Source organism: Lepidochelys kempii, chromosome 3 (genome assembly GCF_965140285.1).
Source record: "Lepidochelys kempii isolate rLepKem1 chromosome 3, rLepKem1.hap1, whole genome shotgun sequence".
In the NCBI taxonomy this organism is placed as follows: Eukaryota; Metazoa; Chordata; order Testudines; family Cheloniidae; genus Lepidochelys; species Lepidochelys kempii.
Window position 1 is genome coordinate 39,527,932 of NC_136382.1, and position 144,179 is coordinate 39,672,110.

The 144,179-nt window shown below is 42.2% G+C and overlaps 2 protein-coding genes across 15 annotated transcripts; one reads left to right on the forward strand and one right to left on the reverse strand.

The window, feature by feature from the left end:
- Positions 1-3,442: 3,442 nt before the first annotated feature.
- Positions 3,443-4,509, reverse strand: LOC144930391 (uncharacterized). The gene is made up of 3 exons (XM_078851957.1): positions 4,249-4,509; positions 4,018-4,164; positions 3,443-3,562 (listed from the first exon to the last, which is right to left on the reverse strand). Exons 1-3 carry the CDS (start codon positions 4,507-4,509, stop codon positions 3,443-3,445), a joined length of 528 nt encoding a protein of 175 aa, XP_078708083.1.
- Positions 4,510-16,448: 11,939 nt separating this feature from the next.
- On the forward strand, positions 16,449-87,398 carry TMEM18 (transmembrane protein 18). Of its 14 annotated transcripts, none has more exons than XM_073336149.2 (8): positions 16,452-16,530; positions 16,898-17,003; positions 17,329-17,449; positions 18,204-18,258; positions 20,719-20,812; positions 20,903-20,988; positions 33,838-34,075; positions 34,455-35,376. In XM_073336149.2, the coding sequence occupies exons 3-8, from the start codon at positions 17,446-17,448 to the stop codon at positions 34,494-34,496; spliced, it is 519 nt and encodes a 172-aa protein (XP_073192250.1). In that variant the 5' UTR covers positions 16,452-16,530; positions 16,898-17,003; positions 17,329-17,445; the 3' UTR covers positions 34,497-35,376. The 14 variants fall into 14 exon arrangements, 13 of the variants coding, with proteins under 13 accessions (XP_073192246.1, XP_073192256.1, XP_073192257.1 ...); XM_073336151.2 differs by lacking the exon at positions 16,898-17,003 and adding an exon at positions 17,069-17,249; XM_073336152.2 differs by lacking the exon at positions 16,898-17,003 and adding an exon at positions 17,069-17,249 and having other exon boundaries at positions 17,332-17,449.
- Positions 87,399-144,179: the final 56,781 nt, after the last annotated feature.

A 144,179-nucleotide genomic window follows, 5' to 3' on the forward strand; every position in this document is an offset into this window, starting at 1 on the left:
CGCCGTGTCTTTATGGAAACCTCCTGTTGAAAACTGCGTTGCAAGGGTGTCATGGCTGTAGTTCAGAATCAGCTCTATCAAGGCTCCGTAAGGGTAACAATTGCTGCTCTGGCTGATAAGCCAGTCGCCTAGAGTGACATCCAGCTGTTTAAAAAGGGTGGCTATGGGATAGTTTGTTAGGGCAACCCTGGCGTCGTCATCAATGTCTGACCCATCTTCTTTTCCACCTTACAGCACACATACAGCAACGTGTTGTTAAGATCTAAGTAATGATCCCCGTGTCCCGAAATAAAAAATTCTAGAGGGGCATTCACCGTCAAAGCAGCCAAAGGCGGCACCTCTACATAAAAGCTATTCTCAATACTGGTTTGTATGGGGGCTATTTGAAATAAATCCAGTTCCGATTTGGTGCATTCGTCAGAGCCACAATGAATAAAAGCCATTTTAAAATATATCCCTTTTACTACGGGCGATACGTCACTTCCTCTTCTTAGGGCACCTTTTAGTTTTATGACTGAGGAGTCTTCTGACAGCTTTTTTTTAAGGGGCCTAGGAGGCCCTTTAAATGGCTGGCACGATGCTGCTCTCTTTCTCCTCATCATGACTAAACCGGAACCTTCCTGTGGCTTGTGCGCTACTATTTTGTTTATAATGGTGCTAGACACGTGGTTCACTACTTCTCTGGTTACATTTTTTGTGGCTGTTTTCATGTGGGGTTTACTAATTTCAAAACCCCTTCTCAAAAGCGGCATGGCTTTTCTAAAAAGACTGCAAAATATCCCTCCTAAACCAGCCCTGTACGTGACTGGTAATCCTTGAAATCCCGGTAAGGCATAACCAGCCTGGGCCTTGTAGTAGTTCCTACACTAAATGAGATCCCCGTAGTTTTTCATAGTCACCATTCTTTCATTTTCCTGGGGCACAAATGTAGTTAAACAATCACCTTCCCAAAACTAAATGAAACATGTTTATTTTGATCTGTCTTTATTTCAATAGTAATGGTACCAATATGCTGGTTACTCACGGGGACGTAATGTGGTTTGTCATACGTGATGGTAATAAATTTGTTGTTGCTACCGCGGATGGGAATGCAGTGCTACCGCGGATGGGAATGCAGCGCAACAGCGACACGTAGTAGTCCCCCACTAACTGATGTTCCGCTATGTCCATTTACACATATAAAGAGTTAAACCCTCCCATAATGTCCAAGGGGTATGGTGCTACCCTACATGGATAATCCAGAATCGTTCCCAATATTGCTGCCAATTTTCCCAGAGTGGAAAAAAAGTAATTTTCATCGTTTGGTTTTAACCGAACCCTTCTAGTCACCGAGTTGTAAATTAAGTTGACCTTCGGTTTTTCAGTATCTTTGTCAATATGCTTAATGTTCTCTATTAAATGATGAATGCTTGAATAATAGCTGGCGTCTATGTTGTAGGATTTAATTTCTTTTTTCGATACTAATATAAACGGTGTGTCGTAAAAGAGTGTGTTTCACGAGTGACAATAATGAATTTCCAATAAAGCGACATCCCAATAACCTATCAAATTTAAAGGCTTGGCTAGTTGTATTGTAAAATTGGAACTAGTATTTTGAGGAAAAGCCCCCGCAGAGGCGTTGCTTGGTAAGGTAATGTAAAAACTCCGTTCAGTCATTTCCCCCCTACTTTATTAGAGGTCTTGCACTTGAGACGCTTTAACACAACTGTTAAATATTTTAGGCCATCCTTTCCATTTCACAAAAAAATTCTCATTCCTTCCCCAACCTTTTTTCGCTAAAAACTTTCCTACCCTGTAAATGCGGTCCTGGTTAGGGTTTACTTTTTGTAATTCTTCGGGGTAAAATGAACCTGTGACTTCCTCCTCTCCGTAATCTTATAATGCGTACACAAGCCTCTGTCCTCGTAATAAAACCCCTGACACAATTTCATGAAACATATTTCATCAGTAAAGGTTTGCTGATATCCTTTTTCAAAAGTACCCTTCATTTTAGATACCCTTATGTGATCCCCTTTCTTAAAAATCACGTGGCGCCTTTATTTAAAACCCGTAGCCGGTTTTCCATACGCTCAGTGTGTTAGAGTGTGTCACGTCGATCGGGCATCCTCTAATAGTTCTGTGATAACTTCTGTTGTAACCATCTATGAAGGCCTGCAGCACATCAATGTAGCAAAAATAAAATATACCTCCACATCTTTGATTTTAAAGTTCTGTTAAACTTTTCCATGACCTTTGCCTTGACTTCGTTATTGGTTACAAAACAGTGTATCCCATGTTGCTTAAACAAAGTTTTTAAAGCTTTGTTTAAAAACTCTTTTTCTCTGTCTGTTTATAATTTTTGAGGCAAAAATGTGTAAAAATAGCTTTAAACGCCTTTGCCACTTCTTCCCCGGTCTTATTCTTTAGGGTTACCGCCCAAGCGTATTTAGACAAAACATCTATCGCTGTTAAAATATATTTACGACCATCGTTGTGACTAGAACAGGAGACCATGTCAACCAAATACGCCTGCCATTATGCATCCGCATCAGACACAACCGTTTTTTCTTTTAAATGTAAGCACTGCCAGTTTATGTAAAGCGTAAGCCTCTTTATCCGCAAGCCAAGCGGCAACCTGCTTTGTCTTTTAGCGGTGTCTTTTAGCGGCCTGAAATAAGGGTGTTACACCCCCCAAACTTCCAACTTCTCCGGGAGAGTAATACATTTTCTTTAGCAACCTCGGCATGTCTAACCCATCTTACTTTAAAACACATGTATACACAAGATCCAGTTTTTGCTTTTGTTTTTATTTAATACAGAAGAGGCTATACACATTTTACTTAAAAAAAACCAAGCTTTTAATGCAGCAGCAAAGTAATATTACTTTACATTTATGTAAATATTAATATTAGGGTACAACTATACACATTTATTTAATGCATAAGGAAAGTAATATAGAAAATGGTTATACAAACTTTTTTTTAATTTTACAATACATCTTAATCACTATTTTTTTTTACCCTTTAGGGTGAGGAGCTGGCATGTAAAAAGTTTTACAATCCATTTTACGAATCCTGCTACTCACTGATCGGCCAATTTTGGCTGCCACCTCGTTTGACAGGTCTACCAGCAAGACCACCGGGTCAGATGTCTCTGCAACCTCCCTGATCATTTTAACAACTTCAGTTACAGTTTCAGTGGTCATGTTAAGCTTTTTCAGTTTGTAGCCTTCAGCTATAACTACATTTAGAAACTGGGTCACATTCAGTTTGGAAGAAATACGTCTAATCTGGTGAAATACTTCTGAGCGACCCCAAAAGACACAAGGGTGACTAAATGGGTTGGGCTCGCCTACCACACAGGCTGCACAGTTTTCCAGAAGTTGTTTTTTCAAACAGTGGTAAATGGTTTTTACTACAACGGCCCTAATAATATCGGCCATAACATCATCTTCGCAGCTCTGCTAGTCACCCTCCTTACTTTTTACAGACTTTTTTTTACAATCTTGCTTCATGCAAAAACAACAGGTGCATATCATGGTTATTCTTCTCAAGGGCCAACTCTCTTCATCCTCTGAAGATGTCTGTCAAAAACAGAGAAAAACGTGTATTAAATTCTTTGTTGCAATCTTTTAAAAATAAAAAAAGGCCTACAGTTTATCGTGCTACCTCAATCTACCCTCGTCTGATTCTGAATCATCATCCCCGGCAGATACACCGTCGGACCCGTGGCACCTTCCTGTTATTAAACACAAACATATAGCTGTGTTTAACGCCCCCTTACATATATGCTTATATTTCTATTTTTTTCAAAATTCTCTAAGTAGCTTTTACCTCATCATGTTCTTTTGGGTCTACATTTGACAACCACTCGCTGCACCCCCAGGCTGTGTCATTTGTTTCTGAATCACCACAGGTGGGGGCTCCGTCAGTCATCGTTTCAGCAATCTATTATTAAGCACAACCATATAGTGGCGCTTAACTGGTGGCTTACATAGATGTATTTTCTTTCCTTTCAAATAATTTAAGCTGTTTTTACCTCATCATGCACTTCTGTTGCTCTGCCAGTAACAACGTCACCGTCTTTCCATGATCTGGGGTCTATTGGTTGGTTTTCGACATCACTATCCTCCAACGGTCCCTCAGTTGCCATGTCCTCGTATATAGGTTCTTCTTCCATTCCTACCTATAAAAAAATAAAAATATTTAACCATCAATATTTATAAAATATTTGTAATTTTCCATTAATTTGTTATAAAAAAGGTCTTACTTCTGCCCTCGAGTCGGCTTCCTCCAAAGCCGGCAACAAATTTTTTCGCACTTTATCCTTTTTTTCTTTTACAAATGGTTGTGGCTCCATAAAGTCTTCCTGTTTCTTAGGTTCAATTTCAGGATGAAATACGGGGTTCGGTAACAGTCCCACCTCATTAGCAAAATAAGCGTAAAAGGGTCTTCTCTTCTGAACACGAACTGGTGCACCCAGGGGCAATTCCGGCTTCTTGGCTTCTGTAGGTGTCTTGTACATGGACATGTCTTTGTGTCTAGGCTCCCAGTTTTAAAGCCCTGCTCCCAAAATATGTGGCTTTATACACATGGCCAAATGCTCATTGGTTAGAGTTTTTCAAATAACCCGCCCCGCACTAGTCCATTTTTAAAAGGCTCTGGTTTAAAATTTTGGGAGTACAGGATAGGTTCAACAACTGCATTCTGTGACCTAGCTGTAAAATAGCTACAGATTGGTCCACTGAAAGGAGGGACTAGCTCCCCAGGAGCACCACCCAGAACAGCTATCATTTCACTACCAGCAGTCGCTGGGGTAGGATGTTTCGCTCTGCATGTGTTCAGTAACACAGACTCTCTTACTGCTTTATTTTTTTCTCTCTTTACAATCCTCTCTCCTTTCTCTACCTCCCCAAATAACCTTTCTTTCCTTTTTTTCCTCTAAACCTTACCCAGACTTTCTTTTATCATCTTAAACTCTCTCACTGTAGTCTTTCAACCTTTTTCTCTAAATGTATCCAAGCACAAACACACACAACACTCCCCCATTCAAATACAAGAACATTTTTTTTTCAAAATGGCCAATGGCACCAAACTTCAGCACCAACGGAAACAGGGTTGGAGGGCGGAAAATAAGTCCCAAAGGGGGCGTGGAAACCTGTCAAAAATGCATGGTGATGAATGCTATCGAGCTGTATACTACTCCTGTGTGTGTGCTAGAGAAGGCTTGAGGACCTGGCACAGCAAGGAGAGAGTGAGAAAGCCCAGGCTGATGGAATGGGTGGGCTCAATGGGACCCCAGTATAACAATAGCATCCTGGATGGGGGGCGTCCAACATCACAGTGGCGGAGCAAGCAGGGTAATGTACACAGCTTGATGCTCCGAGAGCCTGGTGGTGATTTTAAGTGAGTTTTAAGAGTGTTGGCTAGAGAAGAAAGGGGTTACTGGTTTATTTTCTGTTTGCTTATTTTGGGCAAGGGAAATAGGGACAAAAGAAGTAAGAAAATAAGTGAAGCTACCAAAAAGTTGGAGCTCCACAGGTTGCAAGAAGAAGAAAACAAAAAGATGCATAAGAGACAGATGGAATTAAAACAGATGGAAATTGATAAGAAAAAAGCATCCCCCCAGAGAGCCATGGAGCTGGGACAGCTAGAGGCTGACAAAGAAATGGAGGCAGAACAGGCCAGGCATAAAGCTGCTCTGGAACTGACGGATAGGTTGAGGAAGCCCAGGCTGGTGGAATGGGCAGGCTCAGTGGGACTCCAGTATATCAGGTGGCACCCCAGATGGAGGGGTGCAAACTGTCACAGCAAGGAAAAGAGAAGAAACAAAAGATAAAGAATTAATTAGTCTAAGAAATCTTAAGAGCAACTATGTTGACACAAACTGTCCAGATCATTAGTTTCCAAAACGAATTAAACAAAGGAAAGAAGGAACAGGAAAAAATTATTCAAGAAATGAGGGAATGGAAACAAAAGGCAACAAATAGGCAGGTCACAGTGAGAGTTGTTCTCTTAGATGCAGGAGAAAAAGGGGAAGTGACTCATGAGGCACGTAAAAAACAAACATTAAAAGAGGAATTAAGAGTGAATAGAGGAGTAATAGCAGCAATAAAGTCTGGTAGTAACCAGTGGATCAGCGACGAAACAGAATCAGATGAAGAGGGTTTTGATTCTCCCTCTTACAACAATTCAGAAGAGTTTCCCTCAGGACCTTATGGTCCACTAAGCAAAGAACTGAAAGAATTACAAAAGCCGCCTTCTATGGCCCCAATAGTTACAACTATTGTTACTAAAACTACTGCACATGGCAATGAGGGAGGATGAGAAGAGCAAACGGAGGAAAGATCCTATACCCCGGAACAAATTAAGGCCTTAGGGAAATCCATGGGTTTTCTAAATAAGAATACCATAGTCAGGTACTTAGCCAAAGCATTAGGGATGCATGGGTTAACAGGAAGAAACTTTTGAGCTTTGATAAAAGAATGTATTAGCTCAGAAGACTTTGCTGAACTTCCTTGCAAAATCCAGGGTAGAGGACAAAGAGAAATGTGATAGAGGAAGAAATACTGAAATTCTTCTCCCTAATGAAGACCCAGTTGTGTGGTTCCATAAGGAAAGACAACAAACAGGGGAAAGGCCAGAACAAACATTCTGGGCTAACCCCATTATGATGCCATACAATTCAAAAGAGCCTTGTTGCTCGGACTCAATCAGATTTTGAGACTGGCTATCGTCTCTGACCACCCTGAACTTACCTCATTACATGAAATTGAAAAGGCAAAAAGGTTATATAAAATACAAAGGGAAACTTTCCCATCCCCAAAGAAAAAAACAGAGTATCTGTAGTAACATTATCCAATAATGGCCTACAGGGAAAAAGAGATAAAAGAATGGGACAGCATAACTTAAGCAGAGGAGAACAAAGAATAGAGTAAAAGAAAAGTAAAAAGCTTGTTGCTCATGAGAAAAAGAAAACTTTTGATTTAGGTAGAAATTGGCTTTGGAAAAAATTGTCACAATACGAGCCTAGGGATCAGATTAATGGGTTGCCCACTGAAGAACTGCTACGAAGATTGGCAAGTCATGAAGTCAAAAAATCACATCTACGGCTCCCCAACACTCCAAAGATCATGGAATCATAGAACTGGAAGGTCATCTAGTCCAGTCCCCTGCACTCATAGCAGCACTAAGTATTATCTAGACCATCCCTGACAAGTGTTTGTCTAACCTGCTCTTAAATATCTCCAATGATGGAGATTCCACAACCTCCCTAGCAATTTATTCCAGCACTCATCCTTTGTAATTTGACCTAGTTTCTACTTTTTGTAGGACTCTTTTTTGATTTTTAGATCATTGAAGATCTCCTAGTTAAGCCAGGGTGATCTTTTGCCATACTTCCTATCTTTCCTACATAGTGGGATAGTTTGCTCTTATGCCCTTAATAATGTCTCTTTGAAAAACTGTCACTGTCATCATCTGTTTTTCTCCAGACTTGCTTCCCATGGAATCTTACCTACCAACTCCCTGTCTCCGTTCTTGAAATCCATTGCCTTTATTTTGCTGTTCTCCCTCCTACCATTTCTTAGAATCATTAACTCTTCCATTTCATGATCACTTTCACCCAAGCTGCCTTCCACTTTCAAATTCTCAACCAGTTCCTCCCTATTTGTCAAAATCAAATCTAGAACAGCCTTTTCCCCTAGTAGCTTTCTCCATCTTCTGAAATAAAAATTGTCTCCAATACATCCCAAGAACTTGTTGGATAATCTGTGCCCGGCTGTGCTCTGTCTGAGTAGTTGAAGTCCCCCTCACCACCAAGTCTTGTGATGTGGATGATCGTGTTAATTGTTTAAAAAAAAGCCTCATCCACCTCTTCTTCCTGATTAGGTGGTCTGTATTAGACCCCTACCATGATATCATCCTTGGTTTTTACCCCTTTCAGCCTTACCCAGAGACTTTCATCTAGTCTGTCTCCTATTTCCATCTCACCTCAGTCCAAGTGTATACATTTTTAATATGTAGGGCAACACCTCCTCCCTTTTTTCCCTGCCTGTCCTTCCTGAGCAAGCTGTACCTTTCTACACCAATATTCCAGTCATGCGTATGAACCCACCAAGTAACCTAACAGCCAGGCATTCACTTCCAGGATTCATCTGCCTCTGCCTGGGTCCCTACCCTTGACCAGAAGTATAGAAGAGAACACCACCTATGCTGAGAGAATGGCTGAGAGAATGTCACCCCATTGAAAGAGCAACCAATCAGAGGCTGAGAAAACTCTATATCACTCAGAGATGACCAATCAGAGACAAGCTGGGTAGGCTGAAATTGTATATAAGGCAACAGGCAAGTAGGCTGAACTTGTAGTGGTTCGAGACCTTCAAGAATAGAAACTGCAAGTCTCCTATTTTGGAAGAAAAGGGTTCCTAGTCAGCTTTGGGTGCAGTCTTGTGAAGCTTTGGGAGGGGTTGCTTTGGGGTTCCAGAAAGACACTGCCTGCAAGAAGCCTCAGGAAGCAGCAGCAAGAGAACCCTGAGGTTGTCCTGGTGACAGTTGCTGTAACAACCAAGCCAACGGCCTCCACCAGCATCAGCTCTAAAACTGATGCTGGAGGACTAGTCACTCCCTGAACTGTCTGCCAGATCAAGCTTTAGTATTGTGTCTCACCTGAGAGGAACAGCACTGAGACAGAGCAGAAGGACCTTGAAGATTCAAGAGATACTGAAGAATAATAGAAGTGTAATTTTTCATCTATTGTTAAGGAATGTGGGTTTTGCTTGTAAATAAAGTTGGATGCCAGTGGTCTGAGTGAGATCTTCCCTACTGATCTGGTAGCCACTTGGCCAGCGCCTACGGAATGTTTAAATGTCAAATGGTAAATGTTTATTGTTAGTGTTAGATGTTAAATGTTACTGATAGTGTTAAGTGAATGATTACCTTGTGATAGATTATATAGTCTGTATCAGTTATTTGATGCACTGTTTTATTTTTAAACTGTAATTCTTGCTTTACTCATTTCCTATTGTTTTTATGTATCTACCTAATCCCGTTAATAAATGGTTATTTCTATTTTTAAAGAATTTCTGTTTGTTTGTGTCAATCCTTGAGCAGAAGGTGGTATCTGTGTCCTTTCAGGGGTCAGCAAGACTATGTTGCTCTGGGGAGCACTCTGCGGGTCAGAGACAAGCCCCTTGGGAAAACCCTAGCAATTCCTTTAGAGCGGACCACAACCTTGTTTACCCTTTGTCAGACAAATCTGTGGGTAATTTAATTGGCATCTAAAATCTTTAAGGTAACAGTTGGGGTATTCTGAGTCCCCATAACTTCCCCTTACCAGGACCAACAGGGTGTAGTTGAATAGCCAAATAAGGAAAAGGCATAATATGGGGAAAAGTGGTTAAATCTGGATAATGGCAGTGTACTTTGGTGATAACAGACCAATGGATGCAATTATTGAAATCCATTGCTGAAATGCATACACAGATGGGAATAGCACTTAAAGCAAATGCTCAACAAATGGATAAGAAGATGGGACCAATCTTGCACCCTCAGGAATAGCAGATACGGGACAAGATCATGTACAGGCAATTTAAAGAAAAAGATCATGTGCTTAGCCCTATATGGGAAGGACCAGTAAGAATAGTAAATAAAGCAAGTCCCACAGTGTATCAGTTAGATATTCAACAAGGGGAAAAGAAAGTTTCTAAATGGTTCCATTCATCACAATTAAAAAAAGTGGAAGGGAGACCAAAAATAGTTACAATAATATCTCTCTTGTTATAGAGACAGGCAAAAGATAAGTTAGGAAAAATGCAGAGCGAAGGAGTATGGAACAAGATGTGGGATGAGGAAGATTGGTATCCACTTCCATTCCCTCTACCTGGATAGAATGAGATTTAGAGGAGTTCCTGGAAACTTTACCTGGTCTGTGACCAGCGGTTTTGCCTCAGTTGCCTGAAATGCCTTACAATTCAAACTGGGAATTTGCAGAAAAACCTCGGAAAGGGGTTTAAAATTGGAAAAATTATAAACTGCTTAACTGAACATAAAATGGGTGGTGATAATATCAGGATCCTTTGTCATGCTTAGGATAATAATTAGTTTTAGAAATAAATCTTTAATTAAATAAAAATTAAGAATAGTTTAAATTAGAAAATACAATGATGGCAGCTATAGGGGTTATGTAATGGGAAATCCCATGGGAATGTATGGGAGCCCATAGAAATAAATAGGGATGATGCAATCAAGGCAAGGTATTGCATCCCATAGAAATACACTGTAGCCCATAGAAACAAATAGGACTTCCAGACAGGAAGTAGCTAGGGGTCATCTAAAGGTCTATAGCAGCTTCACAGCACATGCTCACGAGCATTGTTCTCAAGCAGCTCTTACAGAAGCAGCAGCAGTCCACACAAGGTTCTGAGGTTGCCCTGACAACGGCCATTTCTGCCACTCCACCAACAGGAGGCCACCACAGCAGCTACCAATCAGGCTTCCATATCTGCCATCTGAGGAGAAACTTCACCTCAGCAGGAGCAAGCGGCCACCCAACGCAGCCACTATCATCTGTGATTCAACCCCTACAAACGGCGATCTCTAGCTACTGACATAGCTGAAGGACCCTTGTAAGACAACTCAGAGGGACTTTTAAGAAGCCTTCTGTAAGTCTTTTATCTTAGCATCGCAGAGCGTATGGGTGCCAAGTGTAAATGAAGTTGGATGTATGTGGTCTGAGTGAGATCTTCTCCCTACCCATCTAATAATTGCCTGATCAGCACTTGTTGGATGCTTAGTATTAAGTATTTAGTATTAAATGTTTAACTGATATATTTTCACGTTTTATTGTTCTATTGTTATAAGGCATAGAGCAGTGGTGGGCAACATGCGGCCCGCAGGGTGCACGTTGCCCATCAGGGTAATCTGATTGCGGGCCATGAGACATTTTGCTGACATTCCTGGCCAATGGGAGCTATGGAAAGCGTCAGGCTACAGGGAAAGGAAGCGGATGTGCTCTGTCTTTACTAATATGTTCCAGTGTCCAACAGTTTGAAAACATCTAAGGTCAGAAATAAAATAGATCAGATAAATACCTTTAATCAAAAAAATGACAACCAAAAAGAGAAAGCTAGAAGACGAAGATCGAGAATTTCAAAATGATTGGACTGAGTCTTACGCTTGTATAGCGAGTTCAGCTGGACTCCCATTGTGCCTCATTTGCAACGAGAAATTATCCAACAATAAGAACTCAAACCTAGAAAGACATTTTGAAAAGAAAGATCGGACGTTTGCTGAAACCTATCCAGCTGGAGATGTGAAGAAAAAAGCAGTAGAGGAGCTCCGATGCAAAGCAGAGTAAACAAGATGTACGTTTGCTAAATGGATGAAGGCGGCAAGCAGAACCACTACTGCTAATTTCGTGGCATCTCAAGAAATCGTCAGAAGAGGGAAGCCATTCACAGATGGAGAATATGTGAAAGAATGTTTCATTAAAACATCTGAGCACCTCTTTGGTGATTTTAAAAACAAAGATGAAATAGTTAAGAAAATTAGAGAAATGCCATTATCTGCGAAGACTGTAAAGGACAGAACTATTAAGATGGCAACAGACGATCAGCACCAGGTTTTTCTATTCCCTGCGATGAGACATGCGATGTGGATGACATCACTCAGGTTGCCTTACTCGGCAGATACGTTAAAGATCAAGGTCCTCTAGAAGACTCAAAGGACAAACTTGGAGCAAAGATATTGCATCTGCTGTCACTGAACATCTGAAACAAAAATATATTGACATAAACAGAATAATTTCTATTGCTACAGATGGAGCACGGTGCATGAAGATTTCATTTCTTTACTTAAAAAAAGTATGGAGCACGATGTAATTTCATTTCACTGCATAACCCACCAAGTGCCAAGAGGCACTGTGTGCACAAACTTTTCCAGAGGAAATCTCAAAAGTAATGGAAATGGTCATGCAGATCATTTACAAAATAATCATCGGCAGTTTTGTGAGTTTCTTTGAGAAGTGAACAGCCAATATTCTGATCTTCTCATGTATATCAAGGTAAGATGGCTTTCCAGAGGCACAGTCCTGGTGAGGTTTGTGTCATGTCTTGAGGAAATTAGGGTGTTCCTCCAAGAAAAGGGCCTTAAATATACAGCACTAACAGATCCTCAGTGGCTGCAGAAATTCAGTTTCATGGTGGATTTACCTTCTCTTTTAAACGTGTTCAATCAGAAGCTACATAGGGAAAAGGAAATACTGCAATTTCGCTTCTGAAAGAAGTTCTTTCATTTGAATGAAAGCTGTCTTTGTTCGCAAGGAACATTGAGACTGGCATGCTAGTGCATTTCCCAACACTGAAGCAATACAAACAAATGACTGTGACTTTGACATTAAGTTCCTTGCAGAAACAGTCATCCAAATGCAAGCTGCCTTTTCTGACTGATTTCATGAGTTCAGAAGGGAAAAGGCCACTTTGTCATTTCTGTTGAAACCGCTTGAAGCTGACACTTCTGCATTAAATTTGTAGAAACAGATCAACTCAAGTAGTGGACATGCAAGACAAGGATTTATGGAATTCAAAATTGAAAGATCTTGTCACTGAACTCGAAAATCTGGAAAGGCAGAAATCCACCCTGGGGCTACAACACAAGTGGTCTGAAATGGATGACCTTAAATGGCAAGACCAGATAGAATCATAGAATATCAGGGTTGGAAGGGACCTCAGGAGGTCATCTAGTCCAACCCCCTGCTCAAAGCAGGTCCGATCCCCAATTAAATCATCCCAGCCAGGGCTTTGTCAAGCCTGACCTTAAAAACTTCTAAGGAAGGAGATTCCACCACCTCCCCAGGTAACGCATTTCAGTGTTTCACCACCCTCCTAGTGAAAAAGTTTTTCCTAATATCCAACCTAAATGTTCAATGACTTCCATTGCACTTCAATGTTTGGAATTGTCTACCAGATCGTACAGTCATCTGAAGAAATACATATTTGGGCTTCTCTCAATCTTCGGTTAATGTACTTCTGTGAACAAGTGTTTTCCAACATGAATTTCATCAAAAATAAACTGAGGAGCCAAGTGCAAGATATTAGTCTTGAGTTCTGCTTGAAAATGAAAATTACAGAATATTCACCGAACATTGAGCAACTCTCTAAAGATGTCCAACAGCAGAAGTCACATTAAAAGTATTGGTGAGTAGCAATAACTTTAATATGTTCAATTATTATTATTAGTTGATAAATTTTAACTCTACAAGAAGCTTTGCATCTCATGTAGCTCTCGAAATATTTTGGTCAAAGACAAAAACAAAAAATGGCTCTTCTTTTTTGAAAAGTTGCTGACTCTTGACCCAGACAAGACAGAGGGATTATACAAGAGCTGTAAGTTTGATTTTCTATCAATTTTAAAGAATAACTTTGTGTGCATATGTCAATAAAGCTGGATGCCTGCTTTTAAGTGTGACTTACTCAACCCCATTCTGTGAGAGGCCGACCACTGCTCACAGAATAGTAACTGTTAATTCAGTTTTCTTTAATGCTATATTGTAGTGCTGTTTTATGCATATGCATCAGGGACTTGTATGGTACTTTGTAATAAGTCCATTTTTTTATTAGAGGCCTTATGCATATGTATAAAAAATTCAGTGTGTGCAAATAAAACAACATTGTATTTGTCTTAGTCTGTAGTCTCTTGTACCAGTTAAAAGTATGATCTCAAAGAGTAATCCAATTGTGCTTTATTACCTCTTATACATTGTATTTTTTCCCTTTTCATTTCTGCTTTAATTGAACATACTATAACCACCTAATTTTCTCTCAATAAATAAGACTTTGTTTTTGAAGATTTACTGCTTGCTTGTCTATTCTTGATTGGAGGGCTGTATCCGTGTTCTTTCAAGGGTCAGCAAAGTTAACTTGCTTCCCTGGCAATTCCTTTAGGGCGGGTTGGTTACCGGTTTAGGTAAATTGGAAATTAAAGTTGTAAATTAGAAATATTATTTTAGGCAGTGTACCTGGCTTAATATAATTGAATTAAAATCTTCTGGTAACAACTGTTCCATGAATTTTGCCTTTGACCAATATGTAACATCTGCCTAGATGGACCCTTGGTCTGATACAGTATGGCAATGCCTGTTTTCCTACAAAGTTTACACACGAACTCTGCACTGGCTACCACTAAGCATCACATACAAAATTCTAAACAGCCTGGGCCCACCTATGGGAGGCAACGACTTCCATTGTACTTGGAGCTTGTCAGAAACATAGGGACCTTTGTCTTCGGCAACCCACTAAATCTAAACTGGGCCAAATTCACCAGAGTGTTCCACTCATAAAAAGAGAATCTACATCCTGGACTTGCTGATGTTTGTGTGGCCTTACAGTTAGTTCCAGGTATAGCACACTTCAGTCTGCAGTCTAGTCCAAATGTAAAGATGGGGCCATAGGTGTGCGCACGGGGTGTGCCGGATGTGCTCAGGCACACCCTAATCAGGGCTGCCCCAAGTGCAAAAAAAAAAAAAAGGGACAGCCGGATTGCCAGAGATGGGGGGCACGGGAGTCCGGGGTAGGGGGGGCCCTGGCCCGGCCTCTCTTCTCTGCCTCTGTTCTCCCCCGAGGGAGCAGAAGCTTGGTGGTGCTGCGCACCCCAGGCTGTGTCCTGCTGCTCCACAGCAGCCAAGCTCCTGCTTCTTCCCTCAACATGCAGCATACTCGCCCCTCCTCCTCTCACTCTCTCTCCCTGCCCCCGTTCAGCTGTGTACTGGGGAGAGAGAGGAGGAAGCGGAGAAGAGGCGGGGGCAGGGCCTTGGGAACAGGGGTGGAATCCCTTCTCCAGCCCCCTGCTGTGAACGGCTCAGAACAGGGGGCTGGGAGAACCCCCACAACTTCAGCCCACCTCCCCAGCCCTGACCCCAGCACCCCCCTCCCACACACCCAACCCTCTGCCCTGACTCCTGCACCCTCCAACCTCAGCCCTGACTCCTGCACCCCTCACACACCCTGCCCTGACTCCTGCACCCCCTCACACACTCCAGCCCTCTGCCCTGACTCCTGCACCCCCCACAACCCCAGTCCTGACTCCTGCACCTCCACACATACCCAACCCCCCACACCCCATCTCCTGACTCCTGCACCCCCACACATACCCCCCAAGCCCCATGCCCTGATTCCTGCACCCCCCCACACCCCCACCCCCACCCTGAGCACCAAATGGGGAGCTCCTGCGCCCTCCTGCCCATATATTCACCTGCACCCCTTGCACTAAATGGAAGCTGCCCCAGGTAAGTGCTTCCTATTCCTTACATGGGCGTGTACTTGGCACAGTTCACGCCCGCCCTAGACACCTGTCCCTTTTGCGCATGAGGGAGACACTGGTGCATGTATATCTGGCGTGCGTCAGGTTGCAGCCCCTATTCTGGCTCCTTCTAGATATATTATTTTCCACTGCTCAATCCATTCACACATCAGGGCAGAGTTCCTCTGGGCAGCATCTGCTGGCTCCCTTGACACCTTAGAGGAGTGGTGGGTTTTCTGCTTGGTGTCCCCATCAGGTTCCCCTCGTTTAGCCCTGTGACCTCACTCCCGTTCCTGTTATATCTTTAGTTGTCCCCCACAAACATTTAGAATCCCGGACCTATACATCCTCCCCTTAAGCTGTGGGGAGATCCTTTAGCTTCTGCCAGCCCACTTCTTGGATCCCAACAGGACCACACTTCTAGGGCTACAGAGCTGACATGGGGAGTGGGAGGCAGCTGCTATCAACTTCTGGCCAGGTTTACTTCGACTCAGGTCCGGGTGCACTACAGCGTGGATGCCTAGAGCCCTAGATTCCACCACAGAACAAAAAATTTGTAACCTAGGATTAAAATGCAATGTAGACGCTCAAGTCCAGGGTTCCCTCACATGGGTCTGCTGACTGGACTCCGAATAACCCCAGTGTTTTACACTGCAATGTAGACATATCCAGAGGCACTGAATAACTGTAGTGCTGACAGAAAGATGTTTCTTCTGCTTCACCCTCTTCCCAGGCCCCGTTTATCACAGTCACCTATTTCCCACAACAGACACCCCTTCCCACCCATAGACGTGCTACCCGGGCTGTGGAAGGGAACTGAGCACCCCAGCAGGATAGGAGCCAAACGTAAGGGCGCGCACCTCCCCACCCTGCTCCAGCGCCAGGCAGGCAGCAATGATCGCGGGAACGCCTCCCAGAGCGGCCCTGCCCAACACCCCCTGGCAGCCCTGCGAGAATGGGGCACCAGGGTAGCTTGGCTGCGCTGTGTAAGTGCAGGAGAAGGGTGACCCCCCCAACAGACACCTGCCGAGCCGGGAACGAGGCTGCGCAGAAAACACCAACACCCGCTACCCCTTATCGCGCGCGCGCTCGCTGTCTTGCCCTGTATGTGCTGTGAAAGGCCGCGAGCCCTAACGTCGTTTCCCCATCTATCTCGCGGGATTTCCCCCCTAACTTCTCGCGAGAATGAAGGGAGGCGGCCTCGGCAGAGATGGAGCCGCCGCAGCGCGTGCCTACCGGCCTCCCCGCGATACTGGCGGTAACTTCCCCCGCCCACCCTGGCGAGGGGAGAGAGAGAGTGCGCGCGCGGGGGTGGGGGATCTTCATCAAGCACGGGAGGGAGGGGCCGTGGGGCGGGGCGATGGATGGGTGAGGCCGGGGATCTGTGCGGAGCCGGTGGGTGGGGGGCGGTGAGGGGGGTATTAACGGGGCCCCGCTGGGGGGGACTGTTGGGCTCTGGTACCTCAGTGTGTGGAAGAGGGGGAATTCGGCTGCCTTTGGGGCAGTAATCAGGGACCTCTGGTACGTGACGTACCGGGCGTTATTGGGCTCTCTCCCGTATTCTGGCGGCGGAAGGGGCTCTCTGGGCATGAGGGAGTGAAGCTGTCCAACCCCTCCTCACACAGGCCCAATTATGGGTGTCCCTGGCCTCCGAATGTATGCGAGGCCCTACTTTGCAAACACTGGTGATGTGAGGCATCCCACTGCGTGGAAGTGAAGTGACTCACACGTGTAAGTGTCCGTAATGTCACAGACCAGTCTGTTTTACTTCATTTTCTTTCTTTCTTTCTTTAAAGGAAGCTTTAAGTTGGGGCTGTCTGCTTTCATGTTAAATCGTTTTCTTAATCTGCATTCCAAGGCTGAGCTTTTCTGATGTCAGTAATTTAGAAGAGTAAAGTAAAATTCCAGGTTTGCCAGGAACACACGTAAACCGTCTAAGATTGTTATATTGTTAATACGTAAGCCTAGAGTAACAAGGTTAGTGTGGGTACACGCAAGATGAAAGTTTTTTCTCTTTCGTAAAAGTTTCTTAGTTGATTTTATGTTTTGTCTGCAGCAGACAGACTGGTCTGAACCATGGCTGTTGGGACTTGCAGTTTTCCACATCCTCTGCTTTCTGATCACTTACTTTTCATTCCAGCGCTACCACCTGCAGATAGGGCATTTTCTCTGCATGGGTGAGTAGAGAATTAATAACTTACCTGAGTTTGTGTTTCAGTTTGAAATCGGCATCCATATCTTTAAAGTTATATATATTATTATACACCTTCTCTATTGCACACTAGTGATTATAATTTTGTTTGCGTTCATTTGTTATTATATACGATCACACATCACTTAGTAATGTAATATACCACTCAACAGTGTGTGTGTGTGTTTGTATGTGTGTATATATATATATATGTGTGTATGTGTGTATATATATATATATGTGTATATATATATATATATATATAACTTCCCCCTTTTTACTATAATAGGCCAGATTTATTTGTGCCCTGTTTCCCAAACAGCTTGAACTAGTAACTCAAAAAAATAGTTTAAATCTTTTGGTCTTGTTGAAGACTTGGCTTTGCTTAATTTAGGGTGGTTTTGTGGTTGAGAATTATTTAGCAGTTAAGTGGTTTGTATGTACTTTGTGTCTATATTGGCCGCATTGAAGATGACAAAGTTGAATAGCAAGGAGGTAGTCTTGGGAAGAATGGGGACTCTGTGTTTTTTTAAAGTGTTTACTGTATGGTAGCCTTGTCTGAACACAGAAGTTTAAATAAGCATGTTCGGTAATTGATCAGCAACGTAACAACGTTAACCAGTACGACTTTAAGTGAGGAGTTACTATATATAAAAATGTGTATAGACTCGGAACTGATCACCAGCTGTGCATTTGTCAAGAAATGTTCAACCTAATATTAGTTTCCTTCTGTGATCCAGTTGCCTTGGTGTATTGTGCTGAATATATCAATGAACTGGCTGCTATGAATTGGAGGTAATTACATTAACTTTTATTTTCATATTTAAATTTTGCTTTTATTGGGAATGCTGGTTTTTCTGTACAGTCCTCAAAGGCAATTTCTAAATGAAGTGTCACATCCCTCAACAGTGGAAAGTAGGATAATGAATGGTTTCATTAGTTAACCAAAAAAAACATTAAAATTATAATACAATATGTGCTAAGTATTATATTTTGTTTAGTAGTGTATACCTAACTCTTATCCTTAAGTGAGAAAATGGATTGTTTTTATGCTTTGACCATCTTTAAAAATAACTTTACAGATTCAGGTTACTTGGTTTTTGTTTTAGTTCAAACTAACCCCAGAAAACGTGTGAAAACTCTTAAGTAACAAGTGAAAACAAGGTTAGGTGTGTTTTTGAGAGGAGGTGGAAGGTATTTTTGCTTTTGGTCATGAAATTCATCCATATTTTTATTTGTGCAAGAACATTGAAATTTTTGCATGATTGGTCTCTACTCAAGAGACATAATGCTGGAACAGCAAGTTGTGATAAAACTTGTCTGTTTATATGTCTGAGTCAAGCCTGGGTGAAGTGGGAGGTATGACTTACTGAGGTCAAACTTGGGTGCCTAAAACAAAGCACGTAGGGCCAGATTTTTAAGGGTATTTAGGCACAAAGTTGCACATGGGCAGCTGGTGGAATTTTCAAAAGTGCACAACTACCTAACTGCCACTGAAATCAATGGAGTTAGACACCTAATTGCTTTTTAGAATCCCATTAGATCTGCCTCTGTCAAGGTTCCTCCCCCACTCTGAACTCTAGGGTACAGATGTGGGGACCTGCATGAAAACCTCCTAAGCTTACTTTTACCAGCTTAGGTTAAAACTTCCCCAAGGTACAAATTAATTTTATCTTTTGTCCTTGGAATAACCACTGCCACCACCAAAAACTAACTAGGTTTACTGGGAAACGTAGTTTGGACACGTCTTTCCCCCCCAAAATCCTCCCAACCCTTGCACTCCACTTCCTGGGAAAGGTTTGGTAAAAAGCCTCACCAATTTGCGTAGGTGACCTCAGACTCAAACCCTTGGATCTGAGAACAATGAAAAAGCATTCAGTTTTCTTACAAGAAGACTTTTAATAGAAATAGAAGTAAATAAGAGTAAAGGAATCACCCCTGTAAAATCAGGATGGTAGGTACCTTACAGGGTAATTAGATTCGAAACATAGAGAATCCCTCTAGGCAAAACCTTAAGTTACAAAAAAGACACACAAACAGAAATAATCATTCTATTCAGCACAATTCTTTTCTCAGCCATTTAAAGAAATCATAATCTAACGCATACCTAGCTAGATTACTTACTAAAATTCTAGGACTCCATTCCTGGCCTATCCCCAGCAAAAGCAGCATATAGACAGAGAGACACAGACCCTTTGTTTCTGTCCCTCCTCCCAGCTTTTGAAAGTATTTTGTCTCCTCATTGGTCATTTTGGTCAGGTGCCAGCGAGGTTACCTTTAGCTTCTTAACCCTTCACAGGTGAGAGGATTTTTCCTCTGGCCAGGAGAGATTTTAAAGGGGTTTACCCTTCCCTTTATATTTATGACAGCCTCTCTAGGTGCCTATATGCCTTTAAAAATCTGGCTCTTAATCTGTATTTAGACACCTAAAAAAAATTGGCCTGATTTTTTTCAGAGGTACTGAGCATCTATATCTTCCCATGACTTATGAGAGCTATAGGTGTGCATCACCCTGAAAATTAGGTGTTTTTTATTTAGACATCTAACTATTGATATGTGTGCCAAACTTAAGATATGAATGCTTGAAAATTCTGGCCCGAATGCTTAAATACTTCATGTATTCAAATATCGGGAATAATTGAAATTGGTGCCTACAAAAGAAGGGCTATTTCATAAATGTAAGTGTGTGTTTTCTTTCTGATGCGTAAGCATAGCTTCCTAATGTGAATGTGCACAGACAATTTTCAAAGAGGAAGTTGTATCTATTAGTCACTTTGGGTATGTCTACACTGCAGTTGCGTACCCACAGCTGGCCCATGCAAGCTGACTTGGGCTTGCGAGGCTTAGGCTAGGGAGTTAATGTGGTAGCCCAAGTCAGCTGTCACAGGCCAGCTGCAGGTTTTTAATTGCAGAGACATACCGTCAGTTGCGGTGTAGATGTTGGGGCTCAGTTTGCAGCCTATCCATTAGGATCCAATGTGGGGAGGCTCCTTGAGCCCAGGCTGCAGCCGAGCCCAAACATCTACACGGAAGATAAACATCCCGAGTCAGCTGGCACAGGCTAGCTGCAGGTTTTTTAATTGCAGTGTACATATACCCTCAATTCTACCACATTAACAAAAATATTGTGCAGAAGTGAAAGGGTAGAATTGGTTACAGTATGCATACAGGCAGAACATACATGTACAGGAATTATTTTTTATTGAAATGTAATGTATGAAGTATGCTGAGTAACACATGTTTTATTTATTTCAGGTTATTTTCTAAATACCAATATTTCGATTCAAGAGGGATGTTTATTTCCCTAGTATTTTCAGCTCCCTTGCTGTTGAATGCTATAATAATAGTGGTATGTGTTTAATTTAAGTTTATATTTTCAATAAAGCAGATTATAAATTTAATGTGTCCACATTATATGTAAATATATTTACTTTTTCAGGTTACCTGGGTTTATAAAACATTGAATGTAATGACTGAATTGAAGAACCTACAGCAAAAAAGAAGAGCAGAAAAAGAAAAGAAAAAGTGAATATTGATTTATTTTTAATAACACTTTATGTAACCATTCCTTCCATTTTATTAATATACATATATATATGGTACTCTTTCCCACCCACCCCCGTCTTGAACTCTGGGCTTGTCAGCTACAAATGGTCATTGTTTACATGTGATATGAATATGGCCATGCAAACAGAAAAAATCTGATCTTAAAAAACCTTCATGCTCTTTACCATACAGTAGTTTGTTTTGTGCTGAGCCAATGTTTTAGCCTCTGCTAGATTAGACTTTCATATCTTCTGCTCAATAATCACTAGTCTATAAATTATATACTTATTTAATAGGCTGCTCATTAAGGGTCTGATTTGATATCCATGTAAAGTTAATTGGAGCTTTGGTACGGATTTCAGTGGGTACAGGATTATACCCCATCTGTGCTTACAGTGCTTTATTATGAAATTAAAGTGTCAATACATTGAAAAACAACTGTAAAAAAAAGTGTTGTGGATCTCGTGCATCCCACCAGGTGTATGTTAATAAGCAACTTTTACAGAATCAGTTTACAAATAAAAAGGTTTGTTTTTTTTCCTAACTCTCACTCCTGTAAATTTAAGCTGAGACATGGTGGTCAAGATGGGTTCTGAAAAAGATTTGGCGGTCATGGTGGATAATCAGCTGAACGTGAGTGCCCACTGCAACACTGGCCAAAAGGACTATTGTGATCCTGGAGAATCTCAAGTAAGAGTAGGGAGGCTGTTTTACTTCTGTATCTGGCACTGTTGCGACCACTGCTGGCATACTGTGTCCAGTTCTGGTGTCTACAGTTCAAGAAGACAATTGATATATTGGAAAGGGCTCACAGGAGAGCCACAAGAATGATTTAAAGGATTAGAAAACATGCTTTATAATGACTGAGCTCTTTAGGTGGGATCCCAAAAGGGACTTAGACATTTGCCACACAGCATCACAGTGCCTAACTGTAGGCAACAGGAGCAGCGGGACCCACAAAGCTGAGATAGCATTTAAGCTTCCTATATGATGTATGGGAAGAGCTAGGCACCCAAGGATGTGATCTTCAAAGATAGCACACTAGCCAGGGAGTCGCCTAAGCTAGCAATGGCAAATGCTGACAAGAGTGGTGTGTCCTAAGACCCAGCTGTCTGTCAGAGATAGTGCCTGTCTTTGCTTAGCAAGCCATGTCAAGGAACCCATCTGGAATCAGGTGGCTTAGGAGCCTACAGCATTTTTTTGCAGAAATGAGTTGGAGGCCTCTAGTGTTCCGTACAAAATGGGGCACTGCCTACTTGATAACTTTTAGTACAGTGGAGAGAGCACTCACCTGGGATGGGAGAGAGCCAGGTTCAATTCCCCTCTCTGCCAGAGGAGGAAAAGATTGGATTAGGTGGTCTCCCACACCTCAAGAAGGTGCTATAATCAATGAGCTATGGGATATTGTGATGTGGGTCTCTCTCAATCTCCTAAAATGTTCCACTGTGGATACATGATGTTTGAATGGAGGAGGGTGACTGGATGCAAGATTTTCCACTTCCCAGGTTGGTGCTCTAATCACAGTGCTACAGTCATATTCTCTGTCACCCAATGACTGTTCCACTGTGGCTAAAAACCTAGTTATTGGGCCAGAGCCGAATGCAGTATAACTGAAAAGATGATCTGGTACAGACTTCCAAAGAACATATTAACATTAAAGACTGAATATTAATCTACATAAGCCAAATAATAAGATCCCAAGTTTACACACACATATAAGCTTGAGTAGTCACCTTAATGCCAGTGAGACTACTCATAGGAGTAAAGTTAAGCATGTGCACAAGCTTTTGAGGGACATGGGCCCAAGTTTGTATCACAAGTGTATTTAGGTTGTGGTAAACATGTTCAGTGATTTGGCTGCAGATAATTTCCTTGATCCTCTATACAATAAGACTGACTATTGAGAGATCAAGTATAGCTGTGTAAAAACTCTTGCCCCTCCAGTGGAAAAAGTAGGATTTTGTGAAAAGAGGTACTGGTTGTTTGCCATACTAGGACTTCATAAGTAAGAAATCCGCCATTTGCAACAAAATGTGTTCAGTGTTGTAAATGGTTATAAGTCACCTTTAATCTAATTAATAAATTTGCACAATCTGTCCTTTTAATGTGAGATTAGGAAAATGAAAAATAGTTTTTCTAAAACTGTATGAAATTTTCATGGGATCAGCCGTTACAAACAAAACTGCTATTTCTGAACTTAGACATAGAAGAGAATTCATAGAGCAGTTCTCTTAAGTTTTATAAATAAATATAACAGGGAAAAAATAAGGATCCCTTTCTGTTTCCAAGCATCCCGTACTCTCTTTGTCTTTTTAGGCGCTGATCTTGCAAGCTGATCAGTGGGGACAGTTCTCTGCACCTTTGTGGAGCCGAACCAAAATCAGGGAAGCTTGTGCAGGCCCAAGAGTCCACCCACACAGATTTCCTTATAAGGGCTGGGCCCTTCAGCATCAGGGACATGTCTCACTTTGTCTTGTACAGCAAGACAACAGTGTTGGAGCATAATAAATAGCATACTACAATCCTGAACAGAGTAACACACATGCCAATATAAAAACTTTGATAAGTAAAAATGACAGTTTTAGCATTGAGGAAGTTGAATATCACCATAATGATACAATAGTTTGCATACTTTTAAGTGGATAGAAGCTGGATATTTTCTTTGTTAAAAATCAATTAATATGAAAGCACAGTGGCTTTTTTTTCTAAAGTGTGGATATGTGCACATTGGAAGAGAATAGGTGCCAAATCAATAAAGTAGGTATTTTTAAAAATTGGAATAGCTTTTTTTCAGTTCCAGGAAACTCTCAAAATACACTTTAGAATTCTAAGTATAATTGAAGCAGCACATGGTTTTAAGTCTTCTCTATTAAAAGGTCTCTTAAAGGTAAATAGCAATATGTTTAAGAAAAATAATTTAGTCTTATAAATTAATGACTACAAACTGAGACAAATGTGATTTTTTTTCCAAATGTTATAAAATGTAAATAACAAAAATATTCCAGCATTTTCCCCCCCATGGGATTATCAAGCCTTACCTACGTTGATTACTTTTCCTTTAGATAACCTTTTCATGTAACGTTATGAAGGAAATTTTAAGTTTTAGAGTGAGGGAAATACATAAAAGAATAATAAAAAATGGTTTTCAAATTATTTTTTTTAAAAAGTGTTTTTTAACCATAAGGGCATCCCCCAGAGAATTAAACGGAAAGTGGTGATTGTGTTGGTTATAATAGGAATAGATTTATGAAGTGATGGAACAATAAATGTAACCTAAAAGCCTACTTGCTGACAAACCTAAAATAATTACATCGTTAATTCAGACAGTTTTTGCTGGTTTCAGCTTTCTATATGTGTAAGTAACTTGGGACTAAATTTTTATTTGTGGTGGAAAGCCTGAATCAACATGCTTTGCCTGGAAGATTTCAAAGGAGGTTTTGTGAGAATGCTCCAGGTTCAATGACAAGGAGTCTAAGATACAGCCAAGGGATAGCTGCTCTACTAACTACTGCAGACTTTGGGCTAAAAAGGGGAATTTGGTCATTGGATTCATGTAGCTTGCAGGGACAAGCTTCACCTCCAGCGTGCCCTGATCTCTTCTCAGTGCTACAGGGAGAGTCACTGTGGAATAATGCTAAAAGGTGCATGAGGAGTATGATGTCCACCTGCCATCCTTCCTGTAGCCCAGCTTTCGCTGTATTTGAATCATGGCAATTCTGGGGCATTATGTGCCTTTTCAAAGGGGGGCAGCTAGGACTGTGCCCTAAATATCCTAAAGAACCCTAAATGCAATAGAATTTGAAGTTATCATTCCAAATGCAAAACTGGTTAATGAACTGAGCTTGAGGTGAATTTGCCCACAGACACTTGATTCGGCTCTGTCTGGGAACTTGACAAGAGGAGGAGGAGAAGAAAACACAAGCCTCCAAAAAGAAGTAGGAGTCGGTTTTTAACAATTTTCATTCTATATAAGAGGGCACACTCTCTGGCTTGGAACATGTTTACTGAAAGTAATGTGTTTCTTCAAGTTCAATAAGACAAAGTCAGATTATTTTGCCCCCTTTTTATTTTAAAGCTAAACTAAATCCATTAGGAATGAGGACACCTACTAGTACTGGCATAGACACCAATACAGCAAAACACTTAGGGCTAGATTTTTGAAAGGTATTCAGATGCCTGAAGACACAGATTGGTGCCTAATGGGATTTTCAAAAGTTTTTAAGCAAGTTAGGCACCTAACTCCCATTGATTTCAATGGTATTGACCATTAACTCTAAAACATGAATTGTTGATGGGACTACTCACATGCATAAAGTTATGCATAGACTTAAGTGCTTTGGTGGATCAGGGCCTCAAGTAGCATACTCACTTTGATAAATTTATCATGTATGCATTTCAGAAAATGTTCAACATAGCTTCTGTCAGAGTACTATATTAACTTTAAAACTAAGCTTTTTTTTTTTCTTTTTGTAAAGGATTGTCATATATCGGAGGAAGGGTTTGGTTTGCTTTTTTTACGTAGGTTTTAGTATAAAAATGTTGGGAAAAAGTTTGAAGTAAGAAATAACTTGAATTTTGGTGATCAAAATTACACTGAAGTTTTGGGCTCAAGTCTAGTTATAGATCAAGAAAAGGTCAAACAACTGGGTTTTTTAAAAAAAAAAAGCAAAAAAAAAAGCAAAAAAAAAAAGCAAGAAAGAGGTTATGTGTTAGGGGTTCAGATGATAAAGAACCAAATTTCTAATTAGTGAATATTTTATTCCTCCGTCGTCATTGTTTTGAACAGTTTCTTACATACACATATATTAGTCTTATGCTTTTTAACATGACTGGGGAAAAATACTTGCATACACTGTAACTTTACAGCGTGAATAAAACCAGTTTGTGCAAGTTGTTAGACTTTAGTTATCTCAGCACAGAAAACTCAAATACTATGTCTGTTCATATTTGTATCCAATGTAAATATTTTTAAATGCAAAACACCCCTTAAATCTTGTATATGTTCAGGAAATATGGGTCAGTTTTGAGTATGGTAATATTGGTTTGCATCCAATACAGGTGTAATATGAGTAGGGACTACTACAGTTAATTAAACTAACCAGTGAATGGCAATGGTTCATACTCAAAAACTGATTTATTTCTCTTGCAGTATTTTCCATACTACCCATCACCATAGTAGCTAAGCAACTAATTACAACATATAGGAATGAGCAAGAATGTTTAGACTGTAAACACTTGAGAGCAGATACTTTGTGTTATATATATTTTTACTACTGTAACGTGTCCCATGCACTCATGATTTAAATAAAACCCTCTACAGGAAAATCACTTTAAAAGGATAATTTATGCATCACAGTGCACTGTAAGGTTCAAATCCAGCAGACAGGTATATACTTAATGTAGTAAAGTTAAGCATGTTGGTAAGGGCTTGCAGGATAAAGGCCTATTACTGTAAATAGATTTTAATTAAATAGTAGTGGAATTGGTTAAAACAAAGCAAATTTCTTAAAATGGACAAACTCCAAGTGCCAGTTACAACATACACACAAACTTAGCCCAGAATCAAATGAACAGCATAACCTAGTTAGAGCAGGGCTTCTCAAACTTTAGCAACGTATGGGCCCCCATTTTGATTTTTATTTTTTTGCAGATCCCCAAGCTCCCTCCTCAGGCCCTGCCCCACCTCTTTCCGCCCCTGCCCCTCCTTTTCCCTGCTTCTTTGTGCCCCCATCCCTGCTCCTCCTCCTGCACACTGCTGAACAGCTGTTCCCCACTGCATAGGAGGCCGAGGGAGGGGGAAGAGTTGATCACCTGGGCCCATGGACCCCCTGGGGAGTACCCTCATGGACTCCCAAGGGTCTGCAGACCCCAGTTTGAGAAACTCTGGGTTAGATGAATAAGAGACAGATTCCAAAGTCGAGGGCCCTTCATGGGACGCATCATACCAAACTAGTTGTTCAGATCTTAGGACTGTAAGCACCTCAGAGACCTCAGTTGTCGTAGAAGGAAATGTGCAGAAAGGCAGTCTTTCATAAATTAGGACCTAGGGCTTTCTGAATCAAGGTGCAGCCTTAGAAGGGAATGTGAATAAGAACAGCATACCATTCTGGGACACGGATACGGATCTTTGATCATACAATAGAAATAATGATGTTTTAGTAGCACCTCAACTGGTCTAAGAATCCATATAGTGGTATCTGAATATATTTGTGGATGTCCAGCCATCAGCACAAGCTCGATGTGGATAAAACAACTAATTTCCCCCCCCATGCTTCATTCCCACTACCTCTCTTTCTCAATCACTGTTGATAACAGCACTGATATTGATAACATTGATCATTGATAACGTTGTTATCAACAGTGATCTCAATCACTGTTGATAACATCCTTCCTGTCACTCAAGCCTGTACGCTGGGTGCCATCCTTGACTCAGACTTATCTCTAAGTCCTCACTGTGACCTATGGTGCCTAGGGCAGCCCTCCCTGGAAATTCCACGGTCAGGGCAGGCTACAAAAGGGAGAGCAGAAACTCCCAAGGCTGGTGGGTAACACTGACTTTAAACTCCTCAATCAGTCACAAACTCTGCTTCTGATCCCCCCCACTGGTGAGCAAGAAGCAAAATCACACAGCCCCTTTATTGTTTTCTGGCTCTCTGGCTCCTAGTCAGCCCAGAGGTTCAGTGCCATGAGAAGTTATTTAAAAAACTCTGCTCACATATACAAAATGTTCTTCTGACCCCAAAGGGTCAGCCACGTTACCAGGTCAGTGTAAGCTTGGATAAGCAGGCTAGGCAGTTCTTATGCCAATCTGTCTGGGAGTGTCACCCAGATGCACAGTATATGTTTGAAATACAGATATACCCTACATATCTATAACATAAACAAGATTACAAAATACCCAAAGATTACCCAAAATACCATGCTGCTAGCCAATCCTTTAGTGTCTAAAACTAAAGATTTATTATAAAGAAAAAAGACCAAGAAATGGTTAAATATTAGAGCAGTCACATACATACAAAGACTTCAAAGTCCATATATCAGGTTCCTAGTGGTATTGATGAATTTGCTGGCTTGAAAGTCCCTGTGGAACACAACCACAGCTTGGATGGGTCATTCAGTCCTTTGTTCAGAGCTTCTATTGTAGAAAGGTTACTCCAGAGGTAAGAATCAGAAATGAAAAGAAAATGGAGAAGATGCAACTGCCTTTTATAGTCTTTTGCAATGCAGCTTGAATGTCCTTTGTTCCAAACACAAGCTGCCCAGCACGTGATCTGGAAGCCTTAAAGTTCTGTCCATAGGCATGCCCCTACATGCCTTTCTGAGTCATAAGGTGCATCCCTGACCCTTTCAATGGGTTCATTGTACAATTTATGTCCCTTGATGGGCCATCAAGCAGGCTAGGCAATTCTTATGCCAATCTGTCTGGGAATGTCACCCAGATGCACAGCACATGTTTGAAATACAGATATACCCTACATATCTATAACATAAACAAGATTACAAATTTATAACATTTTCTCAGATACCTCACGTGGCATATCTGACACAACTCTTTGCCATTTTACAGTATTGGTAGTCATAATATCCTAAAGTGTTCCCCAGATTCCATACAACATCACACTCACACCCAAGCTATGTCTAAGACTGTCTATACTGTATGGTGGTGCATACTACAGGGGTATAAATTGCAGAGTGCATCAAAGTGTGCTGTTTGAAAGAGAACTACTTTAATGCAAACTAGCTACCTTTAAATTCTCTCCAGCAGTGTCCACATGGGGCAGTTAGAGTGCAATGCTTTGGTGCTCTTTGTAGTTCATGCTCTCATAGTCCCCACTGCGGCACAGCATAGACAAAACTTAAGCCTTACTCATTCTTTTTCAATATCATCTCCAAGGCTTGGTCTGACCCAGCAACTTATGTCGGTATAACTACAATACTCAGAAATGTAGAAAATCCACACCCCTGAGTGATGCAGTTATACCAACTCCCAGTGTAGACAGTGCTATGTTGATGGGAGGGCTTCTCATCAGCATAGCTAGTGCCTCTCAGGGAGGTGGAGTACATAAGACGACAGGAGAAGTCCTCCTGTTGGCATAGGAACAGTCTTTGCTGAAGTGCTAGAGCAGCACAGCTGCAGCCTTTTAAGTGTAGACAAGCCCTAATATATGTCCTTTCCTGTCCATCCACACAGCTAAAACTTTCATCAAGGCTGTCATCATCTTGTGTCTCGATTACTACAACATCCTTCTCTCTGGCCTTAACAAATGTAATCTTTTGCCACTCGTATCCATTCATAATGCTGCTGTAAAGATAATTTTTCTGAGGTGTTGCTTTAAACTTGTTACCCTTTCTTTCCATCCACTGGCTTCCCTTTCACTATTGTACCAAACATAAACTGCTTGTCTTCACTTTCAAGGCCCTTCACGCTCTAGCCCCACCCTATCTTTCATCTCTCATTCAGCATCACAATGTTGACTCCCTCCTCCAATCAGCCCATGATGTCAAACTCCATCACCTACTTGTTACATTTCCAAAAAAGTTCCTTTCTGCTTTTTTCTACCCTGCCCCTCACACTTGGGAGGAGCTCCCCATAAACATCCACTAAACTAACTCATTCTCCTGCTTCAAACCTGCCTCCCTCAAACATTTCCTTTGCCATGATACCTTCAAAGAACTTGACAAAAGCTAGGCTGCCTATCATGCTGATCAATGATATCTCATTGTTTCCTTGTACTCCCCCATTGATCTGTTTATCCATCTGTTGTCTCTTGTCTTGTACTTAGATTGTAAGCTCTTTGGGGCAGGGACTATCTTTTGGTTCTGTATTTGTATAGCATTTAGCGCAAAAGGCCTTGGTCCATGACTGGGGTTTTTAGACACTAATAATGCAAATAATATATATATATATTTTTGAACAAGACATGAAACTTGTCTTTACATTATTTGTTTCTCTCTACTTTCAATCTTCAATAATTATTTGTCACCAGTCAAGAGTTTTCCCTAAACCTGTGTGTGGTAGGAACTTCACACCCCAGAATGATCCATTTTAGAACCTTTGTTATAGGGTCATATATCTGAAATCTTGTTCTAAACTGTGCTTTGGGGATTACTGAGAGTAGTCAGGTTCCTAACACTGCAGCTGGCTCTGAGAGAAGGTGATTTGTGAGATTTGTACCTGAGAAAAAGACAATAAAAAACAGGCAGCTGAACAACCAAGTAAGTAAATAATAAAACTAATGCCAAAACTTTCAGTCCTGTACAGCAAGTATTTTGCTATAAAATACTGGGGATCATAACCCTTTTGATTTCTTAAACACATTCTACCCATTTCTATGTTGTAAAATAGGATCAGTGAAAGATTTAATGGCTCTGTTGGTTGGAAGGTGCTGAAGGTTAGTCGTTAGTAAGGCCATTAGTAAATAATCTTGCAGTTCTTCATTTTCTCATTTAAAATGAAAGATTCTTTTTCTTATTTTGTTTACTCTCTTGCTTGGCATCAAAAAAGAAAATAATCTAATTACTGTACAATAATTACTACAGAAATTCAGTACTGAAAACATCTCAAAGCTCCCACTATTCATAAAAGCTCATCTGAGCTAAAACATCCAGCCACCTAAAACAAAGAATGCTCAATCCAAAGCATGACTAAACAAAACAAATTCAGTCACAGAGAACATATTCCAAAAGTGGGGTCCTGTAACTGAGAATGCCCTACTGCTGACCTGGGAACTAACAGCCAAAGGCTCAGCAGACCTGGATTTGTGCTGGAAATGGCCCAACTTGATTATCATACACATTGTAAGGAGAGTGATCATTTTAGATAAGCTATTACCAGCAGGAGAGTGGGGTGGGGGGAGGTATTTTTTCATGCTTTATGTGTATAAAAGATCTTCTACGCTTTCCACAGTATGCATCCGATGAAGTGAGCTGTAGCTCACGAAAGCTTATGCTCAAATAAATTGGTTAGTCTCTAAGGTGCCACAAGTACTCCTTTTCTTTTTGTGAATACAGACTAACACGGCTGTTACTCTGAAACCTGTCATAGGGAAGAAGATTATCTTAACTGCCCACCACTAACATAATGGGTGTTTTAAAAATTCTTATAGATAGGTGAATTACACAGAGTGTCATGCACTCAAAGCTACTCACCCCACATTGCAGTGAAGAGACATATCAAGAGCTGCTCTAATAGAATGCATTAATCGGCCCACAGGTAACAGTGACATAAATAAATGCAGTGAAATGCATTTCAAAGGAAAGGATGCAATCTACTAGAAAAAGGCATTAAGAACCACCACAACTTTATGCATAATTCTGAAGTAGCTTATAATGTGACACAGACAATTGTGACATTCAGGCTATCTTGTCTACATATGTGTATGTCAGAAAAGAGGACATAGGTGTCAGGACACAAGTATTGCGTTCTGCCCCAGACTCACCAAAAAGCCATGGCGTTCACTATTTGCAAAATAGCCATGAACAGAGCTGCAGAGAAATCACGTCAGAGAAGAGGCTAAGGTTGTGATCTATGCATTTGAGCCTATAGAAAAAAACAGAAAATAAAGAGTTCAAGCCAAATCCCACTGAAATAGGAGACTTTCAGCTGAATGTTGGACTGGATCTTAACTGCTTAAATGAAATTAAAATATCTTTAAAAAATGAATAGTATAATTAATTAATTGAAAGATAATTTAGTGTCGTTACAAAGACATTTTAATTTGACTAATGGTGACTGACCAATAAGGAAAATGTGTGAAAAATTAAAATTGCAAAACATCAGAAATGTTTTTATTGAATTTTTACAATTTAATCTTCCTCTGAGAAATGCCAATGCCTCTACTCAATTCTTGACTGTATAATACACGTCTCCTAGTTCATTGATTAGTACACAGCAGGATTGGCAGAATCATCTGCTTCTCTCTAGATTATAAAAATGTGTTTAAAATATTTTAGCTGGATGGATCTTTTAAATTGGAACCCTGAAAGATAGCTTGTCATCCCAATTAAAAGACATCACCATTTAAAATATTCCAATAAGGTCTTAAAATAAAATACTGTGCTGAATGAAAATACCAGAACAAACATTATATTAGTTGCATTTCTTTTATATTCGATCCTTATTTTTTCATCTTTTAATCTTCATTTGTCAACTTCTGGGTTAAAAAACTAGCTATCAGAGTTTTACACTGAAGTAAGCAACACTGAACCCCTTAATGCTCGCTGAATGTATCCCTTTTAAGCAGATTTATGTTAATTATATCCCAATTAAGCAACAGTCATTACCATACACTATGATTAGGCTAAACTGGTCTCTTGAGAGATGTCGTTATAGAGTGGCCATCTCATTTAAGTTTAACCAATTAAATGTACTCTGGATCTGTGTTAACCCATTAAAAATAAGATAAACTAGGAGACATGCATGATTGTGACAATTAAATATGTAATTGGCAATATTATATCTTGCTATGAAACAATCAGTTTGAACTAATAACCTGTAGAGGGCTCCATTGGTATGTTGTATTGGAACTACTTAATATATTTTGGCATCTACTGTAATTTAATCTAGATTTGATATTAACTCATTTTACATGGTTTTAGCAAAGTGCAGAACATTGAAAACGTACTGAAATGGGGAAAAAAGTGTTGAAAAGACAGATTTAAGGTAGTTGAATAAAGTACAATACCCACAAAAACTATCTGCACTTATAGTTTGGATGCATTAATAGAACTAGGACAGTATTGCTAACGCAAAAGTTCAAAAATCATGAGTCATAACATTTACAAAAGGGTGACATGTTTTTTGTCCATCTTCAGAATTTTAAATTTCCCCACCCCTAATATATGTGGGAGAATTACAGTGTTTCAAATGTATCACAAATAATATAGTTTTGACCCTTCCAGCTGTAGCTCTCCCTAGGGTACTCAACTGAGATTGGTGCAGCCTCCTTGTGCTAAGCCCTGTAAAAGCATATGGTAATTGTGTGCTCTGAAAAGTTTACAATCTTATGCAAAGCATAGAGTTTCTAACACGGGAGCTGCAATTGCATCCCACCAAACTTCTCTCATGTAGGGCCACTAAACATCCATGTGATGGGAACAACTTTTAATCTACTGAGCTGAGCTGAATTCAAACTGGTGAAAAACGGTGGAACTCATTAGACTCAGGCCTGGTCTACACTATGGGGTTAGGTCGAATTTAGCCGCGTTAGGTTGATTTAAAAATGACTGCGTCTACACGACCAACCCCATTCTGTTGACCTAAAGGGCTCTTAAAATCAACTTCTGTACTCTTCCCCGATAAGGGGAGCAGCACTAAAATTGACCTTGCTGGGTAGAATTTGGGGTAGTGCAGACGCAAATCGACGGTATTGGCCTCCAGAGTGCTCCATTATGACCGCTCTGGACAGCACTTTCAACTCTGATACACTAGCCAGGTACACAGGAAAAGCCCCAGGAACTTTTGAATTTCATTTCCTGTTTGGTCAGCGCGGTGAGCTCAGCAGTTTGCAGCAACACAGGTGACCGTGCAGTCCCAGAATTGCAAACGAGCTCCAGCCTGGCCCAAAAGGGAGACACTGGATCTGATTGCTGTTAGGGGAGAAGAATCTGTGCAGGCTGAACTCCAATCCAAAAGAAGAAATGCAAATATATTTGTCAAAATCTCACAAGGCATGTTGGACAGGGCTACACCAGGGACACACACACAGCAGTGCTATGTGAAAGTTAAGGAGCTCAGGCAAACCTACCAGAAGACAAAGGAGGCAAACGGTCTCTCTGGGTCAGATCCCCATATATTCTGCTTCTATGAACAGCTGCATGCCATTCTAGGGGGGGGACCCTACCACTATCCCACCATTGTCCGTGGACACCTGCAAGGGGGGAGTCTCACGTCACACAGAGGAGGATTTTGTGGATGAGGAAGAGGAGGATGATGAAGAGGAGAAGAATGCGCAGCAGGCAAGCGGTGAATTCGTTCTCCCCAGCAGCCCGGACCTTTTCATCACCCTGGAGCCAATACCCTCCCAAGGCGGGATCCCCGACCCTGAAACCGGAGAAGTCGCCTCTGGTGAGTGCACATTTGTAACTACAGTACAGGGTTTAAAAGCAATAGTGTTCATGGTCACCTAGTTGAAATAGGGGAATTTTTGTAAGGGAACAGTAAAAGGACGCCATTCATGCTGGGCTGTCTGCGTTTGGCTAAAAAGGATCATCCCAGAGAATAGCCACGCAGTGGGGAAGGGGTGAAGGGATCATCTCGGAGAATAGCCACACGATGAGGTAGAGGTAGGTGTGTGCTGCACATCTACCCGAATACTGCAGCCCCTCCTTTTAAATGTGAAACCCGACCCATTGCTTGCTCTGGGAAAGGGAGGTGCTGCAGTTTGAAAACATTCCCACATGTTATGAAGGCATAAGAAGCCCTCTTCCTTTTTATCTCCCCCCAGGTGCAAATGTTTCTACGCTCCTCCTATCATTTCCATCCCTGAGGTTATCGCAGATTAGAAGGCGAAAAAAACATACTCGCGATGACATGTTTTCCAAGCTCATGCAGTCCTCCTGCACTGATAGGGCACAGCTTAATGCATGGAGGCATTCAGTGGCAGAGCCCAGGAAAGAAGTGAGTGTGAAGAGCGGAGGTAGGATGCGATGTTGGGGCTAATGGGGGAGCAAACGGACATGATGAAGCATCTTCTGGAGCTGCAGGAAAGCCAACAAGAGCACAGATCTCCGCTGCATCCACTGCATAACCGCTTACCCTCCTCCCCATGTTCCATAGCCTCCTCACCCAGACGCCCAAGAACACCGGGGGAGGGTTGGGGGGAAGGCTCCAGGCATCCAGCCACTCCACTCCAGAGGATGGCCCAAACAACAGAAGGCTGTCATTCGAACAGTTTGATTTTTAGTGTGGCTACAATAAACAGTGTGGCCTTGTCCTTCCCTCCTCCCCCACCCCACCCGGGCTACCTTGTTGCTATCTCATTTTTTTTTAATTAATAAAGAAAGAATGCATAGTTTCAAAACAATAGTTACTTTTATTTCGAAGGGAGGAGGATGGTTGGCTTACAGGGAATTGAAATCAACAAAGGGGGTGGGTTTGCATCAAGGAGAAACACACACAACTGTCACACCGAAGCCTGGCCAGTCATGAAACTGGTTTTCAAAGCCTCTCTGATGCGCAGCATGCCTTGCTGTGCTCTTCTAATCGCCCTGGTGTCTGGCTCAAAATCGGACGCCAGGCGATTTGCCTCAACCTCCCACCCCACCATAAACGTCTCCTCCTTATTCTGACAGATATTATGGAGCACACAGCAAGCAACAATAACAATGGGAATGTTGGTTGCGCTGAGGTCTGTCTGATCTAGTCAGCAAACAGTGCCAGTGAGCTTTTAAACATCTAAAGGCACATTCTACCACCTTCTACACTTGCTCAGCCTATAGTTGAACTGTTCCTTACTACTGTCCAGGTTGCCTGTGTAAGGCTTCATGAGCCATGGGAGCAAGGGGCAGACTGGGTCCCCAAGGATAACTATTGGCATTTCAACATCCCCAATGGTAATTTTCTGGTCTGGGAAGTAAGTCCCTTCTTGCAGCTGCTCGAACAGCCTGGAGTTCCTAAATATGCAAGCGTCATGCACCTTTCCTGGCCGTCCCACACTGATGTCGGTGAAACATCCCTTGTGATCCACCAGTGCTTGCAGCACCATTGAGAAGTACCTCTTGCGGTTTATGCACTGGTTATGATCCACCACAGTTAGGGAACCCCATTGCAGCAAAGCCATCCAGTATGAGCTGCACATTTCCCAGAGTCACTACCCTTGATAACAGAACGTCAATGATTGCATTGGCTACTTGGATCACAGCAGCCCCCACAGTAGACTTGCCCACTCCAAATTGATTCCCGACTGACTGGTAGCAGTCAGGCATTGCAAGCTTCCACAGGGCTATCTCCACTCTCTTCTCAACTGTCAGGGCAGTTCTCATCTTGGTATTCCTGTGCTTCAGGGTGGGGGAAAGCAAGTCACAGAGTTCCAGGAAAGTGGCCTTACGCATGCAAAAGTTTCACAGCCACTGGGAATCATCCCATACCTGCAACACTATGCGGTCCCACCAGTCTGTGCTTGTTTGCTGGGACCAGAACCAGCATTCCACTGTATCAACCAGCCCCACTGCCTCCATGATATTCCAATTGCCACAGCCCGTGCTTTCAGGAATGTCTGTGTCCATGTCCTCATCAAAATCCTCCTCGTGCTGGCGTCTCATAGCCCAGTTCTGAATATACTCCAGGATAATGCACGAGGTGTTTACAATGCTCACAACAGCAGCGGTGACGGTGAGCTGAGCAGGTTCCATGCTTGCTGTGGTATGGCGTCTGCAAGAGAGCAGAGTTGCAGTGGAAGCAGTGACAACAGTTAGCAGTCGTACAGCACCCAGGAGGACCAGAACTGATCCCCCAAGCTCGTCGCTAGGGAGCAGGAGAGCAGAGTTGCAGTGGAAGCAGTGTATGAAGACGGTTAGCAGTCCTACTGCACCGTCTGCTGACAGCAGCACCCAGGACTCAATAGCAGTGGTGATGGTGAGCTGAGCTGAGTGGGCTCCATGCTTGCCATGGAATGGCGTCTGCACAGAAAACAGGCACGAAACGATTGTCTGATGTTTTCACGGAGGGAGGGGTGACTAACGACATGTACCCAAAACCACCCGCAACAATGTTTTTGCCCCATCAGGCTTTGGGAGCTTAACCCAGAATTCCAATGGGCGGCGGAGCCAGCGGGAACTGTGGGATAGCTACCCACAGTGCACCGCTCCGTAAGTCGATGCTAGCCACGGTAGTGAGGACGCACTCTGCCGACTTAATGCGCTTAGTGTGGACATATGCAATCGACTGTATAAAGTCGATTTCTAAAAATCGACTTCTATAAGAACAACCTAATTTCGTAGTGTAGACATACCCTCATAGACTTTAAGGTCAGAAGGGACCATTGTGATCATGCATCTAGTCTGACCTCCTGAACATTGCAGGCCACAGAACCTCACCCACCCTCTCCTGTAATAGACCCCTGGCTTCTGTCTGAGTTACTGAAGTCCTCAAATCCTGGTTTAAAGACTTCAAATTACAGAGAATTCACTATTTACACTAGTTTAAACCTGCAAGTGATATATGCCCCATGCTGCAGATGAAAACGAAAAACCCCCAGGTTCTCTACCAAGCTGACCCCTTGGGGGGAAATTCCTTCCCAACCCCAAATATAGTGATCAGTTAGACCATGAGCATGTGGGCAAGACCCATCAGGCACTAGTAACACCCTTAAGCATCCGATGAAGTGAACTGTAGCTCACGAAAGCTTATGCTCTAATAAATTTGTTAGTATCTAAGGTGCCACAAGTACTCCTGTTCTTTTTACCCTGAAGCATGTAGTCCTCAATAAGTGCTAATTTTACACATATTGGAATGGGGCTTGGTTTCTGGAAAGATAAGTTTATTAAATCAAGTTCTTACCCTTCTGGAATGTTCATAGAAAGGGTCTTCCATCCTCTGAACTCAGAGGCAAAATCTCCTACATGTTGCTCCCAGTCTCAAACACATTTCTCACTACAATAAAGTGCCACATCCTGTTCTTAAAGGGCCAGCTCCTATTAGCCCAATTACAAACACTAAAATGCAACAATAAAACAAATATTTATACAAGATCTAAATTTGCTTCTAAATACAAAGATTTCCAATATAAAGTAATTCCAAACTTTCAAAACTCTCCTTTGCTGTGATGTCTATGAAAAACTTGATGATGGTTAGACTGCTGGTGTGCTGAGACCACTGTCTATCATGCTGACCAGTATTGTCTCATTGTTTTCTACTCCCCACCTGTCTGTATCCACCTGTCATTTCTTGTCATATACTTACACTCTAAACTCCTTGGAGCAGGGACTATCTTTGTGTTCTGTGTTGATACAGCACCTAGCACGATGGTCCTGGTCCCTAATTGGGGCTTCTAGGTAATACAAAAAAACAAATCACATATTAAAAGTGTAAGGATTGTGGAGTAATTGTTTGAAATTATTTCCTTTACTTAGAGTTGACAGCAGATTTTGGACTCACTATCTTCAGATCCACAGTACAAACCTCCTCTGCTTCAGCAGTAAGTGGTAGGGTAAAAACATACCGATATCTTCAACCTCCAGGGGGAAACTCAAAATGCACTTGCCAATGGGTTATACAACTATTGGTGAAACAGTGGTGGGACAATTGGTATCAGGGTTTCTGTTTCTGAGGGAGAGTGTGTTCTAATGGCTACAGTGAGCACCCACAGACACCTTTTTGGGAGTTGTCTATGGGGACTGAATCCAGGCTCTCTAGATGCAACAGCATGAATCTATGTCACCTGTGCTAAAGAACCAGGTCTGCTAGTATGGAGACAACAGCAGAGTCATAAACTCCTATATGTGGTTTAGTCACTAGATAGTAACATGTAGCTGCAGTGTGTGTTAGATAAGTAATTTTGGATGTGCTTTTTGAGAAGAAGTATGGGAAATGAGCTAAGACACGTGTGTAGCTGGAAGCAAGCCCAACATGAGTGAAGTTGGGGGGGATTTTGCTGGCCAGTGAAGGGTCTGTCATAGCTGGTAGCTGTGAGCCCACAGCTGGACTAGGGTCACCTTTCTTTTTCGGGGACACAGAAGTGTCTGCCTCAGAGGGGACGTCATAAATATAAAGGAAAGGGTAAACACCTTTAAAATACCTCCTGGCCAGAGGAAAAACCCTTTCACCAGTAAACCGTTAAGAAGCTAGGATAACCTCGCTGGCACCTGACCAAAATGACCAATGAGGAGACAAGATACTTTCAAAGCTGGAGGCGAGGGAGAAACAAAGGTTCTCTCTGTCTGTGTGATGCTTTTGCCGGGAACAGAAAGGAATGGAGTCTTAGAACTTAGTAAGTAATCTAGCTAGATATGCATTAGATTCTGTTTTGTTTAAATGGCTGATAAAATAAAGCTGTGCTGAATGGAATGTATATTCCTGTTTTTGTGTCTTTTTGTAACTTAAGGTTTTGCCTAGAGGGATTCTCTATGTTTTGAATCTGATTACCCTGTAAGGTATTTACCATCCTGATTTTACAGAGGTGATTCTTTTACTTTTTCTTCAATTAAAATTATTCTTTTAAGAACCTGAATGCTTTTTCATTGTTCTTAAGATCCAAGGGTTTGAGTCTGTGTTCACCTATACAAATTGGTGAGAATTTTTATCAAGCCTTCCCCAGGAAAGGGGGTGTAGGGTTTGGGGAGGATCTGGGGGGGAAAGGCGTTTCCAAGCGGGCTCTTTCCCGGTTATATATCTGTTAGACGCTTGGTGGTGGCCGCAATAAAGTCCAAGGGCAAAAGGTAAAATAGTTTGTACCTTGGGGAAATTTTAACCTAAGCTGGTAAAAATAAGCTTAGGGGTTTTCATGCAGGTTCCCACATCTGTACCCTAGAATTCAGAGTGGGGAAGGAACCTTGACAGGAGCCCAGAGAGGGAAGTCCAGACGGAAGGTGAGGGGGACAGGACGGTCTGCCCACCTTTTGCAGGGAGGCTTTTCCCCAGGAAGAGGGTGAAGAATCTGCATCTAAAGTTCCAGACCCCTCACCCATGAATCAGGTTTTGAGGGAAGATAGGGGTCGGATCTCCTGGAGGGGCGAATCCACCCAGCTCACCTGTGGAGAATAAAGAGATGGGTGACTGAGGGGATCATACCAATCCAAAGCACTCCATTAAAGAATGTTGTTCCTGCTACCCTTGTGAGAGATAACAAGATCTCTTCAAGGCTAGGGAAAGAAAAACTTTGCATTTGGGAAGCTTCACAAGGGGGTGGGGTCCAACCCAAAGAAATTCCAGAGGGAGGGGCCGAGGGCAGGCATGGTTACAGTGCACCCTTTCCTTGCCAAAGCCTCAAACACATGCCTGAATTGAGACCCTTCTCCAAAGAGGCAGAAGAATCTGTATCGTAGCATCTACCATGGTACACAAAGGAATTGGGAAATGCAATAGACACTAAACAAGCTAAATTGTGTGAGCAGAGCCTGTTCACCGTAGATTTGCTGTTAATTTTGTGTCTTTTGCTACTTCATCTAGGGGTCAAGACAAAGGAGTTAATACTAATGGTAAATCCTTTAAAGATGTGTGACATACCTGATTTGTAGAAAAAAAACTTTTGTACATGCTAGGGATGGTGACAAGACAGTCCCACAAGCATGTTGCTTTTCAGCTTATACTTGTAAAGAGGCTGGAAGCTTGGCACAGCAATAAAAGCATAACAGGCCTACACTGCTGTGTGGAACGGGAAACTGAGGCACACCACCACATGGCATTGATGGCTAAATGCCAAGACACCTATACTTTAACAGACATTGCTGTCTGCATTCTGTTGGCAATACTACACCACATGTTTTCAGGCACCCGGGGACCAGAAACCCCAAACCTTGCTAGAACACCTGTTAATGACATCAAAGGGTTTAAAGGTACTGGGTGGGTGTGTGACCAGAGGAAAACAGGGATTTTACATGTACTGCCTCCACCATGGACAGTCCCCAAGACTCTGGCAGTAAGTTCAGGAGGAGGTTGTGACGTTATTGACACGAACAGTGACCGTATAGATCATTGTTGCAACCAGGATCCTATGGTTACACCAGGTCTTGTACAGAGGAGGTCAAGTGGGGTGTCTATGAAAAGGTTGTAGTTTGCTGGTTATGATTATGCTATCTATATATGTGTATCATTTTTGTATTTGAAGTTATGAATATTGGCTATGTACTTGTTTGATTCTAAGTAGCCTCAGTGAAGCATTTGGTCAGCTTCTTGAGAAAGGACTATTCTCAGTAAGTGCCCAGTCGAGAAACACTTAACTGACAATGGACTTTGGGAGACACCAATCCACATCTGAACTTTCCTGGGAATGTTCAAACTAACCTGTAAACAATGGCACTGGCCTGCAAAAAGCTGAATCATTCATGGACATGTGACTTGCCCAGGTGGCTACAAACTCCATCTTGTTGCTGTGATTTTGCACAGAAGAACAAAGGAGTTTCTGCCCACAATAAAATGAATATAAATGGCCCTAGAAACCCCTCCATTTTGTCTTCAGCTAGTTTGAGATGGCCTCTCCACCCACAAGAGATGCCTGAAAGAAACTGAAACAAAGGACAGTAACTATGGGGGTGTGCACGATTGCTGGACCCAGACTAGGAAGAAGTCCAGTCTGTGAAAGAAGCTTATTGAAACATCTCTGGGGGGGGGGGGGCGGGGGTGTGTGAGATTTTATCTGAAATCAGTTTCTTAATGTTTTAGGCTTAGACTTGCACATTTCACTTTATTTTCCTTGGTAACTTACTTTGTTCTGTCTGTTATTACTTGGAACCACTTAATCCTACTATTTATACTTGATAAAATCATTTTTGCTTATTATTGAACCCAGAGTTAGTGACTAATACCTGGGGGAGAAAACAGCTGTACATATCTCTCTATCAGTGTTATAGAGGGTGGACAATTTATGAGTTTACTCTGTATAAGCTTTATACAGAGTAAAATGGGTTTATTTTGGGGTTTGTATCCCGTTGGGTGCCTGGGTGCTGGAGACAGGAGCACTTCTTAAGCTGTTTTCAGTTAAGTCTGCAGCTTTGGGGCACGTGGTTCAGATCCTAGGTCTGTGTTGGAGTAGACTGGCGTGTCTGGCTCAACAAGGCAGGGTTCTGGAGGCCCAAACTGACAGAGAAAATGGGCTCAGAGGTAGTCTCAGCACATCAGGTGACAGTCCTAAGGGGGTCTCTGTGACCCAACCCATCACAACGTGTACACTTTGAGTTGGTGGTGTAAATTCCAGTTGAAGGAGACATACCTGTACTCACTCTGTTGGAGCAAGCATGCTAAAAATAGAGTTTAGTTGCAGCAGCATGAGGGGAAGAAGAAGGGTTGCCAGTTTTGGTTGGATGTATTCCTGGAGTCTTCATCACAGGACATAATCTTTAATTAAAGGTTAATGCTTAATTTCTGGAGACTCCAGGACAATCCTGGAGGGTTGACAACCCTAGCCAGAAAGGGCTAGTGACTCCAAATACATGCCTTTTGTCTGTTGCTGTGTCTATACTCTCTTTTTTTAGTATACCAGCTCAATCACAGCTAGAACAGGTAAACTGTACACACACACCCCACCTTGAAGTGCAGACATAACCGACTTGGGTCTGCTATTTTATAGACTTGGCTTCTATTCCCAGCTCCACTGGAAGTAACCTTAAACACACTTTCAGTTGTCTTATCTGTAGAATGGGAGAATGATCATTACCTCCCCTACAGTAGACGCATGAGGTTATAAAGGACACACAATTATGAACAACGATCATTGGAAGAGCTGGGATGAGAATTCAGTCTCCTAAATTACAACTTGGTGAATTTTCACCTAGACCACTGGACATTATGTGAAGGAGGGAGTCCCCCCCCTTTCTCTGCCTCCCCCCAAAAAAATCACACTAAGGCAGGAATTTATCAAGTTTTCACAAGAGCTCCTACAGTAGAAGCCAAAACCATGTGAGTTGGCAACACTGCAAAGCACACCAAAATATGTTGTGAATTAATTTTTTCTTCAAGAAAAAAATTTACTAAATGTGTCAAGTCAAAGTATCAAAGTCCATTCAGCCTCACACACACACCTCTGGATCTCTCCTGAGCCTGGTCCCCTCTGACCTTAGGATGTTACTTCCTTTTCCTGTACCCTAGGGATTATGGAGCACTTTATTGGATAGACATTGAATTGGTTAACACTGTGTCCTGCACTGGCTAGATTGTTTCCCTCCAGCTCAGCCCAGCCTGGGTGGAGGGGAACCTGGCTAGTAATGAGCCAGTAGGTTCAGTACAATATTATATTTTTATTTTTATTAATTATATGCAGTAAAAGGTGCAGCAAGTGAGGCAAGTACACAGAAGGGTCTCTGAAAGGATACAGGTTGCTACTCCAGCTCCACAACTTTGAGAGTAAAGAGAAACAATCTTTCACGATTTGAGGAATTGCTCTGAGGTATAACCACCATCAGTAGCAGCTCATTCCCCTGCTTCTTTCCTTTGGGATATCTTCACTTAGAGGATTTTTTTCATTGGTAAATGTGTTTTCTAAAGGTAAGAAAGGAAGGATTTAGGAGTGTAATGAATTACTGCAGTGTGGTAGGAAAAATGTTTTAAGGTGAAAAATATGTAAAGGATATTTCACTGTTCCAGCAAATTAAAAAAAAAAAAAGAAAAGAAAAGAAAGGGAAGGGAGATTATTGCATGACTCATACTCCCTAGAGTGACAGTGTCAGCAGACTTGGAATCATCCCTCATTCTTCAAAGAAACTGTGTTGCATAGGACAAACAGATGAGCAAATTGATGAGTAACTGATGAGAACTTTGATTTCTGAACATAAAACTAGCAAAGAGCTCAGATTATTTTTTAATGGATAAAGACATGAGGTAATCATTAACATCCTCCTGAAAGCTGAGAGTTGCAATGAAATAAAGCAGGTGGTACACTAGACTAGTGGCCCCCAAACACAAATAGTTTTACTCGTGTTGCAATTCAAGGTTGAGGAGATTGCTTTCATGAGTCCGTGGAAAGGTTACTGGACTGGGAAGCAAGAGTCCTGGGACTGAGTGCCAGTTGTGCCACTGTCATTCTGTGTACACGTGGGCAAGTCAGTCCAACTCTCAGTTTCACCATCTTTTAAACTGGGATAACAGTACTGACCCTTCTTTCCTAACATTTTGAAATCTATGAATGAAAAGTACTATACGAGAGCTAAACTAAGCACAGTTATATGGGCCAAATTATGATACCCCTTTTGCTAAGTAGCACTTTCATCAGGGAACAGTCCTATTGATTTCAGTGGGACTGTTTGAGGAGTAAGGTGCTACTCAATGTGAGAAAAGGTAGCAGAATCTGGCCCTTATTATTTTGGGTTTGGTACTCAAGGGTCCCTCTTCAAACCTTAGGGCCCAGTTCTTTAAACTTTATCTTGAAGAACACTTACTCTTGCAACTGCATAAGAATGGCTCAGTCAGACCAATGGTCCACTTAGCCTAATATCCTGTCTTCCAACAGTGGCCAATGCCAGGTGCTTCAGCGGGAATGAACAGAACAGGGTGATTATTGAGTGATCCATCCCCTGTCATCCAGTCCCAGCTTCTGGCAGTTGGAGGTTTAGAGACTTTGCTAATAGCTATTAATGGACTATCCTCCATGAACTTATCTACTTTTTTGAATGCAGTTATACTTTTGGCCTTCATGACATCCCATGGCAACGAGTTCCACAGGTTGATTGTGCATTGTGTGACAAAATACTTCCTTTTGCTTGTTTTAAACCTGCTGCCTATTAATTTCATCAGGTGACCTCTAGTTCTTGTGTTATATGAAGGGGTAATTAACACTTCCCTAGTCACTTTCTCCATAACGTTCATGATTTTGTAAGTAGTGACTTCAGGGGTTGGCTGTGTGCTCTTGGTCAGCAGAACCACCTGATGGTGAAAGTCCCAAGGCCACTTCACCTAGTAGTTACATTTCAGGGTGTGTCCATGGCAGAGAGGAGGTCGGGGAACCCAGGCCCACCCTACCACCAGGTTCCAACTCAGGGCCCTTCAAAACAGTAGCCCCATGTGTGGGGCCTACTGTCTGGTACCTGAAGCACATTCTCTTGGTTCCTTCCTACCCTTGTTCTGCTCCTTCCAGTGTTGCCATGGGTTCTACTGGGGGTCTTTCCTGTATTCCTCTCTGGTCATCTCTGGAGTCTCTTCTGCTGACAACAGCAAGTTATCACCCACAACTCCTGTGGTAAAAGAGCCTCCTGTGTCTCGGCTACCAGGCTTGGTCCTGGCCACATGGAGCCCTGGCAGTTTCCTGGCAGGAGACTGCTGCACCCAATTGCTCTCCTTCTTGGTCAGCCCAGACTGAGCTGAGCTGCTTCCTTTTTAATCTTCCCATCTCTAGGAGCATGCCTACCAGAGGTGAGGGGGCCTGGCTTCCTGTGTCCAGAGTAGCTCCTTAACCCTCACCAGTATGGGGTTGATACATCTCATCACAGTCACTTACACAATGTGACTAGTTCCAGGATCAGATTGCTATGACAAGCCTATGTGCTGGGCCCTGCTGCTTCTATTTCTAGAATATGCACAACTCAATTGGGGGCTGGTACAGCTAAGGTTTTATTCTGATTGGTAAATTACTCAGAAATGTTAAGGACCACTGTCCTACAACATGACTTTCAGCACACTACTTACTGTTGTAAAATGGAGGAGCAAGACAAATCACCGGTTTCTTGTTTGCTATGACATTACTCAGCAATATAATAACTTTTCTGGCAGGGCAATTTTTCTGTGATTATTTTCTTCACTTAAATATATTGTTCTATCTATCACAAGGACCTGACTCAAAACGCTTAATTTATCAAATACATTTAACTGATCATACAAGTAAGAGACTGATGACCCATCTCAGTTATGCACAGGTTCTGTGTAAGCCTTGCCTCACAGCTTTGATGATGTACCTCAGTCCTGAGCTGCATTATCACTGCTATTTTAGCCGTGGGAATTTCATAAGCAAGACTGACAACGCCATTACTGCTTCCATTCAATTATATTTATTTGTATGTATTGTCTTTTATGCAAAATATCTTACAACACTTTACAGTATAAGATGAAATAATATGTAATAAGGCTTTATTAAATCAGGTATGGCAAATTTTATACAAACAGCTTTGCAAAACTGTGGAGAGATAGACCAAAGGAAAAGAAAAGCTGTAACTTATAAGAGGTGCTATTGTACATAAATATCATTGTCCCCCATGCTAGTATAGGATGGAAGCAGGGTGGGATTTAGTGAGAATCTGTATCATAAAGTGAAAAGGAAGATTTTTAAAATGAGATTGGAACAGAAGAGGTCTTTCAATGGCCTTGTGACTGAGAAAGAGAAAGAACTCCAGAAGTAAACAGGGAGGTACAGAAGTAAGATTGAACTTGAACTATGGAGAACATTGAAGAACCCCTGCAAAGCAATGCTCTGCCATTCAGAAAGTGAAGGGCCAAGAATGAAATTTGAACTTGGATCTACTTCACAGTAATACATAGCACTAGAAGAGTGTTTCCCAACTGGTGGGCTGCAACCCCTGAGGAAGGAGGGGGAAGTGTCACATAAGGCACGTGGGGTCACAAGTCATTGAAAATTATTACAATTCTAAAACAAAGAATAAAAAAATTCCAAAATAATACTGGGGTGGCCAAAATTTGGGTGCAGGGGGACATGAGGAATCAGAGGAAGACCCTGAGGACATGCAAGGGGAAGTGAAGGGCATGGGCATTGTTGTTGTTGATATATATTTTTACTCTTAGTTTTACAATAAATGTAAGAAGGTCATGAAAATTCTTGCCTCTGAATAAGGGGTCACCAACTTGAAAATATTGAGAAGCACTGCACTAGAACAAGATCCCAGTGCAGTCTACATCTCTAATCCTGCCATTGTTTGCAGCTCAAAAATATCTTGCCACTGGAATGATACATTACATTGATCTAGCATCTTTCATCTGAAGGATGAATGTATGTACATAATATAAATGACAAATTAGTGACTATTTTACTGTCTAAATACTTTGTACCTGTTACATCATATAATGAAGTCTAAGATCATCTCTGAGGTTGTAACTATTAAACAGAATCTACCTCAATATCTTACTAAAACCAGCATGGTATTCTTATTTGATTTAATGAAACTCCTGTCTCAACTGAATCTCCTTTACCCACAGATATTTTTATATATATATATATATATATATATTGTGAAATATCCAAATTTAATTTACCTTTACTGATATTTGCTACAAAACCTTTTATTGTAGCAAAGTAGAAAAATGAGGCCAAGCAATCTATTGGCATACATTTATTCATGTAAATTTCTAACCCAAATTTGAGGGCCAAGAAGCAAATATCAAAAGGGAAATTCTGCCCCTCCATCCATGGTGTGGAGGACAGCATCTGCTTTGGAAATAGGGTTGCTCCACTGTGTAAAAGAAAGCAGGAATTGGGAAAGGTTCTCATAATCCTTGTGAAATTACAGAAACAGAAAATCCTGTATCAACCTCCATCTTAAATCTTTAACACTTCGCCTATTGTTCTGACATTCTACAGTTGTAGAGATCCTACAACATTCTCTGCGGCATCCCTGTTGCCACTTGTAGGTGGATGACTCTGTAATCCTCTCATATTGCTGTTGCGAGGTAGCAGTTGTGCTTTTTGCACTGGTCTGCACATTGTGCCCCAATTTGTTGCAGGTTCTATAGAGCTTATCCTTGATCCAACAGTCATGTGCATTGTGAGACTGTTTCCCCACAAATAGTCTTTGAGTGTAGTCCACATCATGCTTTATGCTTGACCCCGTGTTTACTTGTTGCAGCTCCCTGGCATCTTTAATTAGCTTTCTCCATTGATACAGCAATTTCTAGAGCACATTTGAGAGTCAAATCAGCTTCAGTCAATAACCATTTTTGCATTACTTCATTTTGCATGCTATACACTAACTGGTCCCTTAATGCATCATTTAAACTCTCTTCCAACTGGCAATGCTCTGTTAATTTCCTTAATTCAGCCACATGTTCAGAAATTGTTTCATTGTCTTTTGGTATTGTTTATAAAAACAAAATGCTCTGTAATCTCCAGTGGCTTTGGGGATAGGTGACTGTGTAGAATTTCCATTGTAGTCCCCATGTCAGGTTGGGGGCTTCAGGGAGCAGCTCAGTGTCTTGGAACTAGGACATAGGCAGTGAGACCTAGTGATCAGAACAGTGGGGGTCAGAACAGGAGTCAGGAGCCAAGAACCAGAGCCAGGGATCAAAGCTGGAGATAGAGTCAGGAGTCAAGCCAAGGGTCAGGGTCAGAGTCAAAGTCAGGAGTCAAGTCAAAGGTTGGAGCCAGAGTCAGTAGCCAGGGTGGGGTGTAGAAGTAGGGATCTGGAACAAGGCAGGGTACAATCTAGCAGCCAGCCAGTGACCCACCTAGTTGCTCAGACAATTCCTGTGCCTCCTTTTGGTTTAAAAAGTGAGCCTGAGCCAATCAGAGGCCAGACATCCCCTCCCATCAGGAGCTTTAGTGGGTGGTGCATCTGGTGAGCTAGGGTCTACCAGTCCATACTCCCTGCTGGTACCGGAGAGCTACTGGGTGGTGGCTGCAGTCTGGGGCCTGCAGATCCGGTTTTGAGACCCATGATCCCCCTCACACAGCAGCTCCCACAGAGAGCAGCACAGAGACTGGACCCAAAAGTGAGTCTGCCTGCCTACCAGAGCTGGAGGGAAATACAGAGACTGTGGGGACTAGACCAAGAGCCCAAACTGACAAGCAGGGCAAATAACTGGAGAGCCTGCACATGGCTGGAATATGTGAGCTGAGTGTGAGAAAGATGCCATGAACAGAAGGTTGGCTGGCTGCCATTGTGGAGATTGGAGCAGCCAGAGAAGACACAACCCCTATCTTGTTGTCTGCCAAAGAGGACTGGAGACTCCACTTGCTTCTTCATGCCAAGGTCAACGAATCAGATACAATGGTACTTCAGCCTGTCTACAGCTTGGCCCCCTACCGTATTGTGTAAAATAGCCACACACATATTTAGTAGGGAGAGCAGGTTGAATTTTCACTGGTGCACAATAAGGAACCATTTGGCTTTATAAAATTGAGGCCAGGGTAGAAATAAATGGTGAGCTAAGCCCTGGTCTACACTAGGACTTTAGGTCGAATTTAGCAGCGTTAAATCGATTTAAACCTGCACCCGTCCACACAATGAAGCCCTTTATTTCGACTTAAAGGGCTCTTAAAATCGATTTCCTTACTCCACCCCTGACAAGTGGATTAGCGCTTAAATCGACGTTGCCGGCTCGAATTTGGGGTACTGTGCACACAATTCGATGGTATTGGCCTCCGGGAGCTATCCCAGAGTGCTCCATTCTGACCGCTCTGGACAGCACTCTCAACTCAGATGCACTGGCCAGGTAGACAGGAAAAGAACCGTGAACTTTTGAATCTCATTTCCTGTTTGGCCAGCGTGGCAAGCTGCAGGTGACCATGCAGAGCTCATCAGCACAGGTGACCATGATGGAGTCCCAGAATCTCAAAAGAGCTCCAGCATGGACCGAACGGGAGGTACGGGATCTGATCGCTGTATGGGGAGAGGAATCCGTGCTATCAGAACTCCGTTCCAGTTTTCGAAATGCCAAAACCTTTGTGAAAATCTCCCAGGACATGAAGGAAAGAGGCCATTACAGGGACCCGAAGCAGTGCCGCGTGAAACTGAAGGAGCTGAGGCAAGCCTACCAGAAAACCAGAGAGGCGAACAGCCGCTCTGGGTCAGAGCCCCAAACATGCCGCTTCTATGATGAGCTGCATGCCATTTTAGGGGGTTCAGCCACCACTACCCCAGCCGTGTTGTTTGACTCCTTCAATGGAGATGGAGGCAATACGGAAGTAGGTTTTGGGGATGAAGAAGATGAGGAGGAGGAGGAGGTTGTAGATAGCTCACAGCAAGCAAGTGGAGAAACCGGTTTTCCCGACAGCCAGGAACTGTTTCTCACCCTAGACCTGGAGCCAGTACCCCCCGAACCCACCCAAGGCTGCCTCCTGGACCCAGCAGGCGGAGAAGGGACCTCTGGTGAGTGTACCTCTTAAAATGCTATACATGGTTTAAAAGCAAGCATGTGAAAGGATTACTTTGCCCTGGCATTTGCGGTTCTCCTAGATGTAGTCCTAAAGCCTTTGCAAAAGGTTTCTGGGGAGGGCAGCCTTATTTCGTCCTTCATGGTAGGACACTTTACCACTCCAGGCCAGTAACACGTACTCGGGAATCACTGTAGAACAAAGCATTGCAGTGTATGTTTGCTGGCATTCAACCAAAATCCGTTCTTTATCTCTCTGTGTTATCCTCAGGAGAGTGAGATATAATTCATGGTCACCTGGTTGAAATAGAGTGCTTTTCTTCAGGGGACACTCAGAGGAGCCCATTCCTGCTGGGCTGTTTGCCTGTGGCTAAACAGAAATGTTCCCCGCTGTTAGCCACAGGGAAGGGGGAAGGTTGAGGGGGTAGTCACGCCGTGGGAGGAGGCAAAATGCGACCTTGTAACGAAAGCACATGTGCTATGTATGTAATGTTAACAGCAAGGTTTACCCTGAAAGAGTGTAGCGACTGTTTTATAAAATGTGTCTTTTTAAATACCGCTGTCCCTTTTTTTTTCTCCACCAGCTGCATGTGTTTCAATGATCACAGGATCTTCTCCTTCCCAGAGGCTAGTGAAGCTTAGAAAGAAAAAAAAACGCACTCGCGATGAAATGTTCTCCGAGCTCATGCTGTCCTCCCACACTGACAGAGCACAGACGAATGCGTGGAGGCAAATAATGTCAGAGTGCAGGAAAGCACAAAATGACCGGGAGGAGAGGTGGAGGGCTGAAGAGAGTAAGTGGCGGGCTGAAGAGAGTAAGTGGCAGGCTGAAGACAGGGCTGAAGCTCAAATGTGGCGGCAGCATGATGAGAGGAGGCAGGATTCAATGCTGAGGCTGCTGCAGGACCAAACCAGTATGCTCCAGTGTATGGTTGAGCTGCAGCAAAGGCAGCTGGAGCACAGACTGCCACTGCTGCCCCTCTGTAACCTACCGCCCTCCTCCCCAAGTTCCATAGCCTCCACACCCAGACGCCCAAGAACGCGGTGGGGGGGCCTCCGGCCAACCAGCCACTCCACCACAGAGGATTGCCCAAAAAAAAGAAGGCTGTCATTCAATAAATTTTAAAGTTGTAAACTTTTAAAGTGCTGTGCTTAAAGTGCTGTGTGGCATTTTCCTTCCCTCCTCCACCACCCCTCCTGGGATACCTTGGTAGTCATCCCCCTATTTGTGTGATGAATGAATAACAAATGCATGACTGTGAAGCAGCAATGACTTTATTGCCTCTGCAAGCAATGATTAAAGGGAGGAGGGGAGGGTGGTTAGCTTACAGGGAAGTAGAGTGAACCAAGGGGCGGGGGGTTTCATCAAGGAGAAACAAACAGAACTTTCACACCGTAGCCTGGCCAGTCATGAAACTGGTTTTCAAAGCTTCTCTGATGCGTACCGCGCCCTCCTGTGCTCTTCTAACCGCCCTGGTGTCTGGTTGCGCGTAACCAGCAGCTAGGTGATTTGCCTCAACCTCCCACCCCACCATAAACGTCTCCCCCTTACTCTCACAGATATTGTGGAGCACACAGCAAGCAGTAATAACAGTGGGAATATTGGTTTCGCTGAGGTCTAAGCGAGTCAGTAAACTGCGACAGCGCACCTTTAAACGTCCAAATGCACATTCTACCACCATTCTGCACTTGCTCAGCCTGTAGTTGAACAGCTCCTGACTACTGTCCAGGCTGCCTGTGTACGGCTTCATGAGCCATGGCATTAAGGGGTAGGCTGGGTCCCCAAGGATACATATAGGCATTTCAACATCCCCAACAGTTATTTTCTGGTCTGGGAATAAAGTCCCTTCCTGCAGCTTTTGAAACAGACCAGAGTTCCTGAAGATGCGAGCATCATGCACCTTTCCCGGCCATCCCACGTTGATGTTGGTGAAACGTCCCTTGTGATCCACCAGAGCTTGCAGCTCTATCGAAAAGTACCCCTTGCGGTTTATGTACTCGGCGGCTTGGTGCTCCGGTGCCAAGATAGGGATATGGGTTCCGTCTATAGCCCCACCACAGTTAGGGAATCCCATTGCAGCAAAGCCATCCACTATGACCTGCACATTTCCCAGGGTCACTACCCTTGATATCAGCAGATCTTTGATTGAGTGGGCTACTTGCATCACAGCAGCCCCCACAGTAGATTTGCCCACTCCAAATTGATTCCCAACTGACCGGTAGCTGTCTGGCGTTGCAAGCTTCCACAGGGCTATCGCCACTCGCTTCTCAACTGTGAGGGCTGCTCTCATCTTGGTATTCATGCGCTTCAGCGCAGGGGAAAGCAAGTCACAAAGTTCCATGAAAGTGCCCCTACGCATGCGAAAGTTTCGCAGCCACTGGGAATCGTACCAGACCTGCAACACTATGCGGTCCCACCAGTCTGTGCTTGTTTCCCGAGCCCAGAATCGGCATTCCACAGTATGAACCTGCCCCATTAGCACCATGATGCATGCATTGTCAGGGCCCATGCTTTCAGAGAAATCTGTGTCCATGTCCTGATCACTCACGGGACCGCGCTGACGTCGCCTCCTCGCCCGGTATCGCGTTGCCATGTTCTGGTGCTGCATATACTGCTGGATAATGCGTGTGGTGGTTAATGTGCTCCTAATTGCCAAAGTGAGCTGAGCGGCCTCCATGCTTGCCTTGGTATGGCGTCCGCACAGAAAAAAGGCGCGGAACGATTGTCTGCCGTTGCTCTGACGGAGGGAGGGGCGACTGATGACACGGCTTACAGGGTTGGCTTCAGGGAGCTAAAATCAACAAAGGGTGTGCCTGTACATCAAGGAGTATTTCAGGCAGGACTGCACGGAGGGTTCCAATAAGAAATGGTGCACCTAAGTTATCGTTGTTATTGGAACAAGGAGGTTAGCCTGGCCTCTGATTGATACATGGCTAGATTTACCTCGCTGCACCTTCTCTGTGAGTGACTGCAGTGTGATCTAGACAGGGGAGGAGGCAAATGAGTACAAAACAAATCTGGTCTATTTCTTGTTCTGACCCACTCCATCTATCTTTTACATCTTTGGCTGGCAGCAGACGGTGCAGAAGGACTGCATGCCATCCACATCTCATGGCTGCTCGGCAGAAGATGGTACAGTACGACTGCTAGCCATCTTCATCTCTTGCCTGCCTGGCAGAAGATGGTACAGTACGACTGCTAGCAGTCCGTATCGCCTGCCCGCTCACCATAAGACGGTTCAATAGGACTGCAGGACTAAAGAGAATGACCTCGTCAAGTCACTCCAAATTTAGTCCCTGCGCCCATGTCTGCCCAGGCGCTCCCAGCCGACGTGGCCAGGAGCACCTCGGACACGACGAGGACGACTACCAATCGTATTGCACCGTCTGCTGCCAGAAGGCAATGGGTTGCTGCTACTGAGCAGCAAAGCCGTACCGCGTCTGCCAGCACCCAGGAGACATAGGGTGACGGTTACCTGAGCTGGCTCCATGCTTGCCGTGGTATGGCGTCTGCACAGGTAACTCAGGAAAAAAGGCGCGAAATGATTGTCTGCCCTTGCTTTCACGGAGGGAGGGAGGGAACGGGGGCCTGACAACACGTACCCAGAACCACCCGCGACAATGTTTTAGCCCCATCAGAGTGCTCCATTGTGACTGCTCTGGACAGCACTCTCAGATGCCCGATTGTTTGCCATTGCTCTGACGCTGGGAGGGGCGCTTACAGGGTTGGCTTCAGGGACCTAAAATCAACAAAGGGGGTGGCTTTACATCAAGGAGTATTTCAGGCAGGACTTCACGGAGGGTTCCAATGAGAAATGGTGCACCTAAGTTATTGTCCTTATTGGAACAAGAAGGTTAGCCTGGCCTCTGATTGATACATGGCTAGATTTACCTCGCTGCACCTTCTCTGTAAGTGACTGCAGTGTGATCTAGAAGAATGAGTCCCCTAGACAGGGGAGGGGGGGAAGCAAATGAGTACAAAACAAATCTGGTCTATTTCTTGTTTTGATCCACTCCATCTATCTTTTACATCTTTGGCTGGCAGCAGACGGTGCAGAAGGACTGCATGCCATCCACACCTCATGGCTGCTCGGCAGAAGATGGTACAGTACGACTGCTAGCAGTCCGTATCGCCTGCCCGCTCACCATAAGACGGTTCAACAGGACTGACTACAGGACTAAAGAGAATGACCTGCTCAAGTCACTCCAAATTTAGTCCCTGCGCCCATGTCTGCCCAGGCGCTCCTGATCGACCTCACAGAGGCGACCAGGAGCACCTCAGACATGACGATGACGGCTACCAGTCGTACTGTACCGTCTGCTGCCACAAGGCAAGGGGTTGCTGCTACTGTGTAGCAATGCCGTACCGCGTCTGCCAGCACCCAGGAGACATAGGGTGACGGTTACCTGAGCGGGCTCCATGCTTGCTGTGGTATGGCGTCTGCACAGGTAACTCAGGAAAAAAGGCGCGAAATGATTGTCTGCCCTTGCTTTCACGGGGGGAGGGAGGGAACGGGGGCCTGACGATATGTACCCAGAACCACCCGCAACAATGTTTTAGCCCCATCAGGCATTGGGATCTCAACCCAGAATTCCAATGGGCAGCGGAGACTGCGGGAACTGTGGGATAGCTACCCACAGTGCAACGCTCCGGAAGTCGATGCTTGCCTCGGTACTGTGGAAGCGCTCCGCCAAGTTAATGCACTTACTGCACTTAGAGCATTTTCTGTGGGGACACACACACTCGAATATATAAAACCGATTTCTAAAAAACCGACTTCTATAAATTCGACCTAATTTCGTAGTGTAGACATACCCTAAGTGACTCCTTACTGCCTGCCAATTCTTCCATGTCTGGGACACTTGTCCCTCTCATCGGTCCTGAGACAACTGCTGAGCAGAGGAAGAGGAGGTGGCAGTGAGGCATGGCAACCTGCAATAGAAGCTGGGAACTACAACCTGGATATTAGAGTGTGATTGTGACCCAAGAACCTCTTAATGCCAGTTGGCAATGGGTGCAGAGGCTTTACAAGGGATCTCTTGGGTCTGACATGAACATTCTAGGTCACCAAAGAGTGTCATGTGAAGACTCAAATAAACACCAGTGTCACACTGGTTGCCAATATCATTGTAAAATGTATGTACAGATACTGTGTAAGGAGTTATGTATATATATTGAAAATATGTTCTTAAAGTCTAAGGCAAAAAATTGGTTTTCTGTTGGACAAGAGATGTTTATCCATCCGTTTACATGTAAATTGAGTATTGTCTCACTCACAGTCTGAACTGAATGCAAATGAAGGATTGTGAGGACTTCAGAAAGAAATCAAAAGGAGGAGAAAAATAGTGAGGGAGAGTGCCTTATTTTAAGGTGTACTTCAAAGGTTTGTTCCACTATGTTTCAGGGGCAGAGAAGACACCCAGGTACCCTTCACTAAGGACATAAAAGGACAGTGATTCTGCTGTATGTTAACAAGGTCTTAGCCAGGCTTGGTTGAAAACGCTGGAGAAAACTTTGAGATAAAGTTTGTTTGTTAAAGTTTGGTCTCCAGAAAGTGTGTTATACTTTCGTTTTATCTGCAGCCATTTGTTTCCAATATTTTTACTCACTATTACCTGAATCTCTGCTCTTTTGATAATAAACTTAGTTTTGTTTTCACTATAAATTAATGTAAGTGTTGCAATATTAAGCAAAGTGATGGTCCTGAATTGAATCTTAGAAGCTGATGCATACCATTCCTTTGGGAACAGAAGGTGTGGTAATTCTGTGACTGCTCAGTAGAGAAGAGGTTGGACACTGCGGGGCATGCTCCGAAGACTTGTGGGGTGGGTTTGCCTATCGCTACCTGCACTGAGAGAATGAGGCCTGTGGGGGGCCTGGAAGACAGTGCTTGTGCTGTCAAAAACTGGTGGTTCAGGGAGCTGCTCCACAACAGGCACAGACTCGACTTCACAGGAAGGGTGGGTAGTGGAGAGATGCCTCACAACAGTGGGCACCCCTAAGGACTGTCATAATGGTAGCCTCCAGTGGCAGTTGGGGATGACAGTCTGATACTTTCCCAAATTTTTAGGTCTGGTAGGAAAACCCCATCCCTCTTGTGCACCTTCCCAGGGTCTATGAGGAGGATATTTAGCTATAGGCTGCCTAGGGCAACTGTAGACTGCCTAAGTGCAGTTTCATAATACTCAGCACACTCTTGCCTGAAAGAGTACCCTCTGGTGGGTTTGTAATATGTTTTGCTATTTGATTCTTTAACTCTGATTTGCAATGTTGATCTTCCTCCCTAAGGAGGAAGAATTCCCTTTGTGCGGGTATGTGTATGCAGATGTACAGGAATCATCCCATGTCTATGGCCTGAGCTTTTTGGCACTGATCTGCCCTGCAGGACTCTGTGAACATGAGTAAGACAACCTGGCAGTTAGGATTATCTGCCCTGCTGCACTTTGTGAAGGTGAACAGGGGAAACCCACTCTGATTTATTATTAATTTATTCCCCCTTGGAAGTTTGTCCCCATAATCCTGCTTCAAAATTGAGCTCAGAGATTACTCTGCAAATATTTCAAGTAGACTATGATTTCCCTCCTTCCTTCTCATTCTTTCAAGAAAAGTACGGGTGGGGGGAATAGGATGGATTCTCAAGATGCTCCATCCCTTTCTGTTGTATAGAATCCACATGGGCCAGATAGATTTCAGCCTGGGATATAAATAGGAATCCTAGGGAGGAGGATTGTAACAGGCTTGCCCCATGGGCTGGAGAGCCTGGGACTAAATCAGCCCTGATTACAGAATGGACCCCACCTGAGACAGGAATCACCTGATTCCTATACAAGAGGAGCCAGTGTTAAGTGCTAAGGGGGCTAACTTGGAGAAAGATAGGAGGGAGGAGACTGCAGGGAGAAAGAAGTCTTGTGCCAAGCCCTGAGTGATCAGGCAGGAAAGCACTCTGGGAAGGGAGCCTGGGAGAGACCCTGAATAACCAGGTAAGAAACTGGCTGAAGAAGAGCTCCAGAGAGGGTGGAAGTTTTGTATCTGTTAGTGTCCAGAGGGAGATGGAGGTGATATTTATATATAATCTACTTTATTTAGGATGTCTACTTTTAAGGATGATTCTGCTTTCCATCCTGGAGGCACGCTGCTATGGAAATCCCATTGTAACAAGTCTGCAGATCTTAGCACAAAGAAGAATAAGAAAATTTAACTGTGCTTACCTGAACATTTCTCTTCTTCAAGTAATAAGTTCCACAGATGCTGCCTACCCTGGAGAGAAGCAGATAATACAGAATGGAGATGGAAATTGATATACAAGTCTGTAATTTAAGCAAATAGATTTGAATAATCCTGGATATGAAAGTTATCTCAACTGGAGGGAAATTCAGGAGGTGAGGCATTTCCTTGCTTCCAGTGAGTGACAGGTCTGGTTCTCCCCACAAGCTGCAAGTGTAACACTGATAGACCCCAGTCGCTGGACGGCAGGACTGAACTGGAGTTTAGTGCATGAGCTGCTACCGCATGAGCTAAAAGACAACTGGCTGTTAGCTAAGGCTGTAGAGCAGACTCATTTTCTCTCTCTCTCTCTCTCAAAGTGGCCTCAGTGCTACTAGATGGGACAGAACACCACACCCAAGAGGTGTGTGGGTTACACAAGCAGGCCAAAATATTTGTTGTAATAGATCTGTGGACCTTATTAGCCAAAGAACAGAAATTTTCAGGTAATCATGGATACACTTTCCCTATTGATTCTCTTGATCAGAGATGTCTGACTGTCCACAGAGCCAGGTAGGCCTCCCCTGCGCCAGGAGAGAGCCAGTGCTTGTGGCCATTAGGGACTTACTCCCGTCAAAAGGAAGAGCTGTTGGCTTCCTAATAAGGGATGCAAGCCCTTTGCACTGAGCTCCAATGCCACCACCCAGGTCAGGCTAACTCACAAGTTATCCAAAAGGGTGGTGATCAGTTCCTGTAAACTACATGCTGAACACCTGCAGCTCCTACAGCCAGATTCTGAGCAGGTCTATAGCAGCATTTACATCAGTGGCTCTGTGCCAATTTACCAAGTCACTATTGTAATCAATGCTCAGCACCTCTTAGGATCAGCTCTAGTGTCTTGGGCCCTGCCCCTGTGAATCTTTAAGGAAAATTACTTTTCCTATTGTCACAGTTTTATGACTATTCCCCAGCCCCCGTACGACTTGGTTCCAAAGCTGTAATTCACAGTATAGTGTGTGCCTTTTGAGATTTACATCAATGTGTGTAGTCCCTATGAGACACAGATAATATAACCGTATTAGAACACTGCTGGTTTTACTGAAATTCCTTTATAACATGTGAATTACATTTCCAACCTTTTTAAAATTTGACATAAGAATAACAAATGTCTTATCAAATATATTATACAGAGTTACATCAGTGAGTGTGTCATACCTAGAGCTGTGCAAAAGTTTACACGCTCAAAATTTGACTATTTCCAAGTTTGTGAAGGTTCCATGAAAATAAAGAATTTTAGTGCAAAAATTTGTCCGCAAAAATGTAGTCAAAGTTGGGGCACTGATTCTAAAGCAGCTTTTTGCAGTACATTTCAGATGTTTTAAAATTGTGCTTAGTCACATGGTGGCGGCCAAATGACAGATACTCATCACAATGGAATCTGATATGGTATTCTGGTAACTAGATTGGGTGACCCTACCCATGTGTTCAGAAGGGTCAGCGGAGGCCACTCTGGATTTGTGAAAGTATACAGTAAGAAAATAAGTCAATCAGAAAAAAAATAGCATGTCTGTTTTCACAGTCCTGAGCCTTGCAGCTTCCTTAGTAATTGCTTGAAACCTGTTGACATGGAGTTATAGCTCTACTCCAGAACCCTGACCACTGATGACAGCCATCAGGAGTAGCTCTGTGTTTCCTACTGCACTGTGGAGAATTCCATCACACCTATGTCTTTTTTCATTGTTGCTTAATGCAAATCTTGCAAAAATACTGGAATTTGAAATGTCTTTGGAAACTAAAATAAGATATTAAAAATTAAAATCTAAAAGAAGAGGAAAGAAAAGAGTTAAGAGAGAGGATGTGGTTTGAAATAGTTTGCTTAACTGATATTTATGATGCGCTTAAAAATAAAAAGTAAGCATATTTTGGAATTTTTTGACACTTTGTAAATAGATCATAACTTAATTTTTTCTGCCTTATACCAGAAAATGCAGTAAACTCTGTGTTCTCTAATATCTAAAAATTATATTACAAAATTTTAAAAAAGTAAATGGATATCTTGCAAATATTCAAAACAGGTGGGCTAATAACAAATATTTTTAAAATTAAATAGAGGCTCAGTGGTAGTAATTTCAGTTTATTCAATATGCCATCTCTGCTAACTAATTATTGTTAAAGCCACATTAACTAGAAAGTGACTGGTGGCATTCCAGAACTTTATGTACATAGTAAAGAATGTTATTAGATTGATTAAAAAATCTTAGTAAATAGGTCCCCAATGATGCAAACACTTATGCATCTGAGTAATTTTGCTATTCCCATACATAAAGTTACTTATGCATAAGTGTGTGGAGGATAATGTAGAATGACATTAACTTTTAATCACATACACATGTCACAGCTGTGCCATTGCTGATCAGTTTTTTACAGTTTAAATGACTATTAGTCTTACTGTTGTTGACAGCTTTTTCCTGTTTAACCACAGAGAATATTTCAGTGGTATATAATGGCTTTTCTGCAGCTCTCCCCCACAAATTGTCCTCCACTTTTAATAAGGAAAACAGTCACCTTCATGTATGATATTTGACATTTATATTTCAATTGGGATTGATTAGTTTCACACACCAGGGAAATGACCTGCTTGAAATATACAGAAAATATACAGCATTCTTTACTTTGCATGTTAAAACATGTTTAATTGCTGGACAATTCTGAAATTCTGGATATATCAAACCTGTATTATGAAAACAGAATATGACTGAAATGATAAGATATTATTTATGTCCAGCAATGTTGTATGAAGATTTTGTGCTTTATGCTTACAGGTAATTCTTTCTCTCTTTCCATCTCAATGTCTGTTCCATTATTTAGACTTTAACAAACTGCTAATAATCTCTAATGATTATTATAACATTACTGGGTTAAAAAATGGATGAACTTGAAAAGTTTTTGAAATTTCGTTTGGATAAGCACCTTGTTAGGATATAGATATTCAGGCCTGTCTGTAAAGGCCTATACTCTAAGAATTTAGGTGTATTCTTATCACTTGGCTAATTATAGAGGTATAAAAGAGAGAATCAAAATCACTGTCTGCTGGTGTAAGGGCCTTCTCTTACTGTCACAGTCTGAGGCCCTGTTCTTAGGCTAAGGCCTTTGGCTAAGCAGCAGAGGCAGCCATAAGCTGGGAAGCGAACAGTCACATCCTCACATTCCAAACTAGTCACATTGAAATAAGGTGCTATTGGGCTGTTAGGCACTATCAGGACAGGATTCCTATCACCTCCAGAGAAAGGGAAGTGCCTAGAAAATGTAAAAGGAAACTTAGTTTGATAGCATCCTGTCTGGCAAGAACTCACTTATCAATAGCTGGGATGTGAAATCCTCACTTCTGTGTTGTCTTGTCATTGTAGTTCCCACTTTGCTATTGTTTGTCTGTATAATCTCTGTCTGGTTCTGTGATTGTTCCTGTCTGCTGTATAATTAATTTTGCTGGGTGTAAACTAATTAAGGTGGTGGGATATAATTGGACAATATGTTAGGATTGGTTAGTTAAATTTCAGGAAAATGATTGGTTAAGGTATAGCTAAGCAGAACTCAAGTTTGACTACATAATCTGTAGTCAATGAGGAAGTGAGTGGGTGGGGGTGGGGGTGGGCATGGGCATGTGGGTAAGGGAAATGGGAACAGGGAATGGGAGTAAGAAAGTTGGAATCATGTTTGGCTAAGGGTAGGAATGGGAACAGGGATACAGGTGTAAGGCTCTGTGGTGTCAGAGCTGGGAAGGAGGATACTAAGGAAGGAAACTGGAATCATGCTTGCTGGAAGTTCACCCAATAAACATTGAATTGTTTGCACCTTTGGACTTCGGGTATTGTTGCTCTCTGTTCATGCGAGAAGGACCAGGGAAGTAAGTGGGTGAAGGAATAAGCACCCTAACACACCTAACTGTTTGAGTCCTAACCTTCTGAACTGTTTTCTATGGCAAAATATTTCATCACATGTTCTGAAGCTAGCCGGATTATTTCTCTGGAAAGAAGATTGTTTCCTCAAACAAAATACACTGGTATAGTTGCCAAAGGCACAAAAAAGTAACATATGATGTATAGATATAGATTATTTATTTCTAATAGGGTTGTCCAGTGATTAAAAATATTAATCACGATTAATTGCGCAATTAAATAATGAATCATGATTAATCATGTGATTAATTGCTATGTTAAACATTAATAAAATACCATTTATTTAAATATTTTGGAGGTTTTCTACACTTTCAAATATATTGATTTTTAATTACAACAGAATATAAAGTGTACAGTGCTCACTTTATATTTACACTAAAAAACAAAAGAAATAGTATTTTCAATTGACCTCATACAAGAACTGTAGTGCAGTCTCTTTATCATGAAAGTTGAACTTACAAATGTAGAATTATGTACAAAAAACCCTGCATTTAAAAACAAAACAATGTAAAATTTTAGAGCCTACAAGTCAAATCAGTCCTACTTCTTGTTCAGCCAATTGCTCAGACAAACAAGTCTGTTTACATTTGCAGTAGATAATGCTGCTGCTTTCTCGTTTACATCACCTGAAAGTGAGAACAGATGTTCGCATGGCACTGTAGTAGCCAGCATCACAAGATATTTACATGCCAGATGTACTAAAGATTCAGATGTCCCTTCATGCTTTAATCACCATTCCAGAGGACGTGTCCATGTTAATGACAGGTTCTGCTCAATAACGATCGAAAGCAGTGTGGACCAACATATGTTCCTTTTCATTATCTGAGTCAGATGCCACCAGCAGAAGGTTGATTTTCTTTTTTGGTGGTTTGGGTTCTGTAGTTTCCACATCAGAGTGTTGCTCTTTTAAGACTTCTGAAAGCATGTTCCATACCTCGTCCCTCTCAGATTTTGGATGGCACTTCAGATTCTTAATCCTTGGATCGAGTGCTGTATCTATCCTTAGAAATCTCACATTGGTACCTTCTTTGTGTTTTGACAAATCTGCAGTGAAAGTGTTCTTAAAATGAACAACCTGCTAGGTCATCATCCAAGACTGCTGTAACATGGAATATATGGCAGAATGCAGGTGAAACAGAGCCAGAGACATTGAATTCTCCCCCAAGGAGTTGAGTCATAAATTTAATTAACACATTTATTTATTTTTAACAAGTATCATCAGCATGGAAGCATGTCCTCTGCAATGCTGGCCAAAGTGTGAAGGGGTATATGAAAGTTTAGCATATCTCAGACATAAATACCTTGCAATGCCAGCTACAAAAGTGCCATGCAAATGCCTGGTCTCATTTTCAGTTGACATTATAAATAAGCAGGCAGCATTATCTTCTACAAATGTAAACAAACTTGTTTGTTTTAGTGATTGGCTGAATAAGAAGTAGGACTGAGAGGCCTTGTAGGTGCTAAAGTTTTACATGTTTTTGAGTGCAGTTATGTAACAAAAAAATCTACATTTGTAAGTTGCACTTCCTCGATAAAGGGATGTATGAGGTGAATTGAAAAATACAGTTTCTTTTGTTGTTTTCACAGTGCAAATATTTGTAATAAAAATAGTATAAAGTGAGCACTGTACACTTTGTATTCTGTATTGGAATTGAAATCAATATATTTGAAAATGTAAAAAAACATCCAAAATATTTAATACATTTAAATTAGTGTTCTATTTAACAGTGCAACTAAAACTGTGATTAATCACAATTAATTTTTTTAATTAATTGCATGTGTTAACTGCAATTAATTGACCACCCTAATTTCTAATTGTATGCTTTTTCTGCATTTCCAAACCTTGTTTTTTCCATATAGCTATAGACATATAAAATCACTAGTGGTAGAAACAGGAATTTTGTTTTATTTACAGAAGGTACATGAAAATCTTTACTTGAATCACTTTAAAAGTTCTCATTTCCATTAACTGCACAATAACACATCATTTTTACCTCACAACTTTTATATCCACTTTCCCAGTGTGAAGGTAAAATCTGGCATGGCCTTTTAGCTGCGATTCTCACAAGGAACATTCCTTAGGTATTGAACTCTGCCTTAATGTCAGGGGAGCATAATACTTCCCTAGTCTGTTCACTTACTGTACTGTAATAGGAAAAAATAATTAGTTAACTTTTTTCTCTTACAAACATTACAAATAAAATCCAGGTAGTATTTGATTTCTTCTCCAGAATCAATTCTAGCAACAATAACTCTAACTCTAATTTCTCTTCTGCATCTAAAAGGGCTCCTAATATAATTCTTGCCTTTTGGAGGATGATAAAGTAAGGATCAGAAAAACAGGCTGCCAAAGATAGTCAACTGATAATGCTTCAGAGTGGACTGCATGGAGAATATAGCTAGATCAATCAACTTTCTTGATGTTATTAACCTGTAATAATACATTTTTATATGCCACTTTTCATCCAGAGATCTTAAAATGCTTCACAAAGATGGGTAAGCATTAGCCCCATTTTACAGACAGGGAGATTGAAGTACAAAGATTTTAAGTGACATGCCCAGTTTCACAGAAACTCATTGGCAGAGTCAGGAACAGAACCTCACTTTCACACTGCCCAAAGAGTCCCTATCTGCTTCCCAGTTCCCTCCCTGGGATAATTGACTTAAATTATTTCTTTTGGCATGCTGATGCAACTATGCCTAGCCCCTCCATGTTGTTGGCATAGAGCCAATTCTCTGCCCACTTCCTGCCTCCCCACTTGCCATCTATCCATATTAGAGGAGGAGGAGTGGTTCTACAGAGGCTGCTTCCCATCCCCACGTTGCTATCTATGTTGCGCCAAATCAGTGCCAGGGAGAAAAGAGGCAGTTAGCCCTGAATGAGAGCATTAGCTGGCATTAACCTTTCTTGGAGCAAAAGAGGACTCAAAATGTAGGTCATTACACAGATTGGTATGAAGATTTCAACCATGGCTGCAGGAAAAACTTTTCTGGATTTTTTTTTTCTCCTTAGCCATAGATTTTTTTCCTCCTTAGCCATTTTCTCCATAAATGTGCATGTTTAAAATACATATCACATTCCTTAATTTCATATTTAATTTATAATTTTGAATATAAAACAATACAAAGCAATTAAAAGATGCAATTTAGTCTAGAATTTCCAGCTACTTATTCTGTAAAAATTGATTAGCATTATAATGTAACAGTTTTTCATTTGATTTAATTTCATTCATGCAATTATTAAAGAATGACTTTAACATAATTTTCATTGCATAGAGACACCCTGATTACAATGCTGTGAGAAATCTTATCTTCAAAATTTCTAGTATCATTTTTATGCCAAAATCAACCTTAATTGAAAAAGGAGACTCCCTGCATGTAACTTTACCCTGGGTAAATACTGTTGTCCCAGCTAACACCTTTAAATCATTTCCAGCTTACTGTTTCCATTTTATGCAAGTTTTTGGACATAGGGTCCCTGGGTTTTCTAGGTATGCTGAAAAATTAACAACTAACTAATAGTTAAGAGTATAAAAGTTATGAGCACACTCCATCTTTCTAAGTTGTTTATTAGCCACCATAAAATGTATTGTCTTGTTCCATTGTTGTGTTCTTTAAAAAGCTGTCATCCATGCTACATACCACTGTTAAACTTTGAAAAATATGTCAATCTTGGTAACTACGTCAAATCCTTTTTAAAAACAGATCTAGGTAAAATAGCAAGAGATTAGTTTTGCCATAAATATAAAGGGAAGGGTAATCACCTTTCTGTATACAGAACTATAAAATCCCTCCTGGCCAGAGGCAAAACCCTTTCACCTGTAAAGGGTTAAGAAGCTAAGAGAACCTCACTGGCACCTGACCAAAATGACCGATGGTAAGACAAGTTACTTTCAAAGCTGGGGGTGGTGGGAACAAAGGGTCTGTCTGTCTGTGTGATGCTTTTGCCAGGACCAGGTCAGGAATGCTCTTCAGAACTTCTGTTAAGTTAGTAAGTAATCTAGCTAGAAATGCGTTAGATTTCCTTTTGTTAAATGGCTGGTAAAATAGGTTGTGCTGAATGGAATGTAGATTCCTGTTTTTGTGTCTTTTTGTAACTTAAGGTTTTGCCTAGAGGGATTCTCTATGTTTTGAATCTGATTACCCTGTAAGGTATTTACCATCCTGATTTTACAGAGGTGATTCTTTTACCTTTTCTTTAATTAAAATTCTTCTTTTAAGATCCTGATTACTTTTTCATTGTTCTTAAGATCCAAGGGTTTGGGTCTGTGCTCACCTATGCAAATTGGTGAGGATTTTTTTAAGCCTTCCCCAGGAAAGGGGGTGTAGAGCTTGGGGGGATATTTTGGAGGGAAGACGTCTTCAAGTGGGCTCTTTCCCTGTTCTTTGTTTAACATGCTTGGTGGTGGCAGCATAGGGTTCAAGGACAAGGCAAAGTTTGTACCTTGAGGAAATTTTTAACCTATGCTGGTAAGAATAAGCTTAGGGGGTCTTTCATGCAGGTCCCCACATCTGTACCCTGGAGTTCAGAGTGGGGAAGGAACCTTGACAAGTGTCTTATGGCATTAATTACATTATAATTGTCATATGCTTTTCTCCTTTTCTTCCTGCACTTAGTCACTGATCTGTGCTGAATAGCTCCACAGAATCATGCAAAGGTGTAAATTGGACAGCAGCCGTGCTACAGCCAATATGAATGAGAAATAGAGTAAATGTTTAGAAGATAAATGTTGTAAAACCAAAACTAGACTTTACCTATTGTGACAGGGTTGGGCCAGATGGCTATAGGAGACTAATAGAAGGCAGATATATTAGCCCCAGATTAAGTAGGTCCCTTTCCCCTAGGTAAGGTAACAGGGAAGGTTTTTTTGTTTGTTTTTTTTTTTTGAAACAGAAAAGAATTTTATTGCGTAACACTTGCAAAGAGTTACCAAAGAAAACAAAACAAACTATGCAACAAAACAACGTAAACAGAAGGTATAACACAGCAGCTTTCAGGAGGGAGAAGTGTTCAGGTTAGCCTGGGCCCAGAGCGGGGGGGCTTCCTCGACACTCGTAGTCTTCCACCCTCCTGAGTTACCTGGTTGCCTAGAGTGGGGGGGCTTCCTCGACATTCGTGGTTTTCCACCCCCTCGAGTTATCGAGTGCCATGCCCAGTGTCACCGATTATACCTCTCCTGAGAGTGCCCGGCAAGATGGGCACGGCTGCGGGGTGGACGGTTTAGGGGTTGGGGGGTAGACACCCATGTATTATAGGACCCCTCCTAGATGACAGTAATGATGGTATACACAATGGCAACGGCTGGGGCTGGCGTCTCTCTCTCTTCCCCTCAATCAAAGGGTCAGATGGAGGGAACCGGATGGGGTCACCGAGCAGAGAACCCCGGACAGCGTCCACCGCTCCTCAAAGGCATCAAGTGAGTCGGTGGATGCCACCCAGAGGAAATCCGCCCGGATACGTGAATGTACTGAGGATCGGAAAAGGCCCTACAATCGCAGGATGCTTCATGGGCCAACCTCCTCTCTCTGGTTTTATAAATGGCTGTTTTAGCCAAGGCTAGGAGGAGGTTGACTAGGAGATCCCATGACTTTGTGGGGCCACGGGTGGGAAGTGTATAGATAAAAAGGTGAGGGGAGAAATGAAGCCAAAAGCGCAATAAAATATTTGTGAGGAGCCGGAAAAGGGGCTGCAATCTGGCACACTCTAAATATACGTGCGCCAGGGTTTCCCTCACATTACAAAAAGGGCAAGTATCAGGGATGGGGGTACTCTGTGTCAGAAACACGCCCGTGCTCACAGCTCCGTGAAGGAGCCGCCAACTGATGTCCCCGACGGGCCTTGGGACCAAGGTGGAATACAGGCTGGCCCATCGAGGTTGCTCACCCTCCAAAGGTGGCAGGAGGTCCCACCACTTTGTATCAGGGCGGGACACCAGGGTATGGGCGTGAAGGGTGTGAAGCATAAGTGTGTATAAATATTTCCATGGTGCAATTTGAAAACTGACCAGCTGCAGTTCATGCATCCGGCTTGCAGTGAAAGGGTGAGGGGTTTGTTGGGATCTACAGGGTAGGGGCCCAATGGAAAGGTCTGGCGGGCCTGGGGTAGAGGATGTGCAGGGTGCGCCCTCGCGCAAGGCTCGGTTGACTTAAGCCCGAGGGGGTCAAGGTGGCCTTCACCTCCTGAAGTACGCGCCGGAGGGTACGGGGGCTGGAGAGCCCCATGTGCCGAGCGAGCGTCAGGGGATCCAGCCAGTCTCTCCGGTCGTAGTCCAGGAGGTCTCCGACCCTCGTGACTTCCGCCAGGACCAAACTCTGGAGCACCGAGCGGGACTCCGCCACCTGCACACGGAGCTGGGGGTTGTGTAGCAGGGGCTCCGTGAGGAGATCTGCTCCCACGGTGGCCGCCACGGACCTGGTTGTTAGAAACAGTTTCCAGGTCCGGAGGAGGTCCTAGTAGAAGGCCGGCAGCCCGGAGAGGTCTCGCGGAAAACCCCTCGGAGAAAGATAAAAGAGCTGCCGGTCGTATCGAAGCCCTTGGAAGCGGCGCAGGAAGGCATGCGCCAGTATGCTCCACGCCGAACTACTTGCACTATAAAAGAACCTCTGCAGGGTCTGGAGGCGGAAAACGTGGACCTGAGTGTACAGACACTTCAGGCCCTGCCCTCCTTCCTTCAGGGATAGATGAAGAACTCCAACAGGAGCCCAGTGCATTCCTGACCAGAAGAACTCTAGAATCAATCTCCGGAGGTGGGTCAGGAAACCCAGGGCCGGGGCCAGGGTGTTGAGCTGGTACCAGAGCATGGACAGGACTAGTTGGTTAAGCACCAGTGCTGTCCCTCGGAGGGAGAGACATCGGAGTAGCCTCGTCCATTTCCGGATCCGCTCTATCACCCCGCCCTCTAAATTTTGCCAGTTCTCCGGTGGGGAAGGGTGCGTGGCGGAAAGGTAAATGCCGATATAGAGCAGTGGACCCTCACTCCACCGGATGGTCTGAAGCTCGGGTGGGAGGGAGCTTACCTGCTGCCAGTCCCCCACCACCAAGCCAGAGCTCTTGACCCAGTTGACTCGGGCGGAGGAGGCTGCCTAATAGATGGCGCGTGTGGAGGCATGCCAAGCCAAGTTGCCCGGGTCCTGGACCACGAAGAGTACGTCATCGGCGTACGCCGACAGCACCAGCCACAGCTCCGGCTCCCGCAGCACCAACCCTGTCATCCTCCTGCGGAGGAGACAGAGGAAAGGCTCGATCGCCAGAGCATACAACTGGCCCGAGAGGGGACACCCCTGCCGCACTCCTCGCCCGAAGCTGACCGGTTCAGTCAGGGTCCAGTTGAGCCTAACCAAACACTCCGCGGAGGCATACAGCACCCGGAGAAAACTCACAAACTGAGGTCCAAATTCAAATGCCTGCAGAGTGCTCAGGAGGTACCCATGGTCTACTCTATCAAACGGCTTCTCCTGATCAAGAGACAGGAGGGCGAACGATAGACCATCTCTCCGCCCGAGTTCCAAAAGGTCTCGGACGAGAAAGAGGTTGTCAAAAATGCTGCGACCCGGGACAGTATAGGTCTGGTCTGGGTGGACCACGTCCGCCATCACGGACCCTAGCCGCAGCGAGATTGCTTTCGCTACGATTTTGTAATCCGTGCTAAGGAGTGAGACGGGACGCCAGTTTCGTAAATCGCGGAGGTCCCCCTTCTTCGGCAGCAAAGCGAGCACCGCTCGCCTGCATGACAGAGGGAGGACCCCGCTCTGCAAGGACTCAGCCCAGACGGTGACTAGGTCTGGGCCGAGAATGTCCCAGAACGCGCGGTAAAACTCCACGGTCAGCCCGTCCATGCCCGGAGATTTATTGGTGGGCATGCGACGGAGGGCTTCCGAGAACTCGGCCAGGGTGAGAGGCAGCTCTAGTCGGTCTCGGTCGCCCACGCTGACCGTGGGGAGTTCCTCCCAGAGCACCTCGCAAGCGTCAGGATCGGTCGGGTCCGGGGAGAAAAGGCTTGTGTAGAAGTCACGGGCCCTCCCACACATCTCCTCCGGACCCGTGAGGGGGGTGCCGTCTTCCGCAAGAAGGCAGGTGACGTGTTTCTTGGCCCCCCTCGTTTTCTCCGGGGCATAGAAGAAGCGGGAGCCGCGGTCCATCTCCCGAAGGAGGCGGATGCGGGATCGAACGAAGGCACCTCGGGCCCGGTGGTCCTCAAGGGCCCGGAGCTCCTCCCGCTTCTCCCAGCACGCTCCGCAGAGGGACGGGTCCTCGGGATCGGCGGCCAGGCGCCTCTCCATCTCTAAGACCTCCCGTTCCAACTGCTCTATCGCCGCATTTCGCCGTCGGCTGGTGCCCCGAGTGTAGTCACGGCAGAAGAGCTTGGCGCGCACCTTCCCGAGATCCCACCATCGCCGCACCGAGGGAAAGGCACGCCACTGCTCTCGCCAGGCCAACCAAAACTCCCGGAAGGACATCACAAAGCTCTCGTCCTCCAACAGGCTGTTATTAAAGTGCCAATAGGCCGGCCCCGGTCTCTCTGCACGGAGGGAAACCGTTACAGCGACTAAATGATGATCGGAGAATGGGGCCGGCCGAATTGCGGAGGAGTGGGCCTGTGAAAGATGGAAACGGGATAAGTAAATACGGTCCAACCGAGAGTGGTGTGACCGATGGGCCTCCACCCGGACAAAGGTGAACGTGGAGGTGTCATCTAGGTGATGGTCGCGCCGGACGTCCACTAGGGAGTGATGGTTGACTATCCCTTGGAGAATATTCGCGGCGGCCGGACTCGGTTCGGCCCCTGAGCGGTCCCGTTCCTCGAGGGTGGTGTTAAAATCCCCTCCCAGGACCAGGCACTCATGCGAATCCAGGGTGCCGAGAAAGTCGGACACCTGCTGATAAAATTGTGGCCGCCTGGAGCTCATCTGCGGGGCATAGATGTTAACAAAATTAACCACGAGCCCCTCCATACGGACTCGAAGGTGCAGCACGTGGCCCGGTACGGCCTCATTGACCCCTAGCACCTCAGGCCGTAGATTGGGGGAGAATAGGGTTGCCACTCCAGCCTGCCAGGTCGCAAAGTGGCTAAAGTATACCCCGTCCCCCCACTCCAGCCGCCACCTGTCCTCGGCGGCCGGGTCCGTATGGGTCTCCTGCAGGAAAACTACAGAGTACCTCCCCTCCCGAAGGTAAGAGAGCACCTGGGACCTGCGGAGAGCCATCCTACAGCCCCTGGTATTCAGGGTCGCAATAATAAAAGGCGTCATACGGAGGGCTGGGGGGGTGGGGGTCTCGTATTGGCGGGGGGGTTCAGGGCCCCTGGCGGGTTGCACAGCAACCCATGACCCATCCCGTGGGTGAGTAGATCGCTTCAGAAGCTGCGGGCTCGCTCGTAGGCCGCAGCACCGCGCTTTCCTTGCCCCCTGCCCTCCTTTATAAGGGCCTTTGTGGCCTGGAGGAGTTGATCAAAGTCCCCCCATAGCCGAAGAGCCAGCTGTGCCCTATCGCGGGCGCCACGGGAGTGCTCTAGGAACTTCCGTAGCGCATGCCGCAGCTCATGGGGGGGGTGGGGTTACAATTCCTGAGGTATTCCCTGATGGGCCTCTTAATACAGCCTCGTGGTCCGCTAAGGCAGGTAGACAGGGTGCGGACCACCGACGAGGCGTCTGACAGGCTGGGGTTATTAAATTCATTTCACACCTTGGGGTGGAGGGGGATGGCAGGGGAAAAATTGACTCCTAACGGGTCGCGACTAGAAAGTGCAAAGACTGCTCCCTGGGGGGAGTCTGCAAAAGGCGGAAAGGAAATAACCCCAGGGGCGGCATTAACATTGCAGGAGGAGGGACCTTGGGCAGGGGTGGGGGCAGGGGCAGGGGTAAGGCTCTGGGGTGCAGGAGGCGAGCAGCTAAAGGAAAGTGCCTCCTGAGCAGAATCAAGGGTTAAGGGGGAAGGGGAGGGGCTCCCAATAATGCTAGGTGCTGGCTCCTTGGTGGTTTTAGCGGTCACGACATCAGGTGGTGGACCGCCTTCTGCAGGGTGCTCACCCGGGAAGGCAAAAAGGGGGAGGGAGCATGGGGAAAGGGAGGCTGGGGTAAGGCTGCCCAGTTCGAGGCCAGCCGGCAGCAAATCATCCCCTCCCTGGGTGACCGGGGTCAAATCTAGGGCCTCAATCTCCGCATACACGGAGGAGAGGCCAACTCCTGCCACCCAGGGGGCCTCTCCTCTAGGGCCTGCCTCAACGGCCGCCTCGGGGTCCGCGGGGGGCTCGGGTAGCGTCCAGGCAGAAGGGGTGTCCTCAGGAGTCTCGGAGGGGAGGGTTTCCTGTGGAGGGGGGATTCTGCCCTCCAATGCCAGTCCGTCTTCCCCTCCCGACACCGGCGGATGGATCTCGCTCGCGGCCGTGGCGGGAGGCTCGATAGCAGTGCCTCCTTTCCTGGTCTTCCGGGGGGCTTCCGCGTCGGGTGGATGCAGCGGAGCTCGAGCCTTCCGCTTGCCTCGCTTCCCCTGGACTAGGGTCCAGCCCTCCATAGCATCATCTGGGGGTTGGTTAGCAGGGGTCATGTCGGGGGGCGGAGGCGATGGTTTAGGGGTTCGGGGAGGTAGCGGTGGTGCAACATGAGGGGCGGGGGCCTCTCCTTGGGGAGGGCCCTCTCCTATACCCGATAATATCCTTGCCACACCCTCCTCCATGGGCTCTATTGGGGTGGTACTAGCAAGGGTGGAAACCCCTTGCTCGCCCGGGCATTGTAGGGAAGGGATCTCTTGGGCCCGGACGGGAGCAGCGATGGGTCGAGTAGGAGGAGGGTTGGTTTCTGGTACTGGGCAGCCAGGGGTGTCGGCAGCGACGGGGCCGATGTCCTGCCGGGTCTCGGGGGTTTCGGGTGCCCCTCCCCCCCCAGCCAAAGGGCAGTCTCTGCGGACGTGCCCCGCTGAGCGTCAGAGGTAGCACCGGGCCTCTCCGGTAGAATAAAAGACCTGATAGCGGGCTCCCTCGTAGGGGACTAGAAAGGACCCCTCAAGCGCCTCTCCGTCACGCGCCCCTGCCGGTGGCAGAAGCTGCACTTGCCGGCGGAACGAAAAAATGTGACGGAGGGTGGGGTCCTTGCAGCCCAACGGGAGAGGGCTGATGACGGAAACAAGTTTCCCCAGGGTGGAAAGGGCGGGTAACAGGGCAGCATTGGGTAAGAAGGGAGGAGCGGAGGTAAGGACGAGGCGAACGCCCAGGTCTTCTAACGGTTCTAGGGGGACAAACACCCCCCCTACCGTCAGACCCCTCTCCACCGCCTCCTGGGCGGCATCCTCCGAGGCTAAGAAGAAAACGACCTTCCCATACATCTTGGAGGCCGCCACAATAGCCGTGGGTCCTACCACCTTCGCCAACGCCTGCACGTATGTCTCCACGCGGGGCGAGGCGGGCACCAGGAGGCAACGGACGCCGTGCTTCCTGGTCAAGGCGGGGAAAGGGCCTCGGCCGCTGGTGATGGTGGCGGAGGCAGGGGGGGCGCGAGATGACGAGGCGGCAGGCAGCGGGGAGCCCGCTGCCGCCCGGGCACACGTCCTGGGGGCCGGGGGAGGGACAATCGCAGAGCTGGTGGAGGGAAACGCTGGGAGGGGCGCCACGGTTGATGACGAGGCCGCAGCGGTGGGGGCAGCCCCTGCCATGGAGGGCTCAGTGGTTTTAGCGGGGCCCTTTCCCTTCCACCCGCCCTGGCCCTTCTGGCGAACCGGGGGGGGTTTCCTAGAATCTGGGGGGGGGGGGGGTGCAGCAGCAGCAGCAATCACCCTGGTGCCTCCTGCTACCGGTGCCCCAGCACGGGGGGTGGCAAGTACCTTAACAATAGTAGTAGGGGGGGGACCTTGGGGGTTGGGCTGGGGTGGTGGTGGGGAAGGGACAACTAATTTTATTAAAGCAGTCTCGCCCCTCTCGTTCCCCGCCATTGTGAGCAGGGAGAGACAGGGAGACACCGGAAGGAGGAGGGGCTGGGGGGAGAAGGCAGAATAGCCCCTCCTTCCGCTGGCTGCGGACGGGAAGGGAAAAAATGCCGAGGGAGGGGGGCTGGAAGGAGCGGGGGGAACAAAATCGGGGTCCAGTAAAAGGGGCAAGTTGTGCGATAAGCAATCCGGGGGGGGGGTGCAGACCCACACACGTTTGTCCATAGAGTCTCGGTTGGTCGGTTGTTAGGTCCGGTCCGGAAGGCAAAGTTCAAAGCAAACAGCTGGATCCGAAGGGAGATGGCAGATTGCCAGCAGGGACGGACTGCAGGGGGGCCGTGACAGTTGTAATAACGATGGGGGGGGTAGGGGCACCGATGGATCGGGGGTGGGGGTCTCCACGCCACACCCCCTGTGCCGCCACAAACGCAAGTAATCACAGTCAAACTCCCCCCCACGAGAGTATAATTCAGAAAGTTACTCAATCTCATGGCCTCCGTCACGATGATTTATATTATTTCTTCTGTCCGATGAAATCTTCGTCTCCGGCTGTGTTGGCTGTGTTCCAAGGCCTCCGGCATGTTAAGAATGTTATAAGGTCCGAGCTGCTGGCAAAACGGCTGGGTCTGGGGGTTTCCACTCCCCCCTCCGGACAGCAAAATCGGCAATCTTCCCCCCCTCCTCCGGGGGCTCAGCTGAGGCAAATAGCTGCGCCCGAAAGCAGGCGTGAGGGGGGATGGCTGGCGAAGGACGTAGACGGAAAAAAAACACAAAAAATGAAAAAAAAACAAAACAAAAAAGCGTCTGGCCCGGTCGGGGGGGGGGACTAAGGCAGGTGCAAAAAGTAAGAAAAATCCGGGCCAGGGGGCTTTAGGAAAGAACAGAAAGCAGATAGCTGAGGAGCAAGCAAAAGACGTTCCGTTTCCTAACAGGGAAGGCTCCAGAATAATCAGGAACCTTCTGGAGACAATTAAGACAAGCTGATTAGAACACCTGCAGCCAATCAAGAAGCTGCTAGAATCAATTAAGGCAGGCTAATCGGGGCACCTGGGTTTTAAGAAGGAGCTCACTTCAGTTTGTGGTGTGCGTGTGAGGAGCTGGGAGCAGAAGGCGCTAGGAGCTGAGAATGAGAACGCGGACTGTTGGAGGACTGAGGAGTACAAGCATCATCAGACACCAGGAGGAAGGTCCTATGGTGAGGATAAAGAAGGTGTTGGGAGGAGGCCATGGGGAAGTAGCCCAGGGAGTTGTAGCTGTTGCACAGCTGTTCCAGGAGGCACTCTAGACAGCTGCATTCCACAGGGCCCTGGGCTGAAACCCGGGGTAGAGGGCGGGCCCAGGTTCCCCCCAAATCCTCCCAATTCCTGGTCAGACACAGGAGGAGTCGACCTGGACTGTGAATTCAGAAAAATGGCCAAGCTGAGGGCTGCCATGGAGCTCCAAGGCGAGCAAATCCACCAATAAGTGCAAGACCCACCAAGCTAGAGCAGGAACTTTGTCACACTATTTACTTCTTCTTTTAATGAAACCTTATTTTTACATTGTATTGGTAATTCCACTTGCTAATTATAAAACATTCTGTGCATTCGGTTAAAGATGTTCGCTCCTTTTATAATGTTTCCTATCCATGTAATTTGATCAGTCAACTCCTGATTGTGTCTACTAAAAGGTTATGATTCTGTTTCTATTTCCCTGTCAAGCATTGTCTGCTATTCCAGTAATCTTCCTTTCCTGACCTTTTAAAGAAGCTATTACTGTACCATAATTGTAACCAGCATATTATTACTTCTCATATATAGTACTCTAATTGGGAAGCTGATAGAGCTGCAGCTGACAAGTGATCTTGTAAGAAAACAAAAATTACTTACTAACCTCAGAGGAAAGTGAAAACAAAAATATTGTGATTTAGTCTCACAACTGTATTTTTGACCATTCTGGTGTGTAGTCCTTATTGCTTGCTATTTCTTCACTTGTTCTCTTTTTGAAATTCCTACAGTGATGTGCAGGTGGCAATGGGGACAGGCAGAGGATGGTGCTGTGGGTCCCTAATCACAAATTCGCACACAAGTGATGTGGGAGTGATGGTCATTCAGCATTGACTTGGAGTGATATCAGCATCCATATCCTGCTTGTGCAACAGAGCAATGGTCTTCAGAGACATCACTGCTCTGCCCAATCCAGGGAAGGGCGAGAAAAGGGTTCCTAAACATTGTTAACACCACTATTGATTTGCTAGTGTCTCACAACTAGCTGGTAATCCAATTGTGTGGTAAAAAATCAGCATCGCCCACACAACACTGAGCCCTGCCTCCTGGAATGTCACACTTTCTGATGATGCTGGTGGGCTCGAAAGGTGCACTGCTCTCATCAGAATCAAACTTGTCAAATACAACACTGGGTACAGCTGCACTGAATGAAACATGTTTCCCAGGCAAGTCCCATCTTGATGAGGTCAGTGCTGGATACATGTTCTACTGGATAGGCAAGTCCACAGAAGAGATGCATCTGTAGGGTGAGCTTAACTATTGGGACATCTATCTCCCATTCAGTCTGGCTGTAGCATTGCCTGATACATGGACAGCGTGTTGTGGCTGGATTCCCCGCTGACCCAGTGCTGGAATATTCCGCCACTGTTAGGGCCCTGAGTTGGGGCCTGGTGGAGTCAGGTCGGCCCAGGCCTCTCCTGAGAATCTGAATTACAACTTATTAGAGTTTCAGAACTCTAGATGATAAAAACTTCTCCATCTGTCTTCGAAATATTAGTAACTCCTGATTTATTCCAATATATTATTGAGATTTAGATTTCTGATACTTGTGTTCTGCTATTGGTCAGAAATACCTTGAATAAATGTCTCATCTGCTTATATTTGGTGATTTACATTTGCATGAATGAATCTGAGGTTCCGTGACATGTCTGATACATTCATCTTTGCTAAAAATTGCGATCCTGCAAAACTAAACACAATCAGGACTTGGTTTAAGCTTGTGTTATTAATGCATCTACGTTTCTACACATTTTTTGGAAGCTGCAATAATAACCAATGCATCATCCAATGGAAGTCAGGTAGAATTGATTGTAAGAGTTGCCAGATAGAAGCAAAATACCTTAGAGATTTATTAAAGGGCTTTGATAATGACAGCCTTACCATCTATCTTCGAAGGCTGCCTTGTCCTATTAGTTGTTGCTTTTATGTGACATGTATAAGCAAGCAATGAGTCAGTGCCTTGAAGTTTGTGGAATGGACCACTCAAAAATTATGACTAAAATTCCATTTCTCAGTCAGAACATGACTCATGATTTCCACTGAATGTGGTGACTTGTAATCTTCTGATTTATTTGTTTTTCAAACATATCAGTTAAACTTGTCAGACTTATAATTTTTGTTGGTAGATCATACCAGAAGCTTTGGCTTCCAAGTCTAAAAATGCATGAAGACATGTTGAAGATCCAGTATATCTGAACAGGAAAGGTGGCAGCATGAAGTGCAGTGGACTCTACACATGAGAGGTCTTGGAAAAACAGAACAGTTGTCAACATGATTCTTGGGGGTGTCTTCGAAAGATACAAATGCAGCCATCTCAGTGTATTCTATCCATCTCTGCCTCATCCAGTTGCAGGGCTAACAGACAACACCTTGTAATTGATGGTATCCAAGTTTGCTGAGAAATCTAATGAAAACAACATGGACACCTAACCTCTACTCTTTGCCCAGAGCAGATAGTCTGGCAACAAGATAAGTGCAGTTAATTACTGTATGAAGATTTAAAAGCACATCCAGAAAATTGGAGGAAACCCATTTTAGATAGTGGTGTCTCACCATGGCCTTCTCAACAACTTCCCTGAACAATGGAAGGTTTGAGGCAGGATTGTAATTGACAAGGCAGTTAATGCTAGGTGTTGGATTGTTGATCAAAGATGTATGCAAGTTTAAAGGCTACTTTCCCCCAAAAGAAAGCTTTAATATACCCCTTCAATAATGGACCCTGCCATGAACCCTGCATTCACTAGCAATAAAAAACATGGGTCCATCTCACAGAATTCACCTAGCTCATTGAAAAATTCTGACTGCTGCACTAGAGGAAACTGGTGTAAATATGGAGACATTCCACTGACTTCAACACTTGTAAAATACAGTGAGAGCTATATGGAAATACTAAATTATAATACACTGAAATGAGATCAGGATCTAGGGCTCAGTATATTACAATCATAAAATTTGGTCATTCTTCCCTACTCTTGCTTGTGATGTCTTAGCTCTTTTTTTTTAAAAAGGATGCAATCAACTTGAAATCTAGGTGGTATAAAATTTTGATCTTAAAAGTAGTTTCTGCACCTGAGACTGGGGAAACTTACTAACTGATTCATTATACAGGGAAAATTGTGAAAATGACAATATAGAAAGTGCTATCAAACGTACACAGTTCACAAACTAAAAATAGAACATTTCTTTCTCCTGTCTTTTTCAGTTATAGTAATTTTGTAGATTTCTTGTGAGAACATTAGACAAAGTAACTTCAGACAGAAGTGTAATTTTTAAGTTGTTGGTTGTCACAAGGCAGGGGTCTCACCCTTGATTCTTACTGAGAACAGTCCTCTCACACGCACTAGTGATGACTTCAGCATCAAGTGCTTTATAAATATTTATTCACACATCATAAAGCTTTCCCTGAAGCCTTTACCTACTACCAAGGCAAAGGGAAGGAATGGGGAAGTAGGGGGGAAGAGAGATCTCTCATCACTCTGAGATCTTGCACTTTTTCTGACCCTTCCTTTCAGCCTTCCCCCCTAATCCTCCTATTTCTTCCTGTCTCTCTTTCAATCGTCCTCAGCAGATGAGCTGAATCTCCTTGTTGATTGGTTAATCACCTAGTACTTAATCAATTGTCTTGCCACTTTGGATCACATGGGTATGCTTACCAAGTGCACAAAATAGTGGATTAGCTTTAAGCTATTCACACCCTGTCATGCTGGTATTTTAAATATGTATACACATGGGTAGATTATCCCTTTGCATCTCACTCTGGATAAATACATATTTCCCCAGAAGGAACTCAGTGAAGGAACTAAATTCCTTTCCTACTCCCCCTTTGCTATGGGAGAAGGTGATCTGCTACTGGCCCTAGCTGTGCTGCCTGGTACATTGTAGAGTTAGAGACAAAGCTCTTTCCTTTCATAGATCCTTGTTGCCCTCTCCACCCACATAGAGAAGTAAGTACTGGGTGGATAGCCTCTGCTCTACCTACACCATGTCTGCAAAGGAGGTTGTACAGGAGAATGTGTGGCCCTTAAAGGGGTTTGACCTGCTGTGGACAGGGACAAAGCCATGCTGTATAACTGTGGCTTATGCACTACCCATGGCCAGGGAAAGTCTGGAGCTCGGGGTATAATTTCCAATTCAGATAGACCTACCCATGCAAGCTCTGATTAAGTACATCTCTAGAGTTTAAATTGAGTTCATACTTGAGGCAACTAGCCCTTCCTGCCACTTGTGCTGCATCTACATGGCTATTTTTAGTGCATTAGCTCTATCAGAGCTAGCACAGGTTTGTCTACCCAAGCTGGAAATTGTACCTTCCAGCTCAGGTGTAGACATACCCTTATGCCCCTCTGTGGCGATGGGGGCCTGCACAACAATCTGGCACACCATTATTAAGCTGTACTGGTACTTGTCAGACACCTCTGCCAGTTAATGTATTGTTTTCTGGAGTTCTATACTAGGAATCAAGAAAATTGAATGCTAGCTTTCATCTGGTTGAAGGATTAGTACCTGACATCAGTGCCCATTGTGAGACAAAACCCAACTGTAAACAGTGAGTCATTGCCATTACTAGAGGAATAGGATTATTTCAGTGATAACACAGTAATCTCTATTTTAATAATTACACATATGCTTCAAAATGTAACAATTGGATATATAATTGTCTTGTGTAAAAGAAAAACATTTAAAGAAATGCAATGATGTAGAATCAATCTCTCAATTTTTCTGAGGGCTACATCAATACAATCATCAGAAATTGTTTAATCAAGGAGATAGTTTCAATAGATTATCAATAAAGCACGTATATACTCATAATATAGTGTGAAGTGCACAAATGCAAGTATATACAGTCATTTTGTTGCTTGTTACAGCTAACTAGAGAGAAGGCAGGGACAGGTGGGGCAGAACTCCAAGCTCTAAGTGGTAAGCTATTGGAAGTCATGGAAAAAAAGAGCATTTTGGATCAGGTATTGTGAAAAGTAAACGTCCACTTCCTATTACACTGATTTAGGTAGGCTCTGATGCAGGAAAGCAATTAAACACATGCTTTAGACCCTCTGAAGTCAATGAATGAAATCCTGGACCTATTGAAATCAATGAGATTTGTGCCTTTGACTTCAGTATAGCCTGGATTTCACCCACTGACATTTAGGAAAGCACCTAAGCACATACTTAAATCAAGGACTCACTGAGGATTTCAGGTGATTGTTAACGTGACTTACATTTTTTTTTATGAGTTTAACTACTGAACTAAAGCAATATTTCTATCATATGCTATCTCTGTACTCTTATAAATATATGTGAAGCCACGTTACAGGGCCAGATACTGCTGCCATTCAAGTCAAAGGCATTTTTACCATTAACTTCAGTGAAAGTAGGATGAGCTCTATGTTGTATCCTGTTGTCTCTTTGGTATTTTTATCAAAGACCAATAATAACCTCTTTAGTCTAAAGATCTCATAGTGCATTAGTATGGTGAGTAAGTATTATTAGGAACAGGGAATATTTGTAACCACAGTTTTCCCCATTAAGTTGTTTTTAACCACTTTCCTTTATTTCCCCCATTCTATTCCAGTTTTTTTCTTTTCTTATACAAATAACTTTACCAACTTTATCACTGTCAAGAGACAAGTGTTAAGTTTTACATTTGGCAAATGATAGGACTGTGAATGCAGAACACAGCTGGAGTGTGTATAATGAGGATGCAATCTTGTTGCTGATGTTGGAAAACAACAACATGGTGTATATTTATATCAATTTAATGAGGCCCTATTCAAAATCCAGCTGTGAAAATGTGATCAATCCCCACACAGTGTCAGCACTAGAAAGTACAATTCTCCTGGGTTAAACCCGATTTTCACATACCTTGCTCTGTATTTTGTTGCTTTTCATTTCTAGCAAGCCACCACCAAAATAGGTAAGCCGAAAACTTTAGTTTTTTTGAATAGTTACACTGAAAAAACTTTAGGAGAAAATGATTGAATTCCCACAAAATTCTTACAAACAAATAACTTCATGAGTATTATGGATTTCTTTTCTTTTTGCTTAAAAAAAAAAAGCAAAGACATAAAACCCAATACTGAATTACTTCTGTAGGTGGTGCTAGAGATATTTTCATGCATTTGCTTGCTTATGAATAGGTGTGGTTTTAACTACAGAAAAGCATGTTTCACTTGTTTTCATACATTTATATTCTCATTTTCCATTAGTTAAGCTCATTGTGGGGGTAGCACAGCCTATTTTCAAATGGAAAAGTGGAATGTTCCAGTTATTTAAAGTAATGAAAAAAGTACAGATTGTCCTTTAATCCAGACTTTTGCTATCTTGGCCACTGAAACAAATATCTTTTGAGTAAGAGCTGTGTAAGGGCTTCCATTATGACTATCTCAATGTAATTTGTGAAAACATACCATTGGCATTTGACCTATTAAATTAATGAAAAAAAGACCATACTTTCCTTAAGACCACATTTTACTTATAGTTTGGGTACTAAAGAAAACAATTATTTTTTTGTTAAAGGTTCTCAAACTGTATTAGTAAACAGGGAATTATCACTGCGTTAGTGTGTTTCCCATGGAGTCTGCAGGGTCAGTTCTTGATCCTATATTATTTAACATTTTTATCAATGACCTATAAGAAACATAAAATCATCCCTGATAAAGTTTGCAGATGACACAAAATTAGGAGAGGTGGTAAATAATGAAAAGGATAGCTCACTGATACAGAGCAATCCAGATTGTTTGTTTGATAACTTGGGCACACACAAACAATTTGTATACATCTAGGACCAAAGAACATAGGCCATAGTTACAGCATGGGGGACTCTATCTTGGGAAGTGGGGTCTCTGAAAAAGATTTGGGTGTCATGATGGATAATCAGTTGGACAGGAACTCTCAAGGCAATGACGTGGCCTAAGGGCTTATGTGACTTTGGATGCATAAACAGGGGAATCTTCAATAGGAATAGAGAGATTATTTTACCTCTATATTTGATGTGACTAATGTGTCAACTTCTGGAATCTGCAATTCAAGTAGGATATTGATAAACTGGACAGTGTTCATGGAAGATTCATAAAAATGATTAAAAGATTAGAAAAAAATGCTGGTGTAGCGATTTTGTTCCTTGAGTCTATTTAGCTTAACAGAAAGAAGGTTATGGGGGCCCCAATCATGAATAGGGGCCCCAATCATGGACCAGACCCAATTATGCTCGACACTGTACAATCACTTAACAAAGAGACAGTCTTTGCTCCAAAGACCTTACCATCTAAAGAAAAAAGAAGACAAAATGTGTGGGCACAACAAACAGACAATGTGGAACACAGGGAAACAATGAGATAACACTGGTTACTGACAATAAAGAGACACATAGCAGCAGGAGGTGAAGAAAAAGTTACTTCAACACTAGGGTGAAGCAGAAGCAGCAGGGCTCAAAGTACTGAGTAACTGAGGTGAGGCAAGAAACCTGGTGGGTGGGAAAACAAACAGGAGAAAAGTGGGGAGAGTTTTGGGGAAAGAGATGGGGTCCCCTGTGTGGGGAGAAGAAAGGCACAGCACAGGAAATGGGATCCTTTGAGGACAGAAAGATTAATACATGTCCCTAAGACAATGACTGAGTGCTTGGAGAGGGAGGAGAAAAAGCAAAGTGATGGCTAGACCAAGAAAGTAAGAAGGGAAGAGAAAAGCCGGGGGAGGAGGGGAAGGGAGAGGTAAAGAAAGGATCAGAAAGAGATGAAGGAAACACATATTTAACTTCCTGTTTCTGAGAAAACAGGCTCAATATGCTGAGTATTAATAAATGCTTTTTAAATTTTCACTTTGAGATAAGGGGAAAAGTAAAGTGCTTGGATTATCTTCTTTCCAGCCTAACATTTCAAAGGAGAAAAAACTCAATCATTATGTAAAACCAAAGCCCAGAATTTTTGTCAGCCAGTGATATGCTAAATTCTAAGAAGTTTTGTATCATAAGAACATAAGAATGACCATACTGGGTCAGACCAAAGGTTCATCCAGCCCAGTATCCTGTCTACCAATAGTGGCCAATGCCAGATGCCCCAGAGGGAGTGAACCTAACAGGTAATGATCAAGTGATCTCTCTCCTGCCATCCATCTCCACCCTCTGACAAACAGAGGCTAGGGACACCATTTACCCATCCTAGCTAATAGCCATTAATGGACTTAACCTCCATGAATTTATCCAGTTCTCTTTTAAACCCTGTTATAGTCCTAGCCTTCAGAACCTCCTCAGGCAAGGAGTTCCACAGGTTGACTGTGCACTGAGTGAAGAAGAACTTCCTTTTATTTGTTTTAAATCTTCTACCCATTAATTTTGTTTGGTGGCCCCTAGTTCTTATATTATGAGAAAAAGTTTCATTATTCACTTTCTCCACACCGCTCATGACTTTATATACCTCTGTCATATCCCCCCTTAATCTCTTAATGAGGGAGGCAACCTAGTGACAGAGGATGTGGAAAAAGCTAATGTGCTCAATGCTTTTTTTGCCTCTGTCTTCACTAACAAGGACAGCTCCCAGACTGCTGCGCTGGGCATCACAACATGGGGAGTAGATGGCCAGCCCTCTGTGGAGAAAGAGGTGGTTAGGGACTATTTAGAAAAGCTGGACGTGCACAAATCCATGGGGCCGGACAAGCTGCATCCGAGAGTGCTAAAGGAATTGGCGGCTGTGATTGCAGAGCCATTGGCCATTATTTTTGAAAACTCATGGCGAACAGGGGAAGTCCCAGATGACTGGAAAAAGGCTAATGTAGTGCCAATCTTTTAAAAAGGGAAGAAGGAGGATCCTGGGAACTACAGGCCAGTCAGCCTCACCTCAGTCCCCGGAAAAATCATGGAGGAGGTCCTCAAGGAATCAATTCTGAAGCACTTACATGAGAGGAAAGTGATCAGGAACAGTCAGCATGGATTCACCAAGGGAAGGTCATGCCTGACTAATCTAAGCGCCTTCTATGATGAGATTACTGGTTCTGTGGATGAAGAGAAAACAGTGGATGTATTGTTTCTTGACTTTAGCAAAGCTTTTGACACAGTCTCCCACAGTATTCTTGTCAGCAAGTTAAAGAAGTACGGGCTGGATGAATGCACTATAAGGTGGGTAGAAAGATGGCTAGATTGTCGGGCTTAACGGGTAGTGATCAATGGCTCCATGTCTAGTTGGCAGCCGGTGTCAAGTGGAGTGCCCCAGGGGTCGGTCCTGGGGCTGGTTTTGTTCAATATCTTCATAAATGATCTGGAGGATGGTGTGGATTGCACTCTCAGCAAATTTGTGGATGATACAAAACTGGGAGGAGTGGTAGATATGCTGGAGGGCAGGGATAGGATACAGAGGGACCTAGACAAATTGGAGGATTGGGCCAAAAGAAATCTGATGAGGTTCAATAAGGATAAGTGCAGCGTCCTGCACTTAGGACAGAAGAACCCAATGCACAGCTACAGACTAGGGACCGAATGGCTAGGCAGCAGTTCTGCAGAAAAGGACCTAGGGGTGACAGTGGACGAGAAGCTGGATATGAGTCAGCAGTGTGCCCTTGTTGCCAAGAAGGCCAATGGCATTTTGGGATGTATAAGTAGGGGCATAGCGAGCAGATCAAGGGATGTGATCATTCTCCTCTATTCGACATTGGTGAGGCCTCATCTGGAGTACTGTGTCCAGTTTTGGGCCCCACACTACAAGAAGGATGTGGATAAATTGGAGAGAGTCCAGCGAAGGGCAACAAAAATGATTAGGGGTCTGGAACACATGAGTTATGAGGAGAGGCTGAGGGAACTGGGATTGTTTAGTCTGCAGAAGAGAAGAATGAGAGTGGATTTGATAGCTGCTTTCAACTACCTGAGAGGTGGTTCCAGAGAGGATGGTTCTAGACTGTTCTCAGTGGTAGAAGAGGGCAGGACAAGGAGTAATGGTCTCAAGTTGCAGTGGGGGAGGTTTAGGTTGGATATTAGGAAAAACTTCTTCACTAGGAGGGTGGTGAAACACTGCAATGCATTACCTAGAGAGGTGGTAGAATCTCCTTCCTTAGAAGTTTTTAAGGTCAGGCTTGACAAAGCCCTGGCTGGGATGATTTAATTGGGGATTGGTCCTGCTTTGAGCAGGGGGTTGGACTAGATGACCTCCTGAGGTCCCTTCCAACCCTGATATTCTATGATTCTATGATTCCTCTTTTCCAAGATGAAAAGTCCTAGACTCTTTAATCTCTCCACATATGGTACCCATTCCAAACCCCTAATACTTTTATTTGCCCTTTTCTGAACCTTTTCTAATGCCAGTATATCTTTTCTGAGATGAGGAGCCCACATCTGTACACAGTATTCAAGATGTGGGAGTACCATGGATTTATATAAGGGCAATAAGATATTCTCCATCTTATTCTCTATCCTTTTTTTCACGATTCCTAACATCCCGTTTGCTTTTTTGACTGCTGCTGCACACGTCTTCGGAGAACTATCCATGATGACTCCAAGATCTTTCTCCTGATTAGTTGTAGCTAAATTAGCCCCCATCATATTGAGCCTTTGTTGAGGGACCTTGTCAAAGCCTTTGGTGAGGGACCTTGTCAAAGGCTTTCTGAAAACTAAGTACACTAGATCCCCCTTGTCCACATGTTTGTTGACCCCCCTCAGAGAACTCTAATAGATTAGTAAGACATGATTTCCCTTTACAGAAACCATGTTGACTTTTGTGCAACAATTTATGTTCTTCTATGTGTCTGATAATTTTATTCTTTACTATTGTTTCAGCTAATTTGCCCGGTACTGGCGTTAGACTTACCGGTCTGTAATTGCCAGGATCACTTCTAGAGCCCTTCTTAAATATTGGTGTTACATTAGCTATCTTCCAGTAGCTGATTTAAAGGACAGGTTGTAAACCATAGTTTATAGTTCTGCAATTTCACATTTGAGTTATTTCAGATATATTATTTCTATAAATTCAAGGAATGAAGATTGGGGATAGCATTTACTGTTCATGTTTGTTGCATATTTGTTTAATATTTTAACCTTTGATTAGATTTGACAGGATACCCATTCAACTGGGTTTTCTGTGGGGACGGGTGTGGAACACATTCTTCATACTTGTATCCACTTGTTGCCTGTAATATGGTGATGAGAGGGCCATAAACAATAAATAACCACAGCATTACTTCACATAATCTAGCAAGCTGAGTGTTCCACAGTGGAACTTTGTTGCCTGTTCCTCTACAGCAGGGGTTCCCAAACTTGGTTCATGGCTTGTTCAGGGTAAGCCCTGGCGGGCTGCAAGACACTTTGTTTACCTGAACATCCACAGGTACAGCTGCTCACAGCTCCCAGTGGCCGCGGTTTGCCATTCCTCACCTTACCCTGAACAAGCTGCGAACCAAGTCTGGGAACCTCTGCTCTAAAGCATGTAAGTATATTGCCAGTGTTTTTTAAGACACATCAATGGAACAAGGTGTAAGTAAAATGAAAGAATTACAGCAACACCTGAGCAAGAATAAGGAAATAGTTATCCACATGGTGAGCTGCAGTGCAATTAAAATCACAGCCTCTGTGATACAAAAGGATTTTGAGCTGCTCTATTTTGTTTCTGAAGCACAGCACTGAAAACACTGCTTTGCCACCATTAACTGAAAATAGGGGACAAACTGCAAAGAATGGGGCAGAAAATCCCCAGAACTGGTGGTTATTTCTAATACTTAGATTCACCAAGCCAGCAACAAAACAGTTTCCACAATGCCTTACTGGTTACCCAGAAGCCAAAAATACAGCTCCCTTAAACAATTTAGCCTTGGGCTCCCACTCCAGACAGCCTAGTCAAATATGATGAGGATTACTGAAAATCTAGTTCATCATATAAAATTTATTAAAAGAGAGAGAGAGAGCCCCTCCCTCGGCCCAGCCTAGGCCCACTGGAGCTGCTGTGGCTGGGGAAAGGCACCTCTCCCCCACCTCTGAGCTGTTGCAGTGAGAGAGGGCTGGGGGGAGTCCTCTCTCCCCACTGCAGCCCCAGAGCAGCCTGCACCCCAACCCTCTCATCCCTGGCCCCACTCCAGAGCCTTCACCCCCTGCACCTAACCCTCTGCCCAAGCCCTGAGTCCCCTCCCAGACTCCGAAGCCCTCATCCCCAGCCTCTCCTCAAAGCCAGCAGCCCCAGCCAGAACTCTCACTCCCCCCTGCACCCCAACCCTCTGCCCCAGCCCTGAGCTGCCTCCCACACTCCAAACCCTTTGGCCCCACCCTCACCACATGAATTTTCTTATGTGCACCAATATGAAGGTGATGTGTCACACATCACCTCCATAACGGTGTACATAACAAAATTCATTCTGCACAAGGATGTAAAAATTAGAGGAAACACTGGCCACCATCCCATAATAGTAAACGTCCCATAATACTAAAACTTGTTATGTAACAACTTTGATTGACAGTTAGATTTAGCAGTTGTGATTGGTCCATACTTGTAAACCAATCAGAGAGGGTTAAAGATGAATGGAAGATAGGTATGCTAATCCTAGGATTGGGAAACAAGCCAATCAGAACAGGCCAAAATTGTATAAAAGACAGAGCAAGCAAGCAAAAGTCAGTCAAGTTAGGAGTAGGAGAAGTTAGAAGAAGGAATCAGTGGAAGAAGAAATTGCAGAATATCAACAGCAGTGGGCTGCTGGGACAAAGCAGAAGGATCCTTGGACAGAGCAGGGGGAAAGAAGACTACGAAGCATAAGCATTCTAGCTATAGTATATAGAATAGAAGTAAGGTTAATGAATGTGTATGCTTGGGATAATAAAGATGAGTGTCATGTTTGTTACTATGTATAAAGTTTAGTGTTTATTAAGATTACTGTCAGTGTCCTGTATATGACTGATCACCATGTGCAGAACACAATCGCTTAAGCCATTTCAACTGTATAACATTACAATATTGAGTACTTTGGTTTGGATACCTCTGCTAATGATTTATGTTTATGTTTTTATTTAGGTTTAGATTAATTGTATTAGAAAGATCAGTTACACTAAGCCCTGGTCTACACTAGGACTTTAGGTCGAATTTAGCAGTGTTAAATCGATGTAAACCTGCACCCATCTACACGATGAAGCCCTTTATTTCGACTTAAAGGGCTCTTAAAACTGATTTCCTTACTCCACCACTGACAAGTGGATTAGTGATTAAATCGGCCTTGCCGGGTCGAATTTGGGGTACTGTGGACACAATTCAATGGTATTGGCCTCCGGGAGCTATCCCAGAGTGTTCCATTGTGACCGTTCTGGACAGCACTCTCAACTCAGATGCACTGGCCAGGTAGACAGGAAAAGAACCGCAACCTTTTGAATCTCATTTCCTGTTTGGCCAGTGTGGCAAGCTGCAGGTGACCATGCAGAGGTGACCAGGCAGAGCTCATCAGCAGAGGTGACCATAATGGAGTCCCAGAATCGCAAAAGAGCTCCAGCATGGACTGAACGGGAGGTACGGGATCTGATCGCTGTATGGGGAGAGGAATCCGTGCTATCAGAACTCCGTTCCAGTTTTCGAAATGCCAAAACCTTTGTGAAAATCTCCCAGGGCATGAAGGACAGAGGCCATAACAGGGACCCGAAGCAGTGCCACGTGAAACTTAAGGAGCTGAGGTAAGCCCACCGGAAAACCAGAGAGGCGAACGGCCGCTCCGGGTCAGAGCACAAAACATGCCGCTTCTATGATGAGCTTCATGCCATTTTAGGGGGTTCAGCCACCACTACCCCAGCCGTGTTGTTTGACTCCTTCAGTGGAGATGGAGGCAACACGGAAGCAGGTTCTGGGGACGAAGAAGATGATGATGAGGAGGAGGTTGTAGATAGCTCACAGCAAGCAAACGGAGAAACCGGTTTTCCCGACAGCCAAGAACTGTTTCTCACCCTGGACCTGGAGCCAGTACCCCCCGAACCCACCCAAGGCTGCCTCCCAGACCCGCCAGGCGGAGAAAGGACCTCCGGTGAGTGTACCTTTTAAAATACGATACATGGTTTAAAAGCAAGCATGTGAAAGGATTACTTTGCCCTGGCATTCGCGGCTCTCCTGGATGTACTCCCAAAGCCTTTGCAAAAGGTTTCTGGGGAGGGCAGCCTTATTGTGTCCTCCATGGTAGGACACTTTACCACTCCAGGCCAGTAACACATACTCGGGAATCATTGTACAACAAAGCATTGCAGTGTATGTTTGCTGGCGTTCAAACAACATCCGTTCTTTATCTCTCTGTGTTATCCTCAGGAGAGTGAGATATCATTCATGGTCACCTGGTTGAAATAGGGTGCTTTTCTTCAGGGGACACTCAGAGGTGCCTGTTCCTGCTAGGCTGTTTGCCTGTGGCTGAACAGAAATGTTCCCCACTGTTAGCCACGGGGAGGAGGAAGGGTTGAGGGGGTAGCCACGCGGTAGGGGGAGGCAAAATGCAACCTTGTAACGAAAGCACATGTGCTATGTATGTAATGTTAACAGCAAGGTTTACCCTGAAAGAGTGTAGCCACTGTTTTATAAACTGTGTCTTTTTAAATACCGCTTGTCCCTTTTTTTTTCTCCACCAGCTGCATGTGTTTCAATGATCACAGGATCTTCTCCTTCCCAGAGGCTAGTGAAGATTAGAAAGAAAAAAAAATGCACTCATGATGAAATGTTCTCTGAGCTCATGCTGTGCTCCCACACTGACAGAGCACAGATGAATGCGCGGAGGCAAATAATGTCAGAGTGCAGGAAAGCACAAAATGACTGGGAAGAGAGGTGGCAGGCTGAAGAGAGTAAGTGGCGGGCTGAAGAGAGGGCTGAAGCTCAAATGTGGCGGCAGCGTGATGAGAGGAGGCAGGATTCAATGCTGAGGCTGCTGGAGGACCAAACCAGTATGCTCCAGTGTATGGTTGAGCTGCAGCAAAAGCAGCTGGAGCACAGACTGCCACTACAGCCCCTGTGTAACCAACCGCCCTCCTCCCCAAGTTCCATAGCCTCCTCACCCACATGCCCAAGAACGCGGTGGGGGGGCCTCTGGCCAACCAGCCACTCCGCCACAGAGGATTGCCCAAAAAACAGAAGGCTGGCATTCAATAAATTTTAAAGTTGTAAACTTTTAAAGTGCTGTGTGGCATTTTCCTTCCTTCCTCCACCACCCGTCCTGGGCTACCTTGGTAGTCATCCCCCTATTTGTGTGATGAATGACTAAAGAATGCATGAATGTAAAGCAACAATGACTTTATTGCCTCTGCAAGCGGTGATCGAAGGGAGGAAGGGAGGGTGGTTAGCTTACAGGGAAGTAGAGTGAACCAATGGGCGGGGGGTTTCATCAAGGAGAAACAAACAGAACTTTCACACCGTAGCCTGGCCAGTCATGAAACTGGTTTTCAAAGCTTCTCTGATGCGTACCGCACCCTCCTGTGCTCTTCTAACCACCCTGGTGTCTGGCTGCGTGTAACCAGCAGCCAGGCGATTTGCCTCAACCTCCCACCCCACCATAAACGTCTCCCCCTTACTCTCACAGATATTGTGGAACGCACAGCAAGCAGTAATAACAGTGGGAATATTGGTTTCGCTGAGGTCTAAGCGAGTCAGTAAACTGCGCCAGCGCGCTTTTAAACGTCCAACTGCACATTCTACCACCATTCTGCACTTGTCAGCCTGTAGTTGAACAGCTCCTGACTACTGTCCAGGCTGCCTGTGTACGGCTTCATGAGCCATGGCATTAAGGGGTAGGCTGGGTCCCCAAGGATACATATAGGCATTTCAACATCCCCAACAGTTATTTTCTGGTCTGGGAATAAAATCCCTTCCTGCAGCTTTTGAAACAGACCAGAGTTCCTGAAGATGCGAGCGTCATGTACCTTTCCTGGCCATCCCACATTGATTTGGTGAAACGTCCCTTGTGATCCACCGGAGCTTGCAGCACTATTGAAAAGTACCCCTTGCGGTTTATGTACTCGCCAGCTTGGTGCTCCGGTGCCATGATAGGGATATGGGTTCCGTCTATGGCCCCACCACAGTTAGGGAATCCTATTGCAGCAAAGCCATCCACTATGACCTGCACATTTCCCAGGGTCACTACCCTTGATATCAGCAAATCTTTGATTGCGTGGGCTATTGCATCACAGCAGACCCAACAGTAGATTTGCCCACTCCAAATTGATTCCCCACTGACCGGTAGCTGTCTGGCGTTGCAAGTTTCCACAGGGCTATCGCCACTCGCTTCTCAACTGTGAGGGCTGCTCTCATTTTGGTATTCATGCGCTTCAGGGCAGGGGCAAGCAAGTCACAAAGTTCCATGAAAGTGCCCTTACGCATGCAAAAGTTTTGCAGCCACTGGGAATCGTCTCAGAGCTGCAACACTATGCGGTCCCACCAGTCTGTGCTTGTTTCCCGAGCCAGGAATCGGCGTTCCACAACATGAACCTGCCCCATTAGCACCATGATACATGCATTGGCAGGGCCCATGCTTTAAGAAAAATCTGTATCCATGTCCTGATCACTCATGTGACCACGCTGATGTCGCCTCCTCACCTGGTATCACTCTGCCAGGTTCTGGTCTGCATATACTGCTGGATAATTGTGTGGTGTTTAATGTGCTCCTAATTGCTAAAGTGAGCTGAGCGGCCTCCATGCTTGCCTTGGGATGGCGTCCGCACAGAAAAAAGGCGTGGAATGATTGTCTGCCGTTGCTCTGACAGAGGGAGGGGCAACTGATGACATGGCTTACAGGGTTGGCTTACAGGGAATTAAAATCAACAAAGGGGGTGGCTTTACATCAAGGAGTATTTCAGACAGGACTTCATGGAGGGTTCCAATAAGAAATGGTGCACCTAAGTAATTGTTCTTATTGGAACAAGCAGGTTGGTCTGGCCTCTGATTGATACATGGCTAGATTTATCTCGCTGCACCTTCTCTGAGAGTGACTGCAGTGTGACCTAGAGGAAGGATTCCCCTAGACGGGGGGTGGGGGGGAAGCAAATGAGTACAAATCAAAGCTGGTCTATTTCTTGTTTTGATCCACTACATCTATCTTCTACAACTTTGGCTGGCAGCAGACGGTGCAGAAGGACTGCAAGCCATCCACATCTCATGGCTGCTCGGCAGAAGATGGTACAATAGGACTGCTAGCAATCTGTATCACCTGCCTGCTCACCATAAGATGGTTCAATAGGACTGACTGCAGGACTGAAGAGAATGACCTTGTCAAGTCACTTCCAATGTAGTCCCTGCACCCATGTCTACCCAGGCGCTCCTGGCCAACGTGGCCAGGAGCACTTTGGATATGACGATGACGGCTACCAGTCCTATTGTACCGTCTGCTGTCACAAGGCAATGGGTTGCTGCTACTGTGTTGCAATGCAGTACTGTGTTTGCCAGCACCCAGGAGACATACGGTGACAGTGAGCTGAGCGGGCTCCATGCTTGCCGTGGTATGGCGTCTGCACAGGTAACTCAAGACAAAAGGTGCGAAACGATTGTCTGCTGCTGCTTTCACGGAGGGAGGTAGGGAACGGAGGCCTGACGATATGTACCCAGAACCACCCGCGACAATGTTTTAGCCCCATCAGGCATTGGGATCTCAACCCAGAATTCCAATGGGCAGCGGAGACTGCGGGAACTGTGGGATAGCTACCCACAGTGCAACACTCCAGAAGTCGACGCTTGCCTCGGTACTGTGGAAGCACTCCGCCGAGTTAATGCACTTAATGCACTTAGAGCATTTTCTGTGGGGACACACACACTCGAATATATAAAACTGATTTCTAAAAAACTGACTTCTATAAATTCGACCTTATTTCGTAGTGTAGACATACCCTAAATAAAGAGAATACTTTGTTTTGGAAAAGTACTGGCTGGGTGTCAGACCCTTGAGCGGAAGGTTGTATCCATGTCCTCCGAGGAGTGAAGAGAACAGTGAAGTCTGTTCTGGGGAGTTTCTGGAAGGGCACAGGGATATCCTTGATAAACGCTGGCAACCTCTGTAGGGAGGTCCCCCTCCTTTCACTTTGCAAGAACAGCTTAATAGGTTAACATTAGGGGAACCTGGAAGTAAGCAACAGAAGGGCTACTCTGGGACTCCTGGGTCTGTTCTTGGGGTAACATCTGAATGCAGTTATCACCAAATGAATAACTGTGAACTCTTTAGGGAACTGGAAAAAAAAACTAGTTAGAATCATAGAAATGTAGAACTGGAAAGGACCTCAACTTGACCAGGTCATCTAGTCCAGTCCCCTGCACTGAGGAGGGACTAAGTGTTATCTAGACCATCCTTAGATAATACTTAGTGTGTATACGTAAATATAGAGCATATTACTTCCCTTCTACTCCTATGTTTATGGGAAAAGGGAGGCTATTACAGTCCTGAATAAATTCGTAAACTAGGGAATACTTTGAAAACTCTAAGTCAGATTCAAATCTCAGTTGCAAGGATGTAAATCTGCAATAATTCCATTTAAGTCATGATTTACAGTCTCTGTGCGAGATCCTGCTTTAGTCGCAGAAAGGCATCCTCATGCCAGAAGAGCTAGCACCTTGAGGATTTCCCTGGTGAGGGAATCCCAAAATAGCATAGATTCTGTATCAGCCCCTGCATATTACCCTCCTGCCTGACTCCCAGTATAAGGGACATGGGCGAGAGAGCAGCAGGACTACCCCTATGCACTAGTGACTCCCAGCTCCTTGAGCATCCCCTTCAGGCCATGGGCACCTGGATGTAAATTAGAATAGCCTTGAGGTTTCTGGGTTGCACTAGATATGGCTTTGAATAAAAGTTTCAGCATCATTTCTAGGTGAATGGGAAATTGGAATGAATTTATTAACTTCATTTCCTTTAGTGCACATTACAAATTGGCTTTCAGGGTATCCACTTATTTTTCAAGAAGTTTGGAGTTCTTATGTGGACTCCGTTCCAGAAAATGAATCAGTATGGGCAGACTCTTATAACTGCTTTATAAGATTGACCATTACAGTGTGGAAAATATTTTGAAAAATATTTCTTGTAAATATAGTTAGTGCTTCATTGACTTCAGTGGGACCACTGGCCTAAGTAAAGCAAGGAAGATTTGGCCAATTGCTATTTAATAAAGTATTTTATATTTTATTTCTATTTATTTTTGCTGTATTGTATTTATAAATAAGAATATACAGATATTATTTTAAAAGATAAAAGCTCCACAACAAAACAGTAACTCTTGCTCAAAGGAGCAAGCCTTAATTAGAGAATCGTTAGATTCATAGATTATAAAGCTACAAGGGACCACTGTGATCATTCAGTCTAATCTTCTGCATAACACAGGCCATAGGCCTTCTTTGAAATAATTCTTGTTTAAAATAGAATGTATGTTTTAGAAAACAATAACCAATCTTCATTTTAAAGTTGCCAGTGATGGTGAACCACACAACCCTTGGTAAATTGTTCCAGTGAATAATTTCCCTCAGTGTTAAAAATTTATACCTTGTTTCCAGTCTGAATTTGTCATATTTTTGCAGATAGTCTCATTAGCTTCAATGGGATTGCTTACACGAGTAACTGTTATTCACATAAGGATCTGGTTTATAATGTGCACCATACAATGCTATGAATTAGTTATGAGTTAAAACATCAAGCAACAATTGTCAATGGCAGCTTTAAATTATTAAGAGACATGTCATTGCAACTGTTTATTTTCAGAAGAAAATTGAAATAGCCAACTTATAATCAGCCTACTTGGATAGTTTTATTTTACTACATTACAAACATTTTGCGTACAGTACAAGTATCCTAAAGAGTATGCTACTGCTTTAATACGTTGGTTTCCAATTTGTAATACTGTAACATTATAAGCCATTGTAATAGGAACAGTTTAACATAGCTTTTTCTGTTTTCTGTAATTACTTGGATAGTATAATACACGCTTTATATTCTGGGTGGCTGCAAGAGGTGCAAAGCAATATTGTTCACACAGTTCCCTGTATTATTATCTGTTGTGACTAGCTTGATAGAATAAACATCAAGAAGCCTCCAGGGTTCTTTCACTTCATTCATTTTATATTATTCCATTTAGCAATAGCCGTTACAGCTCTGCAGCCTTAATAAATGTTCAAATGAAGTAATGTTATCGTTCTAAAAGAAATAAACCTGCTGTGCCAAACATGATCATATTCATGTTTCATTGATGGACATACACAATCAAATGTACATAACAGCATAGGGGCATCTACTTGCCAAATGATCAAAGTGAAGTAAGGTTGAATCACTTCCCAAAACAGCTAAGCCTTGTTGTTCCATTTTGTGTGTTGTATTTAATTCTAACTAATTTCATTAATATAATTCTATGACTATAACCATAAAAGGAAGTTCTTCTGGCACAACACAAAGAAAGTTTTCCTTTAAGAAAACACTACTCTATCTTTCTGTGTTCTTAAGTTTCCCCCTATTCCTATCTGAAAGTGTTTTTTATTTGCTGCATGTAATAAAAAAGCAGTAACGGATTCATATTTGACATGCATATTGATATGGAACATCTGAAGAAGACAATGTCCTGGCAAGAACTTCAAAGTGTCTTCTTCTTCCTACTAGTATCATCTAAACATTGCCTTAATTTCGAACCAACTGCTTTTCCTCCATATCCCTATCTTTCGGATAATGTGATATGGGCTGATGGTGGTTGGTTGGCCGTTAGTCAATATATACATGTTATACATATTGCACACCATATTAAAATGTATTACACACTTTATATGTGTTAGAAAAAAGCTTTATATTTGAATGATTTTATGCTTACTCTTGTTCATTAATACTAAGCAGAGGTGCTGGAAATAGGGGTGAGGCTGCACCCCCGGCTTGAAATAGTAATAACAACCAAATACATGGTTTCTGCTTTCAGCACCCCCACTATAAAAATTGTTTCAGCACCTCTGATGCTAAGTATCCCATAACACTTTGCAAAACTGATGTCAGCTTTGTCACAAGTAAATACGAAATCTGTCAAAATCAAGTGCAGGTGCCTTCACAGGTACCTGGTTTGGAGTGTAGTATCCAAAACAGAGACAAGGAAAAAGTACAGAATAAAACAACAAGTTAAGGAACTGTTATAAACTGTTGGGTTGGATTTTAGTGATGTACAGAGAGTTTTGTAACTTGTAAAACAGTACGATAAATATCTAGTTTACACGTTGAAGCACACCTTGTGTGTAAGACGAACATGCTGCAAGGTAAAAATTTCTTCCCAAAAGGAGGGTATGTATTTCTCCTTTTCATATTGTACTGCTTTGTTTTTAGACAATAAACTTGGCTAAGTTTGGTTATTTGGTCTCAAATATTTTTAAGAACAATCCGCAAGTGTAGTCAAACTATTGGCTTACAATTAAGCAACAGTTCCATCAATAAACTCATCATATTAGTGTCTCTGTGTTCTCATAAACTCCTCTAGTGGTCTCATATACAGCATGGACCAGTATAGAGCAATGTCTATTTATGTGGTATTGGAACCGTCATAAGTATGGCTTATATATAGTGAATAAGTTTGGACAGGCCAAGATAGTACTTGTCCTAGGCTGGCTGGCTTTAGCATAGTCTTTGCTTGGCATGGGTGTTGCCTTACTGACTTTGTTACCTGGGGTTTTCTGAACCCAAAGCTCTTGGTAACTTTACTCCTTGTGAGGTGGTTGTCAGGAAATAAATCAGTGGGGACACAGCATGTCCGTCTGATATATGATTGGTACAAACAGACAAACAAGAATGCTTTCACTGAAAGTTTTTACTTTATTTAATCTCCAGCACATAAACACACACGCAACAGGTTTAGAGCACCCCAAATCAATAGTTACCCCAAACATCTGGAGTGATCTTCAAGTGTTCAGTGACAGATTTCTGGTGGCCAGCCTTCTGTCTGCTGCTGGGGATCTTAAAATGAGTCCACAAAGAGTCAATCTAACTCAGAACTTTTGTCTCTTTCTATGCATGTTAGTGTTACATAGTTTGTCAATCAAAAAAAAAGTAGGCAAGAGTTAAACAAGAAGTTTCCAGCCATTAGTTGAACAGATGTGTTTTGCACAGTCCATAGTCTCATGGACAAACACACACCAGAAGTCAAAAATAGACAGACTTCCTGTGTTTCAAAGCTGCATACTTCAGCAGTTTAAAAGAAGCAAAACAGGACGGAACAGGGTCACGCTCACTTCTTGTGGTTATCCCCTGCCCCTCCTGGACTGCCTCATTATGCTAAGGTTGCTGCAAAGGCCTACTAGCTTAGCTGCATTGGGAAATAAGTGTAACAGTCAATAGTACAGTTACTGGCAGTGGCCTAGGCAATTTGCTGAGCTGTCAAAATCTCTCCTAACAACTTGTCTTGATGTAAGTTTTCTAAGTGAATCTTACAGCTGCTGTGTAGACAAAGGTGATGTTTTGACCACAGAATGTATCTAAATTGGAGGATATTCATAAACAAGAAGAAGTTATCAGTACAATGGATATACAGAATGTACAGCCTAAAGGCATTTAAGGAACAGCTGAAAAGTCCCTAAATTCTATAAGGGCTAGATGGCCTTGTCAGCATATATGATCAGTGCATGATCAATGGAAATAAACCAATTAGAAAAGAGGTATGATAACATGAAAATATCATAGTCAGCAAAAGTTATATAAATTGAAGCTTGCACATGCATATTGTATGAGTTATATAAGATACATGCTTAATGTTGATTGGAGGACAATATTGGTTATGTAATTTGGATAGGTATAAATATGCTGGAATATAAGAGAATAGTTGGTGTATTGTAGGAGAAATTCGTCATGACCCACCTATGCCCCAGGAGAAGGTAACAGGCCCTTGTCTTTTTTCTGCCTATCTGTCCATTGTTTCTACAGTAATTGTAACCAAAAGGTATGCTTTTGCTTCAAATAAAAGTTTAAATTAATCAACCTGAATGTCGTGGCCCGAGTCTGTTACACTGCAACCAACAATGGGTGTGTACTTCAGGAGTAGTCCAAGGACTGCACAATCAGGCACTCTTTGTTTAAAAAGAAAAGGGAGAAGCTGGATCTGTGAAGAAGTCCACATCTGAAACCTTTTGAGAACAAGGAGTTACCCATCATGTCTTCCTATGAACAGCCCATAAAATATAAGAGAAGCTGGCTTGGTAACATGCTAGTAGGTTCACGTTACACTGGATCTTGCAAAAAAAGAAAGAATGGGGTTTGATTGATTTTTCATTTACACAGGTATAAATTGTAAGTAACTCCTATTGTGTCTCTCCAACTGTGTGATAGGAATCTATGAAAGTTAAAATCTTTTAGAACATAGTAGAAACACACTTAAAACTAATTAGAAAATATTTTGGAACATTAAATAAGTTTACAGATCTGTTGGCGATGGACGGGCAAACCCTGAGGAAAATATTCCTACTGTAATGTATCTTAAGCTGAATCACAGTAGCCTTAGCCATTTTATCTCATTTTATCTCAGCCACAACTGATCTGGGGGTATAGACATGGATAAATTCATGTATACAAAGAGGACTAATATGCCAATATGTATTGTCTAGACCTGGGAATCTTTTACTGTTATGCACATTCTATTTGCAACCACCTTTGGTCAGATAACTCACCGATCTAGATTTTTCCCCTGTATTGAAGTTAAAAGGGAGGGGGGAGTTGTAATATTTGTCCATTAATGATACTATAAGTGAATAATACCAGTGCTTTTAACCTATTAAATAAATATGAATATACTCTTGTATTATTGTACACTACCTGATTCTGCTCTCACTTATATATGTGTCTATCTGGAGTAACTCCATGGTATTCACTATAGTTGTTTCAGATTTACATAGATGTAAATTAGATCAGAATCTGACCTAACATCTGCATTTTGTCTTGATGGTTCTGATTAAAGCCTCTTTATCTCTTGCCCTCTCATAAAAATAAAATAAACACATACTAAAAGTATATAATTTAAAAGATACTCCCAGAGGTCTTTTTGTTGCAGTCTATCTTTCTATCCAAACATCCATCCATCCATTTATGGAAATATATTATTTGTAAATCCCCAAAAGAGTTTAGCTAGAAATAAAACAATCTAGCTATATTTATTCATGCAAAAATATCCTTTCAGAACTACACAGAGAATCTTGGCTTTGATCTTTGGCTCTCCCTAAGATCTTATCCGCAATGAAACAATTCTAGTTGATTTCAATGGGATCTTGGTCAAGCCTTAAATGCATAGATATTCTCTTGCAACCAATGTAAATGTCACATATGTAGGTGAAGCAGATATTTGGAGGTGTCATCTGCTATGCAGATCTGAGAAGAGAATTTTTACTTTTTATAATATTATTTAGTAAGGCCTTTTCCAGCACTACTGAGGTCAGTAGGAGTTTTGCTTGATACTGTTTTAACTTTAGTGAATGCAGGATCAAGTCCATACCAAATATCACTGTCTTGTTAAAATAGAACTCTGCATAGTTCAAAACACTTATAGCAAAATAAATTGGGGAAGGGGAATTGTGGGGTTTATTTTATTCTGTGTCTTCTGAGAGCTAACATCATAAGCCAACACAAAACTAAGTATTAAAAAATGACGTATAGCATAAAACCAATTCCACATTTATAAAATTCCATTTCTAAAATGTTTTATATATTTTGTGCACTAGGCTAAACGATATTTTATTGCAAAGCTAATACTGATCATTAACAAGAAAAATGTACTATCGCCTTTTTCTCCTACCACAGGATGCAAGTAAATCCCTGAAGTCAAGAGGAGTTAATTCTTCCTATAGCAGGAAAATAGGGCTCCAGTTATTCTTATTGTTTCCATTATGATTTATATTGTGGTAGCACACCAAAGCACCTATACTTGTGAAATATATTCAAGACTGAGGCCCTACTTTTCTAGGTGTTTTATCAGTGTATAGTAAGACACAGGATATAACCCAAAGTGCTTACACTCTCATGTTATGTCTACACTGCAAAGAAAAACCTGTGAACCGAGCCTCAGAATCTGGGTCAATTGACTCAGGCTCTGAGGGGTTGGGTTACAGGGCTAAAAATAACAGTGTAGACATTCTACAGTAGACATTCTACTTGGGCTGGAGCCTGGGCTTTGAGGCCGGGTTTTGGAGCCCGGGCTCCAGCCTCAGCCTGCTATTTTTAACCCCTCAGCCTGAGCCCCACGAGCCTGAGTCAATTGAGCTAGGGTTTTGAGGTACTCAGCACTGTAGGTCTTTTATTGCAGAGTAGACTTGCCTTAAGGAGAAAAAAAGAAAGACAAATATGGAAGGAGAGGTTTGTAGCGCACACAAGGCAACATGTTTGAGTTGATGATGGGCATACATCTTGCTAGTTCCCTTTTTCTAAAATTTACTTCATTTATGTTTAATTATTAAGAGAGAAGGGAGAAAGTGAACAGGAGCAAAAGAGTGTGAAACACAAAGATGGTGATTCCTGAGGTAATTTCAGAACATTGCCATGGAAGACTTTCTGTCCAAGTGGAGAAAGTGTATAAATAAATTAAACATATTGCAGTATTTCAAAGTGTTCCTGAAAATCCTTCCAAGCCATTGGGAAGTATAGGCATACTGGGCACAGATTCCATACAACTGAATAAATTACTGTATATGGTGGGGTCATCTTCTTAGACCAAAAACCTCTAATGCTGTTTTTGCAGAAAATGCCAGAAATAGTGAAATTAATCAATATTTGACTGCATCTTGAATATTATAGCCTGCTCCAGTATTTCCTCATATCATGTTTTAAAAACTGAGCAACTATGAGCCATATGCTTCAATGGAGCTATGTCTATTTGCAACAGTTAAGGAGGTGGCGCTATATACATGAGCAATTAGGTGTTATCATCACACATTTCTTGTGAGCTATATCAGGTTTAATATTTTAAATTTCTGATCAGAGGCACTGAGGGTTGAATTCTGTACCTATTTTATTTCTCTGGTTTTTTTTAAATAACAGATCATGATTAAAATTAAATGGAGTGAGACTGTTCAAGTCATGACAGTAATTTTAATGGGCTGAAGCTAATCTGTACATTTAAATGGAGTGTCTCTTGGTGGGATTTCGTAGTGCCAGCTAGCCGCTGTCAAGCTAATACTACTTTATAGCTGCAAAAAATATTTTCCTTTCTTTGTAAGGCTTTGCTAAAGCCCTTAAGGAAAATGATGTCTAATGTAACAGAATTTGTTCTGGTAGGAATAAAAACAAATCACAGGGTAGTTCAGGATACTTTCATTCAAAATCAAAGCAATGGTACAATTTTAGCACATATCAGAGGTTCAGTCAGTAAACATAAAAATAATTTACTGTGGCAGTTTAACAAAGTGTTCGTACAGTGGAATATCCTGCTGTGTGTGGGAAAGATGGGAATCATAAGACAATGAAATACACTGTGCAGCTAAACCATCAAAATCTAAAAATGTCAGCTTTATTAAATATATGTACATTAAAATGTGTATTTAAAATGTACATTAAGATGTATATATATATATATATCTATATCTATCTATCTTACTGTTATTTATTCATATTGAACCAGCAGATCTAAAGGCTTTGTCAAAACACTTGAGCACACACACGCACACACACAACTATGCCCTTGCCCCCCAAACTATGTCCATATTAAAAAGTGGGAGGCATGGCCCCCTTGCACCACCACCACCACTTGGCTCTGGTGGCCCCTCCACTCCTATAAAGGTTCCAGTGCCCTTGCTCCCAATACGACTTTTGGATACAAACAATTTAATTAGTTTTTAAGAGATCTGGACACATTTATGAGTGGGATTGTATGGCTGGGTGGCTTGTGATGGTGGGGGCCAGAGCTCAGTAGCCCTGAGGGTCCCTTCTGGTTCACTTCTTATGTTCCTAAAGCTCATCCTTCAGAACTTCAACTGGTCATGTACTGGGGTCAGGAAAGTATTTCCTTCCTCCTTCTCCTCCCAGCCCCATGATTTCTGGTTTGGTCTTTTGTTTTTTTGGTCTCTTTCTTCTGAAATATCAGAGATGGCCACGGCCGGAGATGGGACACTGGAGAGGGTGGGTCAGTTCTCAGTGTTGGCACAGAGCATACTCTCTGTCATGTGATTAGCTGGTTGGCTCTTGCTCATGGGCTCTGGGTCTAACTGATCACTACAGGTGAGGTCGAGAAGGAATTTTCCTCCATGTCAGATTGGCAGTCACCTTGGGGGTCGGGGAGGTTCACCTTTTTCTGAAGCATGGAGTGTGGGTCACTTACTGAGGTCATCTGGGTAGACCTCACTTAATCAATTTCCTGCTATTTCTGGGGCCTCGGGCACTGGTGCAACTCAGTCCCTCTTATTCTCTGACTGTGGCACATAATAGTTTAGTCTCCTGTGAGCTGTAATACTCTGGTCTAATTTTGATTGTAGGTTTAGTGTGTGCTGGGTGATGTCAGTAGCTTGTGGTATGCAGTAGATCAGATTAGATGATTTTATGATCCCTTCTGGCCTTAAACTCAATGACTGTATAACTTTGAGGGCCTCTGCATCCCAGGGGGATCCATCCCGGGAGTGGGGAGGCAGGTAGTGCTTGTACTAATGGGTTCCACTAATGGAAGGAAAATTTAAAGTACAATGGGGACTCCATAGGATCCCTTTCAGCAGAGATGACTACAGGAATCAGTGAATCTCCCAGGCGTCCTGGGCACATGACTCCCTGACTAGTCATAACTACTTTCTGGGACATACTGCTCAGCTCCAGCTCTGTGGCAGAGCAGAGATTGAAGATATCTTGCACCCTGTTGACATCCTTCTAGACAGACTTTCTGCCAAGGGGACCTCAGCCCAAGTTGCAACAGTAAAGCAAATTAGAGCTCATTGTTCATACATGTTAAACCTGCCATATGGATGTGTGATACATCTAGTCATCATAATGTTGGATCAAGAGATCTGATATGATCCAGGACTTTCAATTGCTGCCCTTCTCAACCCATCAACTTTATCCTATACACCCCAGTATCTGATCTGATTTCTGCCCTTCTTTGTTCCTTACCATACTCAAAGCAAGGGAAGAATTTTTGCAGTTTTGAGAGTAAACATCCCAATTGTACACAAATCAACCTGAATCTCTTTACTCTTGAAATTTATTGAGAATTGGTTTTCATGCCAAATTTCCCAGACCTTGGTATGGCCTTAGAGAGGAAATACTGTGAGAATATTATTTCCAGTTATAATTCTTCGACTGATCCTGGCCAAAACCATGAAATGCAGAGAGATGTGAACATTTAAAAATAGTTTAATTTATATTTGAAGCTTATAAAAGATTCAGGTAACTTACAATTTATATTTGGGTAAAATATCAATTGTTAATTTACCCTGAACCAGTTTACATGCTCAGCTTTATCTGAGCCCAGAAGCCTCTTGGTTTCAATGCTTTTCAGTTGCAGATCTAATCCTATCTTTGACATGTCTCCGACTTCACCTTCAAAGACCTGAAGAATTACTACAGCATATATTAAGGCATTCTGTTAAATAATCTTTCTAGCTGTTATTGTCTACTACATCACCTTGATCAATCGGTCCTTCAGCCCTCATATAGATTGCACCAATCACAACAATCTTCCATTCTTCTTGTATCCTGGCCTTCCTTCTCCATGTGTGGCCATGTCTTTTCACAATAAAATCTTCCCATGTCTTTGAAGATCGGCCGAGTGGTCGTTTCTGTTTCTGTGAGTATCACTCAGCGACAGTTGCACTCCATTGACTGTCAGTGAGCTTCGCTATATGCCCAGCCCATCTCATTTCGCTATGCCTGCTCTCAACAACGACGTCCTGCACTCTATTCTGCTGTCTGATCACTTCACTGGGGACTTGGTCATGGATTGAAATTCCCAGAATTCTTCTTTCCATCGCCCTCTCCGTGACAGACAGTTGCTGCTCCTCTGTCTTTGCCAGCGCCCATGTTTTGCTGCCGTACAACATTGCTGGCAGTACTGTTGAGTTGAAGAGGCTGGCTTGTGTTGCCTTGTTGATTTTTCCTTGGAGGACATCCTTGATAGAACTGAATGCTCACCAACCTGTTTTCTTTCTTTGCGAGAGTTCACCTTACTGATCGTGGCGCAGGTTAATTTCTTGGCCCAAATAGATATATTGCTCAATTTCTTCTATTTGTTCTCCCTTGGTTGTTATTTGGGCTTTTGGCAAGGTATCAGACTGCACAAATTTCATTTTGGAGCAGCTAATTTTCAGTCTGACTTGGCTGCTTTTTGTGTTGCAGTCTCATGGCATTTTCTGTAGTTTGATAGTATTTTTGGTGATCAACACAATATCACCCGTGAATCTGAGATGGCTTAATTGCTTTCCATTGATGTTGATTCCACCCTTCCAATTAATCCACCTTATTACCATTTCGAGGCAGGCTGTGAAGAGTTTCTGTGAAACAGTCTCCTTGTTTCACACCTTAACTGGGAAGCAAAAGGGAGTATCAAATAACATTATATCTGTAGTGCAGTCAAAATTTGTTTCCTTTAATATTTTGATATAGTTTGTGTCAATGCCATGCTCTGCAAGAGCTTTCAACACTGCATTGATCTCTACAAACACTTTTTCATGTATCATGACAAAGGTAATACATAAAGGGAATTTGTATTCCCTCGAGTGTTCCAAGCTGGTTTATAGTGAAAATATGGTCCATTGTGCTGAAATTCCTTTGAAAGTCTGCCTGCTCTCTCAGCTGCTTCTCATCCAGACTCTGTGAGAGTCAGTTTTTTATTATTTTGGTGAACAGCTTGTAGACATGTGAGAGCAGGCATATTGGATGATAGTTCTTTAGATCTTCAGGATCACCCTTCTTGTACAGCAGAATGGTGTTGGACTCCTTCCAGCTAGATGGTATCTTCTGCATTTCCAAGTAACGGCTAAACCTCTGAGCAAGGGTTTCCCAGGGGTCTTGGCCTCCAGCTCTTATCATTTCAATTGTCAGTCCATCTTTACCTGTGGCTTTTCCTTCCTTCATCTGGTGAACTGCATGTCGAACTTCGCTGACATGCTCATTGGTCTGTTGAAGTGTTGGTACTGGGACATTTATCTGAGACACAAACAGTTCGGTGTAGAAATCTTTGCAGACAGCTTCCATTCCTGTTCTATCAATTACTGGTTTTCCATCCCTGTTCTTCAGCACCATTATTGTTGACCGGTACAGTGTCAATTGCCTTTTGCATTTTTTGAGGCTTCTGCGATCTTCAGTCTTTAAGAACCTATCATTTCAGTATTTCTCAAAGTCCTCCTTTAGTCTTCTTCTTATCAACTTGCAGAGGAAGGAGTACTCAAGATTGTCCCCATCATTTCTCTTCATATTCCTCTGCTTCTCTAGCAGGTTCTGTGTTTCCTCCGAGATTTTTCCCTTCACTCTTTGCGGTCTTTCTTTCTCAGATAATTTCACGCATTGCCTCAATTTATCAGTGAAGTTTTTATAATCCTCATCATAATTATCTATATGACTTCAGTCTTCCTTGGAAATGTTTGCTTTCAAAATTGCCTCATTGCATATTTTTGGCCGCTGTCTCTGATTTGCCATCTGTAGCGCTTTCTTCTCCACCTTCTCGTTGAAGTTGAGCCATGCTCTGAGCAAGCGATGGTCACTACCAGTGTTAAATGATGATACTACTGAGATGTCTTGTACAATGCACCACTTAACGATCAGAATATAGTCAATCTTGTTCTTGTTCTTCTGCTACAAAATCCTTTCTCAATACCTCAAAGTGGCACAGCAGTGACCCTGGCTTGTCTGACAGCGAGGATAGCAGAGTTTATTCTTCAGTAGGTTCAACCATGCTATTACGGTGTCAGACTACCAACCCAGGGAGAGAACAGCTATCCTCCTCCTTGAGGTTGGGTGCTTGCTAAGTTGAGGAGGTAAATGCACCACTGACAGCATAGCCAGCGGGTGGGTGAAGAAATGGCTAAAACAATGTGAATAAACAGGCCCCAACTCCTTGTGTGCTCCTTGATCCATTCTACGATGGTGGTGGAGAGTTCAGTTGACGAGAGGCTGTTAAGAATCTCAGGGTCAGAAAAAGGACTGCCCTTTCAGTGTGCACCTATAACTGCAGGACACTGATAAGAGATGATTCGATCAACCATCTAATGGAGGAAAAGGCAAGGACTGTCTGCAACATCCTTGGTCTCTGTGAAACACAATGAAGAAAGGAGATGGAAGTGAAGTGTTGAGTCAAAAGTGCCATCATGTTGGGAAAAGGAGAAGGCATGAGACCTGTTGGAGGAATCGGCTTCATCATTAATAAGGAATGGTCTTCAAAAATCATTTCCTGCAAGTTCAAGTCATCTCGCATTGGAGTGCTACACCTCCAATTGGACAAGAACAGCACTCTCAAGATTATTCAGATCTCTGCTCGCACAAGCACAAGTGAAGATGATGATGTGGAAGAATTCTATCAGGAGCTCAAGGAAACCCTCGCTCAAAAATCCATACATACGATTGTGATGGGAGATTTCAATGTCAAAATTGGAAGAGGGAAAGAAGGTGAAAAGTTCAATGGAAGGTATGACATTGGCGAATGAAATCCATGAGGAGAGTGACTGGCAACTCTGGCGGAGATGAAAGAAATGTTCATTGGTAACACCTGGTTTAAGAAGAAGACCAAGAGGAGGTGGACATAGATTGCGCCCAATGAGAAGAACAAGAACAAGATTGGCTACTACATAAAGTGTTAAAATTCTAGAATATAGATATGGTTTCCTCTTTTGTCCTGAGCCATTTAAATGTACTGCACTGTCCTGAACAGGTCCAGTAGAAACTCTGGGAACTCACCTTTACCCCCTTCCCTCTTGTAGTTTTGTTTTATACCAGTATTTACTATCCATCTGTTCACATTTTGCAACATCGGTTCCCTTTTTTCAGTAGCTGCTGTTTCTCAGAAACATTCAGCAAATGAATAGGGATCAGTTCTTTTTTCAGATCCACAAGAGCAAAACTGGTTTCCACCACTCCGCATCCTTACCTTCTTGGAAAGCTATTCCATCACGTGGCATCCACTATGTCAGCCACCCAGACTTCTTGCTTGAATTCCAGAGGTACAATTTGCAAACCCAATTTTTGGATAGGTATGCTTTCCCCAGTCACTGTCTCCATTTGAGTCCAAAACTAGGTGGTTTAGTTTTGGATCCTCTCTTCCACAGCCTTTTTATCATGTCAGATTTAAGAGCATATGTTGGAGCCTCTGTCAACTATCCCTATACTCATCACCAATCCTATTACACATGCAACTGCCAAACTCTCATTACAGTTGTTTTACTGCCCAGACTGAAATAAAACCTGTGGAGCTGATCTTGGTACCTCCAATGTTTGCCCTTTCAGCTTCATGTTCCCCTTTCTGGGGCAGGGAGAGAAGCTTTAACTAGATGCTTGTGACAGTCTATCTTGGCCCACCTTCAATTTATAGCAATCCTTCTGAACTAGGAGGAGTGGTAGATACGCTGGAGGGCAGGGATAGGATACAGAGGGACCTAGACAAATTGGAGGATTGGGCCAAAAGAAATCTGATGAGGTTCAATAAGGATAAGTGCAGGGTCCTGCACTTAGGACGGAAGAACCAATGCACAGCTACAGACTAGGGACCGAATGGCTAGGCAGCAGTTCTGCAGAGAAGGACCTAGGGGTGACAGTGGACGAGAAGCTGGATATGAGTCAGCAGTGTGCCCTTGTTGCCAAGAAGGTCAATGGCATTTTGGGATGTATAAGTAGGGGCATAGCGAGCAGATCGAGGGATGTGATCGTTCTCCTCTATTCGACATTGATGAGGCCTCATCTGGAGTACTGTGTCCAGTTTTGGGTCCCACGCTACAAGAAGAATGTGGATAAATTGGAGAGAGTCCAGCGAAGGGCAACAAAAAATGGTTAGGGGTCTGGAACACATGAGTTATGAGGAGAGGCTGAGGGAACTGGGATTGTTTAGTCTGCAGAAGAGAAGAATGAGGGGGGATTTGATAGCTGCTTTCAACTACCTGAGAGGTGGTTCCAGAGAGGATGGTTCTAGACTATTCTCAGTGGTAGAAGAGGGCAGGACAAGGAGTAATGGTCTCAAGTTGCAGTGTGGGAGGTTTAGGTTGGATATTAGGAAAAACTTTTTCACTAGGAGGGTGGTGAAACACTGGAATGCGTTACCTAGGGAGGTGGTAGAATCTCCTTCCTTAGAAGTTTTTAAGGTCAGGCTTGACAAAGCCCTGGCTGGGATGATTTAATTGGGGATTGGTCCTGCTTTGAGCAGGGGGTTGGACCTTCCAACCCTGATATTCTATGATTCTATGATTCTTTTTGTGGCCACTTTTGTCACAGTATCAGCATTTAACTGAATTGTTTCTGTCAATTTTTGCATTATTGCCAGGTTCCCTTATTTTGCAAACCAAATTGATCATTTGTCCCAGTTGTTCAGTGTGATCATTAACCAGATTAGAATCTTTCTGTCTTCATACATATTACACACAGAGTGTACTTACAGGGTCCATGGTGATCAGCTTCTCTCTTCTTAACTATCTGGTTCAAAGCTGCAAGAAAAGATTCCAGTTCTGTAGCAAATTCTACAGCTTCTTTTGGCCTCCTTTCACTGATCTTGATCTGCAAGATGTTGTTTTAAATCCTGGTGGCCATTTTTTATTTCTGCAAGCACCTCCATGATCTGTGTCATCTTGGTTCAACATGAATACCAGCTCATAGCCTCTTTCCTTGGAAACTGTGATGCAACCCTGACACTAGTGTTACCTTTTTTTGCCCGAGTGGCTAGCTATAAATTTGGGGCCTTGCAGGTTGTTCCACTTGGAAGTAGAAATCGGTGATGATCTTCAGGTATGTCTTTGATGCAACTTTGTTTATTTACAAAAAGTGTACTAAGCCCTGTGTCTCTGAATGCAGAAGGAACCAAGAACAAAACAAACCATTTCTTAGCTTCTTTACCAACAGAACAAAAAACTGCCTTCTCTTTTCCAGGGTCACATTCTGCTCACAGATTACTGCTAGCCTTTCTTACCTTTTCCAGCTACATCTCTCTTTATGTTTTTGGTCTGTCCTCAGTTTCTGTGTGTTCTTTCTCATACCAACTCACACACAGAGGCATGTGGTGGTCGCACCCTCTGCCTAAATGGTGTTAATTTCTGTGTAGACTCTATTAGGCTTTGTTTTAGTTGTGGCCCCTTACCTGTCTCTTACAACTGTCTTAAACGGAAGAGTTGTTAATACATCAGCTTGAATGACGTTTTAACACAATCCATAACAAGGTTTCACTCAGCTCATACGACAGCATCTAATACTAAAGTTGCAGCAAACTACCTGAAATACACCTGGATACATTTAAAATTTAAGAGTCAGAGAGTGGAAATATACAGCTAGCTCATAAGTAACAGAGGTATTTTGAATGTCTTCCTCTTTCTTTAGTTTTAACATGGAGAACACTGTCACTCCAGATTGCCAGTCAAATTAAAGCTTAGGAAGTGTATGCAGTAATGCAGTCTTTCCATTGACTTCAAAGGGCTTTGGATAAAGGTCACAGCAATTTTCAAAGGGTTATTATGTTACAAATATAGAAATACTGAAATACCACAAATAATGTGGCAAATGTTATCATATCATTATGGGACATGCTGTTGAATGTGAAAAAATAGCATATTATGAAGCACAACTCAACAAATAAAAAGGTAAAAATATATTAAACTTCCATTTTCAGTGTGTATAGCAATGGTTCCATCAAAATGGAACAAATGGAAACAGACAAAGTTTATGGTTAGTTTCTATACAAATTGGTCACATCTGTTTCTAAAATCTTTATAAATTTATTTTTCAAACATCAGCATTGTCATATCTTTTTATTTCTTTCCTTTCAGTCTCTTCCTACTTTTTAACATCTAAAACATTAGAAAGAAAAATAGCGAGGGTCAGAGCTGGAAAGAAATCCCTTTGTTTTCATAAATGTAGCCATCTGTTTTAATTTTAAAAGAAAAAAATATTTTTAAAGAGGTCACATCTTCCAAAATCCTGTTTCATTGCATTCTAAAATAGGTCCTGGAGTAGCAAACATCTAATCTATGCTGCGGTGGGTGTGTGAGTGATTCACAGGATTGGCTGTTAATAAATCAAACTTTGTTGCCTCTTGCCTTGGGAACTAGTGAGATACAACTCCCCTATTTTCACTTCCTCCAGCTGAAGTCCAATACATTAGAGTCAGATGACATGCTGTGGAAACTTCCATGAAAACAAAACCAATTTTCAGTTAAACTGAACAGATCATGAAACACATATCAAAATTAATTAAGATTAGAGACAAATTTTCTGATAAGTCAGAAGAACTATTTCTGTTTTTATAGTAGCAATTAGTGATTGCATTAATAGTTAACAAATACTCTTGTGGTATATGATTCATTCTCGTGTGAAAAATAAATGAAACGTGTGGGCTACATGTTTGGCCAAAGAAACGTGATTTCTGTTTGCATTCCATGCAAACCTTTTATTTTAACTAATAATAATACCACCCAGAATTTTCTCTGCTAAATTATCTTGTTAGCAAATCTCGCTTCGGGTTCTTAAACATTTATAGTACTTCGTTGTTTGACTGGTTTTTTTTAATAAATTAAACTTTCTAATACAGCTGAGATGCACAAAGCAAATAAATCACTATGCTCATCACATAGTGAAAGAAACACAAATTCATCATTCAAAGGACTCATGATGGGCTCTGTAGCATATGGTGTGTGTTGCAAATACTACAGGAATCAGTTGAAACAATTCTTGGTAAACTTCACAAACATATGGACTCTGAAACAGCAACCTGAGATCTTGCTTAGAGTTTTGGAAATAAAAAACTAAATGTTACTCCTATATATATTGACTAAAATGTGTATTGATCAAGTAGCTTTCTGTATGTTGGAATGATCTTTAAATATATTAAATATATTATCTGATCTCAATGAATGTCTTGGGACCCACTGTATCATTATGCAGACAATCTGCATATATTTTTACTTTGATACTTATTTTTTCTTCTTTTAAAAACTGATTTTAGTATTGGTGAAATTTGACGTCCTTCCAGAATAAATGTAACTACAGAATAGCATTCCTTTCTATACAACTCTGCCCAACTCCCTCAACCCTGTTATAGAGAAACATCTTGAAAAGTGAGAGGACAGTTCAGTTCCCATGACCCCTCAATCCTTGACCTCTTTGCTGAGATAGTCAGCAAAAAAGCATAATTATTAGTACCAACTTTGATGGCTGTTTTTTGAGATATGAACATGTGTCTCTTAGGAAGATGACAGAGGCCACTAAGTAATTTCATATAGATCATCAAAGAGCCATCAGATGGCAACAATGTCCAGCCATTTTCTACCTTATCTGTATTCATATTTATGATCTGAAGGCTCCGCAACTCATTACTAATAACTATGAGCCATGCATTTTATATGTATTTAATAAAATATACTGAATTATGGATAATTTTATATGAAAATATATACAGTATGATTTTTGTTGTTTTGTTATTTTTCCTGGTTTAATCTGTAGTTTGTAAGATTATTATTATATGTAAATATAAGCCACACACCTCCTGAGTGTGGTGTTCTGTCCCCTGTAGTGGCACAGAGACCACTTAGAGTTAACAAGTCTGCTACAGCCTTAGCTAAGAACGATGTGTCTTTTAGCTCATGCAGTAAAGGCTCATGATTTAGCTCCAGAGTTCCCAGGTTCGATTCTGTCTGCTGATGACTGAGGTCTGTCGGTATTACATAAACTGTAAATTCTCGCAGGCAGACAATAATTTACATATACACTTCTATTTCATTCTCCTAAATGGTGAATCCTAATTGATGAATCCAGATTGTTTCTGCCTGAAAATAGAGTCACATTTCTCATGCTGTCAGGATCTTTTCAGTCTAATTTGCAGATAAAATCAACCAGATCTGAGTAAGCTTGGCTACTTTCCTACGGGAAAACTGTCTGGAGAAGAGAAAAGCAAAATCTCTGCTAATGGAATTTTGGTTAATTTCAATCTCTAAAGTTTCACAGCAAAGTTTCTGAGAGACATTCAGTTTACAATTTATAAGCCGGGTATATTCCTCTCTTGGACAAACAGAGCTTCTCAGTGCTCACCATTTTTGAAAATCAGGCTATTTATCTACCAAAATATGGATTTAGGAGCCAAATTTCGGGCTTCTCATTTTGAAAACCTGGGCCTAGCCTTTAAGCAAATGGAGCCTACTTTAAAGTTGTTTTCCATCTCAAATCAGGACAATCATCACAACAAACATCATCTTGGAGTCAGTCTCTCTGAAAGAATAAGTCTCCAAACAATTCTCTGTAGGCAGCTGTTGCAATGGTATCACTTTCACAAAGCTGCCCCATGCTAGTTGTGTCGTGATTGACTGGAACTTCTCAAAGGGCTAGACTATGCCTTTAGGCGTATCTCTGTTTAAGAGATGGTACAAGGCTCCATTGCCATTGGAAGAAGTAGGGGAAGGATTGTGACAGTTCATCCTTTGCTCACTTTGTGTTCTAGGAAGGAAATAATCTGCTTCTGTCCTTTCCCAGGTGTAGCATACTTCTTCCTTGTGCTGGCTCAGCTTTACGTACTTTGCAACCAAGATATAAAACTTGATGGATGACTTTTCTGTAAAAATGTTATTTTTAAAGCAAACTGTGTTGTAGTGAATGGCAAAAGATAATTGAAAAACATCAGGAAACTCTAAGCTTTGCTTGTTCAGAAGTAGATATGTATGTATATATAATGTTTAGTCCACCCAGATTGATAACCAGTATATCAAAGTTAGTAGCCATTTACCTAACTGTAGACCATGTTCCAATCTGTTTGTACATTCCTAACACATGCCCTATTTTGTTATGTACATATAATTATGGATGGCAATGCCTGAAAATTTCCCAACCTAGGAGGCTGTCGATTAATCACAGTTAACTCATGTAATTAATTCAAAAAAATTAATAGCGATTAATCATAGTTTTAATTACACTGTTAAACAATAGAATACCAATTGAAATTTATTAAATATTTTGGACGTTTTTCTACATTTTTAAATATACTGATTTCAGTTGCAATACAGAATACAAAGAATACAGTGCTCACTTTATATTATTTTTTATTACAAATATTTGCACTGCGAAAATGATAAAAGAAACTGTATTTTTCAATTCACCTCATACATGTACTGTAGTGCAATCTGTTTATCGTGAAAATGCAACTTACAAATGTAAACACTGCAAACCTGTTTTTCAGCAATTCACTGGTATATTTTTTCCTTTTGTGTTTTTACATCTATTTTATACACTAATGCATGTCTATTTCCAAGACATTTATTTGTTAATATAATCTTGTCACCTATTTTCCCTACTATAAAATTAGTATTTTTATTCCTCTTTCCAAGTATACAGGTTATATATAAAGATGAGTTTTCTTGTACTAAGTATTGAGCAAGCCACAGATAATTGATTAAGCACTTTACAACTGTCCCTGGGCTGTTTAAAAATTTCCATCGGTACTTTTTTTTTTTTGGGCAGAAAATAGGTTTTAAACAAAATTAACATTTTTGTAGAAAGTGTCTGTTTTCAAAATAGAAATGTATTCTTGTCAGAAAACTAAAAATGCAAAAATCAAAATAAATGTTTTTGATAAAAACGTTCATTTTTTCCTGTCACTTCAGTAGAAACTTTTGGAGGGGTTATTATTGAAAACGTTTTCCCCCAGTGTTCAGATTTTCAACACAAAGTTGAATTTTATTTTGTCTGAAAATCTTTTCACTTTTATTGCAATTTTCCACAGGGGAAAAAACAAACCAAAAAACAAAAGGCCCCAAATCAAAAATCTCACACAATTTTCCAAACAGCTCAGTGCACCTGCTTTCTTGTTTTGTAATGCTGTTGCAAGAGACAAGTGGAGCTGCTTGGATTTGGCAAACCAATAAAATGCAATAAATTATTCCAAAGATAATCTATCATGCTGGAAGTCAGATAAAAATCAGAGAATAATGAAAATTGGTATGTTGGTCTCAGAAAACTAGCTGCTAAGAAGATGGCATAAAAGCAGCACATTAAATAAGATGATTTGTAAGAATCAGAGGCCAAAAATGCACTGACTTACAACCTTAACTTCAGTGGGGTTGCACTTGTACAGAACCTTTGAAGATCTGAGCTTTAACTCTCAAAATAGCATGGGTGTACATGTGTTAATGAGGCCCTAATGTTGTTTAGCACAGGTACAAATAAAGACTGATGAAATTGCTGAAACTGCTTATTTGTATTTGTACACACTTATGAACATTTCAAAGTAACCTCCTAGATCTTTCAGTAGAAGTTAAAAGATAATTACATGTGGTATATAACAGTTACATACAGTATTTTGGAGTTGGTACAGAAAATTAAATATTCATAGTGACATTCTTTCATCCTGTCATTTACGCTTAAATGAAATGTTTAAAAGAATAAATGAAAAACTTATCCTTAAATTTAAATACCTGCCTTCCCCAACCATGTCCCATAGTTTACTTAAACAATTGGGAATACTTCATTTTAATTCTGTGCGTCGCTTTCAGATGGCATTAATAAATTATTTCATTTCACTGTAAATAATTAATGGGATCTGCAAACACTAACATGAATCTGAAACCATCTAGCCAAGTAATTGACAAAATACTAGTATTTCTGTGATGTGCTTAGCACAAGCATTTTTGTTAAAAGTCAATATTTTTACTGGTATGTCATAAAACAAAAAGTAAAGTAAAGAGAAAGCTCCCAGACTGCTCTTTTCCCCCCAGAATCAACCTCCCCCTTTAAATGTATTATTTTGACAGATGGGGTCTCTGATTTTCATTGGATTAAATAACGCTCGCAGGAAAGAACACCAAACAAAGACAATAGCAAGGGCTATGTTTTTACACAGCCTGGAACACATTCATGCATAAATATTGGAATTGCCAATATTACCAAAGAGCTGACAGGAAAGGTTTATATGCTACTTATACTCAAGGGGCCAATCTGATCACATCTCTGTGAAATGTCACTGGCCCACCTCATCAGTTACTGGAGTCAGAAGTCAGGGTATTTCACTCCTCCTGATTGTACCAGCTAAATATTTATCCTTTTTATGTATATGATGATTGGGCTGGTCAAAAGAGTTTGTGTAAGCTCCCTGCCTATATAACTGTTAAAAATCACACTTTTATTGCACTTTATAATTTATGTATAGCCTTTGGAAAATGCCAACAATGAGGCAATTGCATTATGCTAGACCTGTTAATAGTAGTTGGGAGTTCTTCAAATATAATTGAGTTACAGCTGAGAAACTCCAGAAGACCTGAAAATTGTCATCTTTCAAAGCTTCCTATGTAAAAGTGAAAAAAAAAAAAAGTAAAATGGGTTTGTAATCTGTGAGGCAGCCATTTTATTCCTGAGACTTTGAATATACATTTTCTAGTAAGGTAAATGGATGTTTTGCACTTCATATGCACTGATCAGAGAAAATTCTGTAGCCTGTAGTTGGGGTATGTAAGGGTTAAGTAGAGATCTGGGAAATCGCTGGTGTGCTGGCATGGTATTAGGGAGTAGGCACAAGCATGCACTATTCCATCACTTGATAGATAAAAGTGTCATCCTGCCATAAAGTTCCCTTCTGCTTGTTAAGGATTGATAAGCATTGCAGCTGCATAAGTAATGTGGGGATGTAACGGATACTCTTTGTATAAAGACAGGTTTCAGAGTAACAGCCGTGTTAGTCTGTATTCGCAAAAAGAAAAGGAGTACTTGTGGCACCTTAGAGACTAACCAATTTATTGGAGCATAAGCTTTCGTGAGCTACAGCCCACTTGAAGTGAGCTGTAGCTCATGAAAGCTCATGCTCAAATAAATTGGTTAGTCTCTAAGGTGCCACAAGTACTCCTTTTCTTTGTATAAAGAAGTGTTATCTCCCCCTCCCTTCCTTGTCCAGCTACATAAACGAGCTCAGGGTCATGGCCCCTTCCTCCCTTCCCTGCAAACTGCTGATTAGGGGAACTTGTGTCTGCAATTACTGCAAAGAAATGTATCTTCAAGGTAAAAATGACTGTATGATATGCTTAATGCTGTAAATAGCAAATAGGGGTGGGTATAATCATATTCAGCTTATAGCTATTAATATTCATTGTATGGGCATTCATATTACTCAGTAAGAGTTTTGAGGGTGTTGTAGTAAATGTGGATATTTACATACTAACTTAGATAAAAGAGTGTGAGGTGATTAACTCAGTGCTTACTCGACAATTGAGTAGAGGGGAACAAGCACGATAATAAAGAAGCCCCGTCTACTCAAGCTGCCTCTGGGTCCCCCTGCTCATTCTTTAACACCTGTCTTCTTTCTGGAGGGCATTGTTGTGTTACTGAGATATTTTACTTAATATTTTTTCATGTACAGATTTTTCCTTGATGAATTTCAAAATGCAACTGAAATTGAAAAGCAAAAGTGCTTTAGACATGCACATTAGATAGAATGAAAATTACAAAATGTAAGAAATACTTCAGATAATTAAAGAAATCAAATCTATTTGTGGGAAACATCACTCAAAGAAATTTCAGCAAATAAAAGCAGAATCTGGTTTAATTGGGTAATTAAAATAATGCAGTACAAATAAAAACAATATAAAACAAATGGAAAAATGGGGTAGTTGATGGCAGCAATTAGTACAAATTGGCAGTTGACTGCTGTTGTTAAGAGAAGCTAAAGGTATCAATGAAAACCTGGATTTGTGCTGGAAGTGGCCCACCTTGATTATCATACACATTGTAAGGAGAGTGATCACTTTACATAAGCTATGACCAGCAGGAGAGTGGGGTGAGGGGAGAGAAAACCTTTTGTAGTGATAAACACCCATTTTTTCATGATTTGTGTGTATAAAAACAAACATCTGTATTTTCCACAGTATGCATCCGATGAAGTGAGCTGTAGCTCACGAAAGCTTATGCTCAGATAAATTGTTTAGTCTCTAAGGTGCCACAAGTACTCCTTTTCTTTTAATGAAAAATCTGTATCCAGTGGGGCTAAGAATAATAAGAAGTTCTTTAAATATATCAGGAACAAATGAAATCATAGCAATGATAGAGTCCAATAGTAGATAAGAACAGTAAAGTTGTCAATCCTGATGCAAAAATGCAGAAGTATTCAATAGATATTTCTGTTCGGCACTTGGAAAGAAGCAGGATGATATATTTTAGGAAGGAAATACTTTCCATACCATCAGGAAGTAGGGAGCATGAACTATTAAAGTTAAACACTTTTAAATTGGCAAAGTGGGATAACTTGCACCCCAGCATATAAAAATAATTGACTGAGTCATGGTAGATAAACTATTGAACATTAGCAGTCCTTGGATGGATAAGCAGGGGAATATCGAGTAGGAGTAAGGAGGCGGTAGTTTCTCCACATACAGAATTACTGTGATTATTCCTGGAATACTATGTCCAGTTCTGGTTTCTTGGAAAGGAGTCACTATAGAGCTATAAGAATTATCTGAGGTCTGCAGAACATTTCTTATAGTGAGAGACATAAAACGCTCAATCCATTTTGTTACTCCAAGAGAAGGTTAAGAGATTATTTAACCTTCATCTACAAATACCTACATGGGTAGGAGATTTTTAATAATAGATAGCTCTCTAATCTAACACAAACAGGTATAATGAGATGCTATGGTTGGAAGCTGAAGCGAAACAAATTCAGACTAGAAATAAGGCAAATTTTTTAACAATGAGGTTACTTAACCATTGGAACAATTTACCTAGAGATGTGGTGGATTCTCCATCACTGAACATCTTTAAGACAAGACTCGGTATGTTCCTAGAGGATTATTATGGGCTTCAGGCACATATTACTGGGTGAGGTTCTGTGGTCTGTTACGCAGGAGGTCAACTAGATCATCATCAATGGTCAATTCTGGCCTTAAAAATCAATTAGTTTATTTATAATGTCTCCACAATGTTGTGATAGTTTATTAGAAATAAACATTGTAATGATGTATTAAATTTTAATCAATACTATATTTTAATAGAATTATTTAGAAATGTTATGGTAATTCATTTAAAATTTTACCAGTTTTTCAGAGTCACCCTTATCAAAGTTTAGAACCTTTCTGTGGTGATTGGATGCAGGGTTCAGTAGTTCTTACCTGTAGATCCTAACAGCATCCAATGAAGTGAAATAATACAGACCCTTATCTCTGTGTGGTTCTCCCCTAACGGAAATAAACTGTTGCTTCTTTACAATTTCTAACGATATAAGTAAACCAAAGCTCACATGATGTCAGTACACTTGTCCTAATGTCATGCATCTGATTACAATTTAAAACATTACTGTACCTGACATACTTTACAACACTGCTTGCTTGTTAACTCATTCACTGAAAACCCATGACAAACCATTACCAATAAAGGTTACATTTATTGTAGTAAGCTACAGCTTATGAGCAGAAAAAATAATGAAAAGCAAAGAAGTGTTACAAAATATTTTTGAACATATTTTCTCTGATGCAAAAATCTGAGCTTAACATTTTGTGCAAAGGGACCAGTCTTTCATTAACAAGATGAAACGTGTAGGCTATGTAAGGAGACAGACAAAAAAAGACTTCACAGAAAATTGTGGAGGAAAGAAAATATACCTGCTCAGAATCTTCTTACATTTTAAATAGAGCATTATTGATTTATCCAACTAGTAGACAGTCATTTTCTGTAGAACACGATTAGAGAGGATGTATGGAGTCTCATGAAAATGAATGACTGCTTCACAAAATGTTATGGGGAAGCATTAGCCTTTGTTGCTCCCATATGGGATGGTAAAAGCAAATACTAAGTGTCACAGTTCACAGCTAGTTTCATTTTAGACTCCTCTTCGTCTCTCTGAGATCATCCTCTGAGGTGTTAGGCATCTTGCCTTCACCAGTCGTGGGGTGAAGTCCCATGATTCCCCCCCCACTTTTTAGATCAGCCCCCCTGGATGCATCACCCGGTTTACCAACCCTGATTACTCTGCAGGCCTGTCTGGGTTCAGCTGCCCTGCACAACTTTTCTTTCGGAGCTGTGACCAGGGCATGAATATAGTGGGCCAAAACAACCTTTTCCTAACAAAGTATTGTTTAATCCCAACAGCAGAAACAAGCATAACAGGAAGAAGATTTCCAACACAACAGTCTACACACATTTGTTTTACGTAAGGCTTAGGTAGAACTACCTTAACCCAGCAAAAAGAAAAGGAGTACTTGTGGCACCTTAGAGACTAACCAGTTTATTTGAGCATAAGCTTTCGTGAACTACAGCTCACTTCATCGGATGCATACTGTGGAAAGTGTAGAAGATCTTTTTATATACACACAAAGCATGAAAAAATACCTCCTCCCACCCCACTCTCCTGCTGGTAATAGCTTATCTAAAGTGATCACTCTCCTTACAATGTGTATGATAATCAAGTTGGGCCATTTCCAGCACAAATCCAGGTTTTCTCACCAGCCCACCCCCTCCCCCCACACACACAAACCCACTCTCCTGCTGGTAATAGCTTATCTAAACCACTTTCTACAAGCCATTACCCTCTGATCCCACTGAGAGTTACCAGAAGAAACTACAGCATTTTCTCAAGAAACTCCCTGAAAAAGCACAAGATCAAATCCGCACACACACACCCCTGGAATCCCGACCTGGGATATTCTATCTACTACCCAAGATCCATAAACCTGGAAATCCTGGGTGCCCCATCATCTCCGGCATTGGCACCCTGACAGCAGGATTGTCTGGCTATGTAGACTCCCTCCTCAGGCCCTATGCTACCAGCACTCCCAGCTACCTTTGAGACACCACTGACTTCCTGAGGAAACTACAATCCATCAGTGATCTTCCTGATAACACCATCCTGGCCACTGTGGATGTAGAAGCCCTCTACACCAACATTCCACACATAGATGGACTACAAGCCGTCAAGAACACTAACCCCGATAATGTCACGGCTAACATGGTGGCTGAACTTTGTGACTTTGCCTTACCCATAACTATTTTACATTTGGGGACAATGTATACCTTCAGATCAGCGGCACTGCTATGGGTACCCGCATGGCCCCACAGTATGCCAACATTTTTATGGCTGACTTAGAACAACGTTTCCTCAGCTCTCGTCCCCTAATGCCCCTACTCTACTTGCGCTATATTGATGACATCTTCATCATCTGGACCCATGGAAAAGAAGCCCTTGAGGAATTCCACCATGATTTCAACAATTTCCATCCCACCATCAACCTCAGCCTGGTCCAGTCCACACAAGAGATCCACTTCCTGGACACTACAGTGCTAATAAGCGATGGTCACATAAACACCACCCTCTCCCGGAAACTTACTGACCGCTATTCCTACCTACATGCCTCCAGCTTTCACCCTGACCACACCACACGATCCATCGTCTACAGCCAAGCTCTGCGATACAACCGCATTTGCTCCAACCCCTCAGACAGAGACAAACACCTACAAGATCTCTATCAGGCATTCTTACAACTACAATACCCACCTGCGGAAGTGAAGAAACAGATTGATAGAGCCAGAAGAGTTCCCAGAAGTCTCCTACTACAGGACAGGCCTAACAAAGAAAATAACAGAACGCCACTAGCCGTCACCTTCAGCCCCCAACTAAAACCCCTCCAATGCATTATTAAGGATCTACAACCTATCCTGAAGGATGACCCAACACTCTCACAAATCTTGGGAGACAGGTCAGTCCTTGCCTACAGACAGCCCCCCAACCTGAAGCAAATACTCACCAGCAACCACATACCACACAACAGAACCACTAACCAAGGAACCTATCCTTGCAACAAAGCCCGTTGCCAACTGTGTCCACATATCTATTCAGGGGACACCATCACAGGGCCTAATAACATCAGCCACACTATCAGAGGCTCGTTCACCTGCACATCCACCAATGTGATATATGCCACCATGTGCCAGCAATGCCCCTCTGCCATGTACATTGGTCAAACTGGACAGTCTCTACGTAAAAGAATAAATGGACACAAATCAGATGTCAAGAATTATAACATTCATAAGCCAGTCGGAGAACACTTCAATCTCTCTGGTCACGCGATTACAGACATGAAAGTTGTGATATTACAACAAAAAAACTTCAAATCCAGACTCCAGCGAGAAACTGTTGAATTGGAATTCATTTGCAAATTTGATACAATTAACTTAGGCTTGAATAGAGACTGGGAGTGGCTAAGTCATTATGCAAGGTAACCTATTTCCCCTTGTTTTTTCCTACCCCCTGCCCCGGACATTCTTGTTAAACCCTAGGATTTGTGCATACACATTGTAAGGAGAGTGGTCACTTTAGATAAGCTATTACCAGCAGGAGAGTGGGTTTGTGTGTGTGGGGGGGGAGGAGGTGGGCTGGTGAGAAAACCTGGATTTGTGCTGGAAATGGCCCAACTTGATTATCATACACATTGTAAGGAGAGTGATCACTTTAGATAAGCTATTACCAGCAGGAGAGTGGGGTGGGAGGAGGTATTTTTTCATGCTTTGTGTGTATATAAAAAGATCTTCTACACTTTCCACAGTATGCATCCGATGAAGTGAGCTGTAGCTCACGAAAGCTTATGCTCAAATAAATTGGTTAGTCTCTAAGGTGCCACAAGTACTCCTTTTCTTTTTGCAAATACAGACTAACACGGCTGTTACTCTGAAACCTACCTTAACCCAGATATCCCCAACTCTGGGGCTAAGGATACAGTTTGCAGCCTCTGTCTTTCCTGAATTTCAGAGGCTCAGGTTTTTATCCACTGCAAAGACCTTTATTTCAGTTTCCCACCTGAAGACCCTCTAATGTTCCAAGCTGGGACTTTTCCCTGGTGGCACTAGCCAGACAGTTAACTTCTAAATAGCCAGAGGTAAACTTTGAAGAGAATGATGCTTGCATTGTCCAATTAAGTATTGGTGAATGGCTGCCTATCAGAAGTATTTGTCTGCTTGTCTGCTTACCTGCTGAATTAACCCTTGGCGATCATATAGCAAATAACACAACAACAATTAAACAGCCATATCATTCATAAATATTGCAGGCAGCTTCCACATCCTCCACACTAGCTTAAAGAATATATAAGCTTGGGAAATTTAATTTGAACACTGAGATAATATTGCATAACTGAAACAGACATTATAATTATGTATATTTCTTGCTATTCCTGTCTAGTTTATATTTTTAATAATTGTGAATACAAACGAACCAATTAACTAGCATTTGTAGGATTTACAGGATGGACTGCTGATGCTTTGCTAATACTTGTATATGTTGTCATGCCAATAGAGAGATTTGAATTATTGAATATGAATCTGGGAGTGGAAGGTGGCCCTGTGTCTCATTGAATGTTTCCATGTTCTAGTTTACTCACATGACAATTACTTTAGTGAAACATAGTTACTCATTGCTGAGTTCTAATCATCTGTAATGTGAAACAAACAGATGCCATTTTTTGCATTTACTGAGCTCTGAGTATTTTCTTTTACTGATCCTAATCATCCAACAGAAGGAAATTTCCCAACAAATAGAAAGAAGGATCATTTGGAAGTGTGTTTCCAGACACTAGATAAATCAACATGATTATTTGTAGAGTGACAGAAATGTACACAGTATTTTACAAACATAAATGACAAGTTGCCAAAATCTTGCCTCATTTATAACCTACACAACACAACTGAATATGAAGAGTTTACAATCTAACTCAGACAGCATCAGGTAACAATGCAAACGCTAAGGCGTGTAGGCATGATTAGTGAGGAGATCAAGTCTTGAAAGCTTCATGACATAATTGCAGACCCTCCTCCAAAAAATGTATAATCTGATTTTATACAGGATGCAAGGAAAGATAGCAACAAACAAAGCAATTGGGGGAAGGGAGGAGGAAGAAAGAGTTTGCAGAAATAAGCTGACAGTTATTCAAGAATGGCATATGAACATTATAAAGATTCCAGAGAAGCTTTGTGTTTATTTGTTGGGCTGGTAAATAGTTACTTTTTAGAATGACAATGCAGGTGGAGGTTTAGGAGAGATTTGAATAAGAAGAGTGCAGTGGTTTGGCAAATGGAGATTGGGAGGACATTCCATGCATAGGGGTTCTGGCACAGTGCCATCTTATGGACCCTGCAGGTATCTCATTGGACATAGGATAGAAAGAGACACGGAGATAGACAAATTTCAAGAGTTCTCTGAGTCCAGATACTGAATCCATTCATTCAGTTAATTCATTCCATCATTAATCCACTCATTATGTTGATAATGTAATAATTAAATATAAGCATCTCACTGAGATACCCTGCTTCCTCAAGAATACTACAGGAGTGACTTGGAAAAAGGAAATGAAGGGGGTATATTTGATGGAGCAAGTGAAATTATAGAGGAAGAAGCAACAGGATTTAGTGAGAGCCTCAATTTGAGGTGAGAAAGACAAAGAGAGGAGTTGAAGACAACCTCAAATTTGTGATCTTGAGAGACACGGAGAATGGTGGAGTTGTGTTACTTTAACTTGCTAAACTCTTTTCTCACCAATGGTCACTAGATGTTTCCTGTGAGTCCATTGGATCATAGCTTTGCAAGTGACAGAATTTATGAAACAGAAATCCCTTGTCCTTTTGACTAAGAATCCCAGTGTGGGTGAGCTCCAGACATGTCTACTTCAGTGCCTCTTCTTAGAAGTTTTATTATAAAATTTAAACAAATTAAATGGTCTGCATAACAAGTCTAGTCTTATATTTGTCCAAAACTAAGCTAGACAGGTACATATGGATTCTGTTACACTAAAGAAATGTAGTCTTACATTTCTAGAGAGTGCAGTCTCTTCCCCCAACTTGTCCTGTTTTTTCTCTCCATCCTGTTGGCAAAGGGCACAACCGACAACCCCGTCCACCTCTGGTTTCAGGTATCTTTTTTCTTTCCCTGATTCCCAGTATTCTCCATTATACTTTTCAGGATCTTTGAATGTTCTTGTCTTACCATGGCAATGTTCTCCTCAGGGACTCTTGTACCATATACCTTGTCTATGTTCCAAACCCCTTTATTGCTTTGAATAATAATTTTATTCCTGTTCTTCCAGCATAATTTAAAAGAGTACTTTTGAAGGTGGATACACCTTATATGTCCCAATCCTTCTTCACATCTCATCACCCAGATAAACTTCACTCTCCAAGAGATGTGTGCCCTTGGTTATCTCTAGATATCTTACTTTTCTTTGCTATTGGTCTTGGCTAAATGTGTCAACCTCAAACCAGTTCACTCTGTGTTTAAAGTTGCAAGTATTATGGAATTCTCATAATACATTCATAACATTAATTTGACTCTATCAAATATAAATCATGGATGGATTAGACTAATCTGTCACAAATCTTAATGGTGATAGAGAAGGGAGGGAGAGGAGAGGGTTTTGGAGGGAAGGTGGGAGGTTTCATTGTTGGTGATACAGAATTGTAAGACTAAGACAAGAGTTGGATGGTAGATTTAACAATCATCATCACAGAGGTGATAACAGAAATTGTGGGACTGGAAATATATAAAAATGAATATTGAGGAAAAAGAGGAGGAAACTTATAACAGAAATTGAGGGATGACAACAAAGAGGAGGAGGAAGGAAAAAAAGCAGATATCAAATGAGATTCTGAACGTGTGGTTAGTATGACAGGACAAAACCAATAAAACACAGAGTCCTGGAAGTGCAGAAGTTACAGTGAGTGAAGGAGGATATGATCAATGAAGTCAAAGGCAGCAGAAATGCTAAGGAAAAAAACCTTTGATTTCTGATGAGTCTGGTTTAAAAATAAAGATAGATTGACCAAGGAGAGCTGTGGGGTGGAGAGGGAGGAAGCCAGAAAGGAGAGGACAAAAGAGAGCTAAAGGAGAAGGAAAGCAGGCAACAGAAATGGCAGATTCAAGAAATTTGCAGCAAAAAAAGAAGAAGAATGAGGCAGTAGTTGGTGAGATAGGTAAAGTCATGGAATGTGCATTTGCAAGCTAAGGGAGAGAGACAAGGGGAATGAAGTGAGGGAAATCTATGTAAGATTTCTTCTAGACAGCTTTCATTCTATATACTAATTTAGAATTTCTCTCTGCCATTTCTAACAGCAATTTATCCTTCTGATACCAGCAGTCATCACTTATCCTGGTTTCCTTTTGGTACTAAAAATTATTCTGTGATCTTGTCTGTAGTATAAATCAACAGTGGATTTCACATTGTTAGACTAGATGCTACTGTGTTGTCTGTGACTTGATTAAGGTTAAGTTTTGGGATAGAAGTTGCTGTTCAGGCCCTTTCCATTATTAAAGGGTGATGGTCAAGCAGTATATGCTCAAAATTTAAATGTTGTATAAAATCTTTTACAAATCTATGATTAATAATGAAAATACTTTATTTTGGCTTGAATTTCTTTTTAAAATGCCCTACAGTGTTTGCAACTAATATATGCAAAAGTCTAAGGTATGTTATTCCTTTCTAGCTGGAGAGTCATTCACTTTGTGATTAGAAGCATTAAATATAACACTTTTATATGAATCAACAGATTAATTTCATACAATATATGGATTACTCTGATACAATATATGGATTACCCTGGGGATAATACTGCAAATTACAAGAGTTTTACAGACCTAGTGCCTGTTTTTAAATGCAATAATAATAATCCAAATTAATATTTCTGACCACTAAACATTTTAATACCAATATTGTTAAAAAAGGATTATTGGCATCATAATATTTGCAACCCATTTGTAGTGTTTTACATAGTTTTTGTGCCACCTGGTGGTCAAATAGCTTATAGATTGATAATGGGCGAAATTAACCCATGGTAACAGCAACTGCAGATGGTGCCTACTACAACACAGACTATTCTGCTATTCTGCTGTATGAAGTGTGGGTGGCCATGGAGCAAAAACACAGTGACACACCATTTCATCTGTGTATGCTGGAACTGGACTCCACCATTCTGTGCTGACCAGTGCAAAGGGAGTTGGCAAGATTCGGGGAGAGATTGGGTTGCAGCACAGATAGGGGTTGCCCAGACCTGTGCCATTTATTCCAGTCTAGGGGAACTGCCCTTCATCCTGTCCCCTGTTTATTCTAGTTTACTGTTAATTTCTACTACATTACACATCAATCTTAGTTCAATTGTTCTTTGCAGTGTTGTTGTATCCGATTTGCATTTTTAATTTTTTTTTAGTTTATTTAGCTCTCTATGGCAAGCAACATTTTGATATAGTGATTATTTTGTTTTTCATGAACCTCCTTATAGGCTATACAAAGCATTGTCATAGTCTTGGCTAAGTTATGGCAATAATCTAACTTGTCTACTACCCTTGGAGGAGACAATGAGATCATCAGTTGACAATAATCCTTTGCTGTCCATACTGTTTTTGAATTGCAAGCGTGCCTTCCACTGGTGTAATTAAAAATGCAAATCTAGTTGCTATCAGAGCCTATATTTAAGTATATTCTTTATAAGTTTATAGACAACTCTGGTTGTTATGTTTAAACAATTTTTTTACAGATATACACTTTATCAAATGCAATCCATTATTTAGGTGTATCGTGTATGCCTTCATAAGGAGCAAGCGAAACACAGCCTGTATTATCTGAGTCATCTCTGAGTGTGTAAGTTACACTTGATTTAGAAACGTAATTGTCATGGTAAAGCATCTATGCCGCTGTTGCATGTTGTGAAAATAAAAAATCTGGGCAGTGAGTGAAATTGAAGATGGTCAAACTGAAAAACCAAACTTAGCTAATTAGGATTTTTTTAAGTGGTCAAGGCTTTTAAGAATCGATCACAATGTCAATGTAACAAACATTAATAAAAATGTTCAAGCGTAAAGCAGAGGATGGATGTGGAGAAAGTACAACCTCTAAAAAAAATGAGTCACCAACACCACACAAAGCCACAGAAAGGCCAAATCTACAGCCTGAGAAGGGTCTGCTGAATCGCGGGGTAAGCCTTCTGATGAAAAGCAATACCCAGCTGTGTGGTCGAGAGTCCAATTTGATAAATTCCAAAGGAAAAACGATTGGCTGTTTGCTTCCAGTGGAAAGGTAAGGTGTAGAACATGTAGAGACGTTTCCAATTTAAAGCTTTTCTCTGATCGAGGTGTGAATATCACTTCTCTATGGGCTGAATGTCAGATTTCATCAAAATAAAGATACAGAGCTCACATCCACATCACTTTGAAACAAAATTATCGAACACAAAAAGTCAGCTGCTCATACTGAACCTACAAAAATTCTAGAAACAGCTAAGAAAGACATTCTGCTAAACATTAATGCAAAAAGTGAAAAGCAGCATTTGAAACAACTCCTCACGAAAATGAATCATAGAATCATAGAACTGGAAGGGACCTCAAGAGGTCATCTAGTCCAGTCCCCTGCACTCAAGGCAGGACTAAATATTATCTAGACCATCCCTGAGAGGTGTTTGTCCAACCTGCTCTTAAAAATCTCCAATGATGGAGATTCCACCACCTCCCTAGGCAATTTATTCCAGTGCTTAACCATTCTGACAGTTAGGAAGTTTTTCCTAAGGTCCAACCTAAACCGCCCTTGCTGCAATTTAAGCCCATTGCTTCTTGTCCTATCCTCAGAGGTTAAGAAGAACAATTTTTCTCCATCCTCCTTGTAACAATCTTTTATGAACTTGAAAACTGTTATCATGTCCTCTCTCAGTCTTCTCTTCTCCAGACTAAACAAACCCAATTTTTTCAGGCTTCCCACATAGGTCATGTTTTCTAGACCTTTAATCATTTTTGTTGCTCTTCTCTGGACTTTCTCCAATTTGTCCACATCTTTCCTGAAATGTGGTGCCCAGAACTAAACACAATACTCCAGTTGAGCCCTAATCAGTGCAGAGTAGCGCAGAAGAATTACTTCTCATGTCTTGCTTACAATACTCCTGCTAATACATCCCAGAATGATGTTTGCTTTTTTTTACAACAGCATACACTGTTGACTTATATTTAGCTTGTGATCCACTATGAGCCCCAGATCCCTTTTTGCAGTACTCCTTCCTAGGCCATCATTTCCCATTTTGTATGTGTGCAACTGATTGTTCCTTCCTAAGTGGAGTAGTTTGCATTTGTCCTTACTGAATTTCATCCTATTTACTTCAGACCATTTCTCCAGTTTGTCCAGATCATTTTGAATTTTAATACTATCTTCCAAAGCACTTGCAACCTCTCCCAGCTTGGTATCATGCACAAACTTTATAAGTGTACTCTCTATGCCATTATCTAAATCACTGATGAAGATATTGAACAGAACCAGACCCAGAACAGATCCCTGCGGGACCCCACTTGTTATGCCCTTCCAGCATGACCGTGAATTGACCACGAGAGCCTGAATGCCTGCAACAAGTGAATGGGGTTGAGATGGGATGATTGCTTCAAAGCAGAACTGTCTATGGTGATATCATAGAGCATGTTCCCACAGAAATTAAGAAAAAAATTGTCTCGTAGATAATCAAGACCAAATCCAAGATCACTATACTAGTTGACAAAAATCAACTCTTATAACTTTTTTAAAACCCAGTGTTGATGGTGTTATGAATCCAGTAGCATTTCCTTTGGATTTGATTGAGTTAGACAATGCCTCAGCTGAGAACATAAAGTGAGACAAATGTTTACTACGCTATGGATTCATTATGGAATTACTGACCAAGGTCTTTGTCAGTTTTTGCAGTGATGGTGCAAATATCATGCGAGGAGTCAAAGCAGGAGTGGGCAAATTTCTACAAAAAGACTTCCCAAATCTCATTCTGTGTCATTGCCTTAACCGTAGACTTGAACTGCCCATTGATCAATCACTGGATATTACTTGGACTACAAACTGCATGTCGTACTTTAAAAATTCAACAGATTTTTCAGTGTAGCTTCAATGTGGAGAGATGTCAGTGCAGTCTGGCAGACTTATTCAGCATTAGCTAAACATTTCAAGGAAGCCTTAAAAGTCTTGACCACTTAAAAAAAAACCAGGGAAGACCAGTCAAGGGATAGAAGGGAACAAGCAAAATCCCAAGGTCTCTTTTCAAAACCATGTTCAGTCAACTTTGTGAAAAATCTGTCATTAATGTTAGATGTCCTAACTGAGCTCAGTAATTTATCTGAACTCTTACAAGACAGAGAACTGATGATCCCCAAAGCAGATAACCTGATGAAAATGTATTTGCAGAGAACTGAGAGCCTACATAGAATCCCTGGATTGCACACTGAACAGACACAGCAAGTTGAAGAGGCTATGATGTTCAAAAACACAAAGTTGACAGGCACTGGGAAAAGTCCCACAATTAATCCGTCACAATTCATTCAGGCCCTTGTTGACAACATGAGGTGCAAAGTTATCCACCACCATTAACAAGGCTAATCAAAGCACAGCAGAAAGCAGTGAAACGGCTTACCACAACCTGATTGAGAATGTGTCTGTTTTGAAACCTGAAACATGGCAACAACATGCAGAAAATCCACAGTTTGGAGAAACTGAAATTCATGCAATGTGTCAAACTCTGAAGGTCAGTCACCATGAAACACACCTGGGATCTGTGTAATGTAAGTGTTGTGCAGCACGGACTGTTCCTGAGAAATTACTCCTCACTGTAGACATTCTTGCAGCAAGTAATGCTGACTGCGAATGAGGCTTCAGCATTATGAACAACATCATCATGGATAAACAAACTGCATTGACCAGTCGTCATGTGGTGGATCTACTTTTTGTTTCAATCGTTGGACCGCTCTACATGGAGTGGAATGCTGCTGCGTATGTTAAATCATGGCTGAGCAAGGGATGTCAGGCAGCCCATTCAACTGAGGGCATGGCACAATGAGAGCAAGCAAAGCAACAGGATCAGTCCGACTACACACCGCTGTGGAAGTGTCTTTGATTTGGTAAGTTGCTGTCATCAATTTGAAAATTTTACTTTATTAAATTGACTAATTGAATTAGCTATTTGAATGACTATCAATTGATGTAACTAGTACTGTTGCTAGCTAGCTATTGAGACCCTGAGGTTTTTGTGTTGATGGTCATGGAACATTTTTTGTGAGGGGGTCGGGGTTGGGGGGGTCGGTACCATACCGGTAAGAGTTAAAAATCTGCTTGTGCCAATGTTCACAACATCCTTGTAAAGTATGAATTATCCCCATTCTACAGATTAGGAGACAGTCACAAAGATTAAGAGACTTACCCAATGTAACAAACCAGCCAACCAACCATGTAGTGGAGACAGAAATAGATCCCATGTCAGAGTCCCAGTTATGTGCCTTAATCATAAGACTTAATCCATCACGGGCAATTTATATGTCATCAGGGTCTGTGTCTGACACTATAACAACTGTAATAGTAAATAATCATAATACCTGAAACAGTTGTTGCAGTTATGAGGATCATTGCCCAATGATGACCATCTCATGCAATATCTATCACAGGATAATGCACATACCACATTATTCATGTATACATGGCTTCAACTAACATACTGCAGACACCTCTCTTTATAGCTGCAAAGTTGGTTGCTTTCTTTGGCACAAATATCTCAATGTAGTTTTGCTGTGCTATCTGGCCACATAATTAGCTGCAGAAATAGCTAACAAAATAGTTACAGACTTATCTTCTACACATATGTGGAGGTTTGACTTTGTACCTCAATTATACTTACCAATCTGGGACAGTGAATGGATACCTGATTTATCTCCATGTTTGAAGAATTAATCCAAAATTTCTGTCATGTGAGAGGTAATATACAAGGTAAGAAGAACTTCAGTCCTTCAGATTTTTTTTTCCTTTTCCTTTTTATAGCTCTAAGATTTGTTGATATGGGATTCCATCTGCCTGGAGACTGGATTGTATGCTATGTTCTCACAGTCCGAATCCCAAGCACATCTTTGATACAGTATCTTAGACTCTAATGTCAATGACAAACCAAACAGTAGTTTCTTCTTTGACTGGATTTCCTAAATATTTCAGAATACAATCAAGAACATTCTTTTTTTTAAAAAATGGGGAGTCATTTCCATTAACCCTATTACCTTTGGCCTAGTAGTCATCTAGTTCTGCAGAGAATTCAGACCTCATGCCTCACAGAAAACCTCTGGTGTACTCCAATATCCTGCTAAGAAACTCTTGTGGGCTTACTACTATAGTGAAAGTTCTTATATCCTTGTCTAGGACAAGAATTCAGAATGTTTTGCTGTGATCGCTACTTGTACAATTGCAGGGACACGTTACTTTAAAGAGTTAGGAAACTCAGAATAGATTTATGAGTATATCAATGACAGAGTACTGCAAAGGACTATAATTTCTGACCCATCTTTGTGTTACAGCCCAGTGGTGGGTTGGGTGGCATGTTGTCGCTTGCCTATACCTAGGAGAGGGCCTTGGGCAGCCAATATTGCCATGTTCATGTGCTCTCTCTTTATGTGGCTAGTGTAAAGAGACTCGTAGGATGCCTGCTTCTGTCTCCACACCTAGAAGAAAAACAGGGGGTTAGTACAGCCTGGAGGCCAACTACCAAAGAAAACCACTCATCTACACCTATATATTCCAGTAAAGAAGAACGCTGAAAAAATGGGAGAGGAGGGGTAGAGAAGCTCAAAAACTGTTTAAACCAAGGGGTGGGGGGGGACTTTTTTCCAGGGATGCTATCCCTTCTCTGCTCCAAAATACGATATATCTAGTACTGAGGTACCTAGCTGAATGCAATATTCCAGATATAGTGTTGCCAGAGCTGTTAGAGATCAATAAAAATACTTGGTAGTAATGTACTCTGTGGTTGTATTTCTTTTTTCAGACTTTCACATACTGACCAAATTCACATTAGCTCTTTCTAGCATATATATATACATGAACCTTTACGTGGGGTGAAGCATGGCGCAGATGACTTTTATATCTTGTCTCAGGTCCTGTGAATTCTGCTGTAGTCCTGACAAGTAAGCCAATACAATGGAAAAAATCAGGGATACTATATCTGTTCAACATTAATTAGCATGCAGAAAAAATTAAGATTAAATGGCCAATATGGTAAAAGACCCCAAGGGAAAGTTACAGATAAAAGTAGAGAAGAAAGGATCGGGAAAGACCCTGGATATATAAAGGTTTTGCAAGTGGGAAGGAAATGGATTGACCTGAGGACAATTAATTTGTACTTACATCCATATCTTGTTCCTGCCTCCCCCATCACATCCACAACCATTTAGTCCAAGACAATGAGCTTACAAGTGAGGTCTGCTAATAAGTGTTGCTAGCACAAATGTTCACTAGCTTTCTTAAACTTTACAGTGTAACAACATAATATCTCTTTGCCCGATTGGCCTTCCACTTTCTCCCCACTCACAAAATTGACCTCTCATTATCCTATCCGAACTGCTACTAATTGGCTAGAGGGACATTTGTTCTGACATGTGAAAATTCAGTGTGGTTGGTTCCCCACTTTTCTAGCAGCCTATAGAACAATGATCTTAGCAGATCATCCCAAAGTTTGCACTAAAAAATAATTTAAGAACTACAGTTCAAATCCTCCATTGATTTTGTGTGGGAAGACGAGGAATTAGCTATCCAGACAGATCACTAGCAAAGTAATATGATTCTTCCCTATAACTTCTGCAATAAAGATTATTTGTCTCTAACATCAGGAGATTTGCAACAACTAATTTATGTAACACTGAAGTTCTAAATCTATAAAGCTTGAAGGTGGGTGTATTTCTTAAGATATTTCACATATCCAATACTGCAAAAGGCCCCAACTAAAATAAGGGGATTTTCACAACTCTCAGATTATTAAAGCCAAACAATTATATTCATATTCATAAATATGAATATTTATAAGTATATTTGATCCTTTGTTGACCTACAATGGCCACCACGCAAATTCCCTTAACAAAAGGATGACGACACAACACTGCCAGGTCCTTGGTATTTGGAGAATTTGAATTCCAGCTGCTGTTGGCACCCAAATATTCCTTATGCTCCCAAATCCCAGTTATCACATGGATGATTAACCCAATGCCATAGAATAGCTGAATAACTAGAACATGAACTATTCCTATCAGCAATGCTCTTCACCCAAAACACCAACAAACAGAGACATAGGTATCAAAAGCCAACTGATGACTGCAAGGTGCAGTTAACAACAGCAAGGGCTGGGTTAAATGCAAAACAGAATTAGCCCCCACCCAGCAATCTGGGAAAACAAAACAACACACCCGGGTGCTTCTAAGAGGCAATATTTCCCCTCTTGTGAGCACTGAATCTGTTTATAACAAAATAAAACTTTAATTCAAAGGGAAAAGTGAACCCAGCATTAATTGTGGAAAATACCATAGCCACGATTCAAAAGCATACCATAAGCAAACACCAACCCCACAGTATGTTGGACAGCAGACTTTGCCTCAGTTTCCCATTTTATGGTGCAAAAGTCCAATGAATGACTCCTTTATCACACCACTCCCCTCTCCCTCTGCTTGCACTGTACTCACAGTTGGCCGTCCTTGGTTAACAAAGGCCCAGAGTTCAGAAGTGCCCTCATGTGGGTTCATTCCCACCTCTGAAGAGTGGACGGGAGGGTGGGGGGGCAATCAAGCAATGCCACTGCTGCTGCCGCTGCCTCTACAACCGGCTCACAACTGCTGCTGTTAACGCTGACCACCACCTGCCACTCACCGCCACGGCTTTCTGCTCACTGTGGTGGCACAGTCTGAGGTTTCACCACTCAGCCCAGCTCTTGAAGATTTCAGTGGGTCGTGGGGAAGCTCACTACGAGTGCAGTCTCTGTATCGTCTTTCACAGCAACTCTGTCCCCCCACCAGGTCTAAGGCAACCCCTAGACCTGCTCATTGGTGACATCAGTTCTAATAATCACTGAACAGAAGTAAGGACTCTCAGTTGAGTCTAAACAGGGGACAAAAAGTTCTTGCAGGATTACACCACGGCAGTGAAAGAAGAAGGGAAAATTCTTTTCTTCTGCCATAGCAGCTGCAAAAGTCACGGTAGAAGCTGCTAATCAATCCAGACTGCATAATCCACATTATTTTGTCCCATTTTGGGATCACGTGGGAAGGCAATGAGATAACAGGGATTTCACTGCTTGGATACTGTATCTTGGGTTTTAAGGGTTTGTCTACACTGGCAAGTTTCTGTGCCACAAGTTATACCACTTTTATTAAAATGCTGGAATTAAACTGCTGTTGCATATCCACACTGTGCTCCTTGTGACACTCAGGTGCATCCACATTAGCAGCTCTTGCAACGGCAAAGACAGCAGTGCCTTGTGGTAGCTATCCCACTGTGCAACTGGCTGCAGGGTACTTTGGGAAGGGTTTGCAATGCGTCATGGGGCAGGCAGAGCATCACATGATGCAGGTTTCCCAGTCCCATTGTTCCATGGGCATCCTACTGCACTGCCAGCTGCTTTTCAACCGAAGTGTGGGGGGAGAGTATGTGACAGGGAGTGTGTGTGTGTGTGTATGGAGGAGGTGGAGAGATACAGTATGTTTTGGGGCACAGAGAGTGTGTCAGCATGCTGTCTTCTAAGTTCAGACAGGGGCAGGAAGCAAGATCAGGACAGCACACAAGGGCTGTCAGAAATGGTGCTTTGAAAGGGGCGGGGCGCATGTCTCCAGGGCAGCCGAGTTCAAAACAGCGAGCAGAGCGGTCACTTGAGGCATTGTGGGACAGCTGCGGAGGCCAATTACAACGCAGAAAGCAATCGTGTGTCTACACTGGCATAGAGCACTGGAGCCTTTGTGCAAATAGCCTTACGACTCTCGTCGAGGTGTTTTTTTTGCAGTCCTGCAACTGAGGAGTTTCTGTGCACAAAGAGGCTTGGCAGTGTGCACACGTCTGCAGTTTGAGCGCAAAAAAGCCGCTTTACTGCGCAGAAACTTGCCAGTGTAGACAAGCCCTAAATAGAACCATCCCGTGTGTTTTTTCTCTTGCAGACCTGGAGTTGCTGTGGGGTGGTGAGGGGTTGAGAACTGATCGGTGTATTCCAAACAACTTAAACTGCTACCTTCAAAATCCCGCTGGCCTTCAGAATCCGCACACTCAGATGAATGTTTCATTAAGGGAAAGGAGTATACTATCTCCTCTAATGGCTAAATAAAATGATCTGTCTTTATTATGTATAGAAAACTTATAAGAATGCTTCCTCTAAAGAAACAGAGATACCACTTTTATACATGAAAGAATAGTCCTGATACTGTTATAAAAATAAGCAAGTCTCATCAGCCATTGACCAGTACCATTATGGTATTTTTTAAAGGGTTATTATTGTGTTGCCATTGAGGCAGCATTTTCTTCCCAAATTTTTTATACTATTTCTTTATCTAATGTCATGTTATCCAAACTGATGTTGATGCTAAAATGCATGCTACCCGCATTTTCCTGTAGACAAAGCTGGGACTGGATGAGTCATTGTTATGATTCATCACTGCTCATTATTTGCGCACGATGCTATAGTGTATACTGGATGAATTAATGTAAGCAGGTGGAGTTCTTGCCCTGCTCCCACAGAGGCTACATGCTGTCTTTAGTCCAAAATGTATCCCCTTCCTTGGGTTGGATTTAATAGTAATGGAAACAGCAATAAAAGTGTAAAAGCTTTTCTCCCAAGCTTGGCTCTTCTATATGACCAAAGAGCCACTCCCTCCTTCTTTTATATTCAGCATGGAGTTAGTAAGCCTCATCTGCAGCAATGAGATGGCAGGAATTAACTGGCATTTTCTCAGGGCCAGGGCATAGGCAGCCAGCCTAGTGGCTAGAGCCAGAGCCAGACATCAGGAATTGGAGTCATTTGTCGATTCAGGATCAGGAACCAAAAATAGAAAACAAGGCCAAATGAAAAACTGGATATCAGAGCGAGGAGGAAAAGCCAGGGCCAGGAACCATAAACAGCACAAGGAAGTGGGGTCTGTCGCAGCAACTAGCTGGGGTACTACCTAGTTGCACAGACGAACTTCGTGTACCCTCCGCTGGTTTAAGAAGGAAGTCTGGACCAATCAGGAATGGGAAATGGGCCCTGTCAGTTGGGCCCTCCATGGCTGGCACAGCCTATAGAGGCTCATGACTTCCTGTTTCTGCTGCCAAAGCTGTTAGGTGGGAGTATGGAGAAAGTTGCCACCCAGGGAATCTGCAAACACAGGTCCTAGATGTACATATTTTTCCTACAGAGTTCTAACATCTGCTAGCAGGGTGGAGCATTAAAAAAGCCAGGCCGCCCTGTTATATACCTGCCCCAAGAGCAATGCTTTTCCTGGGAATTTGGTCCATTCATGCAGCAAGAAATACTAGAAGCACTGAAGTCAATCCAAGCCACCACATGCAACTCAGATGTGTGCCCTTTCAGGGTGGTAAAAGACAATAAGGAGCATCTGGAACCATTACTAGCAGCAGCAGAAATTGTATCATTGTCTTCTACCACTATTGAGAAGAGCAAGGAAAAGTGAGCTCCACTCCCCTAACCGCTTGCACGGCTATATAAAAGTCTGCCCAGAGTTTGGGTCTGGATCCTGCACAACAAAAACGCTCTCCATGTATAAGTAGGTTGAGAGGGGGATGGAGTTTTGGCTCAACTCATGTACCCCTCCAAGCATAAGCTGCAGCTTGGAAAGAGGTGTTGCAACTTAATTCCTCCCCAGGGCAAGAAGGTCGGGTGGATTTGTGACTTGCTGCACCACCCCATACTCAGAGCCAAGCCTGAAGTAGTAGTCAACCCCAGAGATTACTAATATTATCTTGAGGAAGGCAATCTGACACTCTCCATAAAGCACACTGCTATCTGACGGGTACCGCAAGAAGCCATCACTTGATGCAATGGACCTGGACAAGTACAACCAAGTCTGTAACTCCCCATTTCTCAGTATGGTAATAAAAGAGCTTGCCAACTATTGCCTCCAGTGACACTTGTCCATTTGGATAGAGCTGTGTGAATAATAGATCTCTTGGTTTGTTGACAAATTTGAAAAGTTGGAGGGGAGCGGTCTGTCCTAAAATTTTGGGTCTGACCTAAAATGAAAATTTGCAAAAGTTTCTGAAAATTGAAAAGTTAAAATAAAATAATAATAAATATTATTATTTCAGATAGGATGAAACATTTCATTTTGACAAAATCAAATTTTTATTTCAATTTTGATCATTTTAATTTTTTTTCATTTTTAACATACAATTAAATGAAATATTGAAACAAAAAGTAAGATCAAATGAAAAAAATCTGATGCTACATTTAGAAAATGCCAAAATGAAATGTTTTGATTTTTTCTGGCTTTCTGGGGTCCCCCCACCCAAAATGAACAATTCAGTGAAACCAATGTAAATTTAGAAACACATTGAAGTAATCAAATATCCATCTTTCACTGAAAAGAAGCCCCCGATTTTTGTCCCGTTCTAAGCCTGGACACTCTTCACCTAGAGCTTTATCATCAGCTGGCCAATGATTTGGGAACTCACATCCAAAGTAGATAGGTGAATGGCCACAAATCTTGACAATTTCTGTATAACAAAGCTCACTTTAACCTAGCTTTCCCAGAGTAATGACACCAAAGTGATGAAAAAAGAGGAGGCGGAAATAACTGCATTGGGGGAAAGAGAGAAGCACCTAGACTACATTGGCTATTATAAAATGGATTTTATATCATTTTGTTAGGTACTCTGATAACAAAGTAATGAGAATGATAAAATACAAATGATTAGAGTGAGAGAGAGGAGAATGAGATAGATAATATCTATCTAATCAAATGTAAAAGAACAAGATGGCCACAAGTAATGTGGGAGATCTACACGAGTGTATAGTTCAATACTGGGAATATTGAGTTATATTAGGTGAATACAACTACAAAATCAGAGACAATTCCTAATAAGTGTGAAATGCACAAAAGGTAACAAAATGTGCCACATAGACTAAGCTACTTAACCTGTCCTAAGTCAGATAGGGAGACTCAGGATTTGGGAGGAACCTTTTTTCTTGACTTTTCCAGATGAATCAGCTGAAAGGCAACCTTCCTCTCTGAGATACCAAGTGAAAATGGCTTCTGATAAACCAGGTTAATTCTTCTGATAGATTCAACCAGTGAAGGACACAGGAGAAATACCATGTGACTCTAGTAAGTAACCTATCCCAAGAAACCCAGCAAAAATTATACCATGAACATAAGCCTGATAGACATTGTAGTTATCCATGAACACAAATCAAACTGGAATGAACTACTGTTAGTTCACAGATTAGTTCAAATTTGAACTCAGTGGAACAATTTGAACAACTCTAATCTACAGCAAGCCCGTTCAGTCAACACAACATCTACAGTTAGGAGGATTTTTTTTTAGGAACAGCTGCATGAAATCTGGGGTACAGAATGACTGAAGATTACTTGGAGTGCATGAAACTGTGGGAGTAAGTTAGAACATAAAATGGAAAGGCTGGGAGGCAAACGGGGTGGGGGGGGAATTCGACAATGGGAGTTGGTGGAATGAGTTAATACTTTTTCTCTATGTGCAAAAATTACTTATGCCAATCAACCCAAGAAATTCAGCCACTTGCTCAGACACTGAGGGGCACTCTGTAAGCATGCTCAGAAGAGCCTACCAGACAGAATCCAAAATCATCTCATTGCAGATTGTGGTAATCAGGAAAAGCAGAACATGGACTCCATGCTGTGGAGGAGGTAGATCACACAACTCTTAATAAATTCTGTGGCTGCCAAAGTGGGTCTATTTTTAAAACCTTATCTTCTAAATTGTAGACATGCAGCTGTGGAGCCTATTTTTGCATAATAAGGACCTTACAGATAGCAACCAGAGCAGAACTTACAATGGCTATTTTTAAAAAGTAACTCCCCCTCCCCGATCTAATGTGTGTTTAAAAGACGAACAAAAAACAGTTACTTGAAACCTTACTAAGCTGATTTTCACAGCATGTTTCATCAGTTTCAAACAGTTTGCATGAGCTAGAGCTGTCTGTCAAAGGGACTTTACTCATATGAGAAAGCAATATTCATCACGAGTAAGGAATTTAGAATAGACCTAAGGTTGCAATGTATTTATTATGATGTAGATGTATATGAACCACAACTACTCTACTTATTGCACAGAAATCTTTATTCAGCAACATACACAATATTAAAAAATTTTGGACCAATCTAATGGCCTGATCCAAAGCCCATTGAAATTAGTCGGAATCTTTCTGTTCAGTAGGCTTTGAATCAGGTCCTGTGCAACACACTGTTTAGTGCCTTATGCCCCACCAAGGCATTTGAGATCAGCTGGGTTGGACCTCCATATTACAGCTTTGTGAGCACAAAGCTTTATTACAGCTTTGTGAGATCCTTTTCCATTTAGGACCATTGTGCAAATATAAAGCTTTATTAAAATGAAGCAATAAGAGAATCTACAGGAAAGAAAAATAGTAACTAATCAAATAATATAATAAAAATCAATAGCCAAATCAAAGGTATAAACAAAAGCAAACGTTGTTTCATGGTTGAAAGTAAGCAAAATTGAAATGTAGTTTTCTGTTGAGACAGTAATAGTTCTGTTGTACCTTCTTACTGTAAAAGATAAGAATTTCTCAATATGACAAAGTGCTTTTAACTTTGTTCTGCCGGGATTTTTCAGCTGAATGAAAAGGTAACTTCAGAACACTTTAAGAGGCAGTGTGGTCCAATGGATAAAGCGTTGGATTAAAAGTCCAGAGAGTGGGGTTATGTTCTTGGCTCTCTCACTGACCTGCTATGTGACCTTGGGCAAATCACTTTCCCTCTCTGCACCTCACTTTCCCTTCCTGCTCTATGCCTGCCTTCTTATATTATGTTTGTAACAGCAGCTAGCACAATGAGCCCCTGAGCTCAGCTAGAGCCCTTAAGTGTTACTGTAATACCCATAGTCAGGAATATTCCCTGTAATTTATTTTCATTTGTTGGTAAATGCTGTTGGGATGAGAAAATCTAGATGGCTTTATTGTTGCTGATTGTCAAACGTTATGGATTTTAAATGCTGTCAGGCTGCCCAGAGCATTCTGCGCATGCCCTCACAATTCATTTACATTCATTATAAAATAAACAAACCTTGATTTCATTATCTACACCTCTTTTAACTAATTTGAAGTTAAGAATCTGCTCCTGCCTTCCAGCTAGGAACATCGTGTGAATATTATTTCTTGGAGGTTTTGAGATATTAGTGTGGATTTTCCCTTTTCTGATCTGGAATTCTGAATGCACTTCTGGCAACTTTAATGTTATAAGGTCTGTATGGGTAGTTTAGACTGTCTAGACATTCTTGGCACTGAACTGACGATTCATCACATGATTAAATAATTCTGTTCAAGGCAATGTAAACTTAAATCTGGTTGGAGTCTAAGACCTTTGAGGTTGGCTGACCTGGAGAGGAGGCTCTCCCCAGAATTAGGTGAGGGTAGAAGATATGCATTCCCCTACCTTTTGGTTGGAGACTGAAGTAGTTAATTTTGCATGAAGTCTTAGTTTATACTCTATTGCATTACCTTATAATATTGTTATAGTGCAGAGTATGTATGATGTAGTTTACAAGACCAAAGAGGTGAGTGATTTCCTTTAATTCCCACAACTTTCATAGAGAGATTGGAGGGGTCATCACTACTTGAAACTATAGCATAGTTCAAAGGCACAATTTGACTGTGTCTCCTGAACAAGCATATTAAAAGAAGAAAAGTGTCCTGCTCTTTTATTTTAAAGCAGCCATTTTTTTCCTGTTTTTCTGTATGTTGTCCCATACACGGATTATGCATTAGCCATAACAATAACACAGAGAATCATCCCTCCTAGATTATCAACAAACAATATGAAAATGTGCAGTGAGACTCAAAAACTTAGATCTCATTTACAATAAATAAAATGTAAACATACAGACATCAGCATAATTCAGAACATGTCACTTTTAAAACAGTTAGCACTTCGCAGAAATCTTTAGTTCTATAGAACCCATCTTGCATTAGTGACTTACAAAAGTATATGTAGGTAAGAAGTAATTGGCTTGGTTTGCAGCAAGAGAGACTTAGTTTAGATATTAGAAAAACTGTTTAATACAAGGGTAGTTAAGCACTGGCATAGGTTACCTAGAGAGGTTGTGGAATCCCCCTTATTTGTGGTTTTTAAGAGCAGGTTAGACAAAAACCTGTCTAGGATGATCTAGGTATACTTGTTCCTGCCTCAGCACAGGAGGATGGACTAGATGACCTCTTTAGGTCCCTTCCAGCCCTACATTTCTATGATTCTGTGATTTCTCTGATTCTATGATAGCAAGGGACCAGACTCAGAGGCCTCTCAGGTCCTGTTAAGTCCAATTTCCTACGTCTTCCTCAGTCCTGTGGAACCCCCAGATCATGTCTCACTCCACAGGAACAAATTTGATAGAAACACGATGACTGGACCCTGACAGAGTTCCCAGCTCCTTAGCCCCTTTTCCACAGGGAGGGGATGACCTGGGCCATACATTTTAAATAATATTCTCCTACTCCTCCCCTCTTTCATTTTATAAGTACCAATTTTATGTTGAAATGAAAACAAGAAGAAGGATTAGATTAGGAAAGGAAGGATAGATAATATCTGAAGAGTGGGCGTGTATGGTAGCTGAGTTACCTGGCTATCTGTATAATTATACTTGATACTGGGGATTTACAATACTTTCTGGGAAATTTATAAGGGCTACAGGTAATAAATCAATGACAAAATGTCAAAGGCCTTTCCAGTAGGTGCTGTTATAATTCATTTAGTGCCTTTCCTATTAGATCAGCTCAGATCACACAGATGGAATGTTTGAGTTATTTAATTAACCTCAGTATTTTATATTCGTGAAGCAGAATTTTTTCCTTGTTTAAATTGATTTATTTTTCAGAGTACAGTGCATAGCCTCTTGTGTCACCAAAGCAAAAGAAGGGAGGGGGGGAATCACACTTAAGCATTAAAAAAGTGTACAGGAAAACTGACTCACAGAATAAAAAGCTACGACAAGATTTAGTTTGTTTCACTCAGGAGGACAGAGCTGTGGGGATCATACTGAAGGCTAACTGAGATAAAGAGCAGCAGTGGTGCAGTAGGTAATTTGTATTCAAAATGTTAAGTTTGTTGAGTAATACAGGAGACAAAGAGCTCTGAATCTGTTAAAAACACCTCAAAGAACAAAGATAGTTGTTCCCCTAAAAGAAAAAAAATTTGGGGGGGGGGGAGAAAGAAAGAAACAGTTCAGGCAAACTCTATTAAAACCAAAGTCCATAAAAAGATGCAGCCACATTATTTATTCTGACTCTACGGAATTGGAGGAACTGTGCCACTCATTATTGCAACATAATTAGACTCACACTTAGGTCTGACTCCAGATCTTGAAAACTAAACCAGATTCCTTTGTAATAAGAGAATTTGATGAGGCCAGAAGTGAGCATAAAGCTCCTACTACAACAAAGGCAGACGGAACAAGATTTCATAGGTTTTAGGGCCAGAGGAGACCATTATGATCATCTAGTCCACCTTCCTACACAGAACAGTACAGAAAGATTTCCCCCAGGATGATAGAATTCTGCCTCACTGCAGTACTTTATTTGGTGCTGTATAATAGGAAGGAAAGACTAATTAAGATCATGGGGCCAGATCCGGTCCTGGGGTTTTGGCAGCTGACGGGTATGCTTCAGGGAACATAGCGTAATACAGTTATCGTTAGCTTGTAGCTTGTCAAATGATGAGGCATCAGCCTTTGGAGGCAAATCTAACAATACAGTAACCAATGTAATAATAGAATTTACTTAGTGACATTTATATATGGTACTGAGAGGGACTCTGATACTATCTGTCAACAGTAGCACACAAGGACAATGACTCATATCCAGAGGGAACACATGCAAACAATTTAACATGTCTCTGCGAGAGAGGTGGGGTGCATAAATAATGGATATTGCCAATTGCCCTTCCGTCTTCTCAGCTATTGTTTCTGTGGATGAAGTTACACAATGACTTTAGATTACTGCTGTTAAAAAATAAATAAAATAGGGTATAACTTGTGAATACAGCACAAGTGACATCTGAACATCTAACTGTATTAAAATTATATACAAGAGCCTGAGAAGGACCCAAATTTCCCGCCCTCCCGCCTTTTAATTTTGGTTTCAGTTGCCTAAATTGTCTTCATGATCGCCATCAGTACATGTGGGTATACAGGAGTGTAACTCTCATGCAGGAGGGCCATGTTTTAAAAAGTTCCATCCGTTGTTAATATGTACTCGTATGCCCTTCCCCCATCCATTTATACTTTCCATTTCATAGAAATAATGGGCCTGATCCAGTACCTTTCAAGTCAATGAGAGTTTTTCCATTGACTTCAACAGGTCCCAGATCAGACCAATAGAAAGCAATAGAGCAAGATTGGATCAAGCCAGTTTGTCTTCCTGGACACTATGGCTAATCTCCCAGCACAGGTTTGGTCAACTTGCCTTCCTCTTGCCAGTACATTTCAGAGCACTCATAAATATTATTTTTATTGAACTAGTCATTCTGTAGGTCCTCTCTCTAAAACATTTCTGGCTTAATTGTCTGGGCCAAACCCTGGATTTGGCCCTAAAGGAGGAGTGAAAAGATGGGTGTGCATTCTTTACTTGCAGTCCTGTGAGAATGTGGGGAGTTTCTCACTGTGGAATTCCTTCCTTTTCCAAGAGTGTGGTTTAGCTTCAGGCCCAGATTTTTGAACACCTCCAAAACAATATTTTCTTTCTGTGTTTCTTCTCTGATGTAGAGACCAGGAATTACAATACCCAGATTCTCTGGGGCTCAGTGGTTAACAGGCAGGAAAATGTCATGACAATCAGTAGAACTGATAGGGAAGAGGATAGACTTGGATTCTTTAGTCCCTTCCACAAAGATTACACTGGCATCAAGTCTCTGAAAAACAGAGAGACAACAGTGGCACAGTTTTATTTTGAACTTTTCATGTCTATTTTATTAGGGATTTTTATTTATTAATTGATTTTTCTAGTAATTTGCTTCTTTCTTGGGAGCTTTTTTGGCACAGAGATTGCAAAATACTGTTTTTCTTTAACAGAATATGAAAAATTACCCAAATTAGCACATAAGAAAATTAAAATGAATGTATGAAACAAAAACAAGAAAAACTAACAGCGTGCCCTCTGTGCCACCCTTCCCCCTCCTTCACCTCCTCCCCCTGCCAATTTTTCAATGGGCAAAGAAAAAACTTCTCAGGTAATATTTTCCTCCATTTTCCTCCACTACCATCACACACACACACACACACACACTTTAGATTTGTTTACCTTGGGTGTTATTTGGACCTGTTGGAGTTTTTAAGTCATCATTAGCATAGTTCAACCTTAATTTTATAAAAAACATAAAATAACGTTGAAAAATACATAAATTCACTAGACCTGATTCTGATCTCTCACCAGTATAAATCTCAAGTAACTAATTTCTCCATTGTGAGAGAGTTACTCCAGATTTATATTGTGGGGTGGAGCTTTAAGAGCTGTGGTGACCATGGTGTCTTTACTTGATCTAGAACATCTGGATACAGAGTTCAACTTGGTTCAACTGTAGAAACAGTGTCAGCTAGAGTTGGCTACAGACTGAACCCAAGAATGAAATGGGGCTGGACATAACTTGCTAACAAGGACTATGACAATTATTTTGTTACATTTTTTCCTTGTTGTTCACATCTAATGAAAGCCATTTGAAATAAACTAAAAAGTATGAATGGCTGACTGGAATTTGGAAGGTATAACATAACCATCGGGCATGCTACATAGGCAGAGCAGACCCAACTAAGACCATTCTCTGCCTGAGTGTGTGATCTCTCTCAGCCAGGGGCATTCCTTGAGGGCTCCTTACACCTTACCTGTGGCCCCTTTGTGTAACACCAACAGACCCCAGTCGTTGGTGGGTAGGATCAAACCAGGAACCTCTGGAGCTTACTGCATGAGCCTCAACTTCCTCTTAGCTTAGACTTTTGAGAAACTCATTAATCTCTCTCTCTCTAAGTGGTCTCAGTGCCACTAAATGGGACACAACACCACACCCAGAAGGTGTGTGGGTTACATACTTCCCCTAGCTGAGGAAGCAAGTCCCTAGCTTCAGAGACTTCCCAGTTGAAATCCCAGATGAGCCCCCACTGGTAACGCCGACAGACCCTGGTCGTTGGAGGGCAGGATC

Bases quoted from the DNA above. Each gene is read 5' to 3' on its own strand.
- LOC144930391 (XM_078851957.1), bottom strand. From the start codon at position 4,509: ATGTCCATGTACAAGACACCTACAGAAGCCAAGAAGCCGGAATTGCCC. The intron at 4,165-4,248 runs GTAAGACCTTTT...ATTTTTTTATAG, and splicing joins AAGCCGACTCGAGGGCAGAA to GTAGGAATGGAAGAAGAACC. The intron at 3,563-4,017 runs GTAAAAACAGCT...TGTTTTTGACAG, and splicing joins CAACAGAAGTGCATGATGAG to ACATCTTCAGAGGATGAAGA.
- TMEM18 (XM_073336145.2), top strand. From the start codon at position 16,483: ATGGAGCCGCCGCAGCGCGTGCCTACCGGCCTCCCCGCGATACTGGCG. The intron at 18,259-20,718 runs GTAATTACATTA...TATTTATTTCAG, and splicing joins CTGGCTGCTATGAATTGGAG to GTTATTTTCTAAATACCAAT. The intron at 20,989-33,837 runs GTGAATATTGAT...ATGCCATTCTAG, and splicing joins GCAGAAAAAGAAAAGAAAAA to GGGGGGGACCCTACCACTAT.